This window comes from Salvelinus fontinalis, chromosome 33 (genome assembly GCF_029448725.1).
Source record: "Salvelinus fontinalis isolate EN_2023a chromosome 33, ASM2944872v1, whole genome shotgun sequence".
NCBI lineage: Eukaryota > Metazoa > Chordata > Actinopteri > Salmoniformes > Salmonidae > Salvelinus > Salvelinus fontinalis.
This window is the reverse complement of record NC_074697.1, coordinates 22,595,516-22,704,231: the sequence shown is the minus strand read 5'-3', so window position 1 is coordinate 22,704,231 and position 108,716 is coordinate 22,595,516. Positions and strand designations below refer to the sequence as shown.

Genomic DNA, 108,716 nt, shown 5'->3' with positions numbered 1-108,716 from the left:
ACCATCGCTGGAGGCTTCGTGTCATGAATCATCACTGGAGGCTTCGTGCCATGGATCATCACTGGAGGCTTCGTGCCACGGATCATCACTGGAGGCTTCGTGCCATGGATCATCACTGGTGGCTTCATGCCATGGATCATCACTGGAGGTTTCGTGCCATGGATCATCACTGGAGGCTTCGTGCCACGGATCATCACTGGTGGCTTCGTGCCATGGATCATCACTGGAGTGAGGAGACGTCTAGGCAGCCTGGTGCGTGGAGCTTCCACAGTGCTTACCAGGCTGGGGAGACATACAGGAGGCCTGGTTCTGGGAGTAGGCACCGGATACACTGGGCCGTGGAATCGCACTGGAGGTCTCGAGCGTAGAGCCAGCACAACCCGTCCTGGCTGGATGGTTACCTTCGCCCGGCAAAGGCGGGGCGCTGGCACAGGACGCACCGGGCTGTGCAGACGCACCGGAGACACAGTGCCCAGAGCCGGCGCAGGATATCCCGGGCCGTAGAGACGCACTGGCGGCCAGATGCGCTGAGCCAGCACCATCCATCCTGGCTGGATGCCCATTCTAGCCCGGCCGATGCGGGGAGGCTGGAATGTAGCGCACCAGGCTGTGAACGCGCACTGGAGATACCGTGCGCTCCACCACATAACACGGTGCCTGACCAGTACCACGCTCCCTACGGTAAGCACGAGGAGTTGGCTCAGGTCTCCAACCTGACTCAGCCAAATCCTCGTGTTCCCCCCCCAAAATAAATTTGGGGGCTGCCTCTCTTGCCTGCTTCGTTGCCGTGACTCCTGGTATCGTTGTCGTTCCTCCCTCGCTACTTCCGCCTGTTTCCATGGCAGGGTCTTGTCCCCTGCCATAACCTGCTCCCATGTCCAAGATGTCCTCCACTCTCTCTTCTCCCGGGCTCAGGATCCCTGCTCCTCCTGGCCACGCTGCTTGGTCCTTTTGTGGTGGGTAGTTCTGTCACGGCCGTCATTGGAAGGAGACCAAGGTGCAGCGTGGTGAGCGTACATTTTATTTTATTTTATTTTAGTAAATGTCGCCAACAAATCAAGAAATCAAAGAAACGACCGTGAAGCTTAACAGGGCTATAGTGCCACTAACAAAGTTAACTACCCACAAACACCAAAGGAAAAAAGGCTGCCTAAGTATGATTCCCAATCAGAGACAACGATAGACAGCTGTCCCTGATGGAGAACCATACCCAGCCAAAACATAGAAATACAAAACATAGAAATAAAGAAACTAGAATGCCCACCCTAGTCACACCCTGGCCTAACCAAAATAGAGAATAAAAGCCTCTCTATGGCCAGGGCGTGACAGATTGCCTTAAAATAGTTTCAATATTTGAAGCTTCTGGCTTGTCCAGTGTTTGATGCACAGAGAGAATAGTGTTGCATCTGCAAGTTCACCTCAGCGCCACCACAGACTGGTCTACCCTGGTTGCCTGACTCTACTGAGACCCCTACTGAGACCACCATCTAATCCTGCTAAAATGAGGCATGACAAATAATTACCTCGGTGTACATTATATTATCCAAGACTAGAATCAATGGTTCAATAATTGAAATGACCAGTATTCCCAGGTCCCAGACTGAAGCTTTAAGCTGCTGTCATGTAGCTACTATAGACCTACCTATCAACTCAAGATGGAACTTTTTATCTATTCACTGATTGTTACAATACACTGCAAAATTCACCTGAGCTCTGTAAACTGGTCTTCCCTGGCTGTCTGACCCTGCTGGGACACCTGTCACCATCTAATGCTGCTAAGACATGATGAGCATTGTGTTGTGTAGTGTGTAGTGATTGTGCACAATGAGTCATGACAGTGAAGCCTGTAGAGCTGTTAATGCTGTGTCAGTGTGAAAAGTAGGGAATTAGCTGAAACTGACAGATCAATAACGTTACATTGCTATACTGGCTCTAATGAAAAAAACTCATTGTGCTGTCAAAAAATGTAAAAACAACGGTCTTTAATCGTTTGGCCACTGGTTTCATCATTTGATTCAGGTCTAGTGTAATTAGGGCAAAAATAATAGATAAAGTTAGTGAGCATGCTAGCTGACGTTAGCCATTTTACATTACATTTTAGTCATTTAGCAGACGCTCTTATCCAGAGCGACTTACAGTAGAGTGCATACATTTTATTACATTTTTTTTTTATTTATTTTTTTACACGTCATTACATTTTACATACTGAGACAAGGATATCCCTACCGGCCAAACCCTCCCTAACCCGGACGACGCTATGCCAATTGTGCGTTGCCCCACGGACCTCCCGGTTGCCCAGCCTGGGCGCGAACCCAGAGACTCTGGTGGCACAGCTAGCACTGCGGTGCAGTGCCCTAGACCACTGCGCCACCCGGGAGGTCAGCATTTGGCTAGCTCTAATGGTACATCAACTGGTGAAAACCAGCCAAGTTCATTTACTTCTGTTGAAACGGGACAAAACAAAGGCTAAAAAACATTTCCATTCACACAACAGCAGTTAGATACTGCTACCTGACAGATACTGAGACAGCTAGAGGCTAAAGCTGAACTGGCTGTGGTAGGTACTAGCTACAGTAGCTACTGTGAAACATCAACTAATGTTACAGGTCAGTTAGCTACACTATTAGCTCAGCACTGTGAATCTACATTTTTTCTCTTAAGTCAAACAGTAGTTGACTTTTATCAGTCAAATAAATAGTAGCCAGTTTCTGCTCTGCTTGCTTTTACAACTCTGAGAAAAATCACAACACAGACTGCACCTGCCTCTATTCATCTCTCCAGTGACGGTCGTATAAGCCAGCGTTTCCGAAGCTTTGCCTTCACACAGCTTGTCCTCACACTCTCTGGTGTCTGCACAGTCCTAAATCGAGCTGACTTAAACCGCCGAACAGCTACCCGACTGCTCTGAGGCATCCGCATGGTCCGAAAGCACACGATATCTATTTTTGTACCCCAGTGCAATGATAAAACTGGAGCTGGGACAAAAATGCAATTTCAGATTGTGGAGGGGTCAAGTCCCCCGTCCCCAGTGAAAGTTGTGCCCCTGTATCATACTAATTTCAGTATCCCGGATATTTTTTTACTATGTTACGTCTAGTCTATGAGACCAGGCGACACGAACTGCTCACCTCTCCGTCTAAGATTAGGGCGCCCAGTTCTGACTGCTCTTTGTCAAACAACAACTGTTGCCGACGGAAGTCTGCCAATTTTTTCTTTCATCTCTTATTTCCACTCATAGCCATAGGCCTGCTTCCCGCTGCAGCGCTCTGCCCAACTTCTCCTCCCGCAACTTCTGTATTTCCGGTGCCGAAGACTCGATCAGTGCAGGACTCTGATCAACACCTCTCAAAGGGTAATGTGATGGCCCAGATTTCAAAATCTTCATCCACCCTATGTTGGCCTAGACCGCAGCCCGAAGTTTGTTGCAGGGCCAGTGTCACCTAGATTCATCATTCACAACAGGGGCTTCCTCAAGACCACCTTTCGAATTGCCAGAGTTAATTGAAAATAATGCCATTGTTGATTAGATGCTTTTTCATTATTAGGCTATTTTCTTTTGAACAATATGGCCTATACATTCGAAACAAATGGACAATATGGACAAAATATAAAAAAGGAATACTATATACACTCCAATTCAAAAGTTTGGGGTCAGTTTTATTGCTTCTTTAATCAGCACAACAGTTTTCAGCTGTGCTAACGTAATTGCAAAAGGGTTTTCTAATGATCAACTAGCCTTTTAAAATTATTAACTTGGATTAGCTAACAGAACGTGCCATTGGAACACAGGAGTGATGGTTGCTGATAATGGGCTTATGTACACCTATGTAGATATTCCATTAAAAATCTGCCGTTTCCAGCTACAATAGTAATTTACAATATAAACAATGTTTACACTGTATTTCTTATCAATATTATGTTATTTTAATGGACAGAAAAGTAGCTTTTCTTTAAAAAACAAGGACATTTCTAAGTGACCCCAAACTTTTGAACGGTAGTGTATATAAATATAGTTATTCAATAATTAATTTCCAAAGTTACCATAGATTACCTTTTACTTTCCAAAATTACAGAACATTCCGGTAAATTTGGTAAACCCTATACTGCAACTGTTCCACTTTCGTCAAATACATATTGTCTCTTCAACGTTGTGTGTGTGTGTGTATCATTTTGTCTGTCTGTCTGTTAGTTTTGTGGCACCTTGAGCGGTTTGACTGAAGACATTCTAGAAAGGTCCTTTTGAAGGTTAAGCAAGGATCCATCTCTTTGTGTGCATAAAAAATTGTGATAACACTTTACTTAAAGCTGATGTGTAATGCTTTATATGTTGCTTTTGATGAATATACAGTCAGCAATAAACCTTTCAACTTGTTATATTCAAATTAATCTTTGTGTCTTCTTCTGCCTTCTTAGAAATACAGTGTCACGTCCATATTTAGGATACTGCATACAATCAACAAACTTAATACAGAGAACTAATCTGTTTGTTTGAGCATCTGCCAGCCTATCTTGTATGTAGCCTCCAGCAGAGAGTAAGTTGGGAGGAGATATGGCTTTGAGCCAGGAGAGGACACACCTGAAGAACATTTTAAATTGGCAACCATAACATGACAATGCCATTACCTAGAAACGGGTTCTTGTTGATAGTAATTTCTCTTTTCTACTAAAGGTGTGAGGGTGTGTGTGTGGGATGTACATCATGTGTGTGTGGTTAACTGAATCATTTAATGTTCATTGCCAATCAATAATTCACGCCACTTACAAAGGTAGAGAAAACACACAAAGGAATGGGTCAATACCCTATGGTCAATATGCTGTACAGGTAGGGTTGCAAAATGTCCAAATATTCTCAGGTTTTCCAGTACTTCTGGCTGGAGGATTCCCTGAATTAGCAGGATATCCAGAAACCTCCAACCAGGATTTCTGGAAAACTGGGGAATTTAGGGAAAGTTACTGGAATTTGTCATCCTTATAGCTAAACCTAACAATGAACTATGGAGAGAGAATGAGTTGGGTACTTTCCAGTCAGTATAAAGAATGGAGGTCAATGAGGAGAGGGCGGTGCAATGACAAACAATATAGTATTTTATTATTACTATTATTAATTTCAAAAATATATTGTCACAGAGATCCAAATTACACATACTATATTTTATGGATTAAACATGCAGTATATGAGATGGATATTGAAAAGATAAACATATGTGTTGCTGCACTATGCTTTAGCCTGAGTGGGAGTGTCTATAGAATAAATTGTATTGTTCATGTAACATATTTTCTTAGCTCCAACAGTGCAGTAAAACCTAAGGTAAATCCCAAAAATAAAAATAAAGGAATTTAGAAATATTAGAACGAGCAATGTCAGAGTCCGGAATATAAATCTATACAGTATTTATATGATGGTGGGTATAGACATTATGGACAGTATATTAATAGACAAGGTGTGTACAGCAGTAGTTACTAAATATAGGATGAGCCTTGACTAGAATACAGTTTATATACTGAACAAAAATATAAATGCAACATACAACAATTTCAACGATTTTGCTGAGTTACAGTTTATATAAGGAAATCGGTCAATTGAAATAAATTCATTAGGCCCTAATGTATGGATTTCAGATGACTGGGTAAGGGCACAGTGGGAGAGCATAGGCCCACCCACTTGGGAGCCAGGCTCACCAATTGGGGAGCCAGGCCCAGCCAATCAGAATTAATTTTCCCCACAAAAAGGGCTTTATTGCAGACAGAAATACTCCTCAGCTCATGGAATGTAGGATCAACTCTTTATATGTTGCATTTATATTTTTGTTCAGTATACCAACGTAGTGAGTACAACATTATGTAAACATTATTGAAATGACCAGTGTTCAATGACTATGTACATAAGGCAGCAGTTTCTAAGGTGGGCTGAGCAAGCACCTGTGTCGAGGATCAGCGTAGCGGAGGTGTTGTTGCCTACCTTCACCACCTGGGGTCGGTCCTTCAGGAAGTCCAGGACCCAGTTGCACAGGGTGGGGTTTAGACCCAGGGCCTCGAGCTTAGTGATGAGCTTGGAGGGCACTATGGTGTTGAAGGCTGAGCTGTAGTCGAAGGTGGAGGTGATATGATCCTTAACTAGCCTCTCAAAGCAGTCATTTAGTTAAGTTACCTTTGCTTTCTGGGTACAGGAACAATGGTGGACATTTTGAAGCAAGTGGACACAACAGATTGGGATAGGGAGAGATTGAATATGCCCATAAACACTTCAACCAGCTGGTCTGTACATGCTCTGAGGACGAGGCTAGGGATGCCGTCTGGGCTGGCAGCCTTGCAAGGGTTAACACACTTAAACGTCTTACTCATGTCGGCCACGGAGAATGAGAGCTCGCAGTTGTCGTGACTGTGTTTTCCTCGAAGCAGGCGAAGAAGGTGTTTAGCTTGTTCGGGAGCAAGGCTGATGTTCCCTTTATAATCTGCGATTGTCTGGAAACCCTGCGACATGTGTCTCGTGTCTGAGCCATTGAATTGCGACTCCACTTTGTCTCTGCACTGACATTTTGCCTGTTTGATTGCTTAACGGAGAGCATAGCTGGACTGTTTGTACTCATCCATGTTCCCAGTCACATTTCCGTGGTTAAATGTGGTGGTTCGCGCTTTCAGTTTTGCTCTATCCACAGTTTTTGGTTTGGATACGTTCCTATCGTCACAGTGGGAACAACATCGTCTATGCACTTGCTGATGAACTCAGTCACCGACTCAGTATATATACCTTAATGTTATTAGCAGACGCAACCCGGAACATATCCCAGTCCGAGTGATCAAAACAATCTTGAAGCATATATTTTGATTGGTCAGACCAACGTTGAACAGTCCTTACCACGGGTACTTCTTGTTTCTCTAAATTTGCCCTACCTGAGTCGGATGGAGATGCCCTTGGACACCAGGGTTGGGGTCAATTACATTTAAATTCCAGTCAATTCTCTTCAATACTTTTAATTTGGAATTGGAATTTCTTTCTGATTTAACTGCAATTGAAATGGAATTGACCCCAACACTGTTGGACACTGAATTTAGGTACGTTTTCTGATTAAGGGTTCACAGCGAAGCTTGTTATTCTTAAATATGTTTTCCCCCTTGCCAGGGTATCTGCAGGTAACTTCAAGTTGAATTTAAGACTTTTTAAGACCTTTTTAATGCAACTTGGAATGCAATTTAATACAAATGTTGAGGACTGCACACGCCACACACCTTATAATATTCCTCCAGAAATGAGCCCATGTTGGCAAAAGTTTGTATTTTTAGGGGTGTCTCTTTCACCTAAGGCTATAGTCTACAACCAAAAAGTATAATAAAATAATGCACTCATTCAGTGAATCATGTATCAAATGGCTATACTTCGAAGAAAGGTAGCTAAGCAGGGCTCTAGACTGACTTTTTCCAGTGCCAAAGAGACATAAAAGAAGTTAGCCTTGTCATCTAACATGTTCAGGGAATGCACGATGGGCATTTTGATTTGCAACATGTCAAAATAGAATCCAGAATAATTGGGTATCTTTTTGGCTCTTTAGAGATGAATTTTCCTGCATGTTTATTGTGTATATTGTCCTAGCCTATATGCTACATAATTTACCACCTGAGGAAGTAGGAGCTCAAAACACATTAGCTAGATTGCTAACTCTGAATATGTTATTGTTGTTAGATAGCCATGCAATTGATCTAACAGTAAATGAAATGTCCAACATATATGTTCCATTGGTAGGCCTATAGGCTGCTTGATGTATTCACCGCAAATGGCACGCTCCGCTCTGTTCCGCTGGTGCATCATCTCAAATACATACTCTGCTAGACAGAGCAGATACTTTCATTATAGTAAGCAGGTTAGTGTACATTACTTTTGACCAAATAATGGTTTTAGAACCAAAAAATCTACCGGAATGTTCTGTAGCCAAATCACTGAAAATACCGATGTAAGCAAAATTGCTTTCATATGAGGTAAGAGGAGGTCATTTTTGGTTCATCGTCCCACCTCTTGTTAGTGTTGTCATCTATCAAATTGTATAGGCTACCTTGCAGACCCGGCGCCAGGATCAAGGTACTAAGGGGGCAGTTGAAATTGGTGATTGGGCACAATTTTGGAGGGTTCTTGCATTGGCATAATACTGAATTCTGCTTATATCACGCTATACCACAAACATTAAGTTCAAGTGCAGAGACCCTGAGACCATTGATTGAGTGCTTTGAAGTGACAGGTTGGCACGAAATCTGTAGCCTATCTCAAATGTACTGTATCTGCACAATGGCCAGCACCCTACACACTAAAGCAAGGTCATTTAGGTAATGAATATAGGCTACAAGATACAGTATTTAGGCTGTTTGCAATAGGTGATTTACCCCATGTGAATGCAGCCGTACACACATCTGTTTTACCAAAAAAAGGCAAACTAAATGCTGAAAGTGGTAACCTAGTTATTCACGCTTGCAAACAAAAATACTGAATAGCAGTTTGGCTTAGAATACCGACACAACTGCGAATACGAACGGATGAACGCGAACAGAACAAAACAGCAGTACCAAGTAGGCCTAGTAAACAAAATATCTGATTGATAAAGGCATGACACAATCTATATTTAGGCTAGTTAGATTAACAGTAAATAAACGTAGTAAATAAAAGACAAATGGAGATCCAAATAACCAAAACATAGCCTACAAACTACTACTGAGATGCAGCCATGTACAGCTGTCTTGACAAACAAATAGGCCTATAGGCCCACTTATAGGAAAGCCATGCCGCTCATGAGTACAGCAACAAGTTGTGATATGGCACAATACACTTCTGTGGATCAAATTTCACCCACGTAATCAATTAAGCATTGCCAGCCTACCATAAACACATTTCCAATACTTACAGTTTAATTTACAACCAAAACCAACAACCAAGAAAACCATAATAGAATGTATCTATTTCTATGATGAAACATTCCGATATGTAGCTATACCCAGGGGCATCATATGGGTTCTTGCATTGGAATTATATTGAATTCTGCAGTACGAATACTCCAGACACTCTTCCTATGAACCCGTTGCTAGTAAATAAATACAAATTGTGGATAGGGTAGGATTCTAGGTTAACCTGGGCTGACTCCTATGTTCCAAGAGCGTCAGGAACAGTCAGAGGTGGAGGATGCTGTGGAGTGATTATCTTGGCGGTGCTTGTGGAAAGGTGGGTAGGCGCTGCTAGCGGAGCTAGCTGGAGCTCATCGCTGCTGACCTTGCCAGCGGCCTCTGTGGTTTGATGCTGCTGCTCATCGCTCTCCTTCTCCTTTTGGAAGTGGCAGATTAGCTGGTACAAGCTAGCAATTGAATTTTTTTATTTAACCTTTATTTAACTAGTTAAGTCAGTTAAGAACAATTTCGTATTTACAATGACGGCCTACCCTTCAGGCTAAGGCTAAAAACACTAACACTTTTTTACAGCTAGCTAAGAACCTAACTAAACTCTGTAGTGGTGGGGCGTGAGGCAGAGTTGATTGAAGCAGCTTCAACTGTAAACTTGCCCCCGCCCTTATAAATCAAACTCAAAGGAGTCATACCTAACCACCCCAATGGCTTTCCATAGCCCCCCTACACACACTGTGGCGCGCTCGGTCCATTGTGCTGATACAGCGCAGCAGAGATACAGATTTTTCGCCAAACTGTCACTCAATCATTTGAACTTTTTTTGGTATTTGTATATAGGGACATAAAACTAAAACTGAGGGGGCACAAGTTTCAACTGAGGAGGCTAAGCCCCTTTTTTCCCCCTCGTGGAACTGGGCCCGCTACCTCGTGCTCTCCTGTCTCTCTTCTGGCAACGGCCTGACTCGCACTGGCACACGCACATGACATGCACACACAGAGGCGCACCTCAAGTATTATTTGATGTTCATTTAAAAAAAGATGTATTGCCGCAGTGGCAACAACTAAGCAGCAGCACAATATAACGGAAATACTGTAGTCATCTCCGTCACATTTTTGGGTTAAGAGATGGCTGAATTATTGAGAAATCAGGAAATTTGATTTTACCTGTCCATTGGCCTACTTTTTAGGGTCATCAAAGACATTACCATGATGAACCATGTTACGTTTGGCTTTGATATCTTAAAAAAACAAGGAAACTATTAGCAATTCACTTTTTAATATTTCTTATATAATTTATTTTCCCTTGACATCCATTTTTGGGAGACATGGTTTTTGCATATCCGGTTGCAAAATGTATTTTAAGGAGGCAAAGTCATTAACGTCTGTCACGTGATTGGTTGAGGCTTCTTGGGTGTATGACGTCACTCCGAATATCAAACATGGCAGACAGTTTCTCTTGCTATCTGAAGCCAGTAGTAACCACCCAATTCAATTAAAAGATTAATCTAACATTCCCACACCCCAATAACATTGTCGCCGAGAAGGGCTTGCTAGCTAGTTACAGTGTTTGAGTCATCTCAGCCATTTTCTTTTAAAACAAAACTAGCATTTTGCCAGCTAGCTAAGACATTAGCTAGACTGCTTCAAGACTCTGAGCTCATTGGGGCTTCAGAAAAAAGAAACTGCCGCATGTAGACATGTGTGCACATTTGTTGATATTTCCTGCTAGTTAGTTTGCCCAGTTATAGCTGATTTTTGGTCAGCAAACAGGGTTGCACATCAAAATATCCATCATGCATTCCCTGAGCATGTTAGATTAAATAGCTAACTCATAGCTAACTCATTTGATCTGTGTAACGGTCGTTCAACTGATATCCGAACTTAAACAACGAAGACGGATAACTATTTCCACTGCTTGAATTCATTTTTCTAATTTCTTCCACAATAATGAATAATCAACAGTGACTGTGTGGGCGTGGAGAGGAGGGGCTGCAGCATGATACATGGGCTAGCAGTTTTCAAAGTAAAAGCTGTGTGACTAATATTACCTGACAATCACTCCAGTTAGCTAGCTAGCCTTCGCCAGGTTAGCTATAATAAGGGCCACCAACAAGTAACGTTAGTTAGCCACACACATTGTGGCTGCAATAGTCTATTAGCTTCCTCTCACAGGCATTTTACGTAGGACAATACTGTTCTGGTTATCACTTGTCACTAGTATGTACAGAGGCCTTCGAGATCATTAAATATGATTGTTTTTATGGATGTTTTGTATTTTATTTTGTGATTCTGTTTCTAATGTCTACTGTTTTTGTTTGTATGAGCTGCACTGAAATTAATTCCAATCAACTCTGTTGCTATGGCAATTGTAAGAGTTACAAATATGTCAGTTGATGTGAATAAAATAAAATGTATTATTTCATATCTTGTATATTGTCCATGCTTTATTTCTGTTAAGAAATGCTTTGGCTCTGATGTGATCCCCCCCCCCCCCCCATAAAATAGTAACAATAAAATGTATAAATGAAAGTAATGATATTGTTTGGATAACTTTGCTGCAGTGATTTCCTAGGTATTGTAATGACCTGACTAGATCATAAATGAACAATTGTCCAGACAGAGGATTGAGTTTGCGAATTGACGGTTTAATAAACCAATTTTACACAGGCTAGTGTTTGGCCGTAGCCCACGCCAAATAAATGAAAGATGACCACAAGCCAACCGTGACCTTCTCTTGTGAAGGCCAGACATAAGAGAGAGAACAAAGGCTAAACCTGGTCTTAACTTCCAATGCTCCATCCCCCTGCCCAACCCCCCTCCACGCCACTCCGCCAAGCGCCAGGATGCCCGGCATCAGAACATTCCAGGCATTCCCGTGATTGGCAGATAGCAGGTTGATTGACATGTCGGACCCCGCGAACACTGGGTACTGGTCAGTACAACACAACCACCTACTAGCCTAACACATAACACACAGCTGTATGTGTGGGTCGCTACAGTATATTATCATGTATACTCCCAACACATATCAATTCATTAAATCCATCAAAACATGAAACGGCTTAATCTACCAACCAATTATCTCCCACAACACCTTCCCCCTAACGCTCCCCCGTATGCTAGCACACCACAAGCACAGAGGCATGCCTCGCAGTTGTGTGATTGGCTCAAATTAAATGATGACAAATACTTTACTCAGTAAGTCACATAGATATCTATGGTCACTCCCAGGAAGGCCAACTTTAAGTGGTTGATATCCCAGGCTTACATGTGTTGTGTACGATAACCTGGGCAAGGTTATGTTTGGTGTGACCGTGTATTGACCCTGTTGTGTGGTTAATGTGTGGTCTATCTGTGGTCAGAGGGAGCTGGCGTGCAGACAGTGGGAGTGGAGGTGTTTGGAGAGGAGAGGACAGTGGAGTCAGTAGAGGACAAGCCAGCCACTTGGTAGTGTTGGCACTGCTACTTCCTATCTGAAGGGTAAGAGGACATCACTGCTACTTCTCACCTGACCGGTAAGAGGACATCACTGCTACTTCCTACCTGACGGTTAAGAGGACATCACTTCTACTTATACAATCAATAAATACTTTAATCAAGCACAATTATATATGGCATTTTATTTTACATCAGCAGTTGTCACAAAGAGCCTTTACATTAACCCGGCCTACACCAGAGAAACCCAGGACATGCAGGGCACCACTCCTGCCTTCTCTTTCTCCCTGTGTGATGTCATATCCTGTTCCTATTTAGGGCCAGCCGAATGCAGGTCTGCTCTCCCGTCAACATGAGGCTCCTGCTGCTCCCACCCCAAATACAAACAGGTACACATAGACAGATACACACACAAACACACACACACTATTAGGAATGGTCCCCTATTTACATGTCCGTGTGTATGTTTGTTGTGTGTCAGAGGTGAGGGATGATAAGCCAGTGTTTGAGAAGAGGCGTCTGGTGAGGGAGGAAGACATGTAGATGCACTCCAAGTTCCTGGACAGAAAGGTGACATATTCGTTTTCTCTACACCCTACCATTATCCCTTACTCTCACCTTTGCCCCTTAACCTTAAACCAGTAACCCCCAAGTGTCTAACATGATGTGTGTGTTACAGGAGGAGTTGAAGGTGGAGCTTGTCTTGTACCTGCAGTAGAACCCGGTGCTCCCTGCCATAATGGCCGACTTCTTGCAGTTCCTGTAACTACAAAAACCAAGCGACATCTTATGTTTGCCCCCGAGGACTTCTCCCACTTGGGCTCCACCGAACCTCGGGGAGCACCTTCAACACCTCCTCACAGTGAGGACACACACTGTAGCTGCGTCTCAATAGTCTATTAGCTTCTTCTCACAGGCACTTAACTGAGATCAATACTCTTCCGGTTATCACTTGTGACTAGTATGTACAGACCATCGAGATCATCAAATATTCATGTTTCCATGGATGTTTTGTATTTTATTTTGTGATACTGTTTTTACTGTGTACTATACTGAAGGTAAAACTAATTCCAATCAACTCTGTTGATGTGGTAATTGCAAGAGTTACAGGTATGTCAGTTGGTGTGAATAAAATAACATATTGTTTCATGTCTTGTATATTTTCGATTTTTTTAAATTTCTGTTAAGAACTTCATAATTGAGTGTAATAATTTCAGTAACTGCTACTTTGCTTTGGCTCTGATGTGATCCCCCCCCCCCCCCATAAAATAGTAAGAATAAAATTATAAATGAAAGTAATGATATTGTTTGGATAACTTTGCCGCAGTGATTTCCTAGGTATATTATCATGTATACTCCCAACACATATCAATTCATTAAATCCATCAAAACATGAAACAGCTTAATCTACCAACCAATCATCTCCCACAACACCTTCCCCCTAACGCTCCCCCGTATTCTAGCACACCACAAGCACAGAGGCACACCTCACAGTTGTGTGATTGGCTAAAATGTATTTATGACAAATACTTTACTCAGTATGTCCCAATAGAATTCTATGGTCACTCCAAGTAAGGCCAAATTTGTGCGCAATTGTCACGATCGTGTGGAGGATTGACGGACCAAAACGCAGCATTTGGAAAATAAGCCATCTTCTTTTATTTTTTAGAAGAAGGCAAAACGAAAACAAAACACTTACGAACTTAACCAAAACAATAAACGACCGTGAAGCTAATAAAACGTAGTGCACACACAGGCTACAAACGTATAACATAGACAATTACCCACATCAAACGAAAGCCTATGGCTACCTTAAATATGGCTCCCAATCAGATACAACAGAAATCAGCTGTCTCTAATTGGGAACCCATTCAGGCAACCATAGACTCTCCTAGACAACTACACCCAACATAGACACAGCTAGACACATACACTCAACACAAACCCATACACTACACCCAACACCCCCTTTACCATATAACCACCCAAAACCGATAAAACACAAACATTCCCCATGTCACACCCTGACCTAACTAAAATAATAAAGAAAACAAAGAATACTAAGGCCAGGGCGTGACATAACCCCCCCCTTAAGGTGCGAACTCCGGGCGCACCAGCACACAGTCTAGGGGAGGGTCTGGGTGGGCTTCCTTCCACGGTGGCGGCTCCGGCACTGGTCGTGGTCCCCACCCCACCACAGTCACTAACCGCCTCCTTAGCTTCCTCCAAATGACCCCCCTCCACATTAACCCCACTGAATTAAGGGGCAGTTCCGGACTAAGGGGCAGCTCCGGACTAAGGGGCAGCTCCGGACTAAGGGGCAGCTCCGGACTAAGGGGCAGCTCCGGACTAAGGGGCAGCACCAGGATAAGGGGCAGCACCAGGATAAGGGGCAGCTCCGGACTGAGGGACGGCAGCTCCGGACTGAGGGACGGCAGCTCCGGACTGAGGGACTGCAGCTCCGGACTGAGGGACTGCAGCTCCGGACTGAGGGACGGCAGCTCCGGACTGAGGGACGGCAGCTCCGGACTGAGGGACGGCCCTGGCTGCTCATGGCTGGCTGACGGATCTGGCTGCTCATGACTGGCTGACGGATCTGGCTGCTCATGGCTGGCTGACGGATCTGGCTGCTCATGGCTGGCTGACGGATCTGGCTGCTCATGGCTGGCTGACGGATCTGGCTGCTCATGGCTGGCTGACGGATCTGGCTGCTCATGGCTGGCTGACGGATCTGGCTGCTCATGGCTGGCTGACGGATCTGGCTGCTCATGGCTGGCTGGCGGATCTGGCTGCTCATGGCTGGCTGGCGGATCTGGCTGCACATGGTTTGCTGGCGGATCTGGCTGCACATGGCTGGCTGGCGGATCTGGCAGATCCTGTCTGGTTGGCGGCTCTGGCAGATCCTGTCTGGTTGGCGGCTCTGGCAGATCCTGTCTGGTTGGCGGCTCTGGCAGATCCTGTCTGGTTGGCGGCTCTGGCAGATCCTGTCTGGTTGGCGGCTCTGGCAGATCCTGTCTGGTTGGCGGCTCTGGCAGATCCTGTCTGGTTGGCGGCTCTGGCAGATCCTGTCTGACGAATGGCTCTAGCGGCTCCTGACTGACGAACGGCTCGGGACAGACGGGCGGCTCTAATGGCTCGGGGCAGACGGATGGCTCAGATGGCGCTGGGTAGACGGATGGCTCAGATGGCGCTGGGTAGACGGATGGCTCAGATGGCGCTGGGTAGACGGATGGCTCAGATGGCGCTTGGCAGACGGGCAGTTCAGGCATCGCTGTGCAGACGGCAGACTCTTGCCGGCTGAGGCGCACTGTAGGCCTGGTGCGTGGTGCCGGAACTGGTGGTACCGGGCTGGGGACACGCATCTCAGGGCTAGTGCGGGGAGAAGGAACAGGGCATACTGGACCCTGGGAGCGCACATTAGGCCTAGTGCGTGGTGCCGGAACTGGTGGTACCGGACTGGGGACACGCATCTCAGGGCTAGTGCGGGGAGCAGCAACAGGACGCACAGGACTCTGGGGACACACAGGAGGCTTGGTGCGTGGTTTAGGCACTGGTGGTAAAGGGCTGGAGACACGCACCATAGGGCTAGTGCGTGGAGGAGGCACTGGTGGTACTGGGTAGGGGCGGGGAGGTGGCGCCGGAAATACCGGACCGTGCATGTGTACTGGCTCCCTTGAGCACTGAGCCTGCCCAACCTTACCTGGTTGTATGCTCCCCGTCGCCTGACCAGTGCGGGGAGGTGGAATAACCCGCACTGGGCTATGTAGGCGAACCGGGGACACCATGCGTAAGGCTGGTGCCATGTACGCCGGCCCGAGGAGACGCACTGGTGACCAGATGCGTTGGGCCGGCTTCATGACATACGGCTCAACGCTCAATCTAGCCCAGCCGATACGTGGAGCTGGAATGTACAGAACCGGGCTATGCACACGTACAGGAGACACCGTGCGCTCTACTGCATAACACGGTGTCTGCCCGTACTCTCGCTCTCCACGGTAAGTACAGGGAGTAGGCACAGGTTTCCTACCTGACTTCGCCACACTCCCTTTAAGGCCCCCCCCAAGAAATTTTTGGGTTGTACTCAGGGGCTTCCAGCCTTGTTTCCGTGCTGCCTCCTCATATCGCCTCCTCTCGGCTTTAGCTGCCTCCAGCTCTTCACGAGGAAGGCGATATTCTCCCGGTTGTGCCCAAGGCCCCTTACCATCCAGTATCTCCTCCCATGTCCAAGAATCCTGTGTAGGTGGGTCCTGTTGCCGCTTTACATGCCGCTTGGTCCTGTATTGGTGGGTAATTCTGTCACGATCGTGTGGAGGATTGACGGACCAAAACGCAGCATTTGGAAAATAAGCCATCTTCTTTTATTTTTTAGAAGAAGGCAAAACGAAAACAAAACACTTACGAACTTAACCAAAACAATAAACGACCGTGAAGCTAATAAAACGTAGTGCACACACAGGCTACAAACGTATAACATAGACAATTACCCACATCAAACGAAAGCCTATGGCTACCTTAAATATGGCTCCCAATCAGAGACAACAGAAATCAGCTGTCTCTAATTGGGAACCCATTCAGGCAACCATAGACTCTCCTAGACAACTACACCCAACATAGACACAGCTAGACACATACACTCAACACAAACCCATACACTACACCCAACACCCCCTTTACCATATAACCACCCAAAACCGATAAAACACAAACATTCCCCATGTCACACCCTGACCTAACTAAAATAATAAAGAAAACAAAGAATACTAAGGCCAGGGCGTGACAGCAATAGACAGGACATGAGGTTATGTTTGATTTGACCATGTATTGACCATATTGACCATTGACCATGTGGTTAATGTGTGGTCGATCTGCGGTCAGAGGGAGCTGAGGTGCAGATGGCAGACAGTGGGAGTGGAGGTGTTTGGGTAGGAGAAGACGGTGGACTCAGTGGAGGACACACCTGCCACTTGGCAGTGTTGGCACTGTTACTTCCTACCTGACGGATAAGAGGACATCACTTCTACTTAGAAAATCAATAAATCAATCAATCAATCAATGCACAATTACATACGGCATTTTATTTTACATCAGCAGTTACAACCAGGCTGTATCACAACCGGCTGTGATTGGGAGTCCTATAGGGCGGCACACAATTGGCCCAGCGTTGTCCAGGTTTGGCCAGTGAAGGCCGTCATTATAAATAAGAATTTGTTCTTAACTGACTTGCCTAGTTTAATAGTGCTTTTACAGTAAACTGGCCTACACCAGAGAAACTCAGAACATACAGGGCACCACTGCTCCTGCCATCTCTTTCTCCCTGTGTGATGTCATATCCTGTTCCTGTTTAGGGCCAGCCGAATGCAGGTGTGCTGTCCCGTCAACATGAGGCTCCTGCTGCTCCCACCCCAAATACAAACAGGTACACACATACACAGATACACACACAAACACACACACACTATTGGGAATGTTCCCCTATTTACATGTCCGTGTGTATGTTTGTTGTGTGTCAGAGGTGAGGGATGATAAGCCAGTGTTTGAGAAGAGGCGTCTGGTGTGGGAGGTGGACATGTAGATGCACTCCAAGTTCTTGGACAGAAAGGTGACATATTCGTTTTCTCTACACCCTACCATTATCCCTTACTCTCACCTTTGCCCCTTAACCTTAAACCACCAACCCCTAAGTTTCTAACATGACGTGTGTGTTACAGGAGGAGTTGAAGGTGGAGCTTGTCTTGTACCTGCAGTAGAACCCGGAGCTCCTCGCCATGATGGCAGACTTCTTGCAGTTCCTGTTACTATGAAAACCAAGCGATGTCTTATGTTTGCGCACTTTCATTACCTCCTCAGAGCCAAAGCAAAGTAGCAGTTACTGAAATGATCACACTCGATGATAAAGTTCTTAACAGAAAAAAAGCATGGAAAATATATAAGACATTTTATTTCCTTCACACCAACTGACATAACTGTAACTCTTGATTTGAATTAGTTTCAGTGCAGCTCATACAAACAAAAACAGTAGACAGTAACAACAGAATCACAAAATAAAATACAAAACATCCATAAAAACAATCATATTTGATGATCTCGAGGGCCTCTGTACATACTACTGACAAGTGATAACCAGAAGAGTATTGATCTCAGTTAAGTGCCTGTGAGAGGAAGCTAATAGACAATTGAGATGCAGCTACAGTGTGTGTCCTCACGGTGAGGAGGTGTTGAAGGTGTTTGGCGGGAGCGGAAGGGAGAAGTCCTCACGGGCGACCATTAAGATGTCGCTTGGTTTATGTAGTAACAGGAACTGTAAGAAGTCGGCCATCTTGGCGTGGAGCTGCCAGCCACAGGTACGAGGCATGCGTGGAGCTGCCAGCCACAGGTATGAGGCATGCGTGGAGCTGCCAGCCACAGGTACGAGGCATGCGTGGAGCTGCCAGCCACAGGTACGAGGCATGCGTGGAGCTGCCAGCCACAGGTATGAGGCATGCGTGGAGCTGCCAGCCACAGGTACGAGGCATGCGTGGAGCTGCCAGCCACAGGTACGAGGCATGCGTGGAGCTGCCAGCCACAGGTACGAGGCATGCGTGGAGCTGCCAGCCACAGGTATGAGGCATGCGTGGAGCTGCCAGCCACAGGTACTAGGCATGCGTGGAGCTGCCAGCCACAGGTATGAGGCATGCTCTGTCTTCAACACACACACACACAAATCAGGTCATGTTGGAAACGTATGTTGGAAACGTAGGGGTTTTTAGTTTAGGGGCTAAGGTCACAGTACATGGTAATTTATTTATTTATTTATTTTTCCTTTATTTATACAGGTTTTTTCTCATTGAGATAACATCTCTTTTCCAAGAGAGACCTGGTCCAATAGCAGCAGAGTGTCACGCCCTGACATTAGAGAGCCGTTTTATTTCTCTATTTGGTTAGGTCAGGGTGTGATGTGGGGTGGGCATTCTATGTTTTGTATTTCTGTGTGTTTGGCCGAGTGCGGTTCCCAATCAGAGGCAGCTGTCTATCGTTGTCTCTGATTGGGAATCATACTTAGGCAGCCTGTTTTGCCACCTTAGTTGTGGGTAGTTGTCTTTGTTAATGGCATGTATAGCCTTACCGAGCATCACGTTTTTTTTTTTTTATGTTTATTGTTTTGTTGGGGACATCTAATTAATAAAAGTATGTACGCTTATCACGCTGCACCTTGGTCCGGTCATTTCCCTGACGGCGTTCGTGACACAACAACGTTACAGACAAAACAACTTACTTACACTAACACAACATTAAACAAAACTATATACACACATACAGTACAACAAAAACATTTTACATTAAAAACACAAACGTCTTGACTAAAAACAGCTGGCCTAAAAACAATGACACTCTTCTATAATATATACATCGATCAAGTGTTTAAACTCCAACGAAACTAGATCATCACATTTTATAATGTTCAGGAGAGAATTCCAGGACCACGGAGCTAAGTAACTAAAACTATTTCTACCATGACCTGTTCTAATTTTTGGTACTGTTAGAAGCAAATCAGAATGGGACCGTAATTGATATTTATTTACTGACCTAACTAAAAAAGAACAGAGATAAAATGGCATTTTACCCAATATGGCCTTATAAATCAGTGTATACCAGTGTTTAAGCCTATGCAAGGTCATTGACGACCAGCCAACAGCGCTGTAGAGATCACAATGATGTGTTAGACGTTTCTGACTTGTAATGAACCTGAGGGCTGCATGATACACTGAATCAAGTGCTCTCAGGGTAGTGGCTGAGGCCTGCATATATATAACATCACTAAAATCTAAAACAGACAGTAATTTACATCGTACCAGCTCCTTCCTTGCCTCAAAAGAAAAACAAGCCTTATGCCGGTAATAAAATCCTATTTTCAGCTTGAGCTTCCTTATCAAGTTCTCTGCATGCACAGTGAAGCTCAGCTTATCATCAACCCACACACCCAAATATGAGTACACTTTAACTTGCTCTATAGTATGTCCAGCCAATGTAGCAATGACATGATTTGTAACATGCCTGGCATTTGAAAATACCATGCATTTTGTTTTACCCGAATTTACAATCAGCTTTAAATCATACAGATTCTGTTGTATGATGTTAAATGCTTTTTGGGCATTTTCAAAACCTAAAGATAATCTACTACCACTTGAATAAAGAACAGTATCATCTGCATAAAAATTAACATCCGCTGTTTCAATAAGATCCCCAATGTTGTTGATATACAAAATTAACAACAGTAGGCCCAAAATAGAACCTTCCGGAACACCTGAGCACACCTCTATGGACTCTGATTTACAACCATCCGCCATTACACATTGTGTACGATTTGATAGGTAATTTATAAACCAATCTAGAGCATGACCAGTAATTCCACAACATTTTAACCTTTGCACTAACACAGCATGGTCCACGGTGTCAAAAGCCTTCGACAAATCAATAAAAACAGACACACAATGTAACTTCTTATCAAGAGCACAGTGGATGTCATTTAAAAACCTTCAATATTGCTGAAACAGTGCTGTGGCCAGACCTAAAACCTGATTGCATTCCATTTAAGATGTTGTTTTCTTGGAAGTAAACCTTTAGCTGCCTACTAACTAAGGACTCCAGTACCTTTGACAGTACAGAAAATGTTGATATGGGTCGATAGTTGTCAAGTAGCGAAGGATCTCCACCTTTCAGGAGAGGCAGTACAAAAGCAGATTTCCATAACTTGGGGATTTCCTTAACATCAAGCGTGAGGTTAAAAATAAATGTTAAGGGGGAGCAATGATGTCTGCAGCTAGGTGTAGGAGGCGGGGGTCTAGTTCATCAGGGCCAGGGGATTTTTAAAAAACAATTTCTTTCAGGGCTTTACACACTTCTGAAACAGAGAAGAATGAAAAGGAGAACCTGGTGAAGGAGTGCACCGGGGTGTCAGGTAAATTCATAGGGGGCTCAATTATACCTTTGACCTTTTCAAATAAACTGCCTGCATCTAAAAAATGCTGATTCAAGGCTTTCAGAATGGAGTTTCTCTCAGTTACAATTTGTGTATCGACCAACAATTGTTTGGTAGGGTGTAGGGAAAAACGAATGTCACCTTTCTGTCCAGGAACTTGGAGTGCATCTACATGTCCACCTCCCACACCAGACGCCTCTTCTCAAACACTGGCTTATCATCCCTCACCTCTGACACACAACAAACATACACACGGACATGTAAATAGGGGACCATTCCTAATAGTGTGTGTGTTTGTGTGTGTATCTGTCTATGTGCACCTGTTTGTATTTGGGGCGGGAGCAGCAGGAGCCTCATGTTGACGGGAGAGCACACCTGCATTCGGCTGGCCCTAAACAGGAACAGGATATGACATCACACAGGGAGAAAGAGATGGCAGGAGCAGTGGTGCCCTGTATGTCCTGGGTTTCTCCAGTTCAGGCCGGGTTACTATTAAAGCACTTTGTCATGGGGCCTCTCGCGTGGCGCAGCGGTCTAAAGCGTCACTACAGACCCGGGTTCGATCCTGGGCTGTATCATAACCAGCCATGATCGGGAGTCCCATAGGGTGCCGCACAATTGTCCCAGCGTCGTCCGGGTCACGGGAGGGTTTGGCCGGAGGGGCTTTACTTGGCTCAGCCCGCTCTAGCGACTCCTTGTTGTCGGGCCGGGCGCCTGCAGGCTGACCTTGGTCATCAGTTGAAGGGTGTTTCCTCCGACACATTGGTGTGGCTGGCTTCCGGGTTAAGCGGGCGGGTTTTAAGAAGTGCGGTTTGGCAGGTCATGTTTCGGAGGACGCATGACTCGACCTTCGTCTCCTGAGCACGTTGGTTATTTGCAGCGATGAGACAAGATCGAAAAAGGGGGTAAAATACAGCTTCCTGCCATGCAGGACCTCTATACCAGGCGGTGTCAGAGGAAGGCCCTAAAAATAGTCAAAGACTTAAAGACACCCTAGTCATAGACTGTTCTCCCTGCTACCACACGGCAAGCGGTACTGGAGTGCCAAGTCTAGGTCCTAGAGGCTTCTAAACAGCTTCTACCCCCAAGCCATAAGACTCCTGAACATCTAGTCAAATGCCTACCCAGACAATTTGCATTGCCCCCCCCCCCACCCCCCACCGCTCTCCACACCACTGCCACTCTCTGTTGTCATCTATGCATAGTCACTTTAATTAACTCTACCTACATGTACATACTACCTCAACTAACCAGTGCACCTGCACATTGACTCTGTACCGGCACCCCCCTGTATATAATGTTATTTTTTACTGCTGCTCTTTAATTACTTGTTACTTTTATCTCTTATTCTTATTCATATTTTTTTTCACTGTGGAGGAATCGTGAGCTCAAGCGGGAAAAACGTGCTCACAAGAGAGAGGAAACGCCCACTTACACAGACAGGAACCTTGACAAGTTCTTTAATGGTAAACGGTCTAACTAAACAATTTTATTTATCCACCATCTTTGCCTGAACTTTCACTGTTCAGAAAACAAGAGGACCGACTGTACCATTTGAACGAGCTAGAGGGCTGTGTCATACATCTCCAAGCCACACAAATCCAGGGGTGTAGTGCTGCCAAAGCATGAGGGCTCTCTAACTTTTTTCAATTTGAGAATAAGCAAAGCTGGTAAATTGTATATTATATACAAAAATCAAATCAAATCAAAATTGATTGGTCATATACACATATTTAGCGGATGTTATTGCGGTTGTAGTGAAATGCTTGTGTTCCTAGCTCCAACAGTGCAGTAATATCTAACAATTCACAACAATATACATCAATCTCAAAGTCAAATAATGCAATTAAGAAATATATAAATATTAGGATGAGCAATGTCGGAGTGGCATTGACTAGAGTATAGTAGAATACAGTATATACGTATGAAATGAGTGAAACAGTATGTAAACATTATTAAAGTGAACAGTGATTCCATGTCTATGTACATAGGGCAGCAGCCTCTAAGATGCAGAGTTGAGTAACCGGGTGGTAGCCGGCTAATGACAGTGATTAAGTTCCGGGCAGGGTCCTGGGTGGAGGCTTGCTAGTGATGGCTATTTAACAGTCTAGTGGCCTTGAGATAGAAGCTGTTTTTCAGTCTCCCGGTCCCAGCTTTGATGCACCCGTACTGACCTCACCTTCTGGATGATAGCGGAGCTAACAGGCAATAGCTCGGGTGGTTAATGTCCTTGATGATCATAACAGAATCTAATATAATATAATAGCATAGCATAGTAGGCCTATAACATTACTGTATACATTACCTATAACATTACAAAAACAACTCCTCATTTCTGGTGAGATTTAAGGATGGTTAGCTGAAGCTGAATAGTCACATTTCTTTTCTCATGCTGACAAAAATCAACAATGAGCGACTATGCAAGATATATGCTTTGATTGAAACAAAATACAAGAAAAGCTAATTCAAGAAGATCTAAATGCATATTCCCATGAAACCGATTGAGATCAAATGATTGGCAAGCAGATGCAGTTTAGACGTTTCACCGGTAAATTATCATTCACGATTGACAGTGATGGCCTACACTATTTTGAAATTACAGTGCCTTCAGAAAGTATTAATAAAAAATAAAAAATTATATTTCACTTTTATTTAACCAGGTAGGCTAGTTGAGAACAAGTTCTCATTTGCAACTGCGACCTGGCCAAGATAAAGCAAACCAGTTCGACACATACAACAACACATAGATACACATGGAATAAACAAACATACAGTCAATAATACAGTAGAACAAAGAAAACAAAAAGTATATATACAGTGAGTGCAAATGAGGTAAGATAAGGGAGTTAAGGCAATAAATAGGCCTTGGGGGCAAAGTAATTACAATATAGCAATTAAACACTGGAATGGTAGATGTGCAGAAGATGAATGTGCAAGTAGAGATACTGGGGTGCAAAGGAGCAAGATAAATAAATAAATACAGTATGGGGATGAGGTAGGTAGATAGATGGGCTGTTTACAGATGGGCTGTGTACAAGTGCAGTGATCTGTGAGCTGCTCTGACAGCTGGTGCTTAAAGCTAGTGAGGGAGATATGAGTCTCCAGCTTCAGAGATTTTTGCAGCTTGTTCCAGTCATTGGCAGCAGAGAACTGGAAGGAAAGACGACCAAAGGAGGAATTGGCTTTGGGGATGACCAGTGAGATATACCTGCTGGAGCACATGTTTTGAGTGGGTGCTGCTATGGTGACCAGTGAGCGGAGATAAGGCGGGGCTTTACCTAGCAGAGACTTGTAGATAACCTGTAGCCAGTGGATTTGGCGGTGAGTATGAAGCGAGGGCCAACCAACGAGAGCGTACAGGTCGCAATGGTGGGTAGTGTATGGGGCTTTGGTGACAAAACGGATGGCACTGTGATAGACTGCATCCAGTTTGTTGAGTAGAGTGTTGGAGGCTATTTTATAGATGACATCACCGAAGTCGAGGATCGGTAGGATGGTCAGTTTTACGAGGGTATGTTTGGCAGCATGAGTGAAGGATGCTTTGTTGCGATATAGGAAGCCGATTCTAGATTTAATTTTGGATTGGAGATGCTTAATGTGAGTCTGGAATGAGAGTTTACAATTTAACCAGACACCTAGGTATTTGTAGTTGTCCACGTATTCTAAGTCAGAGCCGTCCAGAGTAGTGATGCTGGACGAGCGAGCAGGTGCGGGCAGTGATTGGTTGAATAGCATGTATTTAGTTTTACTTTCGTTTAAGAGCAGTTGGAGGCCACGGAAGGAGAGTTGTATGGCATTGAAGCTCGTCTGGCGGTTAGTTAACACAGTGTCCAAAGAGGGGCCAGAAGTATACAGAATGGTGTCGTCTGCGTAGAGTTGTATCAGAGAATCACCAGCAGCAAGAGCAACATCATTGATGTATAGAGAGAAGAGAGTCAGCCCAAGGATTGAACCTTGTGGCACCCCCATAGAGACTGCCAGAGGTCCGGACAACAGGCCCTCCAATTTGACACACTGAACTCTATCAGAGAAGTAGTTGGTAAACCAGGTGAGGCAATCATTTGAGAAACCAAGGCTGTCGAGCCTGCCAATAAGAATGTGGTGATTGACAGAGTCGAAAGCCTTGGCCAGGTCGATGAATACGGCTGCACAGTAATGTCTCTTATCGATGGCGGTTATGATGTCGTTAAGGACCTTGAGTGTGCCTGAGGTGCACCCATGACCAGCTCTGAAACAAGATTGCATAGGGGAGAAGGTACGGTGGGATTCGAAATGGTTGGTAATCTGTTTGTTAACTTGGCTTTCGAAGAACTTAGAAAGACAGGGTAGGATAGATATAGGTCTGTAGCAGTTTGGGTCTAGAGTGTCACCACCTTTGAAGAGGGGGATGACCGCGGCAGCTTTCCAATCTTTGGGAATCTCAGACGATACAAAAGAGAGGTTGAACAGGCTAGTAATAGGGGTTGCAACAATTTCGGCAGATAATTTTAGAAAGAGAGGGTCCAGATTGTCTAGCCCGGCTGATTTGTAGGGGTCCAGATTTTGCAGCTCTTTCAGAACATCAGCTATCTGGATTTGGGTGAAGGGCAAATGGTGGGGGCTTTAGCGGGTTGCTGTGGAGGGTGCCTGGCAGTTGACCGGGGTAGGGGTAGCCAGGTGGAAGGCATGGCCAGCCGTAGAGAAATGCTTATTAAAATTCTCAATTATAGTGGATTTATCAGTGGTGACAGTGTTTCCTAGCCTCAGTGCAGTGGGCAGCTGGGAGGAGGTGCTCTTATTCTCCACGGACTTTACAGTGTCCGAGAACTTTTTTGAGTTAGTTCTACAGGATGCAAATTTCTGTTTGAAAAAGTTAGCCTTAGCTTTCCTAACTGCCTGTGTATATTTGTTCCTAACTTCCCTGAAAAGTTGCATATCACGGGGGCTATTCGATGCTACTGCAGAACGCCACAGGATGTTTTTGTGCTGGTCAAGGGCAGACAGGTCTGGAGTGAACCAAGGACTATATCTATTCCTAGTTCTACATTTTTTGAATGGGGCATGCTTATTTCAGATGGTGAGGAAGGCACTTTTAAATAATAGCCAGGCATCATCTACTGACGGGATGAGGTCAATGTCATTCCAGGATACCCCAGCAAGGTCGATTAGAAAGGCCTGCTTGCAGAAGTGTTTTAGGGAGTGTTTGACAGTGATGAGGGGTGGTTGTTTGGTCGCAGACCCATTACGGATGCAGGAAATGAGGCAGTGATCGCTGAGATCTTGATTGAAAACAGCAGAGGTGTATTTGGAGGGTGAGTTAGTTAGGATGACATCTATGAGGGTGCCCATGTTTACGGATTTGGAGTTGTACCTGGTGGGTTCATTGATAATTTGTGTGAGATTGAGGGCATCAAGCTTAGATTGTAGGATGGCTGGGGTGTTAAGCATGTCCCAGTTTAGGTCACCTAGTAGCACGAGCTCATAAGATAGATGGGGGGCAATCAATTCACATATGGTATCGAGGGCACAGCTGGAGGCAGAGGGAGGTCTATAGCAAGCGGCAACAGTGAGAGACTTTTTTCTGGAAAGGTACATTTTTTGAAGTAGAAATAGAGGAGAAGTAGGATAAGGGTACGGCTAAATGCTATACGAACTGGCCGTCTAGCACGTTCGGAACAGAGAGTAAAAGGAGCAGGTTTCTGGGCACGATAGCATAGATTCAAGGCATAGTGTACAGACAAGGGTAAGGTAGGATGTGAGTACATTGGAGGTAAACCTAGGCATTGAGTAATGATGAGAGAGATATACTCTCTAGAGACGTTTAAACCAGGTGATGTCATCGCATATGTAGGAGGTGGAACAACATGGTCGGTTAAGGCATATTGAGCAGGGCTAGAAGCTCTACAGTGAAATAAGACAGTAATCACTAACCAGGACAGCAATGGACGTGGCATATTGATATTAGAGAGAGGCATGCGTAGCCAAGTGAACATATGGGTCCAGTGAGTGGTTGGGCTGACTGGGGACACGGCAATTCAGACAGTTAGCAGGGCGATGCTAACAGTTAATAGGCTGGGGCTAAACAAGCTAGTAGTTAGCAGACCTGGGCTGGCAAGATAGCAGTTAGCAGACTGGGTTAGCAAGCAAGCAGTTGGCAGGGGCTAGCAGTTAGCAGACCGGGGCAGAAAAGCTAACGTTAGCAGTTAGCAGACCGGGGTAAGCAAGCTAGCAGTTAGCAGATGGGGGTAAGTCTGTTTTTGCCTCTTCGTGTGGTGACGTCGATAGACCAGTCGTGGAATTAGTAGGGTTCCAACTAGCTCTAGGTAGCTAGCAGGCCTAGCAGGTTAGCAGAATGGGCCTTCAGCGGGCGTCGTGCCTGAGGGACCTGTTGGAATCCTAGGGCAGATTATGTCGGTATTCCAGTCGTAGAGGATAGGCGGGATTCCGTGCCCCGTACCGGCAGTAGAAGGGTTCCGGATATTGTAGCCCAGGAGTGGGCTTCGGTGGTAGCATAGGAGCCCTGGCCGGGCTAGCTATGTTGTCCCAAACATAACGCTTTGTATTCATAAACCTTGACTTATTTCAAATGTTATTGTGTTACAGCCTAAATTCCAAATAGATTAAATACATTTTTTTCTCACCCATCCACACACAATACCCAATAATGAAAACGTGAAAACATGTTTTTCGAAATGTTGGCAATTTTTCTGAGAATTAAATAGACTACAGAATTCTTTGGGGTGGGGTTATTGTCCTGGTGAAAAGTGAATTATTTCCCCAGTGTCTTGGAAAGTAGGTTTGGAAAGCAGGTTTTCCTCTAGGATTTTCCCTGTGCTTATAGCTGTATTTAGTTTATTTTTATCCTGAAAAAAACTCCCTAGTCCTTACCAATGAAAAGCATACCCATAACATGATGCAGCCACCACCAAGCTTGACAATATGAAGAGTGGTACTCGGTGATGTGTTGTGTTGGATTTGTCCCAAACATAATGCTTTGTATTCAGAGCAAAAAGTTAATATCTTTGGCACATTTCTGCAGTATTACTTAAGTGCCTTGTTGCAAACAGGATGCATGTTTTGGAATCTTTTTTAACTCTGTCATTTAGGTTAGTATTGTGGAGTAACTACAATGTTGTTGATCCATCCTCAGTTTTCTCATATCATAACCATTTAACTCTGTAACTCTTTTAAAATCATCATTGACATCATGATGAAATACGCTCTGGAAACTGAGGAAGGACGCCTGTATCTTTGTAGTGACTGGGTGTATTGATACACCATCCAAAGCCTAATTAATAACTTCACCATGCTCAAAGGGATATTCAGCACTTATATTTAATATATATTTTTTATATTTAACACTTGTACCAATCAATCGGTGCCCTTCTTTGCAAGGGATTGAAAAACCTCCCTCTCTTTGTGGATGTATCTGTGCTTGAAGTTCCCTAGTCAATTGAGGCACCTTACAGATAATTGTATGTGTGGGGTACAGAGATGGGGTAGTCATAAAAAAATCATGTTAACCACTATTATTGAACACGGAATGAGTCCATGCAACTTATTATATGATTGGTTAAGCACATTTTTACTCTTGAACTTATTCAGGCCATAAGAAAGGGGTTGAATACTTATTGACTCAAGATATTTCAGCTTTACATTTTTTATACATTTCTTAAATGTTCTACAAACGATATTCCAATTTGCCATTATGGGGTATTGTGTGTAGATCAGTGACACAAAATCTCAATTTAATACATTTTAAATTCAGGCTGTAACACAAAAAAAGTAGAAAAAGTAAAGGGGTGTGAATACTTTCTGAAGTCACTGTAGGTATGCTTAACTTGGTGTTTGAGGGTATTAAAAATATACGTTTCTTGAGACAATATGTATGGGCATAGGCAGACGTTGCAATTGGAGGATACATTTTATTAATATTCTATAATAATATACAATAGGCTACATCTGTCGGTACAAACTTTGATTGTGAAATAATGATGTAACCAACTTTTTTTTGGACGCTCCCGCACCTAAAGCACTACACACTATTGCACAAGTCCCGCCTCTGGATTGAAGAGATTTGGGGATATAAAATGAAGGAACTTTGTTATGCAGCACTTTTGAGTTCATCTTGTGAACGTCATCAGCTTCACGACACTTTAATCAGCGTAGTATTCTAGTCACTAGCAAACAAGAGAGTGCTTTGGTGTCTCACTCCTACCTCAAAATAATTCCTCATCCTCATCCTCATCTCTCGCATCCCTCTGCCGGTAGCGAGAGCAACACAGCGCAGCCATGGCCAGCGACGATCAGCGGGGGCTCCATTATGAACAAACGTTGGTAAGTTAACTTGTTGCTAGCCGAGGAAGGCTTTTCTTCGTTCTCTCGATATACAAGACCAGTTGAGCGTTCATCAGCTAAGTTGTTGCCATTTCAACGTCACTTCGTTACACAGTGAAATCGGTGTGTGTTGTCCGTTACATCTACTTGAGCCAGTGTCGTTCATTGTCTTTACTTCGAGAACGGCTTCAAAGTTTTGGACTCGCACCTGGGCTGGTGCTTACGTTTGGTAAAATGAGAGGTCACAACATACTTATGAGAGGTTTATGATTTCTCTCTCACAGATTTAAAAAATACAATTAAAAGGGGTAGGCCGATTTTAACACACAGCATTAAATGGGTGGGTTGGCCGATTTTAACACACAGCATTAAATGGGTCTAAGGTCGTTACATTTTTCACAATGTACATAAGGTACAGTAAAGTGGGACACTTTCTGAAAATGTGCTAACAGGTGTTGTGCCGAAAATCTCCCCCCTGCCAAAATCCCCCCTTCGCGTGAACAGGCACACACTCAATTCTTCATTGCTGCGACTTGCTTGCTAGTAGAGAGTTCTGCTCTTCACTCTGTTGTCAGTTTAGCCCACATTTCACTGATCTTAGTAGAAGAAAGCATTTTTATTTGTGTGTATGAGATTATATGAGTCATTTCCATGTTTTTATGATAAACTTAAATTATTCATGCAAATGAAATGTATTAAAACATTCTTTAGGCATTTTTGTGGAACATTAAGCATGATTATTTATTATTATTACAATTATGATTATTATTATTATGATGACTATTATTATCATCATCATACTTGATTATAAGTATATGATGTAGCCTATACAGTGCATTCTGAAGGTAATCTAATGATGTATGAAGATTTAAATGCCATTTCTTTAAAAGTTTGGCAACTTCATATAATAATTTAACATTATACATCAATAAATGTGCTTTTGAAAATATTCAGACCCGTTGACATTTTCCACATTTTGTTGCGCTTTATTCTAAAATGGATAAAAAAATTACTAATCAATCTACACACAATACCCCATAATGGCAAAGCGAAAACATGTTTTTCGCAAATGTATAAAAAAAAATGTAAAAAAAATATCTGATTTACATAAGTATTGAGACCCTTTGCTATGAGACTCGAAATTGAGCTCAGGTGCATCCTGTTTCCACTGATCATCCTTGAGATGTTTCTACAACTTGATTGGAGTCTTCCTGTGGTAAATTCAATTAATTGGACATGATTTGAAAAGGCACAAACCTGTCTATATAAGGTCTCACAGTTGACAGTGCATGTCAGAACAAAAACCAAGCCATGAGGTCGAATGAATTGTCTGTAGAGCTCAGAGACGGTATTGTGTCGAGGCACAGATCTGGGGAGGTGTACCAAGCACTTTCTGCAGCATTGAAGGTCCCCAAGAACCCAGTGGCCTCCATCATTCTTAAATGGAAAAGGTTTGGAACCACCAATACTCTTGCTAGAGCTGGCCGCCCGGCCAAACTGAGCAATCGAGAAAGAAGGGCCTTGGTCAGGGAGGTGACCAAGAACTTGAGGGTCACTCTGACAGAGCTCCAGAGTCTCTCAATTTTAAAAAACGTGTCAATACTTTGCCCCTTGATAACCAGTGCACTTCTGTATGTTTTAAAAGCGTTATATGGTCGCTGCCCATATCATTGCATAATACAGAAAATACACGAGAGTTCAAGGGCCTTGCTCTAACAAATTTAACCATTTTCACTGTATTGTCCAAAATATTTTTCAAGCTGTCAGGCATTCCCTTGGCAGCAAGAGCCCCTCGGTGGATACTGCAGTGTACGTTGGGAGTGTACAAGTGGCGTTGGGAGCAACTGCTTGCATGAGCATTACCACTCCACTATGTCTCCCTATCGTGGCTTTTGCTCTGTCAGTACAGATACCAACACACCTTGACCACCAAAGTCCATTACTTTAAAAATTATAAAATAATATATAATATTTTTCAAATTGTCAAATGTTGTCCTGTTTTCCAGTGGTTTGCAGAAGAGGATGTCTTCCTTAATTGACACCCCATAAACGTAACGGACATATACCAAGAGATGTGCCAGGCCAGCCACGTCTGTTGACTCATCAAGCTGTAACATATATAATTCACTGGCTTGTATGCGAAGCAGTAATTGTTTCAAAACATCTCCTGCCATGTCACTGATGCGTAGTGAAACAGTGTTGTTTGATGAAGGCATTGTCTGTATAGTTTTTTGTCCTTTTCCCCCAGCATTGTCCCAGTCATATCCCCGGCAGCAGGAAGAGTTAAGTCCTCCACAATAGTATGGGGCTTACCTGTCTGTAACGTGTGTGCTGGGAGTGGTGACCTAGAGGCCGGATAGGGAGCACACGTGACACTGTCTTAGCCACTCGGTTGCTCACCATATAAGACGCTTCTAGACCCTTCTTATTAATGGTATCTGTGGCTTTTATACGTGTCTTACTACTCGAAGCCGTCTTTATTCTCGCTCCAAAAACTCTGGCTTATTTTTCAAATTGTCAAGTTTTTTTTCTAAATGTCTGTGCAAGAGTGAAGGTTTCCAACGAGAGAGTAACAGTTAATGTGATTGGATGTTAATTATTTGACTAGGCTACCTGTATTTGACATTGTGTTGTTATTTCGCTGAACATTAGACGGTTTAATTTTAATTTTGGCAGTGAAACGAGGCTACTCATGCGAGAAAAAAACATCTCACCCAAATGTACAGCCCCATTGGAAAATATAAATGTACTGTTTGAAAATGTGAATCACATTTTTATTTGGCTTACCCCCGACGGCATTGCTACCCCAGTTTGGGAATACCTGTTCCAGAAGGACAACCATCTCTGCAGCACTCCACCAATCAGGCCTTTATGGTAGAGTGGCTAGACGGAAGCCACTCCTTAGTAAAAGGCACAAACATATTGCTCATCATATATCTGCTGCAGAGGGACAAGAGAGAGCCATGACAAAACGAGTTTTGATCAGTCATGGAAATAAAAGTGCAGAAAACAAATTGGCTACCTATTTGAAAAGAAGATGGAGAACAAGCTATGAAGGAAAAATACTGGAGTTTTGGTGCAGGTACAGCTAACTAGTGCAAAAATAATATTGCAATATTATATTTCGTAAAAAATTATATTCCGGTATGTAACTTTATCGATTCCCCCCCATCACTACTCTTCCTCCCCCTCTCTCATATATCCTACCTGTTGTTCTGGCTGATACAGTCCTATACACTGTAGATAGGATCAGTTGTTCTGGCTGATACAGTCCTATACATGGACCATATACATAGACCATACTTAGACTGTCATTGCAATGTGCCGGTGGGACCCATTCATTCAACAAGATGTCTAGAAATGTCCTCCACAGTATGTGTAAGTAAACTAGTGTTGTAGTAGGTAGGGTTGTCTAGTGTGAGACCCAGTCCTTGCTGTAAGTACATGGCATGTTTTGTATATGTTTATGTGTGTGTGTTACCTACTGCTCTCCCTTAACCCTTTCTGTGTGTTCTTCCAGATGTATGGTCGCTACACACAGGAGTTGGGGGCGTATGCTAAAGAAGAGGCAGCTCGCCTGAGGGAGGAGGGGGTGCGGAGGCCCTCGGTCACAGAACGCTCACGCTCCCTGGAACTCCTGGAGAATGACAAGGGCTGCTGCGCCAAGTGTCGCAGTGAGTACTGACCAATACTGACCACTCAAGCTGGACATACTGTAACCAGACCATATTCTCTGACCAGGTCTCTCTCTGTCTCTCTTTGTTACTGTGAAACAAGTCTCCCTTCACATAAACTTTGCCAGATACCATGTAGTTACATTGTTACTAACATAAATAAACTGGAGTGTATTGAAGGAGGGATTTGGGAGGGAGAGTTTTGGAGTGTTTGTGCAGTCAGTGTGTGTGTGTGTGTGTTGATGTTTATTTGCTAGTACAGTGTTTGTGGTGTGTGAGCCACATCATGCTATTTACTGTTGATGGTGATAATAATGATTAATATGTTTGTTTTTGGTAGACTGAATAGCCTGTTAACTAGAAATAGACTGCGAGTGTACAAAATATTATGAACACCTGCTCTTTCCTTGACATAGATCTCTTATTGATGTCACCTGTTCAATCCACTTCAATCAGGCTAAAGAAGGATTTTTAAGCCTTGATAAAATTGAGACATGGATTGTGTATATGTGCCAATCAAATGGTGAATTGGCAAGACAAAATATTTTACTGCCTTTGAATGGTAGTAGGTGCCAGGCGCACCAATGTGTGTCAAGAACTGCAAAGTTGCTGGGGTTTTCACGCTCAACAGTTTGCTGTGTGTGCCAAGAATGGTCCAACCCCCAAGAATAATTGCCCAGCAGTTGGCGCAAAGTTGTGATTGGCGGAGTCAGAGCACACTGCTCAGACCACAGCTCCACTGCAGTTCACATTGCTCTAGCAAGCCTGAGAATACTTGATGATAGTGTAGTTGATGGAAACAACCATAGCCCTAACCTTAACCACTCAGTATTCAGACCCATAATGACAAAGCAAAAACAGGTTTTTAGACATTTTTGCAAATGTATTAAAAATGAAAACAAAATACCTTATTTACATAAGTATTCAGACCCTTTGCTATGAGACTTGAAATTGAGCGCAGGTGCTTCCTGTTTCCATTGATTATCCGTGACATGTTTATACAACTTAACCACCGGTGGTAAATTCAACTGATTGGACATGATTTGGAAAGGCACATACCTGTCTATAAAAGGTCCCACAGTTGACAGTGCATGTCAGAGCAAAAACCAAGACATGAGGTCGAAGGAATTTTCCGTAGAGCTCGAAGACAGTATTGTGTCGAGACACAGATCTGGGGAAGGGTACCCAAAAAATGTATGCAGCATTGAAGGTCCCCAAGAACACAGTGGCCTCCATCATTCTTAAATGGAAGAAGTGTGTAACCACCAAGGCTCTTCCTAGAGCTGGCCGCCCGGCCAAACTGAGCAATCGGGGGAGAAGGGTCTTGGTCAGGGAGGTGACCAAGAACCCGATGGTCACTCTGAAAGAGCTCAAGAGTTCCTCTGTGGAGATGGGAGAAACTTTCAGAAGGACAACCATCTCTGCAGCACTCCACCAATCAGGCCTTTATGGTAGTGACCAGACGGAAGCCACTCCTCAGTAAAAAGCACATGACAGCCTGCTTAGAGTTTGGCAAAAGAAACCTAAAGACTCTCAGACCATGAGAAACAAGATTCTCTGGTCTGATGAAACAAAGATTGAACTCTTTGGCCTGAAGGCCAAGCATCATGTCTGGAGGAAACCCTGCACCATCCCTACGGTGAAGTATGGTGGTGGCAGCATCATGCTGTGGGGATGTTTTTCAGCGGCAGGAACTGCTGAAAAGATTAACAGAGCACAGTTCTGTGACATCCTTGATGAAAACCTGCTCCAGAGCACCCAGGACCTCAGACTGGGGCATAGGTTCACCTTCCAACAGGACAACGACCCTAAGCACACAGCCAAGACAACGCAGGAGTGAATTCGGGACAAGTCTCTGAATGTCCTTGAGTGGCCCAGCTAGAGTCCACACTTGAACCCGATCGAACATCCTAGGAGAGACCTGAAAGAACTGTGCAGCGACGCTCCCCATCCAACCTGACAGAGCTTGAGAGGATCTGCAGAGAAGAATGGGAGAAACCCCCAAATATAGGTGTGCCAAGTGTCACGTATACTCCCTCTCCGGCCACTATGTCATCAGGCTGCTGATTATCCCGCACACCTGTCACCATCGTCAAGCGCACCAGCGCCTCATAACACTCACCTGGACTCCATCACCTCCTTGATTATCTTCCCTATATCTGTCACTCCCCTTTGGTTCTTTCCTCAGGTGTTATTGACTCTGTTTCATGTTGGTGCGTTGTTTGTGTTTCGTGTTTATTGTTTTGTTTATTTATTAAAACACTCCCTGTACTTGCTTCCCGACTCTCAGCGCACTCATTACACCAAGCTTGTAGTGTCATACACAAGACCACTCGAGGCTGTAATCGCTGTCAAAGGTGCTTCAACAAAGTAATGTGTAAAAAGGGTCTGAATAATTATGTACATGTAATATTTCATTTTTTATTTTAATCTGCTAAAAATTCTAAAACACTGTTTTTGCTTTGTCATTATGTGTTATTGTGTAGATTGTTGAGATATTTTTTCTTTATTTTATCCATTTTAGAATAAGGCTGTAACCTAACAAAATGTGGAAAAAGTTAAGGGGTCTGAATACTTTCTGAAGGCACTGTACACCACTCTATGGAAAGATGAGACTCTCATGAACACGATGGTGTTCTCCGTTTTGCTCCCACAAGCGTCACAAGTCTGTACCGCCGAAGTCAGTACCGCCGATCTGCCAACTTCAGTCTGTAGCGACCAAACAGTTTGGGCTACACACTAATATGACCCCTCTGTGGAAAGGTGAGACTCTCACAAACACGTACATGTCAGTAGATGTTTTGCTCTAGGATGCACACAAGCTTCACGAGACTCGTCTGAAGGTAGCCCTGTACCAGTTTAAAAAAGGAACGAAAATGTATATAGAAGTAGTTTAGGGCAAATTTTTGGGTTGTTAAATATGGGTAAAAAAATATATTAAATCCTGATCTTTCTTATGTCTTTCAGATATAGGACAGACATTTTAAAACAAACTTTCTTTTTTCTTTTTTCTTTTTTCTTTTAAATTTTATCCCCTTTTCTCCCCAATTTTTCGTGGTATCCAATCGCTAGTAATTACTATCTTGTCTCATCGCTACAACTCTCGTACGGGCTCGGGAGAGACGAAGGTCGAAAGCCATGCGTCCTCCGAGGCACAACCCAACCAAGCCGCACTGCTTCTTTAACACAGCGCGCCTCCAACCCGGAAGCCAGCCGCACCAATGTGTCGGAGGAAACACCGTGCACCTGGCCCCCCTTGGTTAGCGCGCACTACGCCCAGCCCGCCACAGGAGTCGCTGGAGCGCGATGAGACAAGGAATTCCCTACCGGCCAAACCCTCCCTAACCCGGACGACGCTAGCCCAATTGTGCGTCGCCCCACGGACCTCCCGGTCGCGGCCGGCTGCGACAGAGCCTGGGGGCGAACCCAGAGACTCTGGTGGCGCAGTTAGCACTGCGATGCAGTGCCCTAGACCACTGCCCCACCCGGGAGGCCTAAAACAAACTTTCCTTTGAGTTATTTTTGGACTATCTGTTTTTCCATGTATGAATCTGTTATTTGTATGTGCTAATAGTAGGCCAAATTCAAGGTTTCATCAAATTATTATTTTTTCTTGTACCTAAAGGGGTCCTCAAAATCAAATAGCTAAATCATCGTTGGCATAACCATCTTTAAAAAAATACATATGTTAGCTTAGTAGAAGCGTTTTCCCATTATTCTTTTCAAAATGATTCAAGTTCTGTGAAATTGGTTGTTGATCATTGCTAGACAACTATTTTCAGGTCCTGCCATAGATTTTCAAGCAGATTTAAGTCAAAACTGTAACTCAGCCACTAAGGAACATTCACCTTCTTCTTGGTAATCAACTCCATTGTAGATTTGGCCTCATGTTTTAGGTTATTGTCCTGCTGAAGAGTGAATTCATCTCCCAGTGTGTCACGCCCTGACCATAGAGAGCTTTTTATTCTCTATGTTGGTTAGGTCGGGGTGTGATTAGGGTGGGTCATCTAGGTGATTATATTTCTATGTTGGCCTGGTATGTTTCCCAATCAGAGGCAGCTGTTTATCGTTGTCTCTGATTGGGGATCATATTTAGGCAGCCGTTTCCCCTTTGTGCTTTGTGGGATCTTGTCTATGTATAGTTGCCTGCGAGCACTACATTAGCGTCACGTTTCATTTTGCGCTTTTTTGTTTTCTGTGAGTTTCACTTACAAATAAAGAGGATGGAACCATACCACGCTGCATCTTGGTCCACTCATTATAACGATCGACTGAACCAGGTTTTCCTTTAGGATTTTGCATGTGCTTAGCTCTATTCCATTTCGTTTTTATCCTGAAAAACTCCTCAGTCCTTAACGATTACAAGCATACCCATAACATGATGCAGCCACCACCATGCTTGAAAATATTGAGAGTGTTGCTCAGCAATGTGTTGTATTGGATTTGCCCCAAACATAACACTTTGTATTCAGGACAAAAAGTGAATTGCTTTGCCACATTTTTTTCAGTATTACTTTAGTCTTGTTGCAGTGCCTTAGAATATTTTTTTTATCTGTGCAGGCTTCTTTAATTTCACTCTGTCAATTAGGTTAGTATTGTGGAGTAACTACAGTGTTGTTGATCCAGCCTCAGTTTTCTCCTATCACAGCCATTAAACCCTGTAACTGTTTTAAAGTCACCATTGGTCTCATGATGAAACCCCTACACCATCTCCTTCCTTTCTGGCAACTGAGTTAGGAGGGGACTGGGTGAATTGATACACCACCCAAAGTGTAATTAATAACTTCACCATGCTCAAAGGGATATGTTGTGGAAGTTCGACACAGGGACACTCAAAGTCAGTCTTATTTACCCCGAATTCCGATCTAGTCTCATTGCTGCAACTCCCCAACGAGCTCGGGAGGCGAAGGACGAGTCATGCGTTCTCCGAAACATGACCCGCCAAACCGCGCTTCTTAACACCCGCTTATCCCAGAAGCCAACCGCACCAATGTGTTGGAGGAAAACCGTACAACTGTTCCAAGTTGCTCTCGGAGGATGTGTTGGTACAATTCTTTATTCATGGCTGTGTTCTTAGGCAAAATTGTGAGTGAGCCCACTCCCTTGGCTGAGAAGCAACCCCACACATGAATGGTCTCAGGATGCTTTACTGATGCCTTACTGTTGTTTACCCCTTGTCTTCTCCGGACAAGCTTTTTTCCGGATGCCCCAAACAATCGGAAAGGGGATTCATCAGAGAAAATGACTTTACCCCAGTCCTCAGCAGTCTAATCCCTTTGCCTTTTGCAGAATATCAGTCTGTCCCTGATGTTTTTCCTGGAGAGAAGTGGCTTCTTTGCTGCCCTTCTTGACACCAGGCCATCCTCCAAAAGTCTTCGCCTCACTGTGAGTGCTGATGAACTCACACCTGTCTGCTGCCATTCCTGAGCAAGCTCTGTACTGGTGGTGCCTCAACTTTAGGAGACTGTCCTGGCGCTTGCTGGAATTTCTTGGGCACCCTGAAGCCTTCTTCACAACAATTGAACCGCTCTCCTTGAAGTTCTTGATGATCCGATAAATGGTGGATTTAGGTGCAATCTTACTGGCAGCAATATCCTTGCCTGTGAAGCCCTTTTTGTGCAAAGCAATGATGACGGCACGTGTTTCCTTGCAGGTAACCATGGTTGACAGAGGAAGAACAATGATTCCAAGCACCACCCTCCTTTTGAAGCTTCCAGTCTGTTATTCAAACTCAATAAGCATGACAGAGTGATCTCCAGCATTGTCCTCGTCAACACTCACACCTGTGTTAATGAGAGAATCACTGACATGATGTCAGCTGGTCCTTTTGTGGCAGGGCTGAAATGCAGTGGAAATGTTTTTTGGGGATTCAGTTCATTTGCATGGCAAAGAGGGACTTTGCAATTAATTGCAATTCATCTGATCACTCTTCATAACATTCTGCAGTATATGCAAATTGCCATCATACAAATTGAGGCAGCAGACTTTGTGAAAATTAATATTTGTGTCATTCTCAAAACTTTTGTCCATGACTGTACACCCCTATCCATCTCTTCAACATTACAACCTGTTGCCCTATACAATAGCACCCACAGGCCGTACTATAGAGGAGGAGGAAAGTGTAGAGACAGAAATGGGGAGAGTAGTAATGCTTTAGATGAGGAAAAGAAAGAATCTTGTACTGTGGTAAAGTAGCATTAGTGTGGTTTAGTACATTGGTGAGATGAGAGAAGACTGAATAAGATGACTGGGGAGCAGGAATAATGTTACGACAGTGGAGGGAAGTAGGGGAAGAACTGGTAGAGTCAGTGTGTGTGTGTGTGTGTGTGTGTGTGTGTGTGTGTGTGTGTGTGTGTGTGTGTGTGTGTGTGTGTGTGTGTGTGTGTGTGTGTGTGTGTGTGTGTGTGTGTGTGTGTGTAGGGGAGGGGGAGTTAGAGGAGAGGACGGGAGACAGAGCAGAACATCACTGTGTTAAATGATACTAGTCTGTGCAAAAGTTAACTTAGTAAAACATGGTGAGGGTGTTACATTGTATGGTGGGTATGGGTGGTCTTGACTCCAAGGTGGGTAATGTAGTTTTAATAATGCTACACTTCTCTCCTCAGTCTGTAAGATGTGTTGGTTTGTTTGTATTGTAGTTCTGACTGACTTGACTCACTGGTACTGTTCTAGTAAGTGTTGTTGTTGTCGTCTAACAGTGTGCACCTGTATCTCTCTTCCCTCCAGTCTGTACGGTGCGGTGTCAGAAGTTCCTCATCTCTTGTGTTGGTGAAGACTGGATCTTCCTCATCCTCCTGGGTCTATTCATGGCTCTGCTCAGCTGGCTGGTCGACTTCGGTATCGGCATCTGTCTACAATGTAAGAGAGGGAGGGAGTTGGGAAGGAGGGAGTTAGGAAGGGAAAGAGAGGTAGACTCCTTGGTCTACTGATGGCTCTAGTCAGCTGGATCATCGACTTCACTATCGCAACCTGTCTACAAGGTGAGGGAGGGAGGGAAAAGAGAGGAGAGAGAGAGGGAGGGAGGAGGAGAGAGGGTTGTCAGGAGAGGATGCGGGGAAGCCAAATGGTGCACAGACTACTTAGACCCCATGGTGTGTGTAAGCACATTGTCAGTGTTCTCCCATTAGGTTTGAATGTATCTTTTGTGTGTATATCTTGTCAAGGTTGAAGTCTTCTATCTTGACACAAACGAGCTGTACAGCTTTTACAACTGGATACATGATGACTAACCACCTGTCCAACAGGGACTACCCACCACCTCCGCTTACACCCATGCACTAGAACACACACACACACACACATTAGGACTCATACTTTGATGTGGTCATGGCCCACATCAAGGCTAGCATGCCAGGCACACTGGACCCACTCCAATTTGCCTACCTCTCCAACAGATCCACAGAAGATGCCATTTCCATCGCTATTCACACGGCTGTAACACATCTGGACAAGAGGAGCACCTATGTAAGAATGCTGTTCATACACTACAGTTCAGTATTCAACACTATTGTTCCATCCAAGCTCGACACCAAGATCAGGGCCCTGGGTCTGGACACCACCCTTTGCAACTGGATCCTGGACTTCCTGGCGTGTGAGGATTGGTAACAGCACCGCCTTCACACTGACTCTTAGCACAGGGGCCCCCCAGGGGTATGTCCTCAGCCCTCTGCTGTACTCCCTGTTCACCCACAACCGCGTGGCTTTGCACGATACCAACTCCATCATAATGTTTGGTGACGACACCACAGTTGTAGGCCTGATAACCAGTTAGGTAAGTGAAGTGGCATTGTGGTGACAGGATAACAACCTCTCCCTCAACGTCAGCAAAACCAAGGAGTTCAAGCAGGGGAGGGAACATGCCCTGATTCACATCAATGGGACTGGAGAGAGAGAGTCAGCAGTTTAAAGTTCCTCACCATCCACATCACTGAGGACTTGTCACCACTCTTGTCAACAGTGTCTTTAACTTCCTAAGGTGGCTGAAGAAATTCGAATGTTGCCGCTGCACCATCGAGAGCGTCCTGACAGTTTCTATCTACAAGCCATCATACTGCAGAACACTTTAATTGGACTGGCCACCTGCTCTGATTCTCTGCACCTTCGCACACATGCACTCACTCACTCATGCACAAACCCACACAGACACACACACACACACACACACACACACACACACACACACACACACACACACACACACACACACACACACACACACACACACACACACACACACACACACACACACACACACACACACACACACACCACTGCTTTTACCAGACTCTTATTATGATGGCTAAATACTGCACAATTTAAACACTTACTCCCCACCCCCCCTTCCCCAGAACACATGTACATATTGGACTATAAATTGTGCTGTCCTGTATTATACTTATGCTAAAATGTTTATTTTATTCTACTGAGCCATTTACTTTATGTTCGTATTATTGTCTTTTATTATTTCTTATTGTTGTTGCATTGTTGAGAAGGAAACAGCAAGTTTGCATTTCGTTGGACGGTTTATACCATGTACAGTTGAAGTCGGAAGTTTACATACACCTTAGCCAAATACATTTAAACTCAGTTTTTCACAATTCCTGACATTTAATTATAGTAAAAATTCCCTGTCTTAGGTCAGTTAGGATCACCACTTTATTTGAAGAATGTGAAATGTCAGAATAATAGTAGAGACAATGATTTTTTTCTGCTTTTATTTCTTTCATCACATTCCCAGTGGGTCAGAAGTTTACATACACTCAATTAGTATTTGGCCTTGAAATGGTTTCACTTGGGTCAAACGTTTCGGGTAGCATTCCGCAAATTGGGTGAATTTTGGCCCATTCCTCCTGACAGAGCTGGTGTAACTGAGGCAGGTTTGTAGGCCTCCTTGCTCGCACACGCTTTTTCAGTTCTGCCCACAAATTTTCTATAGGATTGAGGTCAGGGCTTTGTGATGGCCACTCCAATACTTTGACTTTGTTGTCCTTAAGCCATTTTGGCTTAAGCCATTCCTAAGCACAACTTAGGAAGTATGCTTGCGGTCATTGATCATTTGGAAGACCGATTTGCGACCAAGCTTTAACTACCTGACTGATGTCTTGAGATGTTGCTTCAATATATCCACATAATTTTCTTTCCTCATGATGCCATCTATTTTGTGATGTGCACCAGTCCCTCCTGTAGCAAAGCAACCCCGGGCATCACGGTTGGAATGGTGTTCTTCGGCTTGCAAGCATCCCCCTTTTTCCTCCAAACATAACGATGATCATTATGGCCAAACAGTGCAGTTGCAAACCGTGGTCTGGCTTTGTTATTGCGGTTTCGGAGCAGTGGCTTCTTCCTTGAAATAATAGGTCCGTAAACAATTGTTGGAAAAATGACTTGTGTCATGCACAAAGTAGATGTCCTAACCAACTTGCCAAAACTATAGTTTGTTAACAAGAAATTTGTGGAGTGGTTGTAAAATTAGTTTTAATGACTCCAACCGAAGTGTATGTAAACTTCTGACTTCAACTGTACATACAACTAATACATTTTGAAACTTGAAACACTGTTCCTTTGGCTGAATCATTTAATCTGACACATCTCCTGCATGCAGCTAAAGAAGACATTAAACCACACTCAAGATAATCTCAGACACTGTGGTTTACGTACACACACCCGTCAAACCAGGGTGTGTGTGTTCATGATGATCTGCAGTGCAAATTGCTGTCTCCCTAAGCTGCATGCAGGTGTGTGTGTGTGTGTCTTTTTCTGCCATTAGAAATCCATAGTTTCTTCAGTCAAACAGACATTTACACACATTGCTGCGTTATTGTGTGTGTGTGCCAAGGGGGAGACTGATGCACGTGGAAAAAGTGAAGAGAGAGTAATCTAGAAGCAAGAACTCATATAGACACATCCTCTTATCCCCTTTCTCCACACACACACACACACACATGCACACACACACTTTTGATCTCTCCCTGTAAAGCAGGCCTTTTAGGGAGAGGAGTCCTGCGTGTTCTACTGTTGTTGAGGTACTCATAAGTAATCTTTCTGTCCGTCTCAGTTGAAGCATGACTTTAGATGTACTTTTACTTTATGATTGACATCAAGTTGATATTGGTGTGTGTGTGTGTGTGTGTGTGTGTGTGTGTGTGTGTGTGTGTGTGTGTGTGTGTGTGTGTGTGTGTGTCCACAGCACAGAAGTGGATGTATGTGAACCTGGAGAGTAATGTGTTTCTCCAGTACCTGGCCTGGGTCACCTATCCTGTGGTGCTCATCACCTTCTCAGCTGGCTTCACACAGATACTGGCCCCACAGGCCGTAGGTAAGACACACACACACACACACACACACACACACACACACACACACACACACACACACACACACACACACACACACACACACACACACACACACACACACACACACACACACACACACATACTGACCATAGCATACCCACACTAACCCCCTCTCCCCCTCCCCCTCTAGGTTCAGGTATCCCAGAGATTAAGACCATTCTGAGGGGTGTAGTGCTGAAAGAATACCTCACCTTTAAAACCTTTGTGGCCAAAGTCATCGGTCTCACGTTTGCCCTGGGCAGTGGCATGCCTCTGGGCAAGGAGGTAACACACGCACTCTCTACACACAGTACACACACACACACACACACACACACTCTGTAAACATTCTTCTCAACAGTCCTCTGACGCATACACACACATCCTCTTCTCACAGTCAGGCTTGTGTGAGTGTGGGTAGTTGTCACTTGTTGCTGACAGTACAGTACTGTTATGCAGACACACACTCCATTCACAGGACAAGTGGTTCTCACGGTGAAGCACACACACACACAGGCATGTGGTTGTGGTTACACGTGTCCTGTGTCCCTGTCATACAGCCACACACGTTGCACTCAGGCTACCCCGTTGGTCACAGTGGAGAGGGAGGACAGGGGAGGGGGATAAGGAGGGAGGAAAGGAGAGGAGAGGAGAGGGGGATGAATGAGGGTGGAGAGGAGAGGGGGATGAATGAGGGAGGAGAGGAGAGGAGAGGGGGATGAATGAGAGAGGAGAGGATAGGGGGATGAAGGAGGGTGGGGAGGAGAGGGGGATGAAGGAGGGTGGAGAGGAGACGGGGGGTGGAAGAGGGAAAGAAAATTAGATCATTGTAATCTTGAAAGACCTGAGATTAATCGATGATACACTGGAGGAGAGGAGACGTGTAGGAACACACTGAGGAGGGTGTTTGTGTACACACATGTACATTTGATATTTTAGTGATTTATCAGACGCTCTTATTCAGGGTGACTTACAGTAAGCATTGAGTGCATACATTTTGGAAAGAAAAAGACTGCAGACCTCTCCCTCCTTTCAGAGAGTTTGAAAAGTGGAGAGAGAGACAGAGAGAGAGGTCATGAGTGAGTGTAAAAACAGGGAGGGAAACAGGTAAAGAAAGAAAGACTGGACACCTTTCCTCCTCTGAGAGTTAAAAAAAAGTGGAGAAAGGGAGGGAGAGGGAGAGAGAGAGAAGGGGACTAGTTGTATTGGGGAGAAGTGTTGCTTCTCAACACCAGGAGTAGGTTAGTCTCCTGGAGGGTGTCACACTTTCCGATATGTTTCTGTTTTAAACCTCTGGACTACATTGACCCTTTTGGCACAATGTGACTTGTTTTTATTCCGGGGTGAGTGAAACTGAAGTGTAAGTGTGATGTGGTTTTCTTTAAGTATGTAACAATTTTTTTTTTATACCAATTGTTTTAAGAAATAATTTACAAGTCATTCTCTCTTCCTCTCTAGAGTCCATTTGTTCACATTGCTAGTCTTGGTGCTGCACTTCTCTGCAAGTTCATGTCTCTGTTTGGAGGAATCTATGAGGTAAACTACACCTGTACACACACATGTTACCACATTGTTACCAATATGTTCTTAATAAGCTTTCAACACTATACATGCCTCTGTCAACCTATACACGCCTCTGTCAGTATTTCACTTCCATACCCTAAATTCACAACTAAAGCACAGTACATCTCATCACTATCACTATATCTATTTATCATCTACTGTAGCCACTGTTCGTGCAGTCAAACCAACTCCACTGTAGTTGAGATGCTTAAATCCATAAATCACCGAACAGACTCCTCTCTCCCTAATGACAGAACTGTACTGTAGGTTGTTTTTTTGTGTGTGTGTGTGTGTGTGTGTGTGTTTGAATCTTTGAGCCAAACCCCCAAGTTCCCTCAAGAGTTGACCACTCCTTTGCTGCATACTGTACGTCTGTCTGTCCGTCCGTCCGTCTGTCCGTCCATCTCCCCTTAATCTTTTCCTTCTCTCCCTCGGCTCCCTCTCGCCTCTCTCCTTCCCTCATCCCTTCTCTCTTCCTCCCTCCTCTCTGTGTTGTATCTGTACTGTATATGAATATGCCGCATTTTATGGCTTTTGTTTGCGATTCCACATGAATTCCTCTTCCATCCATGCATTTGTTCATTCAAATATTACCTACAAAGTAATCATGTTTAGGAATAAACACTTTAGCGCTCTTGCAAAGCTAAAGAAATATAAATGCTTGCTTACTTTATTTGTCCTGGTAGTTGGAGAAGGATTCTTCATATTTCTTTGTTGTGACAGGCAAACAGAGGTGTGTTGGAGAGCGCAATGTTTTAACTGTTCATGCCAACCTGTTGGTGTGAAATTGTATATTCCATAGTGAAAGGCATTATCCCAATTTTCCCCTGTCACAACAGCTGTGACAGTGATAGGTTGGGCTATACTTGCTACTGTGGATGCTAATTGCTATCAGTCATTACTGAGGCCTGCCCTGGGGGAGGTCAGTTGGCTGACTTATTGATTTAAATCCAGTTGATATTGCTCTTTGTCCTGTTGATTATTTTGTAAATAATGTAGTAGCCTACTTTTTGTGCTTATTTATTCCCCATTTTTGCTCATAGAAGCCCTGACCTTGTGCAGAAAAATGTAGCATCATTGTCTGCCTCCTTCCACACTACTAGGCCTACATCCATCCTGACAACAGCCTACCTCGCAGGCTGTGTGTGTGCGTCTGTAAATGTAAACACACCTCTCCCTATGTGCTTACAGAATGAGTCGAGGAACATTGAGCTGTTGTCAGTTGCCTGTGCTGTGGGGGTGAGCTGTGTTTTCGCTGCCCCTATTGGAGGTGAGTGGCACCAACATAACACTTACTGACTGATACACTGGCTGGGTCGGAGATTGTAAGGTTTACTTCTTCCCCCCTGTTAGCAATTGATGTTACTCTTTAATAACACAGACCCCAAAGCAAATCAGGGGGAGAAAAATAGGTTTATTCAAGAGGATGTTATGCTGAGAGGTAGATGTTCATTCTCCCCTGTCCTCATTGATTCTCTCCACAGAACAAAGGGACAGGATGTAGTTTTATAACCCAGCCCTGGCCTGTGGTTGACCAATTAGAATTCCTTGCAATACAACTGGGCCAATGGCCAAATAACAAGTATCCTATTTCAGGCTCAATGCCTAGACAAATTCATTCCATGTCTCTGACCCATTGATCAATAATTCCCTCTTACAGAAAAAACACTATTTCCATAGTCCTCTCTTGACTTTTAGTCCTCTTGACATTTAGTCCTCTTCGTTGTGTATTTATCTTTGAAATAGTCTTACACCCGTCACTCCCCTGATTGAGGCATAGTTACTAATTATCTTCCTGTGTGTTTCTGAGTAATATGTGTGTGTGTGTGTGTGTGTGTGTGTGTGTGTGTGTGTGTGTTTGTGTGTGCCTGTGTGTGTGATAGGTTTGCTGTTCAGTATTGAGGCAATGTCTACTTTCTTCACTGTGAGGAACTACTGGAGAGGGTTCTTCGCTGCTACCGTCACTGCCTTCATGTACAGAGCCCTGGCCGTGTGGAACAGAGACGAGGGTAAGACATGTTTACATGTGTACCCAGCAAACTGGGAGCATTCCCAGAACATTAACTTATGTTATAGTTAGGGTTTTATCGAACATTCCAATAATGTTTTTGATAACCAAATGTTGTTTTTTAAGGTGTTTAAAATGTATTATACTTGGAATTTTCTCATAACGTTCACTAAAATGTTGTTCACAACATCTGTAACAACCACTGCAGAACATTCCCCAAACATTCTCATTAGGTTTCCAGGTAATGTAATAACACAATGTACAAGTACTTTTAAAACATACTGCCACAACAAAATATGAGAGCAATAGAAATGGCTTTGAGAATATATTACGTGAACGTTCTGCTAATGTTGATGAAGATGTTATCAAAAACATGCATAACAACAAGCAGGGAATATTCCCACTATGCTTTCATGAAGTTTCAGTGTGACAAAGTTTCAGTGTGTCACAGTGTGACATTATGACATGATTATTCCAATAATGTTCCCTAAACCTTCTTCAGCAATCATGTCTGCATTCAATTATATTAATTCTGAGAAAACATCACTGGTGTAACGATTGTCTACTTCTTCCTCCTCGGACGAGGAGAGGAGAGAGGGATCGGAAGACCAATTTGCAGCGAGGTATGATAACATAATGAAATTTATTTACAAGACGAAACTAAACACACGAAGAACACTTGATAATTACAAAACAACAAACGAACGTAGACTGACCTAAAACATGTGAACTTACATAATACGAAGAACGCACAAACAGGTACACGACTACAAACAAACGATACGGTCCCGTGTGGTAACATATACGGACACAGGGGACAACCACCCACAACAAACAAAGTGAAACAACCTCCCTATGTATGTCTCTCAATCAGAGGAAAACGAAAACACCTGCCTCTGATTGAGAGCCATACAAGGTCAATTAACCCTGACACTTAACAAGGAACAAACACAGAGAATGCCCACCCAGCTCACGTCCTGACCAACAAAACAAAGCTATACAAAAGGAAAACAAGGTCAGGAACGTGACATTACCCCCCCCCCCCCCCAAGATGCGGACTCCGGCCGCAAAACTCAACCTCAAGGGGAGGGTTTGGGTGGGCATCTGTCCACGGTGGCGGCTCCGGCTCTGGACGCTGTCCCCACACCACCATAGTCACTCCCCGCTTCCGTATCCCCCTCCCAATGACCACCCTCCAACTAAACCCACCTAAATGAAGGGGCAGCACCGGGATAAGGGGCAGCACCGGGATAAGGGGCAGCACCGGGATGAGGGACTCTGGCAGGTCCGGGCTGAGGGACTCTGGCAGGTCCGGGCTGAGGGACTCTGGCAGGTCCGGGCTGAGGGACTCTGGCAGGTCCGGGCTGAGGGACTCTGGCAGGTCCGGGCTGAGGGACTCTGGCAGGTCCTGGCTGGACGGCTCTGGCTGGTCCTGGCTGGACGGCTCTGGCTGGTCCTGGCTGGACGGCTCTGGCTGGTCCTGGCTGGACGGCTCTGGCAGGTCCTGGCTGGACGGCTCTGGCAGGTCCTGGCTGGACGGCTCTGGCTGGTCCTGGCTGGACGGCTCTGGCTGGTCCTGGCTGGACGGCTCTGGCTGGTCATGGCTGGACGGCTCTGGCTGGTCATGGCTGGACGGCTCTGGCTGGTCATGGCTGGACGGCTCTGGCTGGTCATGGCTGGACGGCTCTGGACAGACGGGCAGCTCTGACGGCTCTTGGCAGACGGGCACACCTGTAGGGAGGAGACGGAGAGACAGCCTGGTGCGTGGTATAGGCACTGGCTGCGCTGGAGAGGAGGAAAGCTCTGACAGCGCTGAACAGGTGGGAGCAGCTGGAGAGAGAACCCGGAGAGACAGCCTGGTACGGGGGGCTGCCACCGGTGGACTGGTACTTGGAGGTGGCACCGGGTATACCGGACCGTGAAGGAGGACACGTGCTCTTGAGCACCGAGCCTGCCCAACCTTACCAGGTTGAATGGTGCCCGTAGCCCTGCCAGTGCGGCGAGGTGGAATAGCCCGCACTGGGCTATGCTGGCGAACCGGGAACACCATTCGTAAGGCTGGTGCCATGTATGCCGGCCCGAGGAGACGCACTGGAGGCCAGATGCGTTGGGCCGGCTTCATGACATCCGGCTCGATGCCCAACTTAGCCCTACCAGTGCGGCGAGGTGGAATAGCCCACACTGGGCTAAGCACGCGTACTGGGGACACCATGCGCTTTACCGCTTAACACGGTGTCTGACCAGTACGACGCCCTCTCACTCCACGGTAAGCACGGGGAGTTGGCTCAGGTATCCTACCCGGCTTTGCCACACTCCTCGTGTACCCCCCCCCCCCAAGAAATTTTTGGGTCTGACTCTCGGGCTCCCAACCGCGTCGCCGCGCTGCCTCCTCATACCAGCGCCTCTCTGCCTTCGCTGCCTCCAGCTCCGCCTTGGGACGGCGATATTCCCCTGGCTGAGCCCAGGGTCCTTTGCCGTCCAGGATCTCCTCCCATGTCCAAGAATCCTGGGATCTCTTCGGTTGCTGTCGCTGCCCTTTTCCCCGCTGCTTGATCCTGTTAATTTGGTGGATGGTTCTGTAACGATTGTCTACTTCTTCCTCCTCCTCGGACGAGGAGAGGAGAGAGGGATCGGAAGACCAATTTGCAGCGAGGTATGATGACATAATGAAATTTATTTACAAGACGAAACTAAACACACGAAGAACACTTGATAATTACAAAACAACAAACGAACGTAGACTGACCTAAAACATGTGAACTTACATAATACGAAGAACGCACGAACAGGTACACGACTACAAACAAACGATACAGTCCCGTGTGGTAACATATACGGACACAGGAGACAACCACCCACAACAAACAAAGTGAAACAACCTCCCTATGTATGTCTCTCAATCAGAGGAAAACGAAAACACCTGCCTCTGATTGAGAGCCATACAAGGTCAATTAACCCTGACACTTAACAAGGAACAAACACAGAGAATGCCCACCCAGCTCACGTCCTGACCAACAAAACAAAGCTATACAAAAGGAAAACAAGGTCAGGAACGTGACAACTGGAATATTTCACTAACATTAATGGATATCCGAGACACCTATCCAGGCATAGGATCTTAATTTGACCAGTTTCTCACAGCAGGAAAATAATCTTGCAGCAACAGGAAATGTGAATTAATAAGTGGATTATAATTAATGGACATTTTTGTATGGGTTGATACATTTTTCATTAGGGAAAATCAAGTCTGACCTTTTAAATAAGAAACTTTAGAATAATTTTTAAACCTACAATATTCTTTCCAAAATATTCAGTTAATGTTGAAGGAGACCTTACTACTAACACCTATAACAACAAACAAGAAACATTCCTGAAATATTCAGTTAATGTTGAAGGAGACCTTACTACTATCACCTATAACAACAAACAAGAAACATTCCTGAAATATTCAGTTAATGTTGAGGGAGACCTTACTACTAACACCTGTAACAACAAACAAGAAATATTCAGTTAATGTTGAGGGAGACCTTACTACTAACACCTATAACAACAAACAAGAAACATTCCTGAAATATTCAGTTAATGTTGAGGGAGACCTTACTACTAACAACTGTAACAACAAACAAGAAATATTCCTGAAATATTCAGTTAATGTTGAGGGAGACCTTACTACTAACACCTGTAACAACAAACAAGAAATATTCCTGAAATATTCAGTTAATGTTGAGGGAGACCTTACTACTAACACCTATAACAACAAACAAGAAATATTCCTGAAATATTCAGTTAATGTTGAGGGAGACCTTACTACTAACACCTGTAACAACAAACAAGAAATATTCCTGAAATATTCAGTTAATGTTGAGGGAGACCTTACTACTAACACCTATAACAACAAACTTCTTGCAAGACTCTTGTAAAATGATTCTGTAAGGTTATGACATGATGATCCAGAATTGTTTTAAAAACAAACTTCAACGATAATGGAAGTATTTCTCAAAGCATTGCTACAATGTTCTGCAGTGCATTCGTAAAGTATTCAGACCCCTTGACTTTTTACACATTTTATTACGTCATCAATCTACTGTACACACAAATAATGTGTACATTAAAACCCTGTTTTTAGACATTTTTGCAAATGTACTACAAATAAAAAACTGAAATATTACATTTACATAAGTATTCAGACCCTTTACTCAGTAGTTTGGCAGCGATTACTGCCTTAAGTCTTCTTGGGTATGACGCTACAAGCTTGGAACACCTGTATTTGGGAAGTCGCTGCACAGCTATTTTCGATCGGTTTCAAGTCTGGGCTCTGGCTTGGCCACTCAAGGACATTCAGAGACTTGTCCCAAAGCCAGTCCTGCGTTGTCTTGGCTGTGTGCTTAGGGTCTTTGTCCTGTTGGAAGGTGAACCTTCACCCCAGTCTGAGGTCCTGAGTGCTCTGGAGCAGGTTTTCATCAACGATCTCGCTGTACTTTGCTCTGTTCATCTTTCCCTCGATCCTGACTAGTCTCCCAGTTCTTGCCGCTGAAAAACATCCCCACAGCATGATGCTGCCACCACCATTCTTCACTGTCGGGATGGTGCCAGGTTTCCTCCAGAAGTGACACTTGGAATTCAGGCCAAAGAGTTGAATCTTGGTTTCATCAGACCAGAGAATCTTGTTTCTCATGGTCTGAGAGTCTTTAGGTGACTTTTGGCAAGCAAAGGAGTGGCTTCCGTCTGGCCACTCTACCATATAGGCCTGATTGGTTGAGTGCTGCAGAGATGGTGGTCATTTTGGAAGGTTCTCCCATCTCCGCAGAGGAACTCTAGAGCCCTGTCATAGTGACTGTATTAACCTGGTATATTTATGTTTATCAATAGATGGCGGTATTGACTCAAGACGAGGGTTTGCTTCCCGCTATCCGTAGCTATTTCCTATGTCTGCCTATTTAACTATGATTAAGAAAGCTTCAGGAGGTTTAAGCCAGGTGCATAAGATAATGTAAATCTAAGTTACAATTAAATACTAAACCGTATGTAAGTCTCATGAGTCGTAATTCTAAGAAGCCTTTAAGGATACTACAGTGACCATCGGGTTCTTGGTCACCTCCCTAACCAAGGCACATTATATTGATGTATAATGTTAAATTATTATATGAAGTTGCAAAACTTTCAAAGAAATGGCATTTCAATCTTCGTAAATCCTTCCATTTTATTAGGATATTATCCAAAGAATGTTAATCAAATCACATTTTATTTGTCACATGCGCCGAATAAAACATGTGTAGTCTTTACTGTGAAATGCTTACTTAATTAAGATCCCTTTCCCAAGAATGCAGAGTTAAAAAGTAAGAACATTTGCGAATAAGAATGTTAAATATTAACACAATAAATAACAATAACTTGGCTATAAAAAAGGAGTACCGGTACCGAGTGAATGTGCAAGGGTACGAGGTAGTTGACGTAATATGTACATGTAGGAAGGGGTAAAAGTGACTAGGCAATCAGGATAGATAGTAAACAAGGCAACAATAAACATGTCTTCCCCCATGAATGATGCCGTGCCCCCCTTGGGCCAATCAGTGTAATTTAGTAAATTATGGAGCTCTATGGCAAGACGCATTATTCACCCCAGTTTTGTCCAAAATCAGGCCAGAAGTTTCTGAGATATCTCGTGTGACTAACTTACGGTGGATTACTATAGCGCCCCCCCCCCCCCCCCTTGGGCTAATTAGTGTAATATTGTATATGCAGGATCTCTATGGCAAGATGCATCATTCACCCAAGTTTCGTCAATATCGGGTCAGTGGTGTCTGAGATATAGGGGGGTTTAGCTAGACTCATATCCCTGAGCATGTGTGCCAAATGTCATCATTCTGAGTCAAATAGATCAAGAGATGTGCCCGTTATAGAACCACCATGAATGTTCTTGCATAAGTTGAGTCTTGACAATGTTTGCAACATGTGTACCAAATTTAGTTATAATACGAGTATCCTTGACTGAAGTATATGCACAGGGCCGGCCGGCCGGCCCATTAGGCAGGATTATGGTCGCAGCTTGACGAAGATGGCATTTTCCGAGCTAAACTGACCAAGCAGAACCTCCAACAACACATAACACCTCACATATTTCTTCCCAAAAACAATGACAATTTCTCTCAACCAGTGGCATATGGGCTTTTTAGGTGAGCACTGATGGCATACTGTGATAAGCAGTGGCCACTTTGTCAGAGGCAAGGGCACAAAATATTTTGCTTGTCCATTCCCAGTGTGCCTCTCCAGGGTGCTGTTGGAGAGACTCATCGCTGCGGCGCTACACCAACGTTCCGTCAAAAAAATGATCAAACATAAATCATGTAGCCTATGAAAGAGAAAAGAGTATGCAGCCTTTTATGTAGCCTACATGCAGGAGATAAAATGTATGACAATGTAATGAGACAGACACTTTTTACATCATACACGTTTCTTCCATCAAATAGCCTAACCTAAATGACGCAAATAGCCAAACCTAAATGGCGCCCAATCAAATAAAAAATGTGCTGACATGTTAAACACCATATACTAAAAACAGTACAGGTCAAAGTAAAAAGGACAATATGGAATGACCATTCGGGGTTCTCACAACTGCTGTCCAGGAGTTTTACCCCATGGGCTAAATTGTCATGATCAGTGGTTTAAAGTAGGTATCCATCCCATTTTTGACGAGCTGATCATAGGGAGAAAGAAAAAAGGCATACTTCTGCATTTCCCGGGGGTGTAAAAATGGCAAATAGGCTGAGGATAACTCTTGATAAAAGTTGTGTAGCTGATATTCAGAGCTTAAATAGCCAAATTGATTAGTCACAGGAATCAGGACTAATAAAGACAATGCAACAGCCTGTTTTATAAACGTTAGTCCTACCACATAGATTCATAAAATTCTATTGCGGCCGAAACACTGTAGGCTACACCCCAGTAAGAACGCCAATGTCTTGTTCTGGTCCTTTCCGGAAAATCCGTATTTTTTTGGTGTTTTACAAACGATAGGTCTACCAGATGGATGGGCATTCATAAAATTCCATTGCGGGATGACACAGTAAGCTGCACCCCAGTAAGTACGGACTGACACCAATGTCTTTTGGGCGTCTTTTTTTGGTCCAGTCCAGACCAGCCTTGATTTCTGACATAGATTTTTGGTCCGGTGAAGGCCAAATTTGAACCAATCAAAATCATTTATGTTTGGTTCAGATTTGGTCGGGTCTGGACCAGCCTTGATTTGGTTCAATAAATGACCTTATTTCAACTTTCATTACAAACTGAAAATATGTTTTTTCTAAATCCGGAAAGAACGCCTTTTCAACTTTCATTCAAAACTGAAAATGAACCTGATTTCAACGACCAGAAAATACATATTTTCAACGTCCGGAAAATACGTTTTTTTAATGTCTGGAAAATACGTATTTTTCAATGTCTGGAAATACGTATTTTCACCTTTCACAGATTCTAAAATGAACCTAACTTCAACTTCTGGAAAATACATATTTTAGATGTTTTTTCAATGTCAATTTGCTAACTAGAACTTTTCTAGTTTTGTGGTGTATAGGAGGAAGGAATTTTCTTCTCTCACCTAGTGCAGCAGAACGGCCAAAACTGGACCTGTATGTGTATTTATGTTACCGCCCCCGCTCCCAACCACAGCATGAAAAATGCTGAACGGGCCGCAATGATCTCTGTCGGGACCCGCAGTGATGCAGCCAGTCAAGATGCTCTCAATGGTGCATCTGTATAACCTTTTAAGGATCTGAGGGGCCAAGCCAAATCTTTTCAACCTTATGAGGGGCACTGTTGTGTTTAGTCCTTGGTGATGTGGAAACTGGGGAACTTGAAGCCCTCGACCCATTCCACTACAGCCCCGTCAATGTGGATGGGGGCGTGCTCGCCCCATCTGTTTTTTGTAGTCCACAATCAGCTGCTTTGTCTTGCTGACTTTGAGGGAGAGGTTGTAGTAGTAGTACAGTAGTAGTAGTAGTACAGTGGGTAGTAGTAGTAGTACAGTAGTAGTAGTTGTAGTAGTATGTGTCTTAGAACATATGCGCATCTATGTACATCTCACCGCAATCTGCCAGGCAGTAATTTTACATGATTTCTGAAATGAAGTTTGTAGTGAAAAAAAATAAAAATAAATCCCAACAGTGGCCAGTGTATTAGGTACACGAAGATGGTTCGCTCCTGCAGACGTGGCATGTAGGCAGACAGGCACCGACGCATTCAGTTACTGTTCGATTGAGCATTAAAATGGGCAAAACGAGTAACCTAAGCGACTTTCAGTGTGGTATGATCGTCGGTGCCAGGTCGGCCTCCTGGGCTTTTCAAGCCTGACAACGTATAGGGTTTATAGAGAATGGTGCGACAAACAAAAAACATACAGTCAGCGGCAGTCCTGGCGGCGAAAACAGATCGTTAATGAGAGGTCGAAGGAGAATGGCAAGAATTGCGCAAGCTAACAGGTGGGCTACAAACTGTCAAATAACAGCGCATTACCACAGTGGTGTGCAGAACGGCATCTCGGAATGCAAAACTCGTCGATCCTCGTCCACCACACCGGGCTCCACTCCTATCAGCTAAAAACAAGAAGGAGCGCCTCCAGTGGGCACGCCATCACCAAGACAGGACAATTGAGGGGTGGAAAAACATTACCTGGTCCAAGAATCGCAGTTCCTGTTGTATCATGCTGATGTCAGAGTCAGGATTTGACGTAAGTAGCATGAGTACATGACCCCATCCTGCCTGGTGTCAACAGTACAGGCTGATGGTGGTGTACTGGTGTGGGGAATGTTTTCCTGGCACACGTTAGGTCCCTTGATACCAATTAAGCAACGTTTCCATGTCCTGAAGAATTCAGTTTGTTCTGGAGGCAAGGAGGTTCCTGTCACGCCCTGGCCTTAGTTATCTTTATTTTCTGTAATATTTAGGTTAGGTCAGGGTGTGACAGGGGGGATGTTTGTGTTTTTGTCTTGTCTTGGGTGGTTGTAGTGTCTAGGGGGTTTTGTTAGAGTGTATGGGTTAGTGTTGAGTGTAGGTTTCTAGGTATGTCTATGGTTGCCTGAATGGTTCTCAATCAGCGACAGCTGTCATTCATTTGTCTCTGATTGGGAGCCATATTTAAGGCAGCCATAGGCATTGAGCTGTTGTGGGTAATTGTCTATGTCATCGTGTAGTGTTTAGTGTCAGCACGATTTGTTTAAATAGCTTCACGATCGTCAGGTTGTTGTTTTTGTTTCGTCGTTATAATTAAAAAGAATGTATTTTTCACACGCTGCGTTTTGGTCCTCTCTTCCACGTCAAGACGATCGTGACATTCCGACCCGGTACTAGATGGGTGTACTTAATAAACTAGCCACTGAGTGTATAAAGAAGATTGGTAGAGTAAGAAATAATAGAGGATAATGTTTTTCTAGATTTAGTTATCCTCTCTTTTGCAAAGTCAAAGACCACAACCTGGAAGTCACAGTAAAGGTGTTAACAGCTTCATATTGGTGTCAGTCCCATCCCAGTGGCTCAGTGGATTTTTTCAAGGGTTAACACTCAAAATCTCCCAGGTCCGATCTCAACTTGAGTCGATCAACAAGATACAGAAAAACTATTTTTGTACAATAAATGTTTAATAGATTGTCATGTGACTCCAAATTTCTACATGGTTTGTTGTACAACTAACTTTCTCAACAGTTAGATAACACTAACATATGAAAGAAACCTCCATGGACTTAAAAAAATGTAATTTATCATTCTGGGAACATAGAAAGAACATTGAGGGAATGTTTTGTGCGCCCTGATGCAAACATTGTAAGTATGCCATCACATCTGGACATATTTTATGTTTAGGGAACCTATCTCTCTTCAAATCCCCACAAAGAAACGTGTATCTGAAAATTTAGCTAGCTAGACTTTCTTACCCGTTTGAAATCGGAGTAGATAGCCAGAGCGAATTTACTGGCTATGTCTATCAACAGTTGTCGCAGTGACATTCTATTGAAATGGATACTTGCATAGTGGAGTCTTTTGTTAAGACATGTAGCTAGCTAGCTAGCCAAACAATGAACCATAATCCCAACTCATGACGTTACTACCCTGCATGAATCTGCAGGTAGCTAACCAACCAGGATCAATGTTAGCTAGCTAATGGTTGCCCTTAGTTTGAAGATGTAATCCGGAGACAGGTGTTTTCTCCATCTCCTTAGCTATCATACTCTAATTCCACTGATTTCAAAACTCAGTCCTCCAGAAAGTGGAGAGCAACACTTATGCAGCTTTACTAAGCAATATATATATTTTTTAAGTCGCGTTAGACAAGATTACCTACACATACTGACCAGCTCAAATAGACAGAAGTGTGCTATATGGTAGACCAATCCGAACTCATCTCTCGGCATGTCCAGCCCACTCATTATCCCAGCAATCATGGCTAGCGGGAAGGTTGCTTGCTTTTTCTGTGGCTAAACCAACTAGGCTCTGTGGCTAAAACACATTTTGATTTAAAAAAAGATTACGTTTAAATGGCTCTCGTTTGAAGTAGTGACCCGCAACATACGCCTAGTTTCCTGAAACGGGTCACATATCTTTTGTGATGTCCCCACAATGTTCCCACCAGACTGTTACCACAACCTAATGAAACATTCTGGAAACCTTTAAAGAACAGACTATACAGTATGTGTTCTGGTAACATCCTTGCATTGTCAGGCTAGTGGTTTATACGAACATTGTATAATCCTCAGCACAACTGGACAGTCTTTGTGTTATGAGAACATTTGCCACTACATAACAAATGTTCTGGGATCTTTCATAGAACCAATTTTGGTTTGCTATGTATACTGTATATTGCCTTAATAAAACATTGAGGTAAGGTCTGTACTGTATATAGCCCAGTGTTTCCCAAACTCAGACCTCGGGACCCCAAGGGGTGCACGTTTAGTTTTTTGACCTAGCACTACACAGCTGATTCAAATAATCAACGCTTGATGATTAGTTGATTATTTGAATCAGCTGTGTAGTGCTGGGGCAAAAACCAAAACATGCACCCCAGGACTGAGTTTGGGAAACACTGATATAGCCCTTTAAAAACATTTTGATAACGATTAATCACTTTATTTCTCTCTCTCCCTACCTCCTACACAGTGACCATCACAGCTCTGATGCCAACCAATTTCCGTCAGGACTTCCCCTTTGACCTCCAGGAGCTCCCAGCCTTCGCTATCCTTGGGTGAGTCTAAGCTGTCCTCAATTAGCCAGTAAGCTCTTTGTTGCCTCAATTAGCCAGTGAGCTCTTCGTTGCCTCTGTTAGCCAGTGAGCTCTTTGTTGCCTCTGTTAGCCAGTGTGCGCTTTGTTGCCTCTATTAGCCAGTGAGCTCTTTGTTGCCTCTGTTAGCCAGTGAGCTCTTTGTTGCCTCTGTTAGCCAGTAAGCTCTTTGTTGTCTCTGTTAGCCAGTGAGCTCTTTGTTGCCTCTGTTAGCCAGTGAGCTCTTCGTTGCCTCTGTTAGCTAGTGAGCTCTTTGTTGCCTCTGTTAGCCAGTGTGCGCTTTGTTGCCTCTATTAGCCAGTGAGCTCTTTGTTGCCTCTGTTAGCCAGTGAGCTCTTTGTTGCCTCTGTTAGCCAGTAAGCTCTTTGTTGCCTCTGTTAGCCAGTGAGCTCTTTGTTGCCTCTGTTAGCCAGTGAGCTCTTCGTTGCCTCTGTTAGCCAGTGAGCTCTTTGTTGCCTCTGTTAGCCAGTGAGCTCTTTGTTGCCTCTGTTAGCCAGTTAGCTCTTCGTTGCCTCTATTAGCCAGTGAGCTCTTTGCTGCCTCTGTTAGCCAGTGAGCTCTTCGTTGCCTCTGTTAGCCAGTGAGCTCTTTGTTGCTTCTGTTAGCCAGTGAGCTCTTTGTTGCTTCTGTTAGCCAGTGAGCTCTTTCTTGCCTCTGTTAGCCAGTGAGCTCTTTGTTGTCTCTGTTAGCCAGTGAGCTCTTTGTTGCTTCTGTTAGCCAGTGAGCTCTTTCTTGCCTCTGTTAGCCAGTGAGCTCTTTGTTGTCTCTGTTAGCCAGTAAGCTCTTTGTTGCCTCTGTTAGCCAGTGAGCTCTTTGTTGCCTCTGTTATCCAGTGAGCTCTTCGTTGCCTCTGTTAGCCAGTGAGCTCTCTGTTGCCTCTGTTAGCCAGTAAGCTCTTTGTTGCCTCTGTTAGCCAGTGAGCTCTTTGTTGCCTCTGTTAGCCAGTGAGCTCTTTGTTGCCTCTGTTAGCCATTGAGCTCTTTGTTGCCTCTGTTAGCCAGTGAAAGCTGGTGTGAGTGTACAGGAGGATAGCCTGTCACCTAACATGGATAATTCAGCCAGTGAGGTGGTGCATTTAGGACGTCTTATTTTAGCTTGCTGTTACCGTGGTAGCGTAGCCTCCGGGCTTACCACAGAACTGAATAGTACCTTAACTGCGTGGGCTCCCAAAGAGAAGAAAATCCCCCTATTTTTTCTCCTCTTTCCTTCTTGTCTGGAGGATGTCCTCCCACTCGGCATCTGAGGAGTGGAGCTTTGACTCACAATCAAACAAAACAGCAGTCTTATCACACTTCTATAGGGGAGAGAGATAGAGAGAGAGTGTTTGTGTGTGTGCACGCACGCACGCCCCTGTAGGTGTGTATTTTGGTAACCTCTCCCTTGCCTTGATGTCTTTTGGGAAAGTAGGTGTTGTAGGATTTTGTAATCAATGTTCATAAATTTCAATTATCTTTATAGGTCTGCAACCCAGAGTGTGTCAAGTTCTGGTTTAAATGAAACAGACAGAATTCCCAACTCACAATTAGTCAAATCCAATTTTATTCGAGAGAGCTCTGCTGTGCATATACAAAGATGTTCCTTTTATAACATTCTCTCAACCTACGCACATACATACACACTAACCCTAGGAGAGCTATCCTATCTACTTCTCTACAATTCTCACCACAGTTGATCACTACCCAACTGACAGTTCCATTCCCCCCAAGATAAGGGAAACCTGGAGGGGTACTGTGAAATATCATCTATTCATCATTTATTCAGGAGTATTTGACATATTTAATTATTCAGGAACATGAATTTATGAGCATTCATATACAGTAATTGGCTGTAACTGAGGGGGGACTTTGAGCTGGGTGATATGAACAAAATCCATATTGTGATAAATGTAACTATTTGCTTGATAACAGTAAATACAACGACAAACAAAAAAGTTAGCGTTTTTGGGGCAGGGCTTTAGACACGTTTTTTCCAGTGTCAAGTAGGACAACTGAGATGGTAGCCTATGGTTAAAAAAGTCATCTATTTCATCTAACATATCCAGGGAATGCATGATTGATATTTTGATGTGTAACATGATTTATTTTTGGCTATATAGCCATGTAGGCTAATTGATTAATCTATCAGTAAATATAGGTTAATGTCCTAAAAAAAACGTTCCAGTTTGATGTAGGCCATTTCTATTCACTGAAAATGGCGTGTTCTGCTCTTCGAGCGCAACAAAACCATACTACGGCCTACACTGATCAATGGTCATACAGTGCATTCGGAAACTATTCAGACCCCTTGACCCCTTTCCAAATCATGTCCAGTCAATTGAATTTACCACAGGTGGACTCTTATCAAGTTGTAGAAACATCTCAAGGATGATCAAATGAAACAGGATGCACCTGAGCTCAATTTCAAGTCTCATAGCAAGTCTCCTGAGTACTTATTTAAATAAAGAATTTATGTTTTTATTTTTATACATTTGCAAAAATGTCTAAAAACATGTTTTTGCCTTATCATTATGGTCTATTGTGTGTAGATTGATGAGGATCATTTTTTATTTTATCAATTTTAAAATGTGGGAAAAGTCAAGGGGTCTGATTACTTTCCGAATGCACTGTATACTTGTCCATCTCTCTCTCCTCGCATAATGGGGTGAGGGAGTGAGAGTTTCCCACAGCAGCCGACAGCGAAACGGGACAGGCAGATACTTTCATAGCAGGAATCAACACAATGTATAGGCTATTACTATTGACCAAATAATGATTTTAGAACAATCTACAAGAACGTTGTGTAGCAAAGTCACTGAACATGCGGCTGTCAGTAATTTTCAGTTCATCGTCCCGGCTCTAGGCTTTGCTACCACTTGGTTCTGGTGGCTGGAGAAACTCTGCCTCTCTGTCCTACTGTCCTACTTCCACAAAATACAAGCTTATATAAACTGGCCTCTCTCTCTTTCTACACCCGTCTTTTTCTCCTTTTAATCTCTCTCTCTCCCTGTCCCTCCTCCCTCCCCACTCCTCCCTTCCCCCCCTTCTCTCGCCACAGTATTGCCAGTGGTCTTGGCGGGGCATTGTTTGTCTGCCTGAACAGACAGATAGTCCAGTTAATCAGGAACCAGAAGACCATCAAAAAGTTCCTCATGAAGAAGTAAGTCATCAACATCAGACAGTGGCCCTTACTGGGTCCTAGAGAGAGTACCTGTATCCCAGTGTCACACACACACACACACACACACACACACACACACACACACACACACACACACACACACACACACACACACACACACACACACACACACACAGACACACACACACACACACACACACACACACAGACACACACACACACACACACACACACACACACACACACACACACACACACACACACACACACACACACACACACACACACACACACACACACACACACACACACAGATTTAGCTCCAATGATGCAGATCTCTCCACAGCAGAGATAAATGAAGACTTTAATCAACTGTTTATTAATGAATGGTGTTTACTCATCTCCCTACCAGACTGATGCATTAACAATCCTCCGACTTCTAAATTAATGTGATGTTCTGTATATCACTCAGCTGTGGGAAGGGTTTTTGGACAGTTTGACTAAACACCCTCTCTGCTTTCCCTCTTATCCTCCCTCCCTTCTCTTCTCTCACCCTCCCTCCCTTTCTCTTTCCTCTCACCCCCTTCCTCCCTCTCTCTCTCCTCTCCCTCTCACTCTTCTCTTCTCTCACCCTCCCTCCCTCTCTTTCCTCTCACCCCCCTCCCTCCCTTCCTCCCTTTCTCTCCTCTCCCTCTCACCCCCCTTCTCTTCTCTCACCCTCCCTCCCTCCCTCTCTCTACTCCACCTCTCACCCTCCCTATTTTCTCTTCTCCCTCTCTCTCCTCTCCATCTCACCCTCCCTCCTTCTCTCTCTTCTCACCCTCCCTCCCTTCTCTCACCCTCCCTCTCTCTCTCCTCTCCCTCTCACCCTCCCTTTTTTCTCTTCTCCCTCCCTCTCTCTCTCCCTCCCTCCCTCCCTCCCTCCTCTTTTCTCCTCTCAGGCGTCTGCTGTACCCAGCCCTGGTCACTCTGCTTGTGTCTACGCTAACGTTTCCCCCCGGCTTCGGACAGTTCATGGCAGCCAAGGTTAGTTTAGTTCCACCCTTCCAAACCATGGCCAGTGGGTTTTTGTGGATAACACAGGTGAAATCAGAGGAGAGTTGATAGTTAGAAACACAGATACGTACTGTGTGTGTGTGTGTGTGTGTGTGTGTGTGTGTGTGTGTGTGTGTGTGTGTGTGTGTGTGTGTGTGTGTGTGTGTGTGTGTGTGTGTGTGTGTGTGTGTGTGTGTGTGTGTAAGTGTCAAGAATAGTAAACAAAAAATGTTTGACCAACTGGGGACATTTTGTTAGTCCCCACAAGGTTAGAATTACGTTAAGGGGTAGGAGCTAGGGTTCGTTTTAGTGTTAGGTTTTTGGGTTAAAGTTAGGGTTTGGGTTAGGGTAAAAGTATGCGTTAGGTTTAGGGTTAGGGGTTAGGGAAAATAGGATATTGAATGGGACTGAATTGTGTGTCCCCACGAAGTTAGCTGTACAAGACTGTGTGTGTGTGTGTGTGTGTGTGTGCGTGTGCGTGTGCGTGTGCGTGTGCGTGTGCGTGTGTGTGTGTGTGTGTGTGTGTGTGTGTGTGTGTGTGTGTGTGTGTGTGTGTGTGTGTGTGTGTGTCTGTACATGCAGCTTCATTGCAAGTGTTAGATGAGAGCAGTGCCATTTGGCTTAAATTATATGAGGAGAGAGAGAGCGAGAGAGAGAGGATGGAGGTGTGTGTGTTTGTCTACACGTGTGTGCGCTTGTAGAGATGGCTTAGGGGTGACTAATGTAGATGCCTCTCTGATTAAATTCCTCTCATCTGTGAAATTAAAACAATTAACAGCAGAAAATTCAGCGGGTCCTCCGGCCTAACACACAATCACACATTTACATAGAGGCCCAGTCTCTCCCTCCATCTCATTTTTTTCTTCCTATGTTTTCCTGGCTCCCTACCCCCCCCCTCTCTCTCTGTAATGAGAGGGGGAGTGAAACTATTGGTGCAGTTCTGCTGTTGATTCTAGGGATGTGACAAATAGATTTAGTCTCTTAACGTTTAAACTGCAATTTTTCTTTTTGCTTAAACAATAAAAAAAATCATAAAGATTAGAAGAAATTAGTAAAAAAAAAAAAATACAATTCCATGTACAGATAAATAGTTAAGCAGTTAGATTAAACAACTCCTTTGTAAGATACATTTTTTTAAATGAAACATGTATGGAAACAGGTGAATTAACACTCCTCAGTGAGCAGGCTCAAGCAAGCAAGCTAAGACCCACATGGTAGCAAAAACTAACTAGCAGAAATTGTTAAAAGTTAGAAATGATTTAAACACTTTGCTGGAGGCTACTATTTACTAGTTAACAAAAAATCATGTATGTCATATAAAATATATTCACCCCACCCAGTATTGTAATCAAAACCAGAAAATATGTAGTCCTTGGCTCAGACAGTATAGTAGTGTGGGCTCAATAGCATCTCATTAGTGTGCAAGATCTTGAGAATCAGCTGTACATGTGATGGAAGAATGCACTGTGTATGCAGAGGGTTGCAATTCCATTGAATTGGGGAAAGTTTAACCAAAATATGCCACAAGACCTCGAATTGCCTTGTGTATCCCACAATAAGTTCACTGTTACAAGCTAACGTTTTTGATGAATTTAAGCAAAATTCACCAAATTCCCAGGCTTAACTTCCCATGGGAAATTTCTGAAAACATTACGGAAATTTACCAGAAAGTTTATGACCCTTTGCAACCCTATCCCCTAGCACCTACCACATGGCACTTCATGTAGATTGGGATAGCACTAATGTAATATCTTCTCCTTGACCTCTGAAAGGAATAATTCTTGCTGTGTTGATTATACCTATCCAATCCTTTCATATCTGCTTCAATGCTTTGGGTAGGAGCTTGGGACCAATATGGGATATATAAAAAATTACATAAATGCCTGCTGTCTTTAGGCCTCCATCTGTCTGATATGATGTCACTTCCTGTTTCCCCCATGCAGCTGACCCAGATGGAGTCCCTGGAGACATTGTTAGACAACCAGACGTGGTCCAAGCAGGGCATACCCGAGGAGTTTGACAGCGACAGCAACTCTCAGGCCTGGAAACAACCCCAGGTCAACGTCTTCGTCACCCTCACCCTCTTTGTCGTCATGAAGGTAGGCACACAGGAGCCTAACCTTTCTCCTGTTAGTGGTCTTGAAGGACAGGAGTTAAAGAAACTATTTCCCATCCAAAACTGCTTAAAAGTCCTGTCTTGTCCTCTTGTCCCATCCCTCTCTCCTCTCTCTTCTGACCTAAAATCAGACACCTTTACTTTCACTCCTCTGATGGTGCTGTCCCATCCCAACCCCTCTGTTCTTCCAATGTCACTTCCAAGGTTGACACAGCCAATTTTCTGTGTGTGTGTGTGTGTGTGTGTGTGTGTGTGTGTGTGTGTGTGTGTGTGTGTGTGTGTGTGTGTGTGTGTGTGTGTGTGTGTGTGTGTGTGTGTGTGTGTGTGTGTGTGTGTGTGTGTGTCCAGCCCCCTACTATATGTAGCAGTATTTCTGGCATATATTTTGACGTTGTCACTAACTTTGTCTTTGTGCTCATTGTTCTCAATAGAGGTACTATTTTAGTAATCCCCAGTGTGTGTGTGTGTGTGTGTATGTAGGTGTGAAAGCAGCGTAGGGTGTAGAGTTACTGACAAAGATCCATTAGATCACACTGGCAGCTGGGCTTAGTTACTGCTAACTAGACGGTCATTTCTATGCAATCAAATCAAATCAAATTTTATTGGTCACATACACGTGTTTAGCCAGTGTTATTGCGAGTGTAGCGAAACGCTTGTGCTTCTAGTTCCGACAGTGCAGCAATATTTAGCAAGTAATATCGAACAATTTCACAACAAATACCTAATACACACAAATCTAAGTAAAGGAATGTAATAAGAATATATAAATATATGGATGAGCAATGTCAGAGTGGCATAGGCTAAAATACAGTAGATAGTATAGAATACAGTATATACATATGAGATGATTTATGACAAATATGTAAATTGTATTAAAGTGACATTATTAAAGTGACTAGTGTTCCATTTATTAAAGTGAACAATGATTTCAAGTCTGTATGTAGGCAGCAGCCTCTCTTTGCTAGTGATGGCTATTTAACAGTCTGATGGCCTTGAGATAGAAGCTGTTTCTCAGTCTCGGTCCCAGCTTTGATGCACCCGTACTGACCTCACCTTCTGGATGATAGCGGAGTGAACAGGCAGTGGCTCGGGTGGTTCTTGTCCTTGAGGATCTTTTTGGCCTTCCTGTGACATCTGGTGCTGTAGGTGTCCTGGCGGGCAGGTAGTTTGCCCCCTCTGATGCGTTGTGCAGACCGCACCACCCTCTGGAGAGCCCTGCGGTTGTGGGCGGTGCAGTTGCCGTACCAGGTGGTGATACAGCATGACAGGATGTTCTCAATTGTGCTTCTGTAAAGGTTTTAGGTGACAGGCTTAATTTCTTCAGCCTCCTGAGGTTGAAGAGGCGCTGTTGCGCCTTCTTAACCACACTGTCTGTGTGGGTGGTCCATTTCAGTTTGTCAGTGATATGTACGCTGAGGAACCTAAAGCTTTCCACCTTCTCCACTGCTGTCCCGTTGATGTGGATAGGGGGGTGCTCCCTCTGCTGTTTCATGAAGAAGAAGGCTTGCTCTGAAGGATCAGCGAAGTGGAGATGTTGTTACCCACCACCTGGTGGCGGGCCGTCAGGAAGTCCAGGACCCAATTGCACAGGGCCGGGTTCAGACCCAGGGCCTCGAGCTTAATGATGAGCTTGGAGGATACTATGGTGTTGAATACTGAGCTATAGTCAATGAACATTATTCTTACATAGGTATTCCTCTTGTCCAGATGGCATAGGGCAGTGTGCAGTGTGATGGCGATTGCATCGTCTGTGGACCTATTGGGGCGGTAAGCAAATTGAAGTGGGTCTAGGGTGACAGGTAAGGTGGCGGTGATATGATCCTTGACTAGTCTCTCAAAGCACTTCATGATGACCGAAGTGAGTGCCTACAGGATGATAGTTCAGTTATCTTTGCATTCTTGGGTACAGGAACAATGCTGGCCATTTTGAAGCATGTGGGCACGGCAGACTGGGTTAGGGAGAGATGGAATATGTCCGTAAACACTCCAGCCAGCTGGTCTGTGCATGCTCTGAGGATGTGGTTAGGGATGCAGTCTAGGCCGGCAGCCTTGCGAGAGTTAACACATTTAAATGGTCTTACTCACGTCGGCCACGGAGAAGGAGAGCACACAGTCCTTGGTATCTGGCCTCGTCGGTGGCACTGTGTTGTCCTCAAAGCGTACAAAGAATGTGTTTAGCTTGTCTGGAAGCAAGACGTCGGTGTCCGCGACGTGGCTGGTTTTCCTTTTGTAGTCCGTGATTGTCTATAGATCCTGCCACATACTTCTCTTGTCTGAGCCATTGAATTGCGACTCCACTTTGTCTCAATACTGACATTTTGCCTGTTGCATTACCTTGCGGAGGGAATGACTACTCTGTTAGTATTCTGCCATATTCCCCATCACCTTGCCATGGTTAAATGTGGTGTCAATAATACAAAAGAAAAAGTCTATATACAGCATGGGCAAATGAGGTAGGATAAAGGAGGAAAGGCAATAAATAGGCCATGGTGGCAAAGTAATTACAATATAGCAATTAAACACAGGAATGGTAGATGTGCAGAAGATGAATGTGTAAGTAGAGATACTGGGGTGCAAAGGAGCAAGATACATAAATAAATTGGATGGGCTATTTACAGATTGGCTATGTACAGGTGCAGTGATCTGTGAGCTGCTCTTACAGCTGGTGCTTAAAGCTAGTGAGGGAGATATGAGTATCCAGCTTCAGTGATTTTCAGTAGTTCGTTCACGTCTTTGGCAGCAGAGAACTGGAAGGAAAGGCGGCCAAAGGAAGAATTGGCTTTGGGGATGACCAGTGAGATATACCTGCTGGAGCAGGAAAATGGAGTCGTGGTCTGATTTGCTGAAAGGAGGGTGGGGGAGGGCCTTGTATGAATGCCGGAAGTTAGAGCAACAATGGTACAGTTTTTTTTCAGCGCGAGTGCTACAGTCGATATGCCGATATAATTTAGGTCATATCGGCTTGAGAGGGATATACATGGCTGTGACAATAACCGAAGAGAATTCTCTAGGGAGATAATAAGGTCGGCATTTGATTGTGAGGTATTCTAGGTCAGGTGAACAAAAGGACTTGAGCTCCTGTATGTTATTACAATTACACCATGAGTCGTTAATCATGAAATATACACCCCCGTGCTTCTTCTTCCCGGAGATATGTTAATTCTTGTCAGCACGATGCACTGAGAGAGTCATGTTTCCGTGAAACAGTATATGTTACAATCCCTGATGTCTCTCTGGAAAGCAACCCTTGCCCTGATCTCGTCAACTTTGTTGTCTAGGGACTGAACATTAGCGAGTAATATACTTGGAAGAAGTGGGTGGTGTGCACACCTCCTAAGTCTTACTTGAAGACCGCTCTGAATTCCTCTCCTCTGGCGGCGTTGTTTTGGGTCATCCTCTGGAATCAGTACAAATGCCCTGGCTGGTGTGAACAAAGGATCCGCTTCGGGAAAGTCGTATTCCTGGTCGTAATGCTGGTGAGTTACCACCGCTCTGATATCCAATAGTTCTTCCCGGCTGTATGTAATAACACATAACATTTTCTGGGCTAACAATGTAAGAAATAATACATTAAAAAAGCAAAATACTACAAAGTTTCCTAAGGACTAGAAGCGAGGTGGGCCTTTTTGTTGGCACGTTCTTGGTCTCTTACGCTGAATCAGTGCTGGAAAATGCAACATTACCTGTTTATCTTTAGTTATACTGTTAAATACCGTTAAACATCCCAACTAGCCCACACTGTTACCTGGAAACAGATATGGTAGTTGCTATGTAATAACACAGAATCTGTGCTGGAAAATGCATCACTACTTGTTCCTCTTTTGTTGTATCCCTTCCCCATTACAAATATAGCATAACAGTGACACGTCCTTTTAAAGTAACAAAACATGGCTATGACATGACAAACAAAGCCCAGTTCACAATCGGGTTCTTTACTGTCAAAAAATATATGCACAAGATATGACAAAGGATTTATATTGAAATTCAGTGACATGCTGTAACCCCAGTGGCGTGCGTACATTTTTCCAGTATTTTTAAAATATATTTATATATTTGTCTTATTTAAGACATTGGATGCCATGTCCATTTAAAAAACGTTTTGTGATTTAAAATAAGTATGTACAACAACTGTAAATGATTATGTGTGCGTAAAAGATCAGATGAAGAGTGCCAGTCCATGTTCCCTGGATCAACAGGTGACAACAAATACATCCAGTGAAATCACACAGTGCAATCGCAACAAAAGTGACATAGTATTCAAAGTGACATAGTAAAGGAATAAAATAAGTGACATTGTAAAAGTACACAAAAAAGAAGAAGAAAAGACCTATATGCATGTAGTATGGACATTGTTTGTGCATAGAGTGGAATAACTACAGTGCAGTAGCAGCATAGAATTATAATTAAAGTATATCTACATAGTGGAGTTAGGTGACATAACTATTGCATTGGTCCGTAAGACTAAAGTGGGCTGGTTTTGAGATAGGTGGTCCGAGACTTGATGTTGAATCCTCACTGCAGCGGATCCCTCTCCCCTGTGCACCGCCTTCTCCCGCCTTCAATCGGACGCCCCTTTCAGGTAAAGGGTGACTTGAATCTGGACCCATCGTCCATGGCATCCCGGGTTGCAGGGTTCTTTCTAATGGCTCCTATACACAAAGAATGAACATTTAGTTACATTTCAATTGCACAAGGTCTAACGCAACGAGTTAAAAAAATGTACTTAAAAGTAACACATTTAATAATAACAAAACTTACTGTGAAGCATAGTCTTTAGAACAGGCTTATCCCCTGCACCAGTCCAGGTTGTGGCGATGGCAAGCATGTTTGACATAATGCAATGTAGCATCTTCCACACTGTTGAATTCAGGTCCTTGACACCCTTTACTACTGTTTCATATAGTTAAAGACAACCAGTTGTAAACATAGCCTAGCCAGCTAGCTAGACACTGGTAGTTACAAACATCTATGTCACCATTTTAGCCAGGCAATAAGAGATTCTATGCAGCTACAAAAATACACAACATACAGATATTAGTAGAGCGATTTCCCATTTTGAAACAGGTTTCAGTTGGCTAGATGGACAGTATGATGCATTTACCATGAATGCTAGCTATCTACGTTAGCTTTAAAAGCATGCTACACAAACTGTTGACTAGCCTAGCTAATGCTAAAGCTTAGTCTCTTACCTTTCGACCGAAGATTACTTTTATGGATGAGGCAACAAGGTTTCTCATCCTTGAGGCCATCTCGGAAAAACATCCGGTATCCATCATTTTTCTGCCTTTGTCTTTCCTGAACGACCCTATAATTCAATATCTAGATATAGTTATCTTTCGGGCCTGACATCATTAAAAGTATTAATTATTAATAGCATTCTAGCTACATTATTAATAGCATTTTAGCTACATTATTAGCAGAGTTATGGCTGGATTAAGCTACCTCTTTACATTTATTTTATTTCAGCTTTATTTAACCAGGTAGGCCAGTTCCAATCTATGGCCGGCTTGAGTGAGTGAGTGAGAGAAAGAGAGCTACGTGCATGACATTTTTTTCCGGAGAAGGCACAATCATGTGATCAGGTCTAATGAGGTTGCACAGTGAAAGAAAAAGGCTGGCCCATGCCTACCAAGCGTTACCCAATGAGGTTGAAGGGTGGGCCCAATGGCTCAGTGCAAATTCCATGCACATGTACACACATCAGACAAAGAAAAAGACTTATGACGTAGTGCACATATCTGCAAATACAGTTGAAGTCGGAAGTGTACATACACCTTAGCCAAATACATTTAAACTCAGTTTTTCACAACTCCTGACATTTAATCTTAGTACAAATTCCCTGTCTTAGGTCAGTTAGGATCACCACTTTATTTTAAGAATGTGAAATGTCAGAATAATAGTAGAGAGAACAATTTATTTCAGCTTTTCTTTCTTCACATTACCAGTGGGTCAGAAGTTTACATACACTCAATTAGTATTTGGTAGCATTGCTTTTAAATTGTTTAACTTGAGTCAAACGTTTCAGGTAGCCTTCCACAAGCTTCCCACAATAAGTTGGGTGAATTTTGGCCCATTCCTCCTGACAGAGCTGGTGTAACTGAGTCAGGTTTGTAGGCCTCCTTGCTCACACACGCTTTTTCAATTCTGCCCACAATTTTTCTATAGGATTGAGGTCAGAGCTTTGTGATGGCCACTCCAATACCTTGGCTTTGTTGTCCTTAGCCATTTTGCCACAACTTTGGAAGTATGCTTGAGGTCATTGTCCATTTGGATGACCCATTTGCAACCAAGCTTTAACTTCCTGACTGATGTCTTGAGATGTTGCTTCAATATATCCACATAATTTTCTTTCCTCATGATGCCATCTATTTTGTGAAGTGCACCAGTCCCTCCTGCAGCAAAGCACCCCCACAACATGATGCTGCCACTCCCCGTGCTTCACCGTTGGGATGGTGTTCTTCGGCTTACAATCCTCCCCCTTTTTCCTCCAAACACAACGATAGTCATTATGGCCAAGCAGTTCTATTTTTGTTTCATCAGACCAGAGGACATTTCTCCAAAAAGTACGATCTTTGTCCCCATGTGTAGTTGTAAACCGTAGTCTGCCTTTTTTATGGCGGTTTTGGAGCAGTGGCTTCTTCCTTGCTGAGCGGCCTTTCAGGTTATGACGATATAGGACTCGTTTAACTGTGGATATAGGTACTTTTGTACCTGTTTCCTCCAGCATCTTCACAGGTTCTGCGATTGATTTGCACTTTTCGCAACAAAGTACGTTCATCTCTAGGCGAGAGAACGCCTCTCCTTTCTGAGCGGTTTGACGGCTGCGTGGTCCCATGGTGTTTATACTTGCGAACTATTGTTTGTACAGATGAACGTGGTACCTTCAGGCGTTTGGAAATTGCTCCCAAGGATGAACCAGACTTGTGGAGGTCTATTATTTTTTTCTGAGGTCTTGGCTGATTTCTTTTGATTTTCCCATGATGTCAAGCAAAGAGGCACTGAGTTTGAAGGTAGGCCTTGAAATACATCCACAGGTACACCTCCAATTGACTTAAATGCTGTCAATTAGCTTATCAGAAGCTTCTAAATCCATGACATAATTGTCTGGAATTTTCCAAGCTGTTTAAATGCACGGTCAACTTAGTGTATGTAAACTTCTGACCCACTGGAATTGTGATATAGTGAATTATAAGTGAATAAATCTGTCTGTAAACGATTGTTGGAAAAATTACTTGTGTCACTAACAAAGTAGATGTCCTAACCGATTTGCCAAAACTATAGTTTATTAACAAGAAATTTGTGGAGTGGTTGAAAAACTAGTTTTAATGACTCCAACATAAGTGTATGTAAACTTTCGAATTCAACTGTATGTGACACCGTACGTGATTTTCGGGGACCACTTTTGGCGCATATGCACTACTTTCAGAAAAACTATCAAAAAAGTTTCCAAAACTTCTGGTAACATCTCTTTAAATTAAAGATTGTCCTGTTCCCTAATTGAAATGCCACACTGTTCCCTGTCTGACTCTGTCTCTGTCTGTCTCAGTTCTGGATGTCTGCTCTGGCCATGACCATGCCTGTGCCCTGTGGAGCCTTCATGCCTGTCTTCGTCATTGGTAAGAATTGTGTGCGAATGTGTGTGTTTCAACAATAATGTTAACCCTGTGGATATGCTATTCAGTCTTGTGAGTGTCTGTGTACCAATATGTTACTCTCTCATTAACAACTTGTGTGTTTCAACAATAATGTTAACCCTGTGGATATGCTATTCAGTCTTGTGAGTGTCTGTGTACCATTATGTTACTCTCTCATTAACAACTTGTGTGTTTCAACAATAATGTTAACCCTGTGGATATGCTATTCAGTCTTGTGAGTGTCTGTGTACCATTATGTTACTCTCTCATTAACAACTTGTGTGTTTCAACAATAATGTTAACCCTGTGGATATGCTATTCAGTCTTGTGAGTGTCTGTGTATGTTACCAATATGTTACTTTCTGATTAACAATGTTTGTGTGTTCTAGGGGCAGCGTTTGGTCGTCTGGTCGGGGAGAGCATGGCCACCTGGTTCCCTGATGGCGTCCACTCTGATGGCACCATCTACCCCATAGAGCCAGGAGTGTACGCAGCCGTAGGTGAGTTACTGTAGAAATATAAACACAAAGACAAAGTTTGGTACTGTCGTGTCTTTGGCATCATTAAACTGAATATGAATCTTTATCAAAAATTCTCTGTCATTATTATTACGTGATTAAACTAACTTAATCATGTAACTGTAATTAACTAGGAAGTCGGGGCACCAAGAAAAATATTCAGATTACAAAGTTATAATTTTCCTAATATAACTTTCAGATATTTTAATATCTGATCACTTAGTCTTCTGATTAATGAATTATTCTTTACCTCACGTTAGTCTCATTCCAAACGTCGTAAATTGCTGGTTATCTGCACTAACCCAGTCTTCACTATGAGTCATCCATACATCAATTGTCTTAAAATCATTTATTTACTAACTAACTACTTACAGAAATGCGTAACACAAACAAACAAGATATGGTTACAAAGAAATGATAGGGGAATGTGCCCTAGCGGGCTAAACCGGCATGGCGGCTTGTTAGACAGAGGGACTGATAAGGGCACGAAAGATAAGAGACACTACAAAGTTGGTAATGATAACAATTGAAATGCTAATCCTTTACATATGAACGCTCACTCATTCGGGAATAATTGCAATCAATATATATATTTATGCTCAGTGTGTCGTCGGGATCTCTGTTGAAAAGTTTGTTTCTGTTGGAGAGTTTGTCCGCCCTCTCTCTGTTGTGGTTAGAATGGGTAGTTCAGAGTGACATCCATTCATGTCGTTATAGAATAGATGTTTTTGCGGTTGTCGGTCTTCGCGTTCAATGATACCGAATTCCTAGCTGCAGACTAGTAATTAAATCAAAGACTTGTTCTTATTCTGTCGGTATCGATGGTCTAAGAGTTTAACCACGTGGGATGGTTAAAAGATTCAGCAATCTACTTAAACCTTATTTCCCTCTATGATAGAGGTACTGGTCTCGTCTCAACCCTTAGCCCCCTCGTAATTGAGGTAAGCTCGGTCTTCGGTCTCGAACCTTGGCCCTCTCGTTATCGAGGTAAGCTGGTCTGGTGATAGAAAACCCAGGTGGGGGTTTTATTCGGAACATCGAAAAGGGCTGTCTCAAGACGCCAGGTCCTGTCTGTGCCCCTGGGGGCGTGCCAATGACTTAGTGAAACTTTAAACAGAAATACAATTCTCTCACATTAACATCATTACATAGCATCCGTCATTTCACAAATGGTATCATCTTTACTCATTCATTTTGTACAACAATTAGATGTAAGCCTCATAACTGAGGCTATTATACAAACTGTCACGCTTTTTCTAAAGTAGAACCCAGAAGCAGACTAGGACAAGGAGAGTAGGACGAAGGTGAGTATTTATTTACAAGTTTAAACGTAGCGGTAGAAAGATCCAGGTGGCGGAGCGGGCAGTGGAGGTGAGTTGCTGGGAGTGAATAGGGAGATCCAAGGGAGTAACTGAAGCCACCGACGACCAGGCAGGGATGGGGTGAGTGTTCCGGGTGAATGACTGTAGACAGAACAAACAGAGGTAAGTTCAAGGCAAGCAAGACGTACAAAACAACCTCTATCAAACTGGAGGTTGATACGCTGGCACAACATACTGTTCATGGCTAACGATCCGGCAGGGAATGGATGTCAGGTCAGCGCTTATGAAGTGGAGGGGTGATGATCAGGACCAGGTGTGCAGATAGCTGATGGGATACAGGTGCGGGTACTCAGAGATCTTCCAACTAGCTACGTCGCCCGGCAACCAGACAGGGTGCGTTCCAAGACACCGGAAAAAACACTCCAGGACAGAACACAGGCAAAAACAAACTCAGGAAGCGGGATTCGTGACAGTACCCCCCCTCCGACGAACGCCACCGGGCGTACTACCCGGAGTGCCAGGGTGGAGGCGGTAGAAGTCACGAAGCAGGTCAGCATCAAGGATCTGACGCCGAGGAATCCAACTCCTCTCCTCTGGACCATATCCTTCCCAATCCACGAGATACTGGAACCCTCGACCCCGCCGTCTGGAGTCCATGATGCGGCGCACCGTGTAGGAAGGACCACCTCCGATCATCCGAGGAGGAGGACGAGGAGAAGGGGGCAACCCCGTGACCAAGTCCAGAGCCAGATGCGACCAAGGTCGCCGGGGAATAGGTAGGGGGTGAAGAAGCCCAGAGCTGGGCCGATTGGTACTCTTATTCTGCGCACAAACAGGACAAGCGGCAACAAACCTCCGGGTATCTATTCCCATGGCAGGCCACCAAAATCGTCTGCGCAGTAGCGCCATAGTCCAAGCAACGCCTGGGTGACAAGCTATCTTGCTGGCGTGGAACCACTGAAGGACAGCAGGACGGACCGACTCGGGCACGAACAACCGACCGGGTGGACCGTTACCGGGGCCGGGCTGCGTCCGAAGGGCCGCCATCACATCCTCCTCAATCCTCCATGTAACGGCTCCCACGACAAAGTTCTGGGGAAGAATCGTCTCAGTCTTGACCCCACTCTCCTCCGTCTTGGAGAACATCTGGGACAAGGCGTCCGCCTTGCCGTTCTTCGACCCAGGTCGGTGGGGAGGAAGTGACAGAGCCTTCTGTTTACTGAACACTTCACCCAAATCGTGATAGGTTTCTGGAACCAGGGACAAATCAGGGGGAGCAGACTCACTGACCTGACTGAGAACAGCATGAGGACAGGCAGTCCTAAGGCAGTTAGCATGACACTCAATGCTCCAACTAGTTACCTTACCCGTCACCCAATCAAACGAGGGATTGTGTTCTCTCAACCAGGGGTAACCAAGAACCAGAGGAACATGGGGCGAAGGCAGAATGAAAAAGGAAATAACCTCTGAATGATTCCCCGACAACATCTTAACCGGTTCAGTCCTCATAGTGATCCGTGCCAGACTACTGCCGTTCAGAGTGGTTGCTTCAATGGCTTCCGGTAATTGCTCCTTGGAAAGCCCCAGATGTTCCACCAAGTCGGCATCAATAAAGCTGCCATCGGCACCTGAATCGATAAAAGCATTCATCGCTAAACTCTGATTCTTATTCATGAGAGTCGCAGGAAAACGGGGTCTGACAGGGTTCTTGGAAGGTTGAAACTGGCTCGCTAAAAGTCCTCCCACATTTAGCGAGCCGGGCAGTTTAACGGACGCTGAGGACAAGCGGAGATGTAATGTCCCGAGCTACCACAGTGGAGGCAGCTGTTGGTCTCACGTCTACGTTGGCGCTCATCCTTAGTTAACCGGTACCGCCCCACTTGCATGGGTTCAGGACCTGGCGGCAAGACACCTCCACTAATCCCGTGTGGAGAATAACGATCAACAAGTTCTGGTCCACCTCCTGACCCGAATGGTAACCGAGTAGCTGATTGATTGGACGGACCCCACTGCTTCTCCCTCCTTCTCTCTCGGACTCTATTATCCACCCGAATAGATAATGCGACCAAACTGTCCAGGTCACTAGGCTCTGGATAGGAGATCAGCTCCTCCTTGAGTTGCTCCGACAACCCCTGGTAAAAAGCCGCTTGTAGTGACTCCTCATTCCACCCACTCTCCACAGCCAATGTCCGGAAATCAATCACAAAGTCTGCCACGCGACGAGCTCCTTGGCGAAGAGAGAACAAACGCTTAGCTGCGTCCTTACCTCGGGCTGGATGGTCAAAATGCTTTCTCATCTCTGCCATGAACTCCTGGTATGACGCCATGCAGGTGTCCTGTTGTTCCCAAACAGCTGAAGCCCATTCCAGAGCTCTACCACGCAGCAGTTCAATAACAAAGCTATCCTAGCCTTCTCTGTGGCGTAAGAGTAGGGCTGCAGATCAAAAACTAAACCACACTGCATAAGAAATGAACGGCATCCTCCCAAATCCCCTTCGTACTTATCAGGTGTCGGATCATTGGGCTCACGGAAGGAAACAGCTCCAGAAGCGGCAGGTGAGAGGGGTGAAGCAGGTGGTGGATGGTCCGCCGGCAAACTGAGCTGAGCCTGGATACTCGTCAGACTAGCAGAGAAGTTCTGAACCGAAAACGCTAACTCCTTTAGCGCCGTACTGTGTTGTCCCAATATCTTCTCCTGATTGGTAATGGCATGGCAAACGGAGTCCAGGTCCGCTGGGTTCATCCTTGGCCGGATCGCTCTGTCACACTTTTTCTAAAGTAGACCCCAGAAGCAGACTAGGACAAGGAGAGTAGGACAAAGGTGAGTATTTATTTACAAGTTTAAACGTAGCGGTAGAAAGATCCAGGTGGCGGAGCGGGCAGTGGAGGTGAGTTGCTGGGAGTGAATAGGGAGATCCAAGGGAGTAACTGAAGCCACCGACGACCAGGCAGGGATGGGGTGAGTGTTCCGGGTGAATGACTGTAGACAGAACAAACGGAGGTAAGTTCAAGGCAAGCAAGACGTACAAAACAACAAAACAAACTCTATCAAACTGGAGGTTGATACGCTGGCACAACATACTGTTCATGGCTAACGATCCGGCAGGGAATGGATGTCAGGTCAGCGCTTATGAAGTGGAGGGGTAATGATCAGGACCAGGTGTGCAGATAGCTGATGGGATACAGGTGCGGGTACTCAGAGATCTTCCAAATAGCTACGTCGCCCAGCAACCAGACAGGGTGCGTTCCAGGACACCGGAAAAAACACTCCAGGACAGAACACAGGCAAAAACAAACTCAGGAAGCGAGATTCGTGACACAAACAGTGTTATGGTAATGTGGCCGTATTGTCTCTCATGAGTTTCACAAATTGTACCAAACGGACCAGTTCGTAGCTGGATTCTTCACCGATCTTTTATCCATTCTCCAGAACATAAATATTTTTCGGACCTCCAGTTCTGTGAGGTGGAAGAAATTCCTTTGTTCTCTCTATGAAAACTCACTCTCTCTCTATACTGTGGCAATGAGGAAGAATCTCCTCCAGGAATTTATGACCTACCTAACTGCAGCCTGGGTGTAGGAGAGAGAGAGATGGTGCAGAGGTAGGTGGATGGTATTCGCTGTGTCCAAAGAGAGCAACGTCATGACAGTACAGATAGACAAGATTATCAATACCTATTCAAGAATAGACACAACTAGGCACCATTATTGTAACAATTAGGTAGTGCAAAGCCAGATAAAGCCAGAAAGCCCTTTATGTCACAGACAAAAACAATATGAAGTCCCATTTGGTAAGATGCCTCTTAAAGGAAAACTCCACCAAAAACAATCTTTTGTTATTTGTTTCATTAGTCAATTGTTGACATAGTCCCAAATGTTTTGCTTGCCAGCAATCAAGTTTTCAAGATATGTAACTTTCAAAGGACAGAAATCAAATTGCATCATACGTGGATGATTTCTGTATTTTGAAAGTTTCAAATCTTGAAAACTTGATTGCTGACAAGCAAAACATTTGGGACTATATCAACAATTGACTAATGCAACAAATACAAAAAGATCGTTTGTGGGTTGAATTTTCCTTTAACGTTGTTGCTATGAGTGATTCTGTTAGCGTTGTTGTTGACTGTTGTGCTGATTATGCTGTTGTTCAGTGCTGGGGTTGATGTCATCTGTGTTTGTGTCTAATGGGTGCTGATGTTCACTCACCTCAGCTTTCTGTCTCTCTCTGATGAGCCCTCTTTCATTTCAGCATGTCTAGATTTGCCCTCTCTCTCTCTCTCTCTCTCTCTCTCTCTCTCTCTCTCTCTCTCTCTCTCTCTCTCTCTCTCTCTCTCTCTCTCTCTCTCTCTCTCTCTGTCACTCTCTCTCTCTCTCTCTCTCTGTCACTCTCTCTCTCTCTCTCTCTGTCACTCTCTCTCTCTCTCTCTCTCTGTCACTCTCTCTCTCTCTCTCTCTCTGTCACTCTCACTCCCTTTTTCTCACTCTCCCGCTCTCTTGCTCTCTCAAGCCCTCTCTCCTCCCTCCTAATAAAGTTAGGAATAATCAACCTTCCCTCCCTCCCTTCTATATCTGCACCCCCCCCTTCCCTCCCTTCTATCTCTGCACCCCCCCTCCCTCCCTTCTATCTCTGCACCCCCCCTCCCGCCCTTCTATCTTTGCACCCCCCCTCCCTCCCTTCTATCTTTGCACCCCCCCCTCCCTTCTATCTCTGCACCCCCCCTCCCTCCCTTCTATCTTTGCACCCCCCCTCCCTCCCTTCTATCTCTGCACCCCCCCTCCCTCCTTTCTATCTCTGCACCCACCCTTCTATCTCTGCACCCCCCCCTCTCTCCCTTCTATCTCTGCACCCCCCCTCCCTCCCTTCTATCTCTGCACCCACCCTTCTATCTCTGCACCCCCCCTCCCTCCCTTCTATCTTTGCACCCCCCTCCCTCCCTTCTATCTCTGCACCCCCCCTCCCTCCCTTCTATCTTTGCACCCCCCTCCCTCCCTTCTATCTCTGCACCCCCCCTCCCTCTCTTCTATCTCTGCACCCTTCTATCTCTGCACCCCCCCTCCCTCCCTTCTATCTCTGCACCCACCCTTCTATCTCTGCACCCCCCCTCCCTCCCTTCTATCTCTGCACCCCCCCTCCCTCCCTACTATCTCTGCACCCACCCTTCTATCTCTGCACCCCCCCTCCCTCCCTTTTATCTCTGCACCCACCCTTCTATCTCTGCACCCCCCTCCCTCCCTTCTATCTCTGCACCCCCCCTCCCTCCCTTCTATCTCTGCACCCTCCCTCCCTCCCTTCTATCTCTGCACCCCCCTCCCACCCTTCTATCTCTGCACCCCCCCTCCCTCCCTTCTATCTCTACACCCCCCCTCCCTCCCTTCTATCTCTGCACCCTCCCTCCCTCCCTTCTATCTCTGCACCCCCCCTCCCTCCCTTCTATCTCTGCACCCCCCCTCCCTCCCTTCTATCTCTGCACCCCCCCTCCCACCCTTCTATCTCTGCACCCCCCCTCCCACCCTTCTATCTCTGCACCCCCCTCCCTCCCTTCTATCTCTGCACCCCCCCTCCCACCAACTCCCTCAACTCCTTATTTTTTTTTTCATTTTATCCACTCATCTCTTTTTCGCTTCAATAACGGTTCTTAAATTTTTTTAAATGTGTGAGGTACAATGTAATCTCAATCCAACACCTGTCTCTACCTACCGTCTCCTTCCCTCCCCTCTCATCCCTCCCTCCTCACTTTGTTGCTCCAGTATTATTGATGAAGGTTCAGTATAGAGTTGAGGTGATGAGAAGTATGATTACACTGATATTGCTTTTACTACTTTAGTCATGTCAATGGACAGTAACCTCAACCTTCATCTGTACCCATTCCCTGCTCTCCTTTCCTCTCCCCTTCTCTCCCGCCTCTCATCTGTTCTTCCCTTCTCTTCTCCTCTGCTCCTCTTAGGTGCGGCGGCCCTGTCTGGAGCAGTCACTCACACAGTGTCGACGGCAGTTGTTGTGTTTGAGCTGACAGGTCAGATCAGCCACATCCTGCCGGTGATGATAGCGGTGATACTGGCCAACGCCGTGGCCCAGTCCCTCCAGCCCTCGCTATATGACTCCCTCATCATGATCAAGAAACTACCTTACCTCCCTGAGCTGGGCTGGGGCCACCATGAGTATGTAGGACTACACCTATCTGTCTATCTATCCCTGGAGCAAATGAGGGTTTAAGTGCCTTGCTCAAGGATAAATCAACCGATTTTTCACATTGTCAGCTCTGGTATTTGAAACAGCAAGCTTTCAGTTACTGGCCCATCACTCTAACCACTACGCTACCTGAGGGTTAACCTTTTGTGCCCATTTTCTAACAGTCATCACTCACAAGCTATGTTTCCATTAACAAGCTATGTTTCCATTAACTTGTCCAATTACTTTTGGTCTACATTTAGAAAGTTTGTATCGAAAATCGATGTGACAATTGCCTGCTACTGTGCATTTCCATTGAACTATCTTTTGTCCAAAAAACAGCTGGACGTGATGACGTCACACGTACAATTTAAAAAAAGTTTTTCACAAAAACCTAGTGTTGAATAATGAAGTGGTTGAAGTGTTTCCGTTACCCATTTAGACAAAGTGCGCATGAATAAATTGGTGACTGCCTGTATGCCCTCCCACCTATTTGTTTCACGTGTCAGGTAGTCCGCGAACACCAGCATGGATAGAATGCATTCATTTACTAATATTTGCCATATTCTAATAATTCTTATGTCCCAACATATTGCCACGGTGAAACTTGCACTCCTATAGGCCTAGATCTGAACTAATTGGATGGTGAAACTTGCCAGCCAACCAGAAAAGCAAGGTGAAGCGATTCAGTCATTCTTGAGTCAGGACAATCCATGTCCTGCAAAGAAACATTATTTTTATAGTTGAACAATAGATTTTGCTAGCAGTATGCCTTTAGAATGAAATGTGGAGTGGAGTTTTATAGTTACGTGATGGCAAAACATGGCCCGCGTACCTTCAAAATGATTTGGAAATTTTAATTCATTAGAAAAACACAGATTCCATCATTTCTCGCAATAAAGAAAGTTTGGCAAAATAAAAATCCCCTCCTGTTGAACAGTTACAAATGTTGTCGATCTTTAGAACATTTCTTCTTTTGTGACATTGCTTTTGTCTAATAAACCTGAGTCAATGGAAACCTGTACTGACTGTATGGGTGGTGCTAATACCCCCTCCCTCTCTTCCACTCCTCCTCTCGTCATCCCTCTCTCCTATCGTCCTTCAGGAAGTATAATATTTGTGTGGAGGACATCATGATCAGTGATGTGATGTACATCACCCTCAACTGCTGCTACAGAGACCTGCATGATGTACTGCTGTCCGGACACCTCAAGACCCTAGCCCTGCTCGAGTCCAGTGGTGAGACACGCACACACCCACAAACACACACAAATACATACTCATCATTTACAGATGCAGACACATTATAGACACTACAGAACATTTTCAGTCAAATAAATGCTCCCCCACACACATTCAAGTTATGTATTCTTATGCCAAGTCTGTTGTAATTGTGAAGCGATGCCAAAGCAATTAGCTGGGGCATTTAACCAAGATATAATAAACAAATTCCACACAAAAAGGCAATTATTTAAAACAAACAAACACACCCCCTCATACACACTGTACTGTATGCCTGTTGTACACACACACACACACACACACACACACACACACACACACACACACACACACACACACACACACACACACACACACACACACACACACTCAGACTCCTGGCTGTTCTCAGTTACATCACTCACCATGTTGTTGTGATTCGTTAGGAGTCCCCTGCAGTCTGCACATTAACCACTGTTCTAAAATACATCTTCTCCTCTCCTCCATCCCATCTTCCCACTCTGTCCTCCCCCTCCTCTCTCACTCTAATCTCCTGGCCCCTCTCTCCATTTCTCCTCTCTTCCATCATTGTTCTTCTCCTCTGCCCATCATCTATGTCCTCTCTTCACCCCTCACTCCCTACTTACTTTTTCTCCCTCTCCACCTCTACCCCCTCGTCCCCCCCTCAGAGTCGATGATCCTGCTGGGTTCTATTGAGCGTGCCCAGCTCCAGGCCCTCCTGTCCCTACAGCTGGGCCGGCCACGGAGGCTGAAGTACCTGAGAGACCGGGCCACAGCTGATAAGCGCCTGTCGGTGGTCTCCCACCCAAGCAGCGAGGACGGCTCCACCATGGTCAACCAGGAGGTCCACTTCCAGGTCAATAAGGTAAAAGTACAAATACATCTGAATAAGATGTGGTGCATACGCTCACAGTCTTGAAGACTGGATCAGTGAAGGAGGGTAAGAGAACCTAGGCACTTTTCATAGTGAAAGGGGAAATAAAACTTTATGAAATTCTTCTAGTTTCATGGTTGATATTGGCTGTATCTGTGAGAGAAAGAGTTTTAACAAGCCTTTACTGTCCCATCAGTAAGAGGCCAGGAGAGAGAGACAGACAGAGGGAGTCCTGGGGCTCTGTTCACAAACACAAAAAGATCCCACAGAGCCCCAGGAGAGCAACACAATTAGACCCAACCAAATCATGAGAAAACAAAAAAACAGAGCAAACTAGAATGCTATTTGGCCCTACACAGAGAGTACACAGTAGCAGAATACCTGCCCACTGTGACTGACCCAAACTTAAGGAAAGCTTTGACTATGTACAGACTCAGTGAGCATAGCCTTGCAATTGAGAAAGGCGCTTTAGGCAGACCTGGTTCTCAAGAGAAAACAGGTTATGTGCACACTGCCCACAAAATGAGGTGGAAACTGAACTGCACTTCCACTGGCAACCAGTGAAGAACAAACACCATTGTAAATACAACCCATATTTATGTTTATTTATTTTCCCCTTTGTACTTTAACCATTTGCACATCGTTACAACACTGTATATATACATAATATCAAATTTGTAATGTCTTTATTCTTTTGGAACTTCTATGAGTGTAAAGTTTACTATCTACTTCACTTCCTTTGGCAGTGTTAACATATGTTTCCCATGCCAATAAAGCCCCTTGAATTGAATTGAGACAGAGAGAGGGAGAGACAGACTGAGACAGAGAGAAACAAACAAACAGACAGAGAGAGAGACAGATAACGAGAAACAGACACATCGCCGCTCCAGAATCTCACATAAGTGTTCAATTGGGTTGAGATCTGGTGACTGAGACACACACACACACACACACACACACACACACACACACACACACACACACACACACACACACACACACACACACACACACACACACACACACACACACACACACACACACACCCTTTAAACCCCCTATGCTACTTTGAGACCTCTCTATCAAAGTCACTGAGATCTCTTCTAGTCATGGTAGCCAAAATAATGGGCAATTGGGAATTTTTATATATGACCCTAAGTATGATGGGATGTTAATTGCTTAATTAACTCAAGAACCACACCTGTGTGGAAGCACCTGCTTTCAATATACTTTGTATCCCTCATTTACTCAAGTGTTTCCTTTATTTTGGCAACAGGTACATCATGAACTGTACTATTGATTATGTGTATTCAGAGTGTATTCATAGGTTGCACCATTGTGAATTGTTTGCGTCATGCCATTGTTATGAACGTTCTTCAGCCGCCCAGTCATTCTGGACAGAGGCTAACTATTATTTCATCAAAATTACACTATAGTGCCTAAAAATATGATGACATTGCTAAAGTAGTAAAATATTTAGTAGGAAACAACTTTATCAGCATTATCATGTCGTCAAATTTACTTTAGACAGATGCCAATGTTGTCATTAGCTTGCTAAGTTAATCAAAAATAGCTAGCAATGCTAACGCTAGCTAGCGACAATCCGGTGGCCTCTCAGTTAAACTGGCTACATCAAAATTATGACAAAATGTTGTCCTACTAATTATGTTCCTCCTTTTGAATGTCATAGTATTTCCAAGCCATTGGAATGCACTTTTGAGGAAATCTTCATTAGCGCTCATTGACAATGCATTGAGTAGAATGCTCAGTCGGGCATCAGACCCAAACAAGATTTCAAAACAATATTGTGACGAAACATGCAACCCATGAATAGTAACGTGTGTGTGTGTGTGTGTGTGTGTATAGATCTCCACAGAGGAGTCTTCCCTCAGTTCCACTCCTACCCCCTCCATGAAGCCACTGAAGCCGGCCCTAAAGAGACCCTCTGTGGTGGACCGCCCTACTGAGATACCCATGCCCACAAGTAAGAGGAAACACACACAGAGGAACTTGTATTACCAACATCAATGGTCTCTATCTCTCCTTCCATGTCTCTCAAATAATTGTATTTAATTTATTTTTTATTCTGAAAGGGTCCTAAAATTCTAAATCAAATAGCTAAATGATCAATAGTATGACCTTCTTAAAACAATTCCATAAGTCAGTTTAGAACCCCCCTCAACTGCTTAGACTTTTGCAAATTATTAAACAACTAAGTACTTTTTGAATTACTTAGAGCTTCTTCAATAGTCTCTCTCTCTCCCTTTCTCAGGTCCACAGGACCACTCTGGCAGCACCTTGAAGAACCTCTTCCGTGTCAGACCTGATATAGAAGGCCTGGAGGTGAGACACCTGTCAGAAAACACACACACACTCCTACCTCCTTTACAAACTCTCCCTCTTCTAGAAGTTCACCATCAATCACTCTCCGATACATAATCACTTCCTGTTCAATCTCTTTGAGTGACACCTCCAACTTAAGCTTCCACACCTCTACTTAGGTTAGGCATGACTCTATTTTTTGAGAGTTGGGGGAGCTTCAGAGTTGGGGGTGCATTTGCCCAGCGTGGCAGAGATGTTGTGTTAACGTTGTTCTTGTCTTTGGCCACTGGAAGAACAACAATGTCAATATCAACATAAAGGGCACTGCATCGAGCTCTGCGTCTCCTGAGTTTAGGAGGCCACCCAAGCGCATCAGGATATTCGTTGTGGTAAGAATGCTGGGAATGCCCAAGGAAACTGCCCAGCAACTGGTCAGCCATCCAATCAACCATTCGCCATCCGCTGCAGGACTAATCCATGCCTGTGGACTTTGATCTGTGCCGAGCTGAGCCATGCCGATCTGTGCCATCGAGACAAATGTGTTGAACGCCCTCCTCCCTGTCTGTGAACTCTTACTGACCTCTGACACATAGTCCTACTCTTCTGATTGGCTGTTAGGTAGTTTTAACTCTGACCTCATCGTCAGAATGCAAACTGATTGGTCAAGAAGTCAGTAGTGGTCGTGTAGAACTCGACTGCCTCTCTAGCTATGACACCCTAAAACCCCTAAAGACAACAAACCGTGTCTATGTGGTCCAAACGTGGTCTTTCCATGGTCAGGGTGGTGGGGTTAAGCTGCGGGCAATTTAAGGGACGTCGCAGTTCAAGCAAAGCATGCTGCTACGCTGTCTATCATCAGCCATGTCATTAGAGGCGTCCAATCAGTGACCTTCTCCTGGTTTGTGGGTGGGGCGTGGGGCCCGCCCCTCCACAGAACCAAACTCCTCCCCTTTTCATCTTTTATAGTTGTTCATACCACTTGCCATGAAACCATATGTCATACTGAAGATGGAAGGAAGGGTGGGGGTTGTGATGGGAGCGGGGGGGGGGGTTACCATGCATGTCTATCTATGGAGGACAACAGAAATCAGAAGAACATCCTGTTGGTAAGACGGGCAGTTCTTATCCTCCTGTTCAATGACAAAGCAATTACACTTACAACCACCAAGGAACCCATAGTGCATGAGAGGAGGAATTATTTGAAGTATCTGGAAAATGACACCATAAACCATGATACACTGTCTAATTACCAACGCTGCTACGCTCAAACAGCCATTCATGTCTATCAATGAAACAACTGACCAATTCTGAATTAAGAATGATGATTACAACATATACAACATGATAACATTTTGTATTTACCCCACTGACTAAATATAAAATGGTAATTGTGTTATTCATAAATAGTCAAGAGAACAGCAATCTGGAAATGAAATAGTTCAAGGTTTTATGTCATTAAACATTGATTTTATTTCATATCCATAGACTATATGTATGACACATCCATATCATAAAAGCATCCATTCATCATATAGCTAGATTATAGAAATAAAACCTTCAACCATTTATCGCTTGGTGTGTGTTTGCAGTGTAAGTGTGTTGATCTGTTTCCTGTCCCTCTCCTCTCAGGATGACTTCGATGTGGATGATGACATGACCATCAGAGAGGTGAGACCCTACAACACTTTCTCTCCCTCTTTCACCCTTTTCTCTCAGGATGTTTCAGTGCTGTCTGTCTATGCTACAGTGTATTCACTGGTTATCAGGGGAATAATTAGTCACTGTGTATGAATAGCCTCATCAAAGCTGGAATCTCTATGGGCATCTATTATCTCTGCACCAGGGAGCACAGCCAGACACTGTGTAGCCACATGAAACAGGAAACCACCTAGGCTTAAAGGAAGTGGAGTTTGGATAGGGATTGAAATTAGGGTTGATGTTTGGGTAGGGATTTAAATTAGTGTTGGGGTTTGCAAAGTGATTTGGTTGGTATTAGCAATGATTGGATTTTAGATTAATGCAGGAATTATTGGTGGTACCTCAATTGAAATATTCAGAGATTTTTTCACTGCATTCCATAATCTATAATTCCTTTAATCTCACATTTCCGTTTCAACTGCTACCATGCTTATTATGCATATCACTCTCATATTTGCTCAACTATTAGCATTTAGATTTGCAGAAGCCTATATAGGTAACAATCACTGGAGTTTAATGTCTATTCCAAAAGGAATGATTTTGTCTTCTGAAATATTAATGAGTGACCCACAGAAGAAAAAAAATTCAACTGAAATACGATGTTTACCCATGATGTTGCACAACGATTGAAGCCAATAAATCATGGTTTTGGTCAAAGTATGATATATTCGGGCTTGAATAGACAAATCCGGAGAGCCTATTTCGTGCAAATCCTTGTGAATGCAGTATCTTTTCCTAAAATATGATAAAGAAATAATTTTCAGCCTACGTTTAATTTCAGCACTGGGTTTCATTTGAATGTTGCCAGCCACCAACATGACATTGTTTATTAATCAGAAACAGCTGCAAAGTTATTCCTCTTTGTGACTGAGATGAGCGAAACAGCCTTGTGTCCACTTGGCTGCCTGAGCCATGGACTGTGCAAATGTATGTTTTTTTCCCCCCCAGAAAACATTTATATAATCCATTGGATAATTTGTCAATTTTCACTTATTTTTGAGCTAGTCTGTATTAAAAATATACTGCATATATCTGACCGTTTTATTAAGGGTATAATTGCGTGATATGATAGCATTTTGCAAACCCGCTCCCCCCGTCGCCCCAAGATGAATGGTTTTGACCACTAAAGTTTTGCTTCACTAGACGCTCCACTGCTTTGATTGGTGTAAAGTTAGCTAGAAACCACAAGTGTCTATCCAGGTAATGAAAAGGCACCCGAAAAATAAAATGTATAGTTACACGTCATCTGCGGAGTACATGATCATGAGCAAAGTCATTGTAGCCTATCATTTCACTTCCCCTGTGAGCACGGGTTGATTTGGCTTTGCTGTACCGCAGCCTGCCAGCAGTCTACCTATCAAGGGCTGCACTGTGTCCATTACCATGTAGAAAACGCATATCAGCTATCTTTCAATGGTTATCCACATTACTGGAGCTTCATCTTATTCTTTCTAACTATCTTTATGGCGGATTCGTGGCCGCAATTTATGGACAATGCCAAAGGTTTGGCGATAACAATAGATGACGAAGTCAAAGATGACAGGGGTTTCCATCTGTGGCGAAGTTTTTCCTAAATCAATGCTTATGACAAATCCAGTTCCAGAACTAGCTATAGAGCCAGCTGGCTGATCTTTTGAATATTGTGTAGTTAAAAAACAGCAACATATAACATTCGCTAGCTAAATATGGTTAGTTAGCATGTTAGACAGCTACACAGACAGGTGTCAATGCCCTATTTGTTGATGTTAATCAACTCCATGTGGAAATTCCCACATCCAATTTGTGAATATGTACAAGTAGGCTTCGTCATTCTTTGGAGGTGGAACCTAAACATTGATTTCCTCTCTAGGACAGGAAATTAAGTTTAAATAGTGGTGGCAACTTCCTCGGGGGGGTCCTTTTAAGGAATTGAAAATAAAAGCCATAGCCGTTCTCTCACCATGTGTAGTAGGGCTGTGACGATCATGGGATTTTGGATGATGATAACTGGACAGCCAAATGACCACTGTCACCGTAATAACCGTTTGAATAGCATTTAAAAAAAATGTGTATTCTTTTTTTATTTTTTTACACACATTTTCTCCTCCGCTCTTGACTGCATGTGCTGCCATAGAAATAGAATGAAGAGAACAGGTGTCCCATCCATTCAAGTCAATGACAGCATAATGGGTGGACTGGCAGTCATAGCTAGCGTACCCATAGGAGCTGTTAAGGTCTTATTTTTCAGAGTAAATAACTCACGGACACTAGAGAAGCTTTAGCCAATTTTAATCATTCCCAAAGGTTCTGTACAGCTGAAATCAGACAGCAAAACATTTCAGACATCACAGTTTATATACATCTTACTTAAGACACTCCTCTTCCTTACAGTTTATGGCTCCACAGGAAATAAGGTAACCAGATAGCAACCCTGATTACTCCCTTAAGGGGAACTGACCTTACCCCTCACCTTCTGACCCACAGATATCCATCTGTCTTCCCTATATCAACACATCGCTCTCCTCTCCTCCATCGAATACATTCCAAAGCCTTCTGTCTTTCTTCAGAGAACCATTAACTTCTAACATCGTCTCTTTCATTTCCTATCATTCATTTACTACCTCAATGATCAAAGTTTAGCCGATTCCAACAGAGCAAAGCAGAAAGGAAAATATTTGCTCAAATATGTGCTGTGCTTTGTTGGTTCAGTATGAAAAAAGTATGAAAATGTATGTGCTCACTATCATAAGTCGCTAAATGACTAAAATGTAAATGTAATTCAACTCCACTAACGTTACAAAAAAATACTTTCCAGTGCATGAGCCACATCAGTTAACATCATTTGAATTAACATTCTGCATATATTACAAAGCAAATTATGGCATCACAATACCAGGTAGCCATTGTGAGTGCACCCATGACTTTACCTGTCAACTTGCCAGGGTTACAGGTTCCAAGCCTGTTCTATTCACCTATTTCTATATGTGCTGCCGCTGAATTGAAGTCATTCAGTCAGCTGTTTGTTAGGATTTGTATTTTTATTTTATCAATTTATTTATTACAGTTATGACAACTTTCTGTCCATGACGGTCTTCATCCATAACCGTCGGTTACATAGTTATACAGTAATTGTGCCAGCCCAATGTCTGAGTGGTTGAGTACTTCCATAATGTTTCTCTCCACTCTCCTCTTTATCCTCCTCGGGTTTGCAGATTGCAGAGTGGGAGGAGAACCAGCTTGACGAGCAGGTGAACTTCGACAACTGCATGATCGACCCCGCCCCCATCCAACTGGTGGAGAGCACCTCACTACATAAGGTCTGTGTCTGTCTGTTTGTCTGTCTGTCTGTTTATCTCCGTTATACTGCTCAGTACCCCCTTTTCAGTAAATAAATCCAGGATTATTTTGTAAAATGCGCTTTGTAGATGGATAGTCCAGTGTTATTGCTATTACAGCCACTGCAGTGCAAGCACACACACTCGCATTTGTGTGTGTTTTATGGAGACTGGTGTTTGTTCTCTTGCGTCTATCAGTCTGGGTAATGTGTATTCCATGCTGTTTTATGTGTTTGTTTCCTGGTACATTGTAATGGTTAACTCCCATTGCATTAAATATTTAAATAACAATAAGGTTATTCTATTTCCTGTGATTTGGGTTTAGGCTCAAGCTGCTGTCTGTGTGGTTCACTTGAGGTTCTAGTAGCTTACAGTATCAGTAGGGATGAGGTACCTTTCACAACAATCTAGCTCTGTGGTGCTCAAACACCTGATTAGGCTAATCAAGGTGATTACTTTTGATGACTTGCTGATTTACTTCATTAGTTGAATGAGGAAGGAGCTTGCACACCATTCAGCTCTCCAGTGACCACTAAGCTGACTGTTCTAATGCACTAACTGCTGTAGTTTAATAGCTGCTTTCAGATGTTTACTGTTTTGTGATTCAGAGGGGCCTCCATATGAATGTCAAAAAGGAATCTATGGTTCTAAGTGTTCTAAATGTGGGTTCTAAGTGTATTGTTCTCTTGTCCCCAGACCCACACCATCTTCTCTCTGCTGGGGTTGGACCATGCCTACGTCACCAGCATTGGACGACTCATCGGAGTGGTGTCCCTCAAAGAGGTGAGTGACGCAGATCACCTGGGGTTGAGCACATCAACATGGCACTGTCCCATCATCATCATCATCATCATCATCATCATCATCATCATCATCATCAATTACAACATAACAACAGCCACCATTGTCATAGACCTCTCCATCATCATCATCTTTCTCACTGTCACAATCATCAGCATAATTGTCACCACCATCACACACATACCGTCAGTATCAATGACCTTCGCTCCTTCCGTGCCTTGTTATGTGACAGACAGCGAGACAAATGACTAGTTAATGTTCCTTGCAGTCTCCTCTTTCTGTCTCTTGTTCTTTCTATATTTCTCTCTCTCTCTCTCTCTCTCTCGCTCTCTTCACAAACAAAGCAGGCGGCGGCACTCTGTCTTTGTCAGTTGGCTGGAAAACAGGAGATTGTTGCTAAGCACAGTGTTGTTCCACTGGCTGACATTTAGGCCTTTTGTTTGGTGTTAAAAAGCAGCGAGATGAGCCTCACCTCTCCTTGCCTCTCCTCTTCTCGCCCTCTCGTCTACTCTCCTCTCTTTGCTTCTCCTCGCCTCACCTCCTCTCCTCGTCTCTGTCACACAGCACTGCTGCATTCAGCTCTCCTTATGCTTTCTAATAACTGGGGAGTGTGTGTATGTGTGTGTGTGTAAGTGAGAAACATGTCTGCCTAGAAACTGTTGTTTCCCAGATGTCTGTCATGGTTGGGGGAGGAGAGGGGTGGAGTATATGACGACGTCTGATTAGGGCTATTGTTGGGGCCAATATATGTTGAGTTCAAAACAACATTGTTCATCATCTTTAATTTATTACCATGGTGGCATAGCCACACTCCCTATATTATCACCTAGAATCACCATAGCAACCGCCCTGTAATATTGCCATTGTTAAACATCACCATTCCACTTTGGTCTACACTTGCCTAAGACTGTCAATGATTTATATATGCACTAGATGACTGAGGGGGGCGCCGTTTTGAAGCCACCGCGCCTCCATCTTGGCACTCCCCCACCATTGTAAAAAATCTATTTCGGAAGCTATAGAAATGCCTTTATTAATTTCATTTTTTGTTTTGCCATGTTCATTCTATTACAGACACCTTAATGCATACTTTAAAAATATATTATGTAAGCTAAACATCCAAATAAAATAAAAAAATATATATATATATTTTTTTTTAAGTACTGTTCCCATTAGGGTTGCAAAGGGAGGGTATATTATTGGAAACTACCAGTAAACTACCAGAATTCAGCATCTGTGAGAACTCCTTCAAGACTGTTGGAAAAGCATTCCAGGTTTAGCAGGTTGAGAGAATGCCAAGAGTGCGCAAAGCTGTCATCAAGGCAAAGGGTGGCTATTTGAAGAATCTCAAATATAAAATATTATTTGATTTGTTTAAAACATTCTTTGGTTACTACATGATTCCATATGTGTTATTTCCTAGTTTTGATGTCTTCACTATTATTCTACAATGTAGAAAATAATAAAAATAAAGAAAAACCCTTGAATGAGTAGGTGTTCTAAAACCTTTGACAGGTAGTGTACATCATGGATGGACGCTTCTCCCTGTTATGGATGCCATGGTTTCCCTTGGTTTGAAGATGTAATCCGGAGACAGGTGTTTTCTCCATCTCCTTAGCTATGATACTCTAATTCCACTGATTTCAAAACTTGGTCCTCCAGGGAGTGGAGAGCAACACTTATGCAGTTCTACTAAGCAATACATATTTTTTTTTATCATCGTTAGACAGGATTACCTACACATACTGACCAGCTCAAATAGACAGAAGTGTGCTATATGGCAGACCAATCCAAACTCATCTCTCGGGCATGTCCAGCCATCTCATTATCTCAGCCAATCATGGCTAGCGGGAAGGTTGCTTGCTTTTTCTGTGGCTAAACCAACTAGGCTCGTAATTTAACAATTTTATTCATGTTTTTCAAGTATAAATTACCAAAGTTATGATAGATTCTCTGTTAATTACAAGATTCCAGTAACTTTGGTAAATGACCGGTAGTTTTGCAACCCTGGTCCCCACTGCAACAAAGAATACTTAAATAGATGTAATTTTGTCCTTGAATCATTTCATTGAAATACTATAAAATTCCATTCATTCCTATGGAGGATTGCTCCTTCTGGGGAGTGCCAATATGGCTTGCCGGTGGCTTCAAAGTCTTTCATTGGCAAATACAAAGCAGCAGCAATCCAGGGTTTACACACATTATTGGTCACTGTACAGATTGAGCTGTCCTCTCTGATACTGAGCCTAATTTATACTCAATCCCAAATTGACTGGTACTCAATAACTGTGACCTGTAGTCCCTAAGTGTCAAAGTGTCCAGGCTAGGGCTTGGGTTTGGATTGGGCAAGTTGCTTTACCTTTGTTGACCCACTATTTCTTTGTCATTATCTCTATAGCTGCAGAAGGCCATCGAGGGCTCTGTGGCAGTGAAGGGGGTGAATGTGCGCCCCCCTCTGGCCAGTTTCCGGGACAGCGGCACCAGTGGCACCATTATGAACAACGAGAACAAAGCCAGAGATCTCCACAAGCTGTGGAACCGCCGAAAGTTGATGTCCCTCCCCCAGGAGCACCAAGCCTCCGACTCTGACGAGAAGTCCAAGTGAGGTGGACGGGGATAGGTTGACGGGGATGTGGACGGGGACGAGGATGAGGACAGGTGGACGGGGATGGGGACAGGTGACACAGGGATGGGGACAGGTGTGTTGGCGAGGAGTTGGAGGAGCATTGACCCCCTCTAACTCAAAACCACAACCGATGCTGCAAACTCATGGCTTGGATCAATATTTAATTCTGGACTAGAGTTCTCTCCTCTTACTCCTCTCCTAACCTTCCTCTCCATCCCTCTCTCCTTTACCCCTCCTCCCGGTTGGCCTTTGGGCCCTGCAGTTACTCAGCTCTTATAGAGGAGGGATGGATTCACCCTGCGCTTGGCCCAACCAGAACAGAAGAGATCTGGGTGTTAGGGAGGGGAGAGGAGAGGAGAGGAGGGATGGGTTAAGGTGTCACTGCTTAACAAAGGTGGTCAGAGCAAAATGTATAGAATATGCGTGGTTTGACTATAAAAGGAATTGCATTTTTATACACACTTTGCTGACTTGGCTATTGGTCTGACTTTGAGAGGAAATTTAAAAAAGAAAATCCTATGTGTAATACCCTCTCAGAAAATACAGTCTCAAACACACACGCACAAGTTTTAATAAGAGCCAGTCTGCACACAAGACAATGGAGTTTTCTCTAAAAATAGCTCTTTATAACCTTGAAGAGAAGAAGAAGGAGAGGGGGAAGAGGGAGAGTGAAAAAGGCTAAAATATGACAATATGAAAGCGTTTTCTGTTATCTAATCTGCTGCTTTAGGGTGTTCTCCCCCCAATAGAACCCAGGGTAGCTTTCTGGTTGGCCAACTTCACATCCCCACTCTATATGTTCACTATCCAGTAACACTACGGTGATCAGAGTAAGGTCGGACCCAGACCACATAGAACCAGTTTAAATAATGCTGACCAGTAGCCAACTGACTGAAACTAGATATCTGAACTAACTGACCAATGATCAAACACTACAGCCCATCCATACTGACCAATTAGAAGCTGTCAGCATTACCGATCGATGATCTATACATGACCAATGATAAAGCACTCCATTCCTACTACAGTATGAGTTATCAATAGTCCTACTGATATATAGAGCTGCCTAGAGGAGGTCTGGTTAGATGATTAAGAGTCTGACCTCTTGATTTTGACTTATTCATGTATTTTCCTCATGACAGTCGCTGGCTTAATGTGCTGCATAGTTTCCTTAGTTATTTGAATGACTAAGGAAACCACTGCTTGGTGTGGATTTCTGCCAGCGATGTAAAGATGTCTGCTCACATATGCAAGCTCAGATGGTTGTGGTTTTACACATTCATATGCCTTATTCAGTGACACATTGAATTAAAAAGTACACACACACACAAGCACACACACACAGTATTGTACACCCTTGTTGAGATACACAATTCAGTCCCATTCAAAATCCTATTTTCCCTAACCTTAACCCTAACCCTAGCTCCACACCCTAACCTTAACCCAAAAACCTAACCTTAAACCTTTTTATTTTTATTTATTATTTATTTATTATTTTTATTAAACCTAACCCTAGCTCCTAACCCTAGCCCAAATTCTAACCCTAACACTAATTCTGACCTTAACCCTAAACCCCCTAGAAATGGCATTTGACCTGAAAACAGGACCAACATAATGTCCCCAGTTGGTCAAAAAATGTTTTGGACAATTCTTGTGAGGACTTCTTGTCCCCACAAGTATAGTTAGACACGTCCACACACACACATACACACACACACACTGACTGACATTTCTGCAACCTGGATGTGTTATTGCATAAATACGTTTTAATTTCAGTGGTGAGTTCTTGCCTTGTTCACCGCCACTGAAAAGAAAACACACACACACACATTAACATCTTCACAGACTGACATGCCTGTCCTGACATGCAGAGAGATGCACACATATGAGAAGTATGCTGTTGTGTATATCATTTTAATGGACAATATCATTATGATAATGGCAAAAAAAAATGAATATGTTTTTATTCTTGTTTATTTTGTATCTTTTCTCATTGAATTAATTTTGATCTAGGTTTGATTGGCATCATTCATTCATTCAATGAGCTTTAATCATGGCTTATTTTGGGAAAGGGGCAGTGGTGTAAAGTACTTAAGTAAAAATACTTTAAAGTACTACTTAAGTAGTTGTTTTGGGTATCTGTACTTTACTATTTATATTTTACTTTTACTTCACTACATTCTTAAAGAAAATTATATACTTTTTACTCCATACATTTTCCCTGACACCCAAAAGTGCTCATTACATTTTGAATGGACACGAAAATTGTCTAATTCACACACTTATCAAGAGAACATTTCTGGTCATCCCTACTGTCTCTGATCTGGACTCACTAAACACAAATGCTTCGTTTGTAAATTAGGCCTGAGTGTTGAACTGTGCCCCTGGCTCCTTAAATTAAAAAAAAAACAAGAAAATGGTGCCGTCTGGTTTGGTTAATATAAGGAATTTGAAATGATTTATACTTTTGATACTTAAGTATATTTTAGCAATTACATTTACTTTTGATACTTAAGTATATTTAAAACCAAATATTTTTTTACTTTTACTCAGGTAGGACTTTACTGGTTGACTTTCACTTTTACTTGAGTCATTTTCTATTAAGGTATCTTTACTTTTACTCAAGTATGACAACTGGGTACTTTTTCCACCACTGGAATGGGGATGGGGCTTTTTGGGGAATGTGTGGATTTAAAACTTTGCTATAGGTTTACAGATTTAACATCATTGCTGTAATACATGATTGTTAATTTAAAATCTAACTGATCTACATTGCTATCTATCGAGTTGCTCTTCCTGCAACTCCTTTTTAGTTTTTGTTGCGTATTGCTCTTCCCTGTCTGATTGTTATAAAAAGGTCCAAGGTTCGATGTTTTTCCAGCCTTGCAGCATGTACCCAACATTTCTACAATGTTTATAAATGTAATTTGAATAATGCAAGTAACACTATAAAGTAAGCAGAATGAGACCCACTACCTGAAGTAACAGGAACATTTAACCAACGTTTGTAGAATGTTTAAAGGACCCACGGGTGTTCTCGTGGTCTGTATGACATCGTCATTTCACAAGTGCCTACATCATCCTGGCCCCTGCATGGTAACAGGGGTAGGATAGGTTTTCTCTGTAAATGAATGTGGTGAGTTTGAGGGATAGAAATAACTACCCATGTCTCTGCATTTGGTCACACACACACATACTCTGCACCACCTCAACATCAGCATTACGTGAAAATGGCGCATTTGTTATGTTTTGTAGTAACAAAATAGAGGAAGATAAGTGTTTCCAATGACATCATGGGTTTGTGCCGTGTGATTTTAGCAATTATGAGTAGACATTGCTTACTGTGGTGGAAAAACCAGTCATAAGGCAGTCCAATCTCAATATTCAAAAGCTTTATTTGAACATGCATGGGAAAACAATTCAACTCGCTCTTTGTTCTCACAGAATGAGGATGGGTGGGGTGTTACACATGCACTACGAATGAGTCCGGTCCTTCTGCTCATCACCACAGATAGTAAAGGAAAAATAACGACTAATCATACCAAGGACATGACCACTCCCCCACACATCCTGGGATAGCAGGAGCTATGAAAGATCGTTTCACAGAAAGTTAGAAACAGTTATAAAACAGACTACAAAAAGGCAAATGGACAACTTTCTGTAAGAATTATCAATCTAAGAGAAACAGGATGACCTGTCTCTTCTTCAGGCCAAATAAGATAACAAATTACATTTTCTTCCACACTACTAATTGTCTACTAATTGGTTGATGATGTCATTGGAAACACTTATCTTCCTCTCCTCTGGAGATGATGAGTATGAAGTTGAAATGTCCCTTGAATACACAATTGGAGCAATGAATGTGTAATTACACATCCTCTTGCTGAAAGTTATTCTACATGGTGTAACTACTGATGTTATTACACATTTTCTTGTTTAACTATGTAAGTAATGTTTTGTAGTTACACATTTGAAAATCACCTGTGAATTACTATGTTAATAACTCTAACCAACATCTGACCTTGTTACATGTAACTACAAGGTGCCACTACCATCGAATCCACATGTAATACCAAGGTTGATAAATAGGCTAGGACCTGGTAACAACAATTGTAACAAGGCACTCCCTGTCATTAACTACTGGTCATTTTCAATTAGTTTATTTCTATGTTATGAGCTGGCTCAAAGGCTATACCAAATCAAGTGTAATGTAAGAACAATGTAGTTACATAGGTTACCAGGATATTGCTGGCTCTATGGCTCTGGACAAGTATTTGTTGTTGTTTATGAAAGTAACCCGTTTTCTCTCTCTCAGGTCTACCCAGTGTGTTCAGTTTGGAGTTTTTTTGGGGGGGGGGTCTATCTGTATCCTGGTCTGAACTTTTCTTTGACCAGGATGTACTGCGTATGTAATAAACCAAACCCCATGTTACTTACTTTAATATGGTGCAATGTTAAAGATACATTTTGTATTTTTTTATGCATTTTCTTTATAAAGGTCATCCATTTATATATTATTAGGCGGCAGGTAGCCTTGTGGTTAAGAGTGCCCTGACAGTAGCCCAAAGGTCGCTGACATCTATAAATGTGCCCTTCACCAAGGCACTTATCCATAGTTGCTCTGGATAAGAGAGTCTGCTAAAGGACAGAAAATGTATGTAACAAAATGTATTAATTCATCAACACCTAAACAAACCAATAAAAAATGTACTGAAATCGAATCATAAATGTTTTATCTATCGCATTTCAGGACATCTCTTCTACAGTATGTGTAAAACAGGTCAGAGGCCTGCCTCGGAGCAGTATGTGGGGGGTGAGGGGGGCTCTACAGATGTTGGATCTTAATTTAAACCATTTCGTCGCAGGAAGAAAATAATCCTGCAGCAGGAGGATTTGAAAGAATATTGAATATTTAGTATTTGCCGCCAGGGGGCAGCTGGAAGTGGGGTTTGTAGGCTATACAATGCCGTACCTACATTGTACCTTAGACTGAAAGTCCACTGGGCGTCAGTTCAAGTAGCATATGCAGGCTACAGCCCGTCTCGTGTGAATTTGTATGTGGATTATAATAAATTGACATTCGTAGGGGGTAGATGTATTTTTAATTAGAGAAAATACATTTTTTTTATATATCAATTGTTTTATTATACCAAACATTAGGAGTATCTTCCTCAGAACAGCCTCAATTCGTCAGGGCATAGACTCTACAAGGTGTCGCAAGCGTTCCACATGCTGGCCCCTGTTGAATCCAATGCGTCCGACAGTTGTGTCAAGTTGGCTGGATGTCCTTTGGGTGGTGGACCGTTCTTGATCAACACGGGAAACTGTTGAGCATGAAAACTCCAGCATTTTTTGTCTTGCCCATTCACTCTCTGAATGGCACACATACACAATCCATGTCTCAACAACACAAAAGTCTCCTCCTGTAACGATTGTCCTCCTCCTCGTCCGAAGAGGAGGAGTATGGATTGGACCAAAGCGCAGCGTTGTTATACGACATAATGAATTTATTAAATTAAAGACGAAACACGAAGAACACTTGAATAACTTAAAAAATAATAAACAAAGTCAACAGACCTGAAAAACGAACTTACATATACACGAAGAACGCATGAACAGGTACAGACCGAACAAACGAAACAGTCCCGTGTGGCGCACAGACACAGAAGACAACCACCCACAAACAAACAGTGTGAACAGCCTACCTTTATATGGTTCTCAATCAGAGGAAACGTCAAACACCTGTCTGTGATTGAGAACCATATAAGGCTAATTTCCAATGACCTAAACATAGAAACACAAAACATAGAATGCCCACCCCAACTCACGCCCTGACCAACTAAACACATACAAAAATAACAGAAAACAGGTCAGGAACGTGACACCTCCTCATCACCTACATTGATTGAAGTGGATTTAACAAGTTACATCAATAAGGGATCATTGCTTTCACCTGGTCAGTTTATGTCATGGAAAGAGCAGGTGTTCCTAATGTTTATTATACTCAGTGTATTTCAAGGTAAGCAATAGGCCCACTGCCCTTTGACCCCTATCTACCCAACTGTCACGCCCTGACCTTAGTATTCTTTGTTTTCTTTATTATTTTGGTTAGGTCAGGGTGGTATGTGTGTTTTTGTCTTATCTAGGGTTTTTTGTATGTCTAGGTGTGTGTGTCTAGTCTAGACATATGTAGGTCTATGGTGGCCTAGATTGGTTCCCAATCAGAGGCAGCTGTTTATCGTTGTCTCTGATTGGGGATCCTATTTAGGTTGCCATTTTCCAGTTTGGTTTGTGGGTTATTGTCAATGTGAAGTTGCGTGTCTGCACTCATTGTTTATAGCATTCACGGTTGTTAGTTTGTTTAGTGTTCTTTGTGGTCATTCGTCTTACATTAAAAGTATGTATTCACATCACGCTGCGCTTTGGTCTCCTCACTACGACGTTCGTGACACCAACAATGTTCTTCAATTGAAGCTAAAAAATTATGAAAGGAATGGGAGTTACCCACTCCTTAATAAAATACCTTTAATAAAGATTAAATCATTGGACAAATAACAATAGATTGTGAGCACACCTTTCATTATGCAACAATGGCTAGGGTAACAGGTAGCTTACAGAATGAATTGGAATATAATCAAATAACCAGAGGCGCAACTTTGGTTTTATAAGTGAGTGGGCATAATTATTTTTTGTAAATGTACTGAATAAACACTCCAAACAGCCTACCCGACCGCTCGGAGGAGTCTGCATGGTCCTAAAGCACCCCTGGACTAATTTTGTATCACATTCCAATTATAAAACTGGGGGGGGAAAAAATGCAATTTTCAGATGTCCCCCCTGTCCGAATGTCCCCCGTCCCCAGTGAAAGTTTCACCTCTGCAAATAACTATCGCTAACACTAGATTATTGCCAGCTGATGTCTCCTTAAACCATCAATACATTCTAAATTCACCCCAACATGGCTGATCTCATTTGCAACAATTTGTAGTCATCTCCTTACAGCTCCCTAATAGATGATGTCAGTGTAACCTTACTCCAGTTTGCAAACATAGTCTTTCAATATATGTTCGCCCTCTGGTTGGTATTATCGTAACAATTTAGTCCTTTTTAAACAGACTAAGCGTGATTTACAGTATCTATTTGACAAGCATAAAGTATTTCCTCTTTCACCACAGCAAATCTACTGTGGAAATGTACCCAATACTTTGTATGAATGATGAGGAAGTGAGGAATGAACTAATGTTGGTGTAGCTTACTGTTATTATTTTATGTGTTTCCTATTTATGTCATCCATTGGAAACCATGGAAACCCATTTCATGAAACTCCCGATGAACAGTTCTTGTGACTTTGCTTCCAGAGGCAGTTTGTAACTCGGTAGTGAGTATTGCAACCGAGGACAGGCCATTTTCACGTACTACGTGCTTCAGCACTCAACGGTGCCGTTCTGTGAGCTTGTGTGGCCTACCACTTCGTGGCTGAGCCGTTGTTGCTCCTAGACGTTTCTACTGTACAATAACAGCACTTACATTTGACCGGGGCAGCTCTAGCAGGGAAGAAATTTGATGAACTGACTTGTTGGAAAGGTGGCATCCTATGACGGTGCCACGTTGAAAGTCACTGAGCTTGGGCCATACTACTGCCAATGTTTGTCTATGGAGAGTGCATGTGTGCTCGATTTTATACACCTGTTAGCAACGGGTGTTGCTGAAATAGCCAAAGGGTGTCCACATACTTTTTGCCATGTAGTGTATCAGTCAGGATGATCTAAGACTGACAATATTTTATGGCTATCAGAGGACATCCTGAGAAATGTCCAAAATTAAAATAAAAATCTTGTTGTTTTCTTCGACATAGAGAAAGCATTCGACAAAATGTGGCATAACGGACTACGTTACAGACTAGCCGACAATAACCTCCAACTCCCACATCCAATCAGAAACATCATCTCAAGCTTCCTCCATAACCGCCAAATAAAAGTTAAGGTGTCCACAGCCATCTTTCCACATTTACCCCAGAAGCTGGAGTCCCCCAAGGTACAGTCCTCAGCCCACTCCTATTCATCATCTACATGTCAGACATTTACTACCCCCCACCTTCCATTGAACAGGTAGCACAATTTGCTGATGACCTATGCCATTGGACCAGCTCCAAGTGCCCACAGCTAGCCTCAAAGATACTCACAAAGTGCATATAAAAAAATAGAACAATGGTCAAACAACTGGCAAGTTAAAATAAACCCCAAAAAGACAGAATGCATCCTATTAACCAAAAACACAAACCTATAACTAAAGAAACTCGTAACCCTATTACATGCTGACCACACCACTTGCGTCGCTTGTGCGAGCTTGGCAAAATAAATGTACACATACATGTTATTCAATCATTGCATCCACAGTGCTAGCAAGCGTCTGCGTGGCCAGGCACTAAAATAGAAATTGGTTCTATTTGTGACGTTCAACGCGCTGCAAGTCCGGCCTCTCCCATCTCCTCATTGGTTTTTAGTAGCATGTACCCACGTGCCATCTCCTCATTGGTTTTTAGGAGCATATACCCACGTGCCTTCTCCTCATTGGTTTTTAGGAGCATATACCCATGTGGGGGATTGAAAGATGAACTTAGGTCCACACTCTGGTCGGTTGTAGTAATGCTGTAAAGTTGGTTGCCAACCGCCAAATAAAGTCCAAAGAAGAAAAAGAAGTCTGAAGGAAGGAGGAGAGATGAAGAAAAACGAATTAGGTTTATCGTTTTTGCTGAGCCTGCGCTTTAGCCTGCGCTTTAGTCAGCATGTAAAAATGTACTTCAAAACAATAACAATTTAAAAATAAGTTCCTGGGGGTAACATTTCAAAGAAACATGCTGCGGACCACCCATATTGGGAACATTGAGAGAGGACAGAAGAGGATCAATCATTTGAAAGCACTTTGTGGAAATAAACATGGAGCAGCACGCAAAACTATTTTAAAATCAGATCAATTCTTGAATATGCACTGGATTACAGCCTCCACACATCAAATGAACAGACTACTAAAAATACAGAACAAATTAATACAACTGGCATACAGATTACCCGGCTTCATAAACACAATACATTCAACACATACTGTATCTGGAGTCAAGACCATCACAGAAAGACAGACAATAATAGGACAGAAAAACCTGAACAGCGCAATCCACAACACATCACAAGAAAACCGTAGAAGAAGCATAATGAGCCACAGAAACACCTGTCAGTCATGCTCCAGATGTCAAAGCCAGACTGATACAAGCTTAACCTCACATCCCATACCACATCAACAGACCTCACTTATAAACACAACATAACCACATAACTACAATGAACATGTAACCTACCTCCCGAAACTCATATCATGCCCTGACCTTAGAGACCCTTTTTATGTCTCTATATTGGTTTGGTCAGGGCGTGAGTTGGGGTGGGTATTCTATGTTTTTTAGTTCTATGTTTTGGCCGGGTAGGGTTCTCAATCAGGGACAGCTGTCTATCGTTGTCTCTGATTGAGAACCGTACTTAGGCTGCCCTTTTTCCCACCTGTGTTTGTGGGAAGTTTACTTTGTTTAGGGCACATAGCCTTTAGCTTCACGGTTTGTTTTTGTGCTGTTTATTCTTTTGTTCGGCGTCATTTTTATTAATAAAAGGAAAATGTACGCTCACCACGCTGCACCTTGGTCCTCTCCTTTCAACGACCGTGACAACTCCTTTCCTATTTTAATTACTTTCTTCACACTCTTGTTTCCTTTATTAATGTTAACTAACGTGCTATTACTGTCATCAATAAAAAAACAAAACTTATTTTTCCTTCTTTTTTCTTTAAGTTTACTATACTGTAGGCACAACACAAATAGGCAGTCTAGCGATTTCATGTTGTTTTTAGTTCCTGAGCTACATGCAGCTATTTACTCTCGCCACAATATCAGCATATATGGCTTAACTATGGCACCGGCGATGCAAAACAAAGCCGCCTATACTCAGACTGAGCCCTGACAGACTGTTTCACTTGTCTTGATACACGCTCGGCTGCGTAGAACATTCGTCATGTGGAAAGCAGCAAGACAGTAGCTAGGTTTTCATCCAATTGGCGACATGTTTTCATATGAATATTCTAAAATCCGCATAAAAACCGCATAAAAATCCGCATAGTGCATATAAAATACATTTTGCGGTTAAATTCAAGATAAATGGGTTTCCGTCACGTGCGCTCCATCCAAAAGCGCGCGCTATCTGTGCGCTGTTGGCTAAAACCCACAAGTAGTGTACATGCTCAGATTATTATTATGGACAAAGAGCGAGATTATTTTCATCTGTCAAAGGTCAACCAAGCATCGATTATCATGTCACCAGAATAAAACTCTCGATATTTATTGGAAAGGAGCATCAAGCTCATCACCTTGCACATTCACCACCCTGTGAAGATCATCATAATTTATTTAATCTGTAACCTAATAATAATCAATCAATCAAACGTATTTATAAAGCCCTTCTTTATAAATAAAATCAGCTGATGTCACAAAGTGCCTAAACAGCAAGCAATGCAGGTGTAGAAGCACGGTGGCTAGGAAAAACTCCCTAGAAAGGCCAAAACCTAGGAAGAAACCTAGTGAGGAACCAGGCTATGAGGGGTGGCCAGTCCTCTTCTGGCTGTACCGGGTGGAGATTATAACAGAACATGGCCAAGATGTTCAAATGTTCATAGATAACCAGCAGGGTCAAATAATAATAATCACAGTGGTTGTCGAGGGTGCAACAGGTCAGCACCTCAGGAGTAAATGTCAGTTGGCTTATCATAGCCAGAGTATCTCTACCACTCCTGCTGTCTCTAGAGAGTTGAAAACAGCAGGTCTGGGACAGGTAGTACGTCCGGTGAACAGGTCAGGGTTCCATAGCCGTAGGCAGAACAGTTGAAACTGGAGCAGCAGCAAAACCAGGTGGACTGGGGACAGCAAGGAGTCATCAGGCCAGGTAGTTCTGAGGCATGGTCCTAGGGCTCAGGTCCTCGGAGAGAGAGAGAAAGAGAGAAAGAAAGAAAGAAAGAAAGAGAGGAAGAAAGAAAGAAAGAAAGAGAAAAAGAGAGACCATACTTAAATTCACACAGTACATCAGATAAGACAGGAGAAATACTCCAGATATAACAGACTGACACTAGCCCCCCGACACATAAACTATTGCAGCATAAATACTGGAGGCTGAGACAGGAGGGGTCGGGACTGCATGCTTTCCTGATGAGTTGTAGTGGGGGGACCACACTGTGGTGTTATTTGCATATTGTAACCTGATTGGCCATATGCTAAGGCAGACCTGTGAGAATGTGAGGTTTATGAGGAAAGCATCTCGCCCTCATGTGGTTTGTAATGTGAAGCAATGTCAAATTAAATTAAATGTGCCTTCATAAAGATACACCGTTAGTAGTAGAGGTCGATCGATTAATCGGAATGACCAATTAATTAGGGCCGATTTCAAGTTTTCATAACAATCGGCAATCTGCATTTTTGGACGCCGATTGTGGCCAATTACATTGCACTCCACGAGGAGACTGCGTGGCAGGCTGACCACCTGTTGCGCGAGTGCAGCAAGTAGCCAAGGTAACTTGCTAGCTAGTATTAAACTAAAGTTTGTGCAATGTAACAGCAATATTTAGTCTTATGGTTGCCGCCTGTTCAATAAAATACGGAACGGTTCCATATTTCACTGAAAGAATAAACGTTTTGTTTTCGAAATGATAGTTTCCGGATTTGACCATATTAATGACCTAAGGCTCGTATTTCTGTGTGTTATAATATTATAATTAAGTCTATGATTTGATAGAGCAGTCTGACTGAACGGTGGTAGGTAGCAGCATGCTCGTAAGCATTCATTCAAACAGCACTTTCCTGCGTTTGCCAGCAGCTCGTCGCTGTGCTTCAAGCATTGCGCTGTTTATGACTTCAAGCTTATCAACTCCCGAGAGTAGGCTGGAAATACTAAAGTGCCTATAAGAACATCCAATAGTCAAAGGTATATGAAATACAAATGGTATAGAGAGAAATAGTCCTATAATTCCTATAATAACTACAACCTAAAACTTCTTAACTGGGAATATTGAAGACTAATGTTAAAAGGAACCACCAGCTTCATATTTTCTCATGTTCTGAGCAAGGAACTTAAACTTTAGCTTTTTTACATGGCACATATTGCACTTTTACTTTTTTTCTCCAACACTGTGTTTCTGCATTATTTAAACAGAAATTGAACATGTTTCATTATTTATTTGAGACTAAATAGATTTTATTTATGTGTTATATTAAGTTAAAAAGAATTGTTCATTCAGTATTGTTGTAATTGTCTTCATTACAAATATATATATTATTTTTTTGGTCCTCCAATAATGGGTATCGGTATCGGCGTTGAAAAATCATAATCGGTTGACCTCTAGTTAGTAGATAGTAGTTATTTTATTCACATACAGACAAGTTTGATTACACCACACATACGTTATTGCATGATTGAAAGTGTACTTTGATGGTTATTATATCAATATTTGTGCATAACAGCATTCATTTCTACCGACATTTTTTGCACAATTAATTTTACTGACACAAAAAGATCCCACCTCGTCTAATGTATTTTGTTTCGTCAACATTTGGAAATGTTACTGAAAATGTTTCTGTTTCCATCAGGCCTGTCATGGCATTTTTTATCCGACATGTAGTACTATGTAGTACTATACTCCCATAAAAAGGTTGGAAGAAAACCTGCTTACAGACATGCAGTCTAATTAGCGATTGAAATATATTTGTCCTCATTATTGCAAACATTGGCTAAGCCGCACAGGGGGCAGTCAAGTAGTGTTCTTTTTTCAAGAAGTACGAAGAAGTACGATATGGCAGCAACTATAAAGATAGTCTACAGCATCACATAAAACGCTCAATAGTTTTTTCTCCAAAGTGTAGGAACTGCATCCTGCTTGTGCAAATGCAATATCTGTTACAACAGACAGACAGAGAAATACAGTGCATTCGGGAAGTATTTACTTGGCTCATCGTGCTCTAGCGACTCCTTGTGGCGGGCCGGGCGCCTGCAGGCTTAATTCGGTTGTCAGTTGAACAGTATTTTCTCCAACATATTGGTGCAGCTGGCTTCCGGGGTAATCGGGCGGATGTTAAGAAGCGGTTAGGCGGGACATGTTTAGGAGGACGCATGACTCGACCTTCACCTCTCCTGAGAGCGTTGGGCAGTTGCAGCGATGAGACAAGATCGCAATTGGAAATCATGAAATTGGGTAGAAAAAAGGGGAGAAAAAATTATTTAATAAAAATTATTGAAAAAATTTATATTATTAAGATCCTTTGCTATGAGACTCAAAATTGAGCTCAGGTGCATCCTGTTTCCATTGAACATCCTTGAGATGTTTCTACAACTTGTTTGGAGTCCACCTGTGGTAAATAAATAAAAAATACGATCACTTTGGCACTAATGTCAGAACCTTGATGTCATTTTTCAAAACTCTAGACACAAAACTCACAACCGATGATCAAAATGCACATTTTTCAAAACTCTTAACACTTTTTCCAATTGTTTGGATACAATAAACATAAAGCTAAGATCATTTGTTCATTGAACTAAAATCACCTGTTCAAAGTGACACAACTTAACCTAAATGCATTACCATTTCAAAATGCAATTCACACATTACATGACTGTCTATTCATTTCATTACAATGATCTAAGTATCAATTGATACAATGCTCAAAATGATAAGTAACTGTTGCATTACTCTTAATGCAGTTTTATGGAAACTGACAAACAATATTCTATGTTTAGATCATTAAACTTTCAGGATAACGAGATCCATTGACACCAATTACCGTGGAACATGAACCAAGTGGACTACATTATCTATGGATGTAATATTTCATCATCATTCTTTATCAGACGCTGTTTCTATGGTCCCATGTACCACTTTTCCAGACCATGTTTTCAGATTTGACATTACTGTACACTCTTCGGCCACTTTATTAGGTACATCTATCTAGTACTGGGTAGGACCCCCTTTTGCCTCCACAACACCCTGAATTATTCAGGATTGAGGTCAGGGCTTTGTGATGGCCACTCCAATACCTTGACTTTGTTGTCCTTAGCCATTTTGCCACAACTTTGGAAGTATGCTTGGTGTCATTGTCCATTTGGAAGACCCATTTGCGACCAAGCTTTAACATCCTGACTGATGTCTTAAGATGTTGCTTCAATATATCCACATAATTTTCCTACCTCATGATGCCATCTATTTTGTGAAGTGCATTAGTCCCTCCTGCAGCAAAGCACCCCCAAAACATGATGATGCCACCCCCGTGCTTCACGGTTGGGATGGTATTCTTCGGCTTGCAAGCACCCCCTTTTTTCTCCAAACATAACTATGGTCATTATGGCCAAACAGTTCTATTTTTGTTACATCAGACCAGAGGACATTTCTCCAAAAAGTAAGATCTTTGTCCCCATGTGCAGTTGCAAACCGTAGTCTGACTTTTTTATGACGGTTTTGGAGCAGTGGCTTCTTCCTTGCTGAGCGGCCTTTCAGGTTATGTCGATATAGTACTCCTTTTACTGTAGATATAGGTACTTTGTACCTGTTTCCTCCAGCATCTTCACAAGGTCCTTTGCTGTTGTTCTGGGATGATTTGCACTTTTCGCATCAAAGTACGTTCATCTCTAGGAGACAGAATGCGTCTCCTTCCTGAGTTGTATGACGGCTGCGTGGTCCCATGGTGTTTATACTTACGTACTATTGTTTGTATAGATGAACGTGGTACCTTCAGGCGTTTGGAAATTGCTCCCAAGGATGAACCAGACTTGTGGAGGTCTACAATTTATTTTTTGAGGTCTTGGCTGATTTCTTTTGAATTCCCCATGATGTCAAGCGAAGAGTCACTGAGTTTGAAGGTAGGCCTCAAATACATCCACAGGTACGCCTCCAATTGACTAAAATTATGTCAATTAGCCTTCCAGAAGCTTCTAAAGCCATGACATCATTTTCTGGAATTTTCCAAGCTGTTTTAGGCACAGTCAACTTAGTGTATGCAAACTTCTGACCCACTGGAATTGTGATACAGTGAATTATAAGTGAAATAATCTGTCTGTAAACAATTGTTGGAAAAATTACTTGTGTCATGCACAAAGTAGATGTCCTAACCGACTTGCCAAAACTATAGTTTGTTAACAATTAATTTGTAGAGTTGTTGAAAAACAAGTTTTAATGACTCCAACCTAAGTGTACGTAAACTTCCGACTTCTGAGGGAATTCACTGTTTAAAGTAAACTAATTAGACTAGCCACTGAGCCTCTCCTATCCCAAAGACAGGCTGGTAGAATACCACACAAACAGACCTATAAACATTTATAATACTTATGTCACAGCCCCATAGAGAGCACCAGAGCAATGGTCCAGTCCTCACCTCTTGGAGATGTAAGCCTCGTTGGAGAACCTCATCAGTCGTCCCTGGAACTCTATTCCAATG

General features: G+C 43.4%; 1 protein-coding gene and 2 long non-coding RNA genes across 4 annotated transcripts; 1 reads left to right on the top strand and 2 right to left on the bottom strand.

Moving 5' to 3' along the window:
- Positions 1 to 29,357: 29,357 nt before the first annotated feature.
- Positions 29,358 to 97,953, top strand: LOC129831827 (chloride channel protein 2-like). The gene is made up of 23 exons (XM_055895319.1): positions 29,358 to 29,584; positions 33,105 to 33,258; positions 39,985 to 40,116; positions 43,445 to 43,573; positions 43,744 to 43,877; positions 45,051 to 45,128; positions 46,347 to 46,425; positions 47,039 to 47,164; positions 58,303 to 58,387; positions 61,457 to 61,558; positions 62,482 to 62,566; positions 64,519 to 64,674; positions 72,238 to 72,307; positions 72,715 to 72,825; positions 80,111 to 80,324; positions 81,440 to 81,573; positions 82,245 to 82,441; positions 84,317 to 84,434; positions 84,723 to 84,793; positions 86,402 to 86,440; positions 89,662 to 89,766; positions 90,481 to 90,567; positions 92,984 to 97,953. Exons 1-23 carry the CDS (start codon positions 29,540 to 29,542, stop codon positions 93,188 to 93,190), a joined length of 2,658 nt encoding a protein of 885 aa, XP_055751294.1. The 5' UTR covers positions 29,358 to 29,539; the 3' UTR covers positions 93,191 to 97,953.
- On the bottom strand, positions 68,603 to 72,484 carry LOC129831828 (uncharacterized). 2 transcript variants are annotated; one of them, XR_008755817.1, is made up of 3 exons: positions 69,881 to 72,484; positions 69,450 to 69,581; positions 68,603 to 69,340 (listed from the first exon to the last, which is right to left on the bottom strand). It is a non-coding gene; the product is annotated as an uncharacterized LOC129831828 (long non-coding RNA). The 2 variants fall into 2 exon arrangements; XR_008755818.1 differs by having other exon boundaries at positions 69,450 to 72,484.
- LOC129831829 (uncharacterized) lies at positions 90,499 to 91,212 on the bottom strand. The gene is made up of 3 exons (XR_008755819.1): positions 91,058 to 91,212; positions 90,770 to 90,960; positions 90,499 to 90,585 (listed from the first exon to the last, which is right to left on the bottom strand). It is a non-coding gene; the product is annotated as an uncharacterized LOC129831829 (long non-coding RNA).
- Positions 97,954 to 108,716: the final 10,763 nt, after the last annotated feature.

Excerpts from the sequence above, each read along its gene's own strand:
- LOC129831827 (XM_055895319.1), top strand. The coding sequence starts at position 29,540 with ATGGCCAGCGACGATCAGCGGGGGCTCCATTATGAACAAACGTTG. Across the intron at positions 61,559-62,481 it reads AAAAAGTTCCTCATGAAGAA|GCGTCTGCTGTACCCAGCCC; the intron begins GTAAGTCATCAA and ends TTCTCCTCTCAG. Across the intron at positions 72,308-72,714 it reads CATGCCTGTCTTCGTCATTG|GGGCAGCGTTTGGTCGTCTG; the intron begins GTAAGAATTGTG and ends TGTGTGTTCTAG.